The sequence below is a fragment of the Accipiter gentilis genome, chromosome 8 (assembly GCF_929443795.1).
Source record: "Accipiter gentilis chromosome 8, bAccGen1.1, whole genome shotgun sequence".
NCBI classification, from domain to species: domain Eukaryota; kingdom Metazoa; phylum Chordata; class Aves; order Accipitriformes; family Accipitridae; genus Astur; species Astur gentilis.
Window position 1 is genome coordinate 38,164,120 of NC_064887.1, and position 136,823 is coordinate 38,300,942.

At 53.4% G+C, this 136,823-nt stretch overlaps 10 protein-coding genes across 16 annotated transcripts in view; 5 read left to right on the forward strand and 5 right to left on the reverse strand.

Annotated features, from left to right (window-relative positions):
* Nucleotides 1-672: 672 nt before the first annotated feature.
* MARCHF2 (membrane associated ring-CH-type finger 2) lies at nt 673-38,053 on the reverse strand. 4 transcript variants are annotated; one of them, XM_049809096.1, is made up of 6 exons: nt 26,369-29,365; nt 26,077-26,276; nt 24,977-25,194; nt 20,408-20,603; nt 6,761-6,970; nt 673-3,678 (listed from the first exon to the last, which is right to left on the reverse strand). In XM_049809096.1, the coding sequence occupies exons 2-6, from the start codon at nt 26,167-26,169 to the stop codon at nt 3,520-3,522; spliced, it is 876 nt and encodes a 291-aa protein (XP_049665053.1). In that variant the 5' UTR covers nt 26,170-26,276; nt 26,369-29,365; the 3' UTR covers nt 673-3,519. The 4 variants fall into 4 exon arrangements, with proteins under 4 accessions (XP_049665053.1, XP_049665054.1, XP_049665055.1 ...); XM_049809097.1 differs by lacking the exons at nt 26,077-26,276; nt 26,369-29,365 and adding an exon at nt 37,982-38,053; XM_049809098.1 differs by lacking the exons at nt 26,077-26,276; nt 26,369-29,365 and adding an exon at nt 31,180-33,665.
* On the forward strand, nt 37,164-38,215 carry LOC126041614 (translation initiation factor IF-2). The gene is made up of 3 exons (XM_049807549.1): nt 37,164-37,181; nt 37,273-37,366; nt 37,761-38,215. The coding sequence occupies exons 1-3, from the start codon at nt 37,164-37,166 to the stop codon at nt 38,213-38,215; spliced, it is 567 nt and encodes a 188-aa protein (XP_049663506.1).
* Nucleotides 38,216-39,038: 823 nt separating this feature from the next.
* On the reverse strand, nt 39,039-58,140 carry RAB11B (RAB11B, member RAS oncogene family). The gene is made up of 5 exons (XM_049809100.1): nt 58,017-58,140; nt 51,333-51,528; nt 49,164-49,357; nt 47,461-47,541; nt 39,039-43,995 (listed from the first exon to the last, which is right to left on the reverse strand). The coding sequence occupies exons 1-5, from the start codon at nt 58,054-58,056 to the stop codon at nt 43,850-43,852; spliced, it is 657 nt and encodes a 218-aa protein (XP_049665057.1). The 5' UTR covers nt 58,057-58,140; the 3' UTR covers nt 39,039-43,849.
* A 5,553-nt stretch (nt 58,141-63,693) lies between these two features.
* On the reverse strand, nt 63,694-73,734 carry ANGPTL4 (angiopoietin like 4). Its single transcript, XM_049809095.1, has 7 exons — nt 73,182-73,734; nt 72,531-72,641; nt 71,909-72,041; nt 67,234-67,347; nt 67,052-67,147; nt 65,899-66,174; nt 63,694-65,326 (listed from the first exon to the last, which is right to left on the reverse strand). The coding sequence occupies exons 1-7, from the start codon at nt 73,704-73,706 to the stop codon at nt 65,145-65,147; spliced, it is 1,437 nt and encodes a 478-aa protein (XP_049665052.1). The 5' UTR covers nt 73,707-73,734; the 3' UTR covers nt 63,694-65,144.
* Nucleotides 73,735-106,456: 32,722 nt separating this feature from the next.
* Nucleotides 106,457-117,487, forward strand: KANK3 (KN motif and ankyrin repeat domains 3). 3 transcript variants are annotated; one of them, XM_049809082.1, is made up of 11 exons: nt 106,457-106,576; nt 111,584-111,658; nt 111,961-113,673; nt 113,917-114,016; nt 114,165-114,371; nt 114,919-115,006; nt 115,361-115,580; nt 115,940-116,082; nt 116,384-116,584; nt 116,675-116,773; nt 117,023-117,487. In XM_049809082.1, exons 2-11 carry the CDS (start codon nt 111,622-111,624, stop codon nt 117,077-117,079), a joined length of 2,865 nt encoding a protein of 954 aa, XP_049665039.1. In that variant the 5' UTR covers nt 106,457-106,576; nt 111,584-111,621; the 3' UTR covers nt 117,080-117,487. The 3 variants fall into 3 exon arrangements, with proteins under 3 accessions (XP_049665039.1, XP_049665041.1, XP_049665040.1); XM_049809084.1 differs by having other exon boundaries at nt 117,026-117,487; XM_049809083.1 differs by having other exon boundaries at nt 106,457-106,571.
* Nucleotides 117,488-120,416: 2,929 nt separating this feature from the next.
* On the reverse strand, nt 120,417-121,049 carry RPS28 (ribosomal protein S28). The gene is made up of 4 exons (XM_049809104.1): nt 120,958-121,049; nt 120,828-120,875; nt 120,622-120,748; nt 120,417-120,536 (listed from the first exon to the last, which is right to left on the reverse strand). The coding sequence occupies exons 1-3, from the start codon at nt 120,994-120,996 to the stop codon at nt 120,626-120,628; spliced, it is 210 nt and encodes a 69-aa protein (XP_049665061.1). The 5' UTR covers nt 120,997-121,049; the 3' UTR covers nt 120,417-120,536; nt 120,622-120,625.
* A 75-nt stretch (nt 121,050-121,124) lies between these two features.
* NDUFA7 (NADH:ubiquinone oxidoreductase subunit A7) lies at nt 121,125-122,193 on the forward strand. Its single transcript, XM_049808775.1, has 4 exons — nt 121,125-121,205; nt 121,372-121,421; nt 121,505-121,654; nt 121,947-122,193. The coding sequence occupies exons 1-4, from the start codon at nt 121,155-121,157 to the stop codon at nt 122,041-122,043; spliced, it is 348 nt and encodes a 115-aa protein (XP_049664732.1). The 5' UTR covers nt 121,125-121,154; the 3' UTR covers nt 122,044-122,193.
* Nucleotides 122,194-122,948: 755 nt separating this feature from the next.
* On the forward strand, nt 122,949-125,597 carry CD320 (CD320 molecule). The gene is given in 5 exon segments (XM_049808774.1): nt 122,949-123,115; nt 123,378-123,587; nt 124,588-124,665; nt 125,018-125,145; nt 125,148-125,597. Coding segments are annotated over 5 exon segments (750 nt in total). The 5' UTR covers nt 122,949-123,018; the 3' UTR covers nt 125,385-125,597.
* A 3,508-nt stretch (nt 125,598-129,105) lies between these two features.
* LOC126042215 (potassium voltage-gated channel subfamily V member 2-like) lies at nt 129,106-133,336 on the forward strand. 2 transcript variants are annotated; one of them, XM_049809001.1, is made up of 2 exons: nt 129,106-130,634; nt 132,022-132,282. In XM_049809001.1, the coding sequence occupies exons 1-2, from the start codon at nt 129,379-129,381 to the stop codon at nt 132,173-132,175; spliced, it is 1,410 nt and encodes a 469-aa protein (XP_049664958.1). In that variant the 5' UTR covers nt 129,106-129,378; the 3' UTR covers nt 132,176-132,282. The 2 variants fall into 2 exon arrangements, with proteins under 2 accessions (XP_049664958.1, XP_049664957.1); XM_049809000.1 differs by having other exon boundaries at nt 129,111-130,629; nt 132,022-133,336.
* Nucleotides 133,337-134,153: 817 nt separating this feature from the next.
* The window catches only part of LOC126041854 (bone morphogenetic protein 2-like), a 2,816-nt gene continuing 146 nt past the window's right edge, over nt 134,154-136,823 (reverse strand). Inside the window, exons 1-5 of the mRNA XM_049808179.1 lie at nt 136,654-136,823; nt 136,417-136,553; nt 135,888-136,010; nt 135,236-135,434; nt 134,154-134,843 (exon numbers count right to left, since the gene is read on the reverse strand). The exon at nt 136,654-136,823 is cut by the window's right edge and continues 146 nt beyond it. Of these exons, the coding sequence (XP_049664136.1) occupies nt 134,437-134,843; nt 135,236-135,434; nt 135,888-136,010; nt 136,417-136,553; nt 136,654-136,823 (1,036 nt within the window). The 3' untranslated portion in view covers nt 134,154-134,436. The remainder of the gene's footprint in view (nt 134,844-135,235; nt 135,435-135,887; nt 136,011-136,416; nt 136,554-136,653) is intronic.

A 136,823-nucleotide genomic window follows, 5' to 3' on the forward strand; every position in this document is an offset into this window, starting at 1 on the left:
GGGTGAGCCTTCTCCTTAGGAACATGGCACTCTCTTTTAAAGCTTTTTTTTCTTTTAATATAAACAAGCCCAGAGCCCTCTTGATTTACCAGCTTGTCCAGGAAACATGGGTCTCATCCAAGGTCTTGCCCAAGGCTAAGGCCTTGTCCAGGGCCTTGGAAACATGTTCAAACATTGTTTTTGTAGTGTCTTGAATGGCATTTTTAACATGCAGCTTAACAATTTCCATGTCCCCCCACCCCCCACCCCGCCTCTTCAAAAGCAGCGCAGCCTTTCTAACCATGCTCTGCAGTACAGGTCTAATGCCCACCCCATGGCCAGGGGGTAAGGGCAGGGCTGGGACCACAGGAGGTGTTGATGCTCCTGATCACACCATGGAAAAGGGACCGATGGGTGCCCGCGTCTCTGCCCCAAGGTGCCAGATCCAGCCCTGGGCAGGCATCCTGCTACACACCACATTGCAGCCCCTACCACGATGCTGGCCCTGATGGCTCTCCACGCCAGCTGTGCAGCGTGTCCCAGGAGCGTGGATCAGCCTCTCCAGCCACCGGCAGCTCTCGCACGCTGCAGCCTCAGACACAGCACCCAGAGGCATCACCAGGGCTCACTGTCAAGGAGGTAGCCTGGCCTCTTCAGGCCCTCCCATCTCCAGTAACAACACAACAGCCCAAAGTTTGTCTCACTTTTATTTACATAATTGCACAGCCCGTTTCCCCATGACACTGGAACGTGGCGGGTCAGAGACACTGATTTCCCACATCCATGAGCTGAACATCTCCTCTGGGAAGGAGGAGAAAACTCAAAGAGTTGCTATTGGGTTTTGCAGGGGCACATGCGACAATTCCAATTATTGGCAACTACGATAAAGACAATGAAGCTGAGAGTGAAGCCATGGCTGCGCAGCAGCACAGGGCCAGGCCCCAGTTGCCCCCAGCCAGGGACTTCTGGCTTTCACAGTTGCATATTTGGATCAACAGTGGGTTTCCTAACCAAAACACTGGCTCCATTAAGTCCTTACTAGGGGAACGTGGTGTGGGAGTGCACATCCTTCGCTACCTGCCAGAACTAGACACGGTGCAAGACCAAGCTCCTGGGAGGCAGCCAGGGCTGGGAAGGTTAAGCCAAATCCCCAAATTTTTCTTCACTGGGAATGTCCTGGTGATACAAGGTTTATTGGGGAGGGGCTGAAGAAAGGCATACCCAGGACAAGGCACAGAGCAGTGGTGCAGCTCTCACTGCCAAGGGAAGGGGTGTGTGGAGGGAGGAAGCGCCTGCATGGGAGCTCCACTGCACAAGCTGATTTGAAGCAGGATGCTACTGTGCAGGGACCGTAACTGCAGCTAGGCTGGAGAGGCCTCTCTGCACTACAAGCCTCCAGGAGATCCTGGGGACAAGTCATCCCTGCACAACAGGGAAAAGGGAAGGTGCCCATGGGTACGTGGCAGAAGAGAAGAGACAAGCAGGGAAGCTGGCAGGGAGGGAGCAGAGGAGCACAGCCTGGCTGTAGCAGAAGATATTCACTGCGTGATCAAACGAGACCCTCACGCTCAGAACAGAGACCAGCTCGGACCAGCCCACAGGGGCCCACAGCTGGGCAGAGACAGGCTGCTGCAAGATGTGCTGGGATATCACCGAGTTGCATGAGAAATCTGAGACAGGAGATGGAGGAGAAGAGCCCACACAAACCAGGCCACAGGGCTGGAGCAATCCTATTGGGAGAGATAGGACACTGGCCCCTGCTGCTCATGCCACCAGCTACTTCCAGCCTAGGATCAGGGAACAGGGAACACATAAGGAAAAGCATCCTGTTTTGCAGCTAGAGAAAAGGAAGAATGGCATGCGGTGCTTTGAATTCAAGAAATTGCAGGTCTCGATCTAGCGGGGCACTGGACTGATCCACTTGGTTTCAGCAAAGAAGCAGAGGGACATAGTGTGTGATACCACCACCCACTGCAAGGACTCAGGCAACTTGGAGCCTGCCTCCTCCCTGCTATCTACCCTCACCATTGCCAGAGTGAGAGCCAAGGGTCACGCCAAGCAGCCACACACACCGCTGGAGCACCCAGCAGGGCAGCACCAACACCAGCATCCTTATGGCCTGCCCCACTCATGGGGCTCAGGAAAGCACAGCCTCAAGCACAGGCATCTTCTGGCAGGCTGGGGAGGCAGTAGAGAGACAAGGACTAAAGCCAAACTCAGGGAGACCCTTGGCAGATTGGGCGCTCCAAGACAGAGGAGCTCGTTAGCTGGGTGTGCTGGAAAAGCAGGTGGATGAAGGAAGAGGAGGAATGCTGGCCCCGCAGGATAAGGGACTCGGAGCCTGTTCTCTGTGAACCAGCGAACTTGGGGTGTTTCACTAGAGGAGATGTAACAGGCACGCAGCGCTTTCAAGGATGAACCAAATCACAGCAGCTCCGCCAGCTGCTGCCCAGGAATGTGCAAATAAAGCACACAGAAAACAGCCGAGACCACCTACGTCCTGCCCAGCAGCTGCAGAGCACAGCCTGTCCCATAAGGTTTGTGTGTAACTGATACTACAAGAGGTCCAGCCTCAAGATGGTGAAAGGACATCAGCAAACAGAGACTCCAACTCTCACCTTCTGGGGTCAGGAAAGCTCCTTTCTGAATCTTTTAAAAGCAAAAGGCAATGGCGGGTTTAGCTAGTACGAGCCATCACTTCCTGCTCTCAGATCCTCCATCTACCTTTGCCAGACATACCAAGAGCTGAGCGCATCTGAGTCCTGGGGATGAGCCAGGATCTGCAAGGAAAGCATTTTGTGAGATCACGTCTGCCCAGGAAAAGATTTTCTCATTCTGAAACTTATTTTGAAATTCTCAAAATTACAGTACTTTACAATACAAAATGTCTCCATTCAGTATCACATCATTTTACTCCTTCTGGGATTATAATAATTATTAAAAACACACAACTTTCTAGAAAGGACAGAAACACCACGAAAGAGACCAAAGAGTAATGGGAAAGGCTGCTGCAGTATTATCAAAACCAATTTAGTGCAAAGGAGAAGGGGACTTTCAAGAACGGTCGATGAAAAGTGTTCTTTATATGCTCATTTGGAGAAAAGGCATAGATTTAACCTCTGAATGAGATCAGGCTGCCAGCTTCTATACTGAAGCTTAGAACATCAACACAAAAGGACTGAAACACAATATGCATGGCCATTAAAAAATAATATTATATATAGATATATATATAGAGAGAGAGGGAGATATTTTCCACATATGGTATTTAGTTATAGGAAAGTGTCCCTGCAGACAGGCGTATTCTGCCATCTGGCTCTTTTGGGCCATTTCACATGACATTGATTATCTGTCTGTTTGCCATAGTATAAAGTACGTGCTGACTGCAAAGTCCCTTCAGGTGGGACAATTGTTTTCTAGTGCCTCCACTGTTGCCATGTTTCCTGCGCATGCGGGGACACCCGACCTTCTTTGCTTCTGCCAGCCGCGAAGGGCTGCCCTCGCCCCAGCGGCCACGTGGCGCAGCGGCCAAGGGACGGCTCAGACGGTGGTTTCATCCGCGGTCTTCTTCATGAGCTTGGCAGAGAGGAGGGAGTGGGGCACGGGGTGAGGGCTCCGTGAGGCTGGGATCATCAAGCGGACTTTCTGGTTGGTCCTTCGCCACTCCGAGTACAGCTGGCAGTGGTAGCGGAACGAAACCTGGTGGGCAATAATGCATCGGTCTGGTTACCAAACCCCCATCACAAGTGACAAAGACCGTAGAGGGCCAAGTGAGATGCAGTCACCCACCCACCCTCTGCATGCTCTCTGCATATTCCTTCTCAAGCCACCAGCACCCCCCAGACAAGGGAGACAGTACTGACCCTGAAATGGTTTGGGGCACTCCATGTCCCAAGGCTTTGACGAGGAATCAATTAATTTCTGGTAACACCAGGCTGAGCATGGCACAGCCAAAGGGGCTTTCTGGGCAGCACCAGGACAGAGGGACAGAGTTGGCTCAGCTGGGTTTGGGTACCAGGCCAGTGAGATGTGGCAGGGAAGAATCACAACTTGCCCTTTCACTCTAGCCATGGGCTGAAGTGAGTGCCTTGGCTGGGCAGAATGAGGGGTTCTCAACAGGACCAGCCTCCTCCCATCTCACAGATCCTGGTGGATCTTCTCTCCTTGGTCTGTAACAACAACACATAGGTTGGACTCATTTTTTCTGACAACACTGTAGCCTGGGAGACTTGTCCACCCGGAACAAGACAGGAGAGGATGCAAAGGCTGGAGGGGACCTAACCAGAGGCATGAGCTGGCCCTGCAGTTTCAGAGCAGACCTGCAAGGGGGAGCTTCAAGCTGTGCTTCCCCAGCAGGCTGGACTCCTTGCTGTGTTCTTTTGCAATCATGAACTCAACTACAGATTTTCTCACAGCTCTTGCCGATTCCTTAGCTTTGAAATTAAACTCTTCTAGAATTTGAGGAAGGAGTAAAACCAGCATATATTTCCTTCCTATTTATTTTGCTAGAAATTGTGAGTAAGGAAATTAAATAATGAATCCAGTCAGTGACTCATCAAAACCAAGCTTTCGTACTTTGTACAAGTACGGGAAACGTTTAGCTGGCAAGCAGGAAGTACCAAGAAGCGTATCTGACAAGGAAAAGTCAGTATTCCTATCACTTTTGGATAGGTCTCAGACATTTGCTATGAGAACTGTGCCATGGCATTGAGATAATTAGCTCATTGATCTGTGCACTCCCCTTTTTCCTGTTCTAGAGGGACAACTGTGGGAATAAGGTTGTTTGCTGATAAACAAGAAGCAAATGCATCTCACAGTCTTCAGATACAGCATATGAATGGGGAGGTAATGGTGCAAACCTCAAGGAAAGCTCCACAGGAAGGAGCTGCAACCTTGGCCATGGCTTCTCTCACAATCCTCACACTGATTACAGCCATCACCACCTACCCATGCAACAGCCCTTTGTGCTGCACAGCCCATGGCTGCACAGAAGAATTGCAGTTGAATATGGTAAATGTGAATAAAGGGGCTTCACTTAATGCCCTTCTCTGTTCAAGGAAATGTGAAGCACAGCAGAACTAGAGCCATTTTAGTCAGGACTCATTATTTCACAAAAAAAAACCCCATTCTTCCATTTCCTTCAGATTTCCAGCTCCTCCAGACCAGTCCTGGGACAGAGAAGATGGAAGCACTTCCTCTTAAGGTTTCCAATTTTAGCTTGGCTTTCTCCAGAAATCAATCTTATGCAGCACATACATGCAGCAGCAGAGACTTTCCTCAAGAGCTGCTGGTGCACTGCAATTGCTGCATATTTTGACAGAAACACAGATCAGGCACTCTTGCACCCCCCCAGAGCAAAGGCTGCAGCACCAGCTCACCGTCCACTGGCACCTGCATCTGTGTGGGAGAGTTGCAAAGAATGTCCTAACCCCAGAGAAAGCTGTTACTCTGAGAGATCAAAGCATGAGATAGCAGGGAAATGAGCTGTGGCATTTCCACTGCCTGCAGAACTACCAGCTTTTTGGGGTCCCACTATTTCTCCTCCAGTAACTGCACTTCTTCCCTTCCCAAAATGCTGCTTCCCAGCAAGCAGCTGGAAAAGGGTATCAACAGGGCATGAGCACACACAAACAGGGCTTTGAATAGGAGAGCTAAAATGAAGATCCAAACCCAGAAACCCACCCAGCAACACAACACAGAAGAACGGAATGGGAAACAGCGGGATGGGAAACTGAATGGGAAGTCCCCGGCCTGGGAGCCCCTGGAGAGAGCGAGGTCTGGGGAGCCCCAAGGGCTCAGGGAACGGCAGGGCAGGGAGCTGCCCCCTAGTCCAGCTGCTCCTCTGGGCTCTCAGCTGGGAGTACTCACAGATGTGCTAACATAGCAAATTCACATTTGCTTTCCTGCTCTTCAGGACTCACCCCAAGCTGCAAGCTCCCGGCTGCCTAATTCAGCATGTCCAAAAAGATGCAAAGTGGGGCATCTGCAGGAAGCTCTTTCCCAGCACAGATCAGTTCAACACCCAGACAGAGTCAAGTGCAGGTTCCCAGTAATCCCCAGTGCCTCCAACCCAGCAGCACAGCTGTAAAGCCACAGCAGCGGGTCAGGACAGGCTGGCTACCCAGTCTTGGCTCAGGGCTCGAGTCCAAAAGCCCAGTATGTGAGAGAAGTCAGAGGTCTCCCCAGGGCCGGAGTGTTTCTTGCACACATCCTTCTGTGCTGCTGACATCTTAAAAATACTGTGTAGGACTTTGTTTAGTTGTGGGCCACAGAGACAGCCAATGGCCAGTGTGCACGTCCTTCAGGCATGGCTAACATGTGCTGGGCAGCACAAAGCATGGAGGGACATGAGGGCAGATTATTTAGGGGTCAAATATTTTCAAGATTTTATTTTTCCCCTAAAACATCTGGGTATGAAGTTTGTGTTTCTTCCCAAAAATAGGAACATGCACAACACCTGGAACACTGCCTGCCGCCAGCACCAGACCTTCCCACCCAACTCCAGCCACACTTGGGCATGTCTGCGCCCAGGTACATGATACCCCAGGGAACACAGCTCCCCTGTCAGTCTGGAAAGTAGATGATCAGGACGTGGTTTCTCATTCTCAGCAACAACTTTAGCAGCTCCCATTACAAGATAATTAAATGCATGTTCAAGAGAAAGAGCCCTAGGTTTTCGCACAAGGGAAGTAAGAAACAGCTGGCTGCACTGATGCGGTGCAAGCCAGTACTTCGATCCCCCTTCTGAACAGAAACAAGGGCCTGGGCAGCAGACACTTACCAGCGTCCAAAGGACGTAGATTGTGAAAAGTGCTATAGTTAGTGCTATGAGTCCAATGGCCTCCAGTCGGCTGTTGAACTGCAAATGATCCTGGGCTCCGCGCAGACACAACCAGCCAGAGATTGCCGCCAGGGGAGTAATGAACAGGAAACACACCATGTCACAGAAAAGGGTCCTCTTCTCATTGCGGGGACCGGGATCCTTCAGCCACTGCCAGAAGGAAGGGAAAAAGGGCATTAGTCAGCAGCACACAGAGCACACAGCATGCTAGCAAAACAGAACTGCTATGCCGGGAAGCTCTCACGTGCTCTCTGCAGTCTGTATGTACCTGGTGCATATCCTTAACTCACATAAACCTTCACAAAAATAGAGCTAGAGAGCATCAAGTATATTTTCAACAACCAAAAAGGGAAAGGGAAGAGACAGCTGAAGAATATGTGCAGGGCAAGGCAGTAGTAAATACAGGAGCTGCCTGGGCTCTTCACTGGAGTACCAAGAAGCAGGCAGCAGCTAGCAGCCAGAGGAAGGCCGGTTCAGTAAAGCCTGGCTTAGTAAAGGTCTGACAGGTCTTGGATTGAGCTTCAACAGAAACATATCTGCAACTGGTGTAGAGGCTATGGGAAACTGGGGCATTAGGGTCTGTGGCCAGGCCAAGCCATAAGGGCAACTGTCCCAAATCAGTCCTCTGGTTCCTTTTGGAGAATTGTGGCATTTTAGAGTTTCGCTCCCGATTTTAATCAAACCTGAAATACCCAGGTCCACCTGAGAGACTGTGCAAGACAGCTTTGGAGAAGGAATGCTCTCAAGGGTATGGGCACTGTCCTTGGCGCTTGAGCGAGCTGTGGCAGTGCAGGGCCATCAGTGGGAAATGCAAACATCCATGCACCCAGTATTTTCACTGAGATGATGACAGAGAGAAAGAAAGCATATCACTTCAGCAACTAAGAAACCAAGACCGGAGAGGAAAAAAAAAAAAGAAAGAAAAGCAAAAAGAAAGTGAGTAACTAGCGGGAAGTTTTGCACCTGAGCGGACAAAGCATGACAGCAGCCAAGGGGCCATGCTGTTGGGCCGGCCCTGGCAGAGGAATGTAACACAAACCCATTTTCTTTTACATAATAACCTGCGCCCAAATCCGCATCTTTCTCACAGAGAAAGCCTTTGACTATTTCTAAAGAGAAAGCAGCACAGCTGTCAGGTGAGGAGAGACACAGAACTCAGCTGGCTGGGGGAAGATCCCCCATCGCTTTCTCCCAGATCTCAGTGGATCACAAGTGACCATGAAGGGATGAGGCCTGATCATACAGAGACAGCTGCTGAAAACTCCACCTTCATGACTACAAAATCCCAAAGACCTTTCCACTCCTGGTGGCCAGCCACTGGCCACCACGTTACACACAGAAGAGATCTACCAGGACCAGGACAAAGCCAATTCTAGTGTAGTCCTTCCCATTTTCAGGCTTGCTTTCTTGCCTCCCAGGCTGTAAGTGAACTGTCACAGTGGAGGTTACTGCACTTTGCTCTGTGTTACCAAGAGGCTTTGCAAGCACTTCCATCTTGCAGCTCTCAAAAATTAGCAGGTTACAGAATGAACGCAGCTGTGTTGCAGGCAGATTTCCCTCAACAGGCAATCTCTAAATATTCACTACTTTCAGGAGTCCCAACTTGCTTCCAGAGTGGGTTGATTTTAGATACTTTGACAACAGCAATTGTTCTACTTTTCCTGGGATTATGCTATTTTCAGCCTTTCCTTTCCTTTTTTAGAACAGCAAGCAGCTGTGGTTCCTACCAATACCCAGAGTTGTTACACCACATTTTTACTAGTGGTTCTGTACTCTGGGCTGCTGGATCCTTCCTCCTTTACTGCACAAGGATGACTGGTCTCATTTAGGACTTTTTTTTCTCCCCCAAAAAAATAAATAATAAATTGGAGAACATGATTGAAAAGGCACAGTCAGAGCAGGGAAGGGAATATTCCCAAGGCAGCCAGGGCCAGGCAGGCACGTCCTGCTGCCAGACTTGGAATAGGGTGCCCACTTTTGAACAGGGAGCATGAAAAGGGACCCGTCTGAGCGCTACACACGCAAATCTCCTTCCCTACAGGGGAAACCACAGTTTAAATAGCAATACAGAAGGGGTGGTGGCAGGTATGCAAGAACTTAACGAGACCACGTGGGTCAAAACAGAGCACTGGCAGGTAGCCTGAGGACATGGCTGGCCAGAAAGACAAGCAGAAAGTGCTGGCCCAGAAGGGGAACATGGAAGGGTGCACACATGTTAGTGCAGATTTAACTACAGAGAGAGTCTAAGGTGAGGGATTGTACAGCGAGACACAGCAGAGGGGTGAGGACAGGGTGAGAAGCACCGACAACTTTTGTTGAAATGGGAAAGAGAAGGGGGAGGTGGCAAATCTGGGCAAGGGACAGCAACGTGGCTGGGGTGGTCAGAGCCACAGCAGCAGCACGGTCTGCAGTCACCTGTGATAGGACACCGAGCTGGCCAAGAACAGAGGAGAGGATGCTGCAGCAACAGATAAGAGCCTGGCCAGGAATTTCGGGTGGGAGGACTGATAAGCAAGATATTTTAGAGAAGTGACCTGAAGCGTCTGAAAGACCCAGGCAGAGCAAGAACAACTGAAGCTAGAGAGCAAGCTGGGAGCTGAAGAGCACAAGACAGATCTGGGGACAGAGCAACAGTCCTGCAATAACAGAGGGCAAGTTAGAAGCATTTTAAAGCCATTCTGAGCACGACTCAATGGCCAGACAGTCAGAAGGAAATTTCAGAGCAGCCACAACTGTGGTTTGGCCAGGAGGAGCTAGGAGAAGGGAGGCAGACGTGCAAGTCACCCCTTGTGTGGCTCTGCAGAGGAGATTAGTGGTGATGAGCTGTGTGGGGAAGATAAGGACCACACACGCAGTCCTGAGCAACCGTAAGAGGAAGCAAGGGTGGATGGCAGCTCATCTACACAGTAAAGCTGCTCCTACAAACAGTGCATTGGAAGCCCCATCATTCGAATCCTTGCCATGTGCCTGGCTTTCCCTACTCCAACCAGCACAGTGCTGCCTCAGGTAAATGCTGAATTACCCCAGCTGGACCAACAACCCTCTAGCAGAAATGGGAGCACCCCATCCCCTGTAAGAGGACATCTTGGGCCACTTTTGACCCTCATACGATAAGAATCTCTGGGACTGAAGGCAGATAGGTATTTTACTGCATCTTACTCTATTTATATTCCTTGTGACCTTTGAAACTCCTTCTTCCTCCCTAAGATGGGAGCCAAACATGTAAAGGCAGGAAGCAAATTAATTTCCTTTTGAAGCAGTTGATTTAGTTTGCCAATATACACTGACACAGTAAAAAAGAGAATACAATAAGCCACCCTAAGGGTGCAGTGTTTCTGGCACAGCAGCACATCACTGCATATGGGACTTAAAATAAACCTTGCAAACAATCCAAAAAGTGGTCAGTCAGATTAAACAATTTTTGTAGGGAAAACTATCGAGTAAACATGGGAAAGCAACAAAAGCGCAACTTGGTCTTCTTCCAGGCCAAGTCCAAAAACAATTGCTTCCATGCTGCAATCACATGTGAGACTAAAGGGAAAAAGGTAGAACCGGCTGCTTGCTGCCCACTTCGGCTATGAGTTGGGTCTGAGACCACCCTGCTGGAAACAACCTCCCTCTGCTTGTGCAACAAGAAGTTATTCCAGGTACAATCATATTTCTTTGTCCTCCAGCATGATCCTGAGGCTCTCCCAGATGTTCTTTCTACTGGGATCAGCAGGGCTGTGGAAGGGAGCTCATTTCTTGGACCCACGGCAGGCCTATGGGATGATGAGTATCTGATCTTTGGATGTTGCAGTGCCCATAAAACTAGGGTGAGCCCAGGTGACAGAAGGCAGGAGGAGGGCATGCAGAAAAAGGCACCAGGACATCATCAGCTCCTCTAGAAGCCAAGAACAGAGCTCAAAGTACAACAGAGCAGTCTCCCAGACAGCCCATGCGAGCACCTGCTATTCCGCATGTCTCAGAGTTGGGCTCATTCTGCCACTTGGGACCAAGAGGAATTGACTGATGAGGGATCTTCCCAGCAATGCTCAGCACCTTACAGTCTTTCTGGGGCATATAAATGGGTTTTTTAGAATAAGCTTTCATTGACTTTTACAGCTCGCTCACCTTGTGTGGCAAAACGTACATGGCTGTGAGCTATTAACCCGTTTCATAAAACACATTGCATGCAGCATTCTCGTGCCAGCCGATGGCAGTCCCATGCCAAGCAGGATCAGCACAGTACAGAACCAGCAGTCTCCAGCCAGCACGTGCTCAGGTCTCTCCCAGCTGGACCACCGGCTCTCATGAGCACCATTCAGGACTAGCATGACCTGCCAATCTCACCAGCTGACCCTGCCACAAAGCTCCCCATGTACTTCACAGCTACAGTATGATGCAAGCCACAGCACCAACAGGACTATCAGCTGTGTTACAAAACATCCTGTGTCCTTTCTGTCCACCAAAGTTAGCATGTGGCTGCTCAGGCGCCTGTTGATTTTCCTTTCACTGCTGACCTGGTGCCTGGCTACGTAAGCCAGAAAGGAAAACATGACCTTGATTCACAGCAGCACGATTAGCCCTGTCCCTGCCCTGAAAAACATGTTGAGTCAAAAAACACAGCTTCAGAAGAGGGACCATCACACCTCTTCTCTGGGCACCCACCAAAACCTCCTTGCAGGCCACTGAGCTCCATGGACAGCCCCAGCAGGATGGTCCTGTTTCCTTTACCAAGGTGGGGAGGGATGTTTTCTGATGGGGTACCCAGAGTTCAGGAAGCCAAAACCCAGAAACACCCCTAGCCCTGCAAAAAGAGCAGTTCAGAGCAAAGTTATCCCTCCTCATCCTCCTTTCCCCACGGCACAATTGGCTGCCCTCAATGCTCCACAAACCTCAGCAAGCTGAATCTTTCCTTGAACAGGCATGAGAGCCTTTCCAATGCACTCAGCCTGGCTCCAGCCACCACAAAGAACAGGGCACTGGGCTGACCCAAGAAAAACAAGAGCTGCAGGAGCACCAGAAATGGTGGACAGGAGAAGCACTGACCCAAGCAGTGCTGCAGGTTACCAGGACACTTTCCTACACAGCAGCAGGTGTTTCTGTGATTGGTGTCACCATGAGAAATGCCATGCCACAACATGCACAAATATGACATCATGGCACTGCCAGCAGCTGCACCTCAGAGAAACCCCACTGGTAGCGGGTCCTCTAGGTCCTCAGGGTACAGACAGGGCTGGACAAATTGGTGAAGATGGACATGTAAGGAAGAGACTAGCGCTGATAAGTGCCAAGAGCGCAGGGATAAAGTGTTTCTAGTTTTGTCCCCAAAGAGGCCGTTCCAGTTTTGCAGAGCAGTGCCAGGGACTGCACAGAAACATACCAAGAGGATCTAGGGTGGGATCTGAGAAGGGAAAAGATGAGAGAGGAATGGGACTCAGCAGGAGCCAAGTGATTTGTTTTTCACTAGATACAGGAGTCTAACATAGGCCTGCACTGAGAAAGGAGGGAGACAAGCTGAGGAAGGGGGTAGAGGAGCACAGATGAGACAGTGAACGGTGCAGTGAGTTCAGCAGAAGAGTTCAAGGAAAGCAGAGAAAAAAGTCTGTCTGCAACAAAGATAATGCTGGAGGAAGGGTGGGGGAGAGTTTACATCACATCTCAGTTCTCTGAACTGGAAGGGGGCCAGTGATCACTGCACTGGGTGCTGCACCCAGAGGCAAAATTTCTTTTCCTAGTAACATAAGCAGAAATAAGAATACCACTATTACTCCCTGAAAACCTCACTTTGCTTGTACCACAGATGTCCCAGCAGTACCTCCCACAGCTACAGAGGTACGAGAGACTAGTGAGATGGAGCAGAAAGACAGCACATGGCAGACCTACGGGAGGTGTCCCATACTCCAGTGTGACCCAAACAGCCAAACAAACCTCTCTGAGAATTTCAAACATGCTTTGTTGCAGGCAACAGTTGTGTTTGGAAGCTATACTTCCCTTATGAGAAAAAAAAAAAGAAAAAAATCCACTGACCTATATGAAATATCCAGCTTAAGTGAACAAAAAGCATTAGCAGTCAGTGAAAAATAAGCATCTTTTAATCAAAACTGCATAATAAAACACAAAGAGAAACAGTAGGAACAAAAAACTGGCAGTCTCTCCTGTGCTGCAAATACCCTTGGAAGGAGCTGTTTTGCAGAGGCATAGGCACACGCAGATATTCCTAAAGCTGCCCTTTCTAAATAAAGCATGTTAACACACATATTGCGGGAAAGCACCAGCACTGAAGACATGGAAGCAGAATCTTCTTGGGGCTCCATCATGAGACCTGCTTGCAAGGACAGAAATATGGGAACAAAGGGTGTGGCTAAACTGTTCCAGTGGTGGCTGATTCACCAGAGAAATCTTTTTTGGAATTAGCGAGCTGTCTCAAATGAGTTTTGCTTTAGCAAAGGTATTAAATGCTTAGAGAAGCATTATGAACAAGTCATGCATAACACTCATTAGCTTTTACCACCAGGAGACATTGGCTTTCCACAGCCTGGTAATTTTAGCAAAGCCAGAGCCTTGGCCTCGGCACCAGAAATTCATGCCCACTCTCAGATCTAAGTCCGGTAACCCCTAGGTTCCTCTCCCCAGGATTTACATGATGTGTGGACAAAAATACATCCTTCCTCTTTAACATGGACTGACATTTTGCTGGGATTAAACAGCTGCTGCTCAGCCGTCTGCCCGAGCTGCCAGCCCAGGACATTTCCACACAGACTTTGGCTGCTCAGCACAGACCCGTGGCACTGATTGCCCAACACCAGGATTGCGCCAGGCTGAGTAGGCAGCGCGGGCCAAAGGAGATGGGAAACCAAAGCTGACTCGCAGCATGGGCAGATGGCCTGAAATGGGAGTCTCTGGAGACTGGAGGTGATGTTTTTCTTAAGCCCATTTAGAATCACTCAGAGGGGACAAAATTAACGATAGGTTAAAGTTAAAACCCTTTACAAGAGGTCAATGAAATGAAAAGAGAAATGAGAGGGTCAGTGCCACAGCAAAATGAACGAAACAAGGCAGCCATGGAAAGGAAATACTTTTTCTGGTAACCTGGGAAAGCAGAGAGGGCAAATGGGCAGGAGTGGGCTCAGGTACACAAAACACGGACCAACCCATGCTCCCACCTCACTTTGTGGGCAGTGGGCTGCAGCCAGGGAGAAGACCAGGAGCTGTACAGAAGGACCACACTTCCTTGTGGCTGTAGAAACAAAGCCACAGCATCACCCTTGATAATCCTTTCTAGAAATACACAATACATCCAATACAGTACCAAATGTCTCAATCCACGCAGCTCTGCCCGAAATCCTAGAGGACAAAGCATCTTCAGTGAGGAGAGCACTTTGTAAGAAAAAATAGGTTTGCGATGGATTTAGCTTCAGACCAAAGAAAGAAATTTACATGGAAGGGAGAACACTAAGCAATGGGGCACATATTTAGACTCATACAACGAGCTGTCCGTAACAGCACCTACCTTGGTTCTGCCGGAGCCAGAAAAAGGCAGGCACCTTCAGACAAGCTAACCCATCATAACTTAGGTATCTAAGGAGGCAGGAATTAATTGATCACAAGAGGCATTTCCTTCCCTCCATAGTCTATAGGGCTCTAAAGAACAAGGTTTGGCTGAGACTAATTTGAAGTGTAAAAATTTAGGGCAAATAAACCCAACTCTGCCTAGAGAACTGTGTGACCATCCATGGCCTGGGAGAAAGAGCCATCTAGACTGAAGCAATGCTTCATTTGCAAAGGAGCTCATTCTTCTATAATGCTCTGACAACAGATACTGATGTTTCCTGAAGATGAATCCTAGGCAGTAACTGCATTCTCTGTGCTTTACATTGTTGGAAAAAAGAAGAAACTACCTGTTCCAGGAAAGCTGTATGCACTGCAACTTTTAGTTTGAACATTTCATCTAAATACCTGGAAAACTTCAGCAGTAGGTAACACAAACATATTTTGCACTTTTTGACTATGCCAGCCATGCTGGCTAGAGTCTCATGGATTCAGATCACTTCCCCGTAAACATATGGATGCCCATTAAACTAACATTGATGTAGGAAAGTCAAGTACCGGAAAACCATCCCTCTCCAAGGCTTGGCCACCTCATTTTCTGCTGGGGACATGCTCCTCACTCGAGAGCCCCACTCCACAACCCTTTTGCGCTGGAGACCATTTCAGAGAGCTAAACAGAAGCCACTCTTTCCTTTCACAGCACAAGCACCGGCGTGGCGGCATCCCACACCCGTGGCTACAGACCCTCCCCAGGCACCTGAGACCGCAGTTCGACTCTCCATCTTCACCTGCAGTGGTTCAAAACATGGTCCCAAAAAAGTACTCAGCCCATCAACCTCACAGCCTAACAGTTAACAACAGTCTTTTGTGTTTTTTTCAGCTTTCAACCAGCTTCTTAGTTAAAAAATAACTGAGCTAGGCTGAACTGCAGGAGATATCCTCCCTGCACCCATGGGCCAGCCCGTGGCTGCCAGAGCTGGCTCCGGGCTCAGGCGAGTCCCCCACTCCCGGTTCAGAGATCAGGCACACTGGCAGCAAACACTGTTACTATTTTTACATTGAACAGACCACAACATAAATAAATGGCTGCTTGAAGAAAATAAAAATCCAATTCTAGTAAAAAATTCTCTTTAATCCATGCTGAACAAGGTTGCTGTCTTCCCTCCCTAAAGGAGGCTGCAAAATTAAATTACTGTTTGTGAAGTGCTCAGATATCACAACAATAAGTAACCCAGAGAAGCCCATGGGGAAATGAATTAATTTTGTCTTGTGAATGGGGATACAAAAGAGCACATAGCCACACAACACAGCAGGATAAACGAAGTTAGCCAGCAGGCATCTTTCACCCGTGCACGGATCCTGGAAAACGCAGTCTGTGACCACGTAAAGACCACACTGTAAATGCAGATCTACAAGAGGACTGAAGTAAAAACTAAGGCAATTTTGGTTGTGGCATTTCCTGACTTCCAAGAACTTTCTGCAGCTTCCGCAGAAGCATTTCAACTCGACCATGTAGCTTCCCAACAGCGCTCGCCAAAACGCCTCCTCCAGTCCACAGTCACCTCTCAGCCTCTCTCCTTCTGAAAGCTCTTCAAACACACATAGACAGAGCTAGTTCTTCTGATGGCCCATTCCCACGAAGATCAGCAGTGCTGACCAGTGACCACCACAGCCACTACGAGCAGCTCTAAGTCTCCCCAGGCTGGAAAGGTAGGACACAGCAGAGAGAACAGCAAGAGCTAGCTTCTTTCTCCTGTGAGGACCAACATCAGCAGGTAGCATGTCACCTAATTCTCTTGTGGGTTTCACAGTGGCCACATGACAGCAGAAGAGAGCTACGATGCCTGGATAGCCTTTCACACCTGGGACAGACCCTTTCATCAACACCACTGCCATAAAGTATGCTCCCGCATTGTTCCCAGTCCTAGTCTCTAACCCATTTATCCTCCTCTACTCACTAATTTCTATTTTGACTTCCTAGTTTTACTTGGTGAACAGCAGATTTTTTTTATCAGAGCTACTAAACAGCACACTCGCACATGAGCATCACTTCCCCGAAAATTTCAAAACGTTCCCCACCCCTCCTCGCAACAAAGGAGTGGAGAATCTCTCAGATAAGGCGGTTGAGGGAACTGTGTCATTTTTAAATGACTAAGCAGCCTCTTTCCCTAGCGGCCTTCTCAGAAACAGATGAGCAACTTGGAGATGACACTTCCCAAAAGTATTTGGTGAAGAGTTTTCGCCCAATCTGGTGTGGAGATGAGATTACACCAGACTGCAGACAGAGGGTATTAATGGAAAGTTCCAGCAAGCTGGCAAGGTGGTTATCAGCTCTTTCAGAAGAGCTCTGCACTAAGGACAGAGCCTCTGCTAACAGCAGGCGCGCTTTTGAAAGTGACCCAAGTTCTGTAAGTTGGCCTCTAGGTGAACAAAAAGCCCAAACAAACATCACATGGTGAAGCACACTCATTGTCACTACTTCCAATGAGCACAGATTTCAGTAGCGCAGAAGCTCAGAGCAGTTGTAACAACTCCCAAGGAAAATGAGAAACTGAAGTCCAGGACGTTTTCCCTGGACTCCAGGCAGGGACCAGAACATTTTACAGCATGGTGGAAGTAGTACAACAAAAACAGGTGGTCTTTCCAGCCAGCTGAGCCACTTCACTCTAGCAGGAGCCCTCCACTCATGACACACCAGGTATGGAGTGCACATGCTGATCAGCTGAACCAGGTTGTATGGACACCCGGCACACCTGCGTGCATCAGCCACAGCCCACATGCTGCTCAGTGCAGCTTGTGTCAGACTCACAGCACTCCATTGCGTGGTGGGGAAGTGCTGCTGGCCCCTGGGAAAGAGCAAGAGCAGGCTGCTGCCAAGGAATTTATTAAACCAGGCTATAGGCTGTTCCTCAAGCCCGGGAAAAAGCTTGCTGCCGATGAACTGCAGGCAAAGGAATTGCTCTAGGGCTGTATGATGATGGCGAGCTGCACGTTAGATTCTACAGCAGGGATCACTCTCACTGGCTAACTGGTGACTTTTCATCAAGTGCTTACCAGCCTCCAAACTCAGACAGTGTTGACGGCACTTTATGCAAGCTGTTCCCCTAGCAGACACAGGAGACACCAGAACAGGGCAGATCATCCCCTTCACTGTCCTCAAAGGCAGTCCCCAGACATGAGAAGTAACAAATAATTTGTGTCCCAAAGCCTTTGACACCTATCAGTAACGGTTTGAGGGGTCTCCTCCTCTCTGAAAACACAGTGGTGTTTCTCTTGCATTTGAGGCTTATTAAATGCTGCCCACGCATCACCTCTCAACACTCAGATTGCTTGTTGGTCACCACACCCTTAAGGGCCCCAGTTCAGAAGGGCTCTTCACAGATTTCACCAGGAATTAAAATTTGATTGTCCCAGGCTGCTCACTCATCCACCTTGGAGTACAGACAAGAAGGCAGACAGAAGACCCATGACTTTCCTGTTGCACTGTCCCAGCAAGCTCCTCTTGCCTGCTGGAGGCACAGACATCGGTGTCAGAGGAGAAACCCCTCCAATATACACTGGTCTTTGAGCTTTTATTCAAGTATGCAGTTTTCTAAGCCTGTACTTGTTACGAGGTGCTACAGCATCTGTGAACTATGGCTAAACACACTTCCACATGTTTGTTTCTGGGCATGAATACTTTACTAGCTCTTAAGCTAAAACATCTGAAACCTGCACTCAAAATTTTGGCCCGCATAAGCCCTAACAAACTCACTGTCACTGAGCTTGCCTGCAGTATGTCCTCAAAGCCAAGATACAGCCCTTCCCAAATGTTTTAAAGCAGTGGTTTTCAACCTCTGAAGCAACCATTTGAGAGTTTTTGGTCAAAGAGCCATTTTACATGTTTTAGCAGCTGGGAGAAAAGCATTAAGACTCAGACAGCACTAACCACTGACGTAGTGCTCTTTTACAAATTGCTTTGCTAAATACATGGTTTGGTTTAGTGCTGTACTCTAAAGCCTTCTCCTGTCTGGGGCCATCAAGTCACTGACAGTCAGTTATAAATTAAACAATCATTAAAATTGAGTATCAATTTCGCAAACTGAAGCTTGAATGCTTCCCCAGTTGGGGGACTCTTTTCCCCTCCAAGGCTTGCTGGGCACCCAGAGGAGATGGGAGTGTGAGAAGGAGAGCTGGGACTGCAGGAAGGAAGAGAGGGCAGGTATGGTTTCCAGAGGGAGATGGGAAGGGAAAGGAAATAACCTCTAGAATTGATGGAAATGGAAACAGAGATGGGAAAAACAACTTAAAATTCCAATTGTGACTCAGTTTTAATCTAACTGATGGAGCAAGGGGAAGGACAGAGTGGACAAGAGCAGTCACAGTTACAAAGCAGAATTAACCCCTGCCTCCCCACACATACACTTTTGGTGGCAGGCACCAACAAATCTCCAACAGCTGGCAGGTGACAGGACTCTGTTGTTAAGAATGAGCTCTCAAACCTTCTCCTGCAGCCTCACTGATGACAGTGCAGCAGCAGGAGCATTGCTTTGCATTGGTTTGAAATGCTATCAACAGGAAAAGTAACTTCTGAAACAAAAAACAGAGCTATGTGCCATAGTCCAAACACAGCCAGGGAGGAACGTGATGAAAAACACTGCAGGGACAGGGTGCATGCAAAGAAGTGAAGTATTTGCAGTGGCAGCTCCCGATGACCCTTTGCCAATTCTGTCATTGCTGATGGCTGCAGGACTGAAGGGCTCCCAAAACTGTTAACTGTAAATCCCCACCCACAGACTGATGCTTCTCTGCAGTTGCACATTGTGTTGAATGAACACCCAAGCCCAACCTAGCAGCAAACTGACAAGGGAAGAGCCTGCCTGCAGTTTCACAGGCACCAAATGGGATCTGAACAGGGTGCGGGCAGCAAGGGCTGCAGGACCTTGCTTTGATCTTCCAGGTTAGACCTCAGGTCTGCCAGCAACACCCTCCTTCGTGGTCCTGCAGCACCGTCAGAAACGGTAGGCATATCAACATTGCCTGCTCACCTGCCAACACAACTCTCACATGTTTAGACAGATTAAACCATCTTCTAATACAAACCGTTACAGCCTTTTGTACTGTAACTCACTGATTTACTTATTCCTCTTTGGGGACGTGCACGTGAATTCTGAGGTCAGAAGATGGCCTGGTCCAAGCTGCCCTTGTTCCCCACATGTAAAGGGCTTCATTACAGGCAGCTGCTAGAAACTTCGGGGGCCAAAGGACATCTGAAATGTGAGCACAGCAGACCGCCTAAACAGGGGAATGAAATGAGCCTTGTGATAAAAAAAAACAAAACAAAACAAAAAACCAACCCACCAACCAGAGCCTGGATTGTACCTTCCAACTCTGGGAGGCTGATGGACCCGTCTGGAATCTGGCCCCCCTAAGGTCAATGCAAAGAGGAACATAAGGACTGGCTGAGCCTTGTCCTGCTTTCTCCTTCTACTGGGTGGAACACAGGGCAGCAGCAGGGCACCACAGCTCAGCAGGAAGGAGCAAGGCCCAAAGGCTCTGAAGCACGCATTGATATAAGTCAAGGGAGTACATGTCTTTTATGAAGAGTATCAACAATCACATCTCACTTTTCAGAGCAGAACATGACAAGGAAGTCACACGCAAGAGCTGCACTAATGCAACACTTTAAAGTAAGATTAAAATTCACAGGAAAAAAGAATATTTCTGAGAACTTCATATTTCAGTCGGTGGTGTGGTGACCTCTGCATTTCAATGCTCAGGCATTAAAGTATATCTACAAGTGCCATGTTTTCCGTAGTCCTACAGCCTGCCACTGGTAGGTAGCATGTGTGGGGTTCACAGGTAAGAGTTGCCCCAAACATCGCTACTGCATTCTTGCAACTATGTCACTTGGTCTGATAAGAGACTTAATCTCTCTAAACAAATTGTTCTTTGTGAGTGCTAAGGTACTGCAAGGAGGAGGAGACAGCAAGAACCACAAGGACAGTAGGGCAAATCAGTTATTTTTCTCTCAAATGGTAAGGAAATAAAAATGAAGCAGGAATAAAGTGGTACCTCTGTCAAAGGTCTTGGTCTTCTCTCTACAACAAATTCTGTGTGGCAGAGCTCACAGTAACTTGTGTTGGAGGAGGATAACCATTTTTCCAGGCAGCTCTTGTGCACGGTGCCCAGTGTTCCTGTGCAGTCACACGGGGAAAGCAGTCCCTCCCCACTTCCACCTTCATGACAGATTCGACAGATGGGACCGTCACTAAAGAGGCAGACAAACAGAATGAAATCACTGTCAGAGCAGGCAGAACGATACAGCCACATCAGAGAATGGGGTCCAATCCCACCAAGCCCCAGAATGGTACAAACACAGCAGGCAGCACGTGGCAGAGCACGCCAGGCGTGCTGCAACTCTCTAAAGCAGCCTGCTGCAGCAAGAAACCAGTCTCAGGGAAGCGTGGAGGTGCCTGGGACATTTTAGGTCAGTAAAATCTGGAAGTTGTGTTGACGAGCACCACAACCCCCACAAGAAGCTGGCACGTCAGCAGGGCCAGCTCAGCTGGCCACAGAAGGGACCACAGCACACGTGTCCCACAGTCTCCAGCTCTGCTTACCGCGGGCAGAGAGGCTGACACCAGACTCAAAACCAACCCTGAAGCACTGATGCAAATCCAGAAGCCCAAAGCAAAGCTGGATGATCCACAGCATGCCCCCAGCCACCTGGAGCCACTCAAGAGGTTTGCAATCATGTTGCATTTATCAGATCACCTATCCACTCTCACCCCATCTCTGGTCTGCATCGTGGGTTTAGCAGTAACTGCATAAGGAACAGCAATATCTAAAGACCCAACTACATTGACTCTGGAAGCTCAGCTCTCCAAGGACACAACATATTTCATGGCAAGCAGTCACCCAGACTAAGCTCTTGACATACAAACCCTCTGCCCATCACAGTGCAGTAACTCAGCATCCCATCTGCACACTGCCATACAGAGAACTGCTCTGCAGCGTTTGGGCCTTTAACTGGCTGCAGAAATGCCTTGGTGCTTCAACAGCAACCACTTCTCACCCCCTCCTTGGCTAGAAGTTTCAACTACAAAATCAAATCTCTTTGATCGTGCTCAAGATCTGCTCTCTTGGGACCTCACAGAACCAGAGATGCTTATCAAGGGAAGTATCAAACACTTTCAGAGACACTTGAAACCTCCCCCACCGGAGGCCTGCACTGCTGATCACACTCAAACCACCCATTTGCTCCCAAGGTGTTCCCTCCCGCCTCTAACTAGCACCACTGACTGTGGACTATTAGTGCTACTGCTCCAGCACCCAGAAACTTAGCTCAGGTGTATCAGATGATACTCATGCAAATTTTCATCACAGACTAAAGTCATTGTCTTTGCACCTATGTAAACTCAGAGCAACCAGTGTCCTCCTGTAGCAAGGACTTCCTCTAGCTGCACAAAGAACCAAGTCCTTTTCACTTGAAACCTCTCATTTGCTTGTTTTGTGTACTATCCCCTAATTCCTGTCCTGTAAAAGACAATGTTTTCCACACACCCCCGATTTACAGACCTCAGACCTCCATCATGGCCTGCTCAGTCACCTCTTTCACAAGCAGAAGAGTCCTAGCCTATTCAGTCATGCCTTAGAAACACATCCACCTTTCTTATCACCTTCTCTACCCTTCCTTCTATCTCTTGCATTTCTAAAACATCTTTTTAGAGCTGCAGAGACCAGAGCTACAGTTTTCAAGATGTGGGCACACCAGAGATTTTTGCAGTGACTGTGTTCTGTTCTTCATTGCTTTCCCAAGCTTTAGCACCTTATTTGCCTTTTGGTCACTGTTGCACATAACTGTCACATGCCCAAGATCTCCTTCCTCCAAACCCACAAACACATATGTAAATCCCAGACTGTTGTTCTTCATCTGCATCACTGCACGCTGAACTGCAACCATTATTTCAGCCTGCAGTCATTTCCAATCGCATTCAGTTCCCTAAACTCAGGCATCTAGTGCCATTTTAGGTCCAAGGGCATCCATCCCAGCTGGCATCCGAAGGCACAGACTTCCTAGAAGCCCTGTGCCACATCTGCCAGCTCCATAATGACGATGTCTTGGGCTCCCTGGGAAACCTCAAATGGCTCTAGATTCTCAGCAATTCAGTACATCTCTTCAGTGTTCACTGTTCATCAAGATCATTTAGGAATAAAATGCTGGACAGCAGAGGCCCAGTACAGGGCTACCCTCCCTGGAGCATGAAAACAAGCCACTCACTAGTATCTCACTTCTTTCCCACCTTCCAACCAGCCATTTCTTTCACACAACAACCGTTCTCTTACATTCATAGATGCACAGATTTGGGGGTGGGAGAAAGGGTGAGAAAGGAACATCTTTATTTCAAAGACCCTATTGCATGTGTCCTCTTGAAATCCAGGTGAGCTTTATCAGCTATCACCTTTTTCCACATATTGCTGACAGTACAAAAGCCACACTGATCCCATCTCACACTTCATCCTCCACTGCTATTATGACTTTAAAAAAAACCAACACCTGACTGCAAAAGAAGTTTTTGGGATTGCAACACAACAGTCAGAACAAGCAATCTGCAATCTTCAAAACTAGTAGTGCTACTTCCATTAGTTTGCACAACCAGACAAAACAGAAAGCAAGAGCAAGACAAGGAAACACAGTGCAAGGAAAAGGAGCATACTGGGGGAAAACGTTGGTGGGACATGAAGGGAAGAGAAGAGCCAGCAAGAAAAAGTACACATCAGCTCACTAAAGGAGAAGCACTACTCCTCTCCTGGTGCACCACAGGAGATCTCTACCACTTCCAGCTCAATGCTTAGCAGGTTTCATCCCAATTGGACTTTTAAATCATGTTTAGGGCTGTGAAGCAATGTACACCCACTGCACCATCCCCTTCTCTCTGCCAAACATCACTGACCCTTGTTCTCTCCTCATTTTCATATGCCTTTTATTCTTCAGCCACGACAATCCCTGCAACAGGCGTTTGGAGAGGTGGTGGAAACTCCATCCTCAGAGATACTGAAAACTGCATTGGACAAGGCTCTGAGCAGTCTGATCCATCTTGGAAGCTGGCCTTGCTCTGAAAGGAGGCTGGACCAGATGTCCTCCATAATTCCCTTCCAATCTGACTTATTTGATCATTCTGTAACCTTTATTGCCATAAAGCTCAGTGCTGTATCAGAACAACAAAATTACAGTCTACTCACACAGCCTTTAGTGACAGGAACAGACTGAAAAAACCCCAAGCCTCCAGTGCTCTCATGCATCTGTTATTTCCTAAGAAAAGCATCTGTAAGATATTTCATCCGTTCTCTTCCTGTTTGAGAAGTTTCATATTTCCAGTGCATTAATATAACCTTGGCTACCAATAAACAATCCAGAAGGAAAAAAATTTGCTGACAGTGCGAGAGGAAAAAAAAATTTTCTTATCGGCCTCCATTTTCCTTCCTTCCTATCCAGAGGGGGAGGGGGCCTGCTCACACTCCACATGATACACTCTCGAACACAGTTTTCCAGCAGGCTGTAGAGACCATATCACTAACTTAACCTTTCGGTACAGTCACACTGCTCCTGGCTTTGGTTTGCTAAGTGCTGGTGACAAGGAAGAGAATGAAACCCACCACCACCAAAATGAACAAACTGGTGTCCCATGAAGATGCATGAGGAATCCTGTTGTTTGTTTTTTAACATGTAATCCCAGGCAGTCTCCCCAGCCATTTTTTACACCTCCACAAGTTTTAAGGGGTCACACAACTTCTTGCCCAGCCTATCGGTTGTCAGAGAACAAGCTCAGTTCCCTTTGCATTTTTGTTGATCTCCTCCAGGTTTGCTAGATACAGCAATTACATTTGCTTCAGTTCTCATCTAGCTTTCCTCCCTCACATTTGCAGTCACCACTTTAACACCTCATCAACGTTTGGTCAAATACATTGAAAAAAATAACAGCTGTTCAGACAGGATTTGAACACAAAATGTGACCAGTCTCACTAGCTGGACTGAACGATGCTGCCAAGTGTCCTCTGCTCTGGAAGCTGCTCAAAACATATGATGAGAAGCCACATCAGTAAGAGTGAGCAAGTGAAGCTGCCACACATCCCCTCTAGCAATAGCTGGACACTGCAGTTCCTGTAACACAAACACCCTCCTCTCCCTGGGGGCTGCAAATCGACACCACGCCTTTACTCCATGACCATATCTTGGAACAGGGGCTGTGCTCCGTTTTCAGCCCTTAATCACCTCCATGAACAGCAGCCCTTGCTAACATGGCGTCCCACCTTCACTGCTGCTCAGCAAGGACTTGGCAGAGGCATACAGCGAGAGGCCACCTGTGTCATCGCATGCTGGAGCGGCCGCAGACCTGGGGAGTTTTGATGAACACACGAGTCCCAATCCACCAGCACATGCGACCAGCGTGAGCTCCCGCAAAGAGAGCGCAGGCCTGAGAAGCATCTGGCTAATGAGGATTTGCACTCAGTATCAGTGCCCTGGCAAACTCCTTCACAAACAAGACTTTGTCGTCTCCCTCCACCTCTAGAGCCACAAAAAAAGGGCAAAAAAAAGCCGAGGTGCAGTCATCCCAAGCCCCTTCCCCGAGGCAGCCTTACCTCTGTGCGCCCAGCGCCTTGATCACCGTCGAGAGAAGCCGTCCATCCTTGGTGGTGACCTGCGTGACATACTGTGGGCGACCGATGTCGGAGTCCTCCACCGACTTGGAGAGGGCAGCACTTCCCGGGCAGTCGCACAGGGAGCCGGGGAGGTGGCAGCAGTCGCCCGTCGTCATGGCAGCTCCAGGCCCCTCTGCCCCAGGGACCGGCACGGAGACCTGCAGGAAAGGCACCTCGGTAAGAGCCCGGTACCATGGACCACCCAGCCAGGGTGCAGGTCCTCCCTTTGCCACCCTCCTCCAGCCGCTAGGGCTGGCAGCGCCCCAGGGCCCCAACAACCACGGGTTTTGCTAGACTTCTGTCCCCTTTAATAGGCTTTGTGAGGCTGCCTTACCATAAAATTAAGGCTCCAAGTGTCCTACTTACATAACTTAGTGTCAGAATTGCAAATGTGCCTTTCCCAGAGAGAATTTCTGGCACCCACCCTTTAACCTGATGAAGCCTTTCAAACCCAATGTGCCAACACAGAGATGGGAAAAGCAACCAGAAGCCCCACAGGGCTGTGTCATTCTGGCTAAAACTTTCCTGAAAACTTATGTTCATACCCTCTGTAGAAGTTGCCAAGTTTCACCTGAACATGGCACTTAAACCGCTTTGTGTGGCTTCATTCAGGGAAGCCCTTCTCTCAGCTGCATTCAGGTGCTTCCTGAGCCCTTTAAAGCCTGTCCACCAAACTCAGAAGGCTCACCATCCACCCCACCTTTGATCTTCTCTTTTTTTATTTCTTTACAGAAATGCATGCCCTTCCGTTTCCACATCCCACGTGGTATGTCCCGGCAGTGAACATGCAGGTATTAACCACGCACAAGCACTGAAAATTCTCCCAGAGCTCCACAGAAACAGCAGCAGGCCGGTTTTCCTCCTTTCCCTTTCAACGGTCCAGACCAATCATAACTTTTACACAGCCACGTGCAAACAGCAAAGCACACCATCATGTTTTTGGCACTTCTGCAGTTTACCCAGCAAAGAACGCACAAAGAACAAGCAGCAAATGCAAGAATCGGGGAGAAGATGCAGAGAAAAAGCCCAATGTGACAAACCAGGAGCTGGCTCAGATGAGCCACGTGCAGACGGGAGAGCTCGCTGCCTTTGAGGGAAGGCAGCAGCTTGCCCAAGCTGCCAGCAACAGCCATGTTCCTCCCTGGCAGGGGTTATCTCAATCCCAAAGACAGGCATGCTTTGCAGATTCAGAAAAATCCCATTTTCTCCAGTCTCCTTTAGCCTGGTCCCTAAGAGGCAGCTGTGCAGAAATAAAGATCTGGGGTTACAATTAGTCACAAGCTGAACACAAGCCAAAAAAATCATACTGCTGGTAAAGACCAAAATCCTCACGTCTGTAAACAGGACTGCCTTATGTAAGGCATGCACAGTAATCCCTGTGCACCAGTGCTTCTGGGATCATAGCTGGAACGGTGTCTCATCCTGGTGGCTGGATTTCAAGAGAGAAACAAACCCATAAAAGAAGTTCAAATGAAAGCAATGAAAAAGATAAAAGGTCTGGGGGGCAACCCCCCCCCCCCAAATAACAAAACCAAACAAAAATAACCTCAACCCCCAAACTTACCAAAGAAATATGAAAAGAATTAGGTTTGTTTAATTTGGGGGGGAGGGGAGCGAGGAGTGTGTGGAATCATCAATCTCCATCTCCTGGAGGTAGAAGCAGGCAAACAAACCTTCGCCATCACATCCAAGGAAATACTTTTTTGTTTCAAGATCTCTGTGCACAACAGGAGTCAAACATTCCCATGAAACTGCAGTTTCGTCAGGTTCAGCTAAGCCTAAATCAAACTAAAATAGCTAAAGAAAATAAGGGCTTGTTCCTGGTTGGAGGCTTGGCCAGACTACAGAGGAAGAAAACAAAAAGCCAGTACAAGAACGTGATCGCTGAAGCCCTGAAAACACTGATTTGGGTAAGCAAAAGTGTTCTTTCATGTCTTGGAAATTAAGCAACTCTTACACAACCAAGGGCTTCATCTGTTAGGACGGCTCCCTTCGTGGTGAATGCGTTCCAAGAGGGAGAAAGCATTTCACTGGTGTCTCATCACCAGACACCAACTTTGGTACCATTCCCTCAAGTTACAGAATATTTTCTAATTTCTACTAGAAAAGTATCTAATCTCTTTATTAAACCTGCTCTTGCTTACTATCTGTAATCCCTCTTCTGCATATGAAGAGGAATAGGCTTGAGCTTGTGGGCTAGTCAATCCACACTGAAACAAATGGGAATCTCTCAATCAACTTAAAAATGAACTTATCAGACCCAGCATTGCCTTGACTCAGCCACTCTCTCCACCTGTGCAAAGAATACACAGGGTTAGAGCCACTTTTCTTATTGGTCTTTTTCTTTTTTTTTTTTTAAAAAAAAGGCTACAGGCTCTCCAACTTTAAGGAGCAAAAAGTAAGATGATAAATGCTATTGGAATGACTTAAGTCAGCTGGTTTGCAAGTTAAGGAGTTCTTTCAGCTTTAAAAGCCTCTTACTGAACCAGGCATGAGAAGATACATGCTTTTAATAAAAAGGTCGGTTCCATTTGTTCAGCCAAAATGTTGTTTATTTTTAAGTCCAGAGGAAAAAGGTCCATTTTGCGTATTGGAATAAAACTGCCCTCACTCCCTGTGTCCTGGGAGTATTTATACCGAGGCTCTTTGTGCTCCACATCTGACAGATACAGGCAGCACTGCGTCCTTGCCTTGGCAGCCCTATTCAGGGCTGAAAGGCAATCGCCACCCTGCCGTCCATCAGGAAACGCGCGGTTTTCTATTACAAGTTATTTGGCGCTTCCTTGTCGGGGTCCATCCCAGGGTGGAACCTGAAGTCACTGCTTTAGTATCTGACTCATGCCATTCAGCAAATACAAAGGAAAAGCAGCAAGATTTTCATGGATACAGTTAGTGAGGAAGTAACCAAAATCCAAAGATAACATCTGTAGTGCACTCCAGTTCCAATTTCATACCCAGCTGAACATGAACCACAGTGTACAGCCAAGCCAGTTCCTTTCCTGGCTCCCTAAAGGCTCAGCTCATCAACACACAGCCTTCTCTTACAACTGTCAACAGCTCATCGAACCCAAACCCAATGTTACAGCAGAAACACCAAAAACTGGGAGTCAGAATCAAGACCCAAACAGCTGGTTTGAACCACACACTGTTTTTGTCTGGGCAGCTGTGATTTCTGAGCCCATTCCTTAGCAATACATTTCTTGTTCTCATTTAAAAAAAAAGTCTCAGAGCCATTAAGTTTATTATCAATATCCCCTCTACTGCAACAGTTAGACATGAGCAAATAAATCAGAAGTCTCTTCTCAGCAACATTTTGTATCCTCAGCTTCTGAGCAGATCCAGGATATAAAGGGCTGAGTTTGTAGAGATTACTCAAATTGAAGAAAAACAAACCCTGTTTGTGGAAAGTTGGCTCAGGAGAGCAAGTTATGCACTAGGACTCCAAAACTCAAACACGTGCAGCAAGATGAGCCGGTTCCTCAAAGAGCAGCTAGTGCTTCTTCACTGCTCCAAAGCAGAGACCACAGTGCTGGTGCAGGATCCCACCTACTATGTGGCTTACGCAAAACACGCCAGCAAAATTTGCTTGTCAGTCTGTTAAAAACCCTTGTCAATTTGTTAAAAACCCTTGTCAGTCTTCAGGCATTGCAACAAGATATGTGATCCAGTTTATATCATCCAAAGGGCAACAGGGGTTTCAGAACTCCCTCAAATGACTGAACAGCTCAAGACTGCAGAGATCAGGCTGGACCACTGCTCTCCATCCAGAAGACATGCCCAGCAGGAACAAGCAGAAGGCAAGGAGCTAAAGGGTCCCCCAGCTCTGTTCTGCATATTTAGACTTTGCAGCTGGATAAGACAGTTATTTCTCCCAGACAGGGAAGTCATAGCAGGCCAGATGAATACCTTGATCAAAGCCACAAAGAGAAAAGCCACAGTCAAGATGAAAAAGACAATAACAGGAAAGGCTAAGGCCAAATGATCACAGTAAAGGGCAATTGTTAGGTGCAGGTCATGGCTCTTCTGGGCTGCTTGTGGCCTGTCTACATGATGAACACCTCAACTGGTGTAAACCCTTGGAGCAATTACGAGGCTTTGACAGGATCCAGAGCAAACTGGAACTAGAACCAGCTCCACCTTGTTCAGCTGCAGCTCATACGCACCAGCTTCTGTACAGATTAGCTTCCCTGGAACATCTCCACCAAGAAAAAAACCTCTACCTCCTGGCAAGGCTGTCAGCGGCTAAGTCTGTTGCTCTCACTGAGCAACACATTTCCCTGATTACCGTAACCAAGACCTGGCACCTCACTACCGTGCTGCCAGGAGATAACCAAGTTATATAGCCAACATAACCCACCCATCTGTACATAAGTACCTCCCCCCCCCCCCCCCCCCCCCAACTCAGCTAGTAACCCACTCACTGTGTGCAGATCGCCAAAGCTCCAACTGGGACTCACACAAGCTGACTTTTAACCTCCAGGAGCAAGGCTACCCAGTCTGCTTTCCAAATCCATTTTAGCTAACTTGGGTATGCAGACACTGAGTCTTCTTATCATATGATCCTGCAAACACCATCAGTGAACTGAAGGTTTTTAGTTGCTAAAGGGCATTTCCAAACATCAATGCTTTCCTTTTCACCATGAAAACTGGATTTCCCAAATCCTGGGGCCCTAAGATCATCTGAACACAAACTTCTTGAGGGATATAAGTACAAAGAATTGCTTCCTTCACCACAACTAAGCACCTGCTCCCACACACCCTGTCTCATCCAGCTAACACACATCTTTCCACAGCCCAAGTCCAATCCCAGGCCTGCAACATGTTTTTCAGCACCCAGCTCTGGCTACTCCAGGTGGCTGCAGTTCCTAACTGATACACCTGTAGCCTCTGTGCTCTGGGCAACTTGCAGGGTAGATCCTCCTACACATCACAGAGGGCAAGCTCTGGCCTCCAGACCCTCACGCCGACACTGATTACATACCCCCACATACTGCCACCAAAGATATGCATGGGTGGGATGTGATGAGCGGCCTGAAGTGCTCCCTGCTACTGTTAAAAGGTTGCATAAGTGGTTTAATCTAAAGAAAACAACAAAAAAAACCCCAAGAACTGGTCCCAAACTGCTGCAGGGCTTTGTTTTTCAGTTTTGTTTGTTTAAACATACTCCCTGCTGAGGGTTGAAGACCGCAGCATTATTTCGTTCTTAAAAATAAAAAACCCAAACATCGTAACACCCTAGAAGTACCCGAAAAGCCAGCAACAGATCTGCCCACACTTGACCCATCAGATGAAGACAGCTCTAAAGCTTCACAAGATGTGCCCTCAGACACAGAGCAGGGAATTCTGCTATGAGACCTCACTGCAACTCTTGCGTCGCCCAGGACTTGGGAAGAAATCTTGCGAGTCATATGCTCAGAAGTCCTCTGAATACAACAGTCCTACAAGTCAGGGTGCAATGAGCCCTGCCTAGTGAGAAAAGTGGCGCAGCATTTTATGACATATACCCCAACATTCCAAGTAACATCTGATGCCACACAACAGCTTTTAAAGCGTTTTAAAATTTGGCAGGTAAGACACAGGAAAGCATATCACTCCCTAGGAGCTTCTTAATTTCCTGCCTTGCCTGCGACATTTGGTTGACGATCATAGCTAAAGAAGGTGCTGTAAAAACTTCAGCATTAACTTGCTCTTCAGACAGTGCCAATGGAGAAATGCTGCAAGTTGGACAGACCTGACACCAGGCTCAAAACAAAACAAACCCCAAAACGCTAGGGGGGGGAGGGGAAGACAACATCCTGGGAGCTTGTGAACCTTCTAATAAAGCTTCACACCAGAAACCTCCTCCTACACCTTTAACAGCAAAACATACAGGCTGAGATACTGTGAAGCACCACTGCTGTCCACAGAGGCTTACCTGTCTCATCCCTAAAGCTGAATTTCAAACATTCACAAGATACTCCAAGTTTAACTGTGTAACACCCAGGAGGTGGTTAGACACTTCTAGGAAGAGGCCTTTTTGGACTCCTGATTTTGTCATATTTGTACATTATCTACCACTGCCAGGAACTCAGTTCAGCTGCTTCTCAACTATTCCAATAACACAGCTCAGCAGCAGTGAAATAGTAATGCAAGCCTTCACTTACTGAGCTCCTGCTGAGGACAAATGATCAAAACTTCTCTAGACCAAGCCACTATTTAGGCATATTCTAGAAACTCTCTGAAGTCTTGGTTATTTAGACTATGGTTTGATGGCAAATGAGTTTGTTTTCCAGACAGAGATGAAGAGACAGTCTTCCACAGAACATGACTTATTCATTTTTTTCCAAATGAACACATTGCCAGGATCTGAATTCTATTCCCGGTTGGTAAAAAAATATTGCAGTGAGCCTTCATGTTCAATATATGGTTGCTTTCCAAAGCCTGCATCCACACACATCCCTCCTCTCCAAAGCTTTCAGCGTATTTGATCAACCTGTGGAGTAGCTGCACTTCTTCACCATGTCTTGCAGCACTGGCAAACTACCATCTGGCAAAGATCAAACCCATGTGGCACATAGCCTGTGGTTCTCAGTGGGCTCCCACCTGGAGTGAGCCCTAATTTTCAAATGAGTCCATTAGGGACTCATGTGAACCCAGAACTGCAACACAGCAGGGCTCCCATTACCCCAGATTTCAGGGTACCACCTATCATGTTGTTCACCCCCTTGGTTTTCAGTCAAAATTTATTTTAGAAGAGTGTTGCCTAATATATAACAATATGGTACTCAATATTCAAAAAGAAGAAAAAAGGTTCAAGTTTACATGTTAAGAAAAAGATCAGTATAAAAATGAGAAGCCTAAAGAATGATTTTTTTTTTCCTTGCTGTAAGCTTGTACTTGGGAAAGATCAGGCCATGGGTTACAGCTGGAGTGCCAAAATGAACGGTTATCTCAGATCTTCTGTGACTTGTTATCTGCCACGAGACCATCTGAAAGGAAAGTTTACTACACTTTAATTACCAACATCTGGAAAAACAAATTGCAACATTAGAAGAAAATTCTTTGCAGAGGGTATCTCCAACCAAGAATCAGCCATTCAGCCATCTTAATAACAAGTTTCATAAGGAAACAACTGAAAACCAGCTGGGACATGAGAAACACCTGCTGCTCCTCTGAGCATTCAAAAGACATCAGCTTTTAGAGGTGAACAGCAGCACAACTCACTATGTAATGCAACTGCATAGACCTTGTGCCCACCTCCCTCTGCATTTTACCACTCTCTGCAGGGAAAGAGAGGTGTATTAGTAAGACTTGAAAGTTTTATTGAAGTCAGGAACCAGGGCAAAAAAAAAAAAAAAAAAAAATCAGTTATCGTGCCCACAAATCAATGCTTGCAGAAGTGCTACCCACCAGTGGGGAAAACAACTGTCCCACCACCGACAAGCACATCCCTGCCCTGCTCCTGCCTAGCAGTGCTGCCTCCTGAACGCACCAGACCATGTGTCCTCTACTGAAATAACAGCAGCAACAACGCAAGAATACTGCTTCCTAGCCCTATCTTTTCAGAGAGCTCCCCTTTAAAGAGAGGCAGCATCTGCAGCAATGCCAAAGCTCAAGGGCTCCCCAGTCCTATGCCAGGCAGCTTCAGTTTATTCAGAACAAATGGATTTTCCAGCTCTGGGTAATACATCAGAAAAAAAACAATTTTAGTGTAGCAGTAACACATGCACCAGATTAACACAGAAGCGCCCACACAACATTGGACAGGTCAGTCCCTCAAAGGGCATTACTCAGAAGGATGCAAAACATTGATTCAGGATTGGGAATCCCATGCCAGGAAGAACTTGCATTCTCCTCACTGTTTTCCTCCTTGGTTTATAAAGCACCATTTATACCATTACACAAATAATAACGCTCTTCTTGGAGACAAACTGGAGCTGGAACAAACTGCCTGCCAGCACGCAGCAGCCCTGCTCGCTCCAACTGCTCAGAGCAGCGCACGGCCGGCATGCAACGACCACTCAAAACAAGGCAGCACGCTGATCTTCGAACAGATATTTGAACTGGAATTTAACTGCCTATTTATGTTTTTCAACCTAGCTATTTCACTGTACAAATCTCTCTAGCAGACTCAGTTTTCAAAGACCTTTACAGCAAAGGCACCACCACAGCCTTCAACCCCACTACCCATCTGCATCTGAAGAGCTCCAAAGCAGGCACCAGCTGAGAGCATCCTCTTTCTCCATGGTCAGCCAAAGAGGATTAGCTGACCCTAGCTGATTTCACCAGTATCTCCCTTCTGCCCACTCCTTACCACTACAAATTTCCTCCTCGATCCTGAAGTGAAACTTCACAATTGATATCAGTGCTGCAAAATCCCAGTTTCTCTCTCTCTCTCCACCTATTAAGTTTGCAATGTTTTGCTTAGGCTGCATTTCTAGTTCTTCTGGAGACACAGGCCCCAACTGATTTGTCTACAGGGAAGTACAAGAAAAATTGGGAGGAAATAAAAGTTGAGAGCAGTCCAAAATTGTAGTTTACTTTTTCCCTCCCACCACTCTCAAATCTAAACCCAAACAGCTTCCAGCTGAAACAGGACTAAAGCTCTCAAAGCTTCAAACAAAGAAATAGGTGTTAAAGCTAAGACTGCAAGAGCTTGGTGCATTTCCCTATTTGCAGAGGAGTGCTTTAGAAACTAGGTTTGATTTGTTTGTACTTATATTTGCCAAGCCAGTACTGCTCCTTGCCGCCTCGTTCCCTCATTTCGGGAACAGCAGGAGAATGTTTCCTTCAGTCTATCACTGACTTCATGACAACTGATTAAAACTGCAAGAGCAGTTACAGCGTGCCTGCCCTTGAGGTTAACCACACATAATCATCTTGTGTTATATCAGGAATTGAAGAGTTTAGTTAGAATTGCTACGTAAAATCCGGAAGAAAAAAACCACCACCAACTTACACATGCCTATTTTGATTGAAAATGGGAACAAATCGCAGATTCCAAACTGTAACACTGCTCATCCTAGAGAGGTCTGGGGCAAGGAATGCATTTGGACAGCTGACAGGTAGGAAGAGCTGCAGGTCAGTACAGCTCCTGTCAGGCTATTCACTTTACTAAAGGATATGAAGTGTTCAGTTCCTGCCCAAAGACACTTTGTCAGTCCATGCCTTCACGATTTTCCCATTCTGCATTTTCCCATCAGTGCTCAGAGCTCTCACAACCTGTAACTGTCACAGCTATAGAGAGACATATTCCACCACCAGGAAAGGTGGCCAAAACCATAAGAAGCCCAGTAGCGACTTCCCTACTTTTACACAGCGGGATAAACAGCCGAGCGCCCTCCCAAACACTCAGCAAGTGCGTAACCACGTCTCCCAGTAGAGCTGCATTTGTTGCTGCTATGCTGATGAGCTAGAGCTGACCTGGTGTAACTATGGCAAACATGGCATAAAGATGACAGAGCAAGCGTGATTGCATCCTTCCCGGGGACCAGTATTGCTGCAGTTGGAGCTGGGAAGAGAACGAGACCAGACTTGGAGAGCTGGACAACCTGCTATTCACGTGCATGACATTAACTGCCTCAATAAGCCACAAACTGTGCCTCAGCACAGATTAATCCATCATTTTAGCACCAGAGAAAACTGTTTTACACAAATTTCATGGAAACTACTTGCCTACCTATCACATTGATTTGGTGCTGTGCTCATTTCCTTCACACACAAGTGACCCACAGCTTTATTTTTCATATGACTTGTCTTTTACATCACAGACTGTGGGCCCATTTCTTACAAGCTTAGAAGTGGTTAGTGTGTCTTCAAGGGGACAAACGTAAGTAAACGGTGATCACTTCTCTCTCATGGGAAGGCTTTGAGCTAAGAGCATACAGAAGCATGACTTAACCAGAGTAAATAAGACTGGGGGGCAGAAAAGACACACCAGTTATGAACTTTAATCTGGAGGAGAAAAAAAACCCCAACTGTTTAGAAAACGGAAACTCCGAGATTTCCAAATATCCAAAGCTGAGTCAAGTGGAGGAAAAATAAACTCATCCTGTAGTTTATAGTTCAGGATGCCTGATTCCTCCCTTCATCTTCTAAGAAGTTCTGTGGTTTTTAGTGTAAAAAGCCAAGATATTTTAAACAATAGTGAAAAAAGCCACTAAATGCACATTTTACTCTGTATCTCTGCCTGCAGAACTATTACAAAGTTGCATCCTGAGGACCTGCAGCAGTCCCTCAGGACTAACAAAGCCTCTGAGAGCTCAGCTTCAACTTGCCCAACTTGTGCTGGATGCATTTGGGGTTGATTTTGCTCATTCTGTTTCAAGGAATCTATGGTAACTTCCTCCCAGGGAAACATTGCATCCTGCACTTGCTTGATACAGGCCAGCATCAGTAACCTAGAATGGGAAAGCCCCTCTTCCAGCATCTATTAAGGCAAGAACTCTGTCGGAAGCTGTTTACAATTAGTACATTTGTAATACAGCTCATCTGCATGGTCTCCTTGGCATCCAGCATGAGGTGACCTCACTCTGCAGCCTCAGTGCAATTCCACAGCAAAAAAAGGGCAAACACATCGGAAACAAGAAACTGTTAGTTCCAATGCTTTTTTTTTTTTCCTGTTTCCACTTAAAGACTGCCAGTGGTGTTAATTAGCTAACCACACACAGACAACCCAGGTTTTACAGCTGGTATTTAATGTCCATGGTATACACATTAAGCCCACACTTGGCTGTTTCCTGTGCCACCTGGTCCACTCCCAGCAAAGTTAAGACTTTCTTACTGATGGAGGCTGCCTGTAATGCTCCACAACGCATGTATGGGGGTAGTTAGACCTTGTGTCCTCAACCAGAGTTACTAAATTCACTGTTACAGTGCATGCGAGAAAGGCATTTTCCAGTCTCAGCTCCTTTCCCTTCAAGCCTGTTTCCGAAGGGTGACATACCATCACAGTTTCAAATGCACCTGGAAAACCAGGGCTCTTCTAGCCCTCCAAACACTCTCCCCTGCAGCTGTCTCCACAGTCCTTTGGAGATGCAAAAAAGTATTCAAACACTTAAGCCTTGGAAAGACAAGGCTAACATCCAGCTGTTAAAAGGATTATTCTGTGCATGTGCGAGCTTGGCAACTGAGCAGGGCTGTATGTCCCCATGAGCAGGGTGGATAAAGGGGACTGGCCATGGCCATCGGAGCTGACCTACCGCAGCCGCATCACATGCATTCTTGACAAGAACCTGGAAAAAGTTCAAGAAAGTGCAGAGATAAATGCTTGCTGGAAGGAGAGTGGAGCAAGGGAATGAGAGTCCCAAGGAAAATGAGGGCCGGTAACAGGAATGGTTGAGAGGGGAATACAAACAATCCCTTGAGTATGAGCAAATAAAGGGCACAGGGTGGGATGAGAAGCACATCTCACTGACGGTTCTTCTCAGACACACATCAGGGCAGGACAGCCTTATCCCCAGACACTGCAGGGAAGGTGCGCTGAATACAAACAAACCTGATGAAAAGCCAGAGCTGCTCTAGTTAACCCTGGCATTTCCAGCTACTCATCAGCACTGACTTGAGAGACACCCCACCTGTCTGCTTGTAAAATCTGAGCTCTGCACAGCTTCCTCTGAGACAGCAAGTCACACAACGGCCTGAACTCTCATCGAGGCAGTAATACCGTACAGCGCAGATGCGTCACCCTACGTTTAGGGGGTCAGATGCAGGTGTGTCACCCTACGTTTAGCCACAGGGTCGTCCCTCAGACAAATCCCATAAATGAGGAGTTTTAGCTTCTGTTGCTAGCAGTTAAGTTGTCTCAAGAAAACTGCTTTATATGAGATGGAGAGATTTATAGGTCCCAGTTTAAGAAAAGTCAATCACAAAATCTAAGCTTATGCCATAGAGGAAGCCAGCTGGTCCTCCAACACACAACTGTAGCAAGTTCTTCAGTTCTGCCGTGACACTGAATTCATTCTCTTGGGGAATCTCTGTTACAAGCTCTACAAGACAGTGCATTCCCTGTCATGCCACACAGTGCTCAGTAGATCAAAAATATGCATTAGAACGACAGCCAGTAACACTCCAAAAGAGGAGAAAAAAACAGGCACAGGAGCCTTTGCAAGTGGACATCTTTTCCTAGTAACTACTTATACCCGTGGCGATGAAGTCTGACGAACAGGTATGGAAAGTTGCCGCTCCAAACCTCCAGGCCTACAGCATTCTCCTCCCAGGTTAAGCTTCTACGCAACACCCCCCGCTTTTCCACGCAGGGGATGGATGTCAGCCCCCTCCCCGTCCTCCGCCGGGAAGAGCCGCAGGCCCGCAGCAAGGGGCCGCAGCTCTTGCCTTCAGCAGGCGGCGGAGGCACCGCACGGCCGGCTCACGGCCTCGCTCGGGACACCGCGCTGGAGGCGGGAGCTCCATAAAAGACCCCGGTAGCCCCGGGAGCAGCTGGCTCGCACGGCTGCCCGGGGTGGGCGCCAGCTGCTCCTGCGGGAAAGGCCACGCCGCAGCCGGGAGGGCGGCCGCGGAGAGCGCGGCCGGGTCAGCCATCCTCCCCGAGACCCCGCGGCGCAGCGCGGCCCAAGGCACGGCTCCGGCACCCGAGCACGGGCGGCGGGACGCTACCGGACACCGGGGCGCTGAGGACACTCCCCGCGGCGGGGACTCCCTCCCCTCAACCCCCCCCCCCTCCGAAACGGGGGCTGGGGCACCGGGAGGGCTGTCAGGGCTCTCGGGCCCCCCACCTCCGCCGCAGCCAGACCGCGGCCCGGCCGCCGCGGGCCCGCCCGGGACGCCGCTCCCGTCGCCGCAGACCCCGCACCGGAGAGCGGCCCGGCCCGGCCCAGCCCGGCCCGGCCCCGAACGGCGGGCAGGCCGCGGCCCCCGGCCGGGAACGGAGCGCTGGGTCGCGTCGGGCCGGCGGCGACGGCCGCTGCCCCCGGCGCCCTGCAGGTGCCGCCCCGCCCCGCCCGGTACCTGCGGTCCCGGCGCCCGCGGCCCCTCAGCGCGGCTCGCGCCGCCCCATCGCCGGCTCCTGCAGCCGCCGGGCACCGCCCACCCGCGACCGCCCACCTCGACAGCGGCGCCGCCGCCGCCCGCCAATCCCCGAAGCTCAACGAGCGGACGCCGGCGCCTGTCCACCCAATGGGCTGCGCTGAACCCGGCCGGCGTCGCAACGCGACCACGCTGGCAACAGCCGCTGGCCAATAGCGACCCGGCAGGGCGGCCGCGCCCCGCCCCCCGGCCAAGGGCAGGCGCGCCCCGCCCCACCGCGGCCGGCGGCCCGGCCCCGCCCCCCGCCGCCTCAGGCCCCGTCGCCTCAGGGTCTCCCCGGCAGCGCGGGGCTGCCCCGCCGCGGTGCCAGCGGCTCCGTCAGGGGCGGCCGCGCCCCCTCGCCCCTACCCTCGGCTTCAGGAGGCCGGAGGGGAGCGAGCGGGAAGGCGACCGGCGACGCGGCGGTGCCTCCTCCCCTCGGGCCGCCGCTGGAAGGGACCCGCCCCCCGGAGGATCCGGCGCGGCCTCGGGCCTCCCTCCTCTGCCGCAGTCCTGCGCCTCAGGTCTCGGCCGGCCTCACACCCGCCTTGCTCGGAGTAGTTGTTTCTGGAGCAGCAAGCAACCGGACTCCTCCGTCCCGCCGTGGAGGAGCACCAGGACACGGGGGCGTGCGGCCGCCTCCGCGGGCCGTGCGCTGGCTCCCCGGGAGCAGTGACCACTCTCGCTGCTAGGCCGGGTGCGAGAGGGTACCGGGACCCCTCCAAGGACTAACGCAGTGTCCTGAAGCGACAGCAAGAGCCCTCTCAAGAACATCTGCTCCCGGGGGTAGTGGATACCAAGGGTAATTAACTCCCGGCTCTGGACTGCTGCTCCCTGCAGGGGCACAGCCCCAAACGTGCACACCCTTGGCCAGGGCAGGGGTACCCATGCTAGTATCAACCACAGCGCTTGGGCTTTGGAGCCAGCCAGGTACCAGGTCCAAAATCATGTTCCCACCTTATTCTACAGCTGTGCTTGGAACAGAACTTTACACACACGATATGATTTGGCAATCTTTATATCCACAATACATCATAACCATGCACAAAAATCAAGTGATGTGTGTATTTACAAAGTGAATTGCACTTAACACAGGAACCAGGAATAAAAGTAAATGAAAGGAACCTCTCTTCTGGGTTGCATAAAGGTCCAGTGCTATTTATAGCCTACAAAGCCTAACAGACAACACTACCGTGCATTATCTGACCAGTTTAACATGAGAATTACTGTTATTTATTGAAACGGTGCAGCCCTGGAGATACTCATTTCATGGAAACATTCCATTAATCACTGTTCAAGGTGTATTATCTATTAAGACTCCTTTAAGAGTCTGCAAGTCAAAAGAATCCACCCTCAGCCCTGACTCGCTGTATTTTACTTGAAGGACAGTTAGTCTTCAGCTCTTAATTGTCTGGTTTTTCTTTTCTTATTTGAAATTCAGGCCCCTACCCTTAATAGTGTTTTCCCTAGATTTTTATGAAGGAAAAAAGCCTCCCTAAGCGACTGAGTCACTTCATTAGGATCTTTTTTCTTCTACAGAGTCCAGAACCTCTAAGCAAGTTCTTCCTTCATGCTTGGAAGGGAAACAATCACCAAGCACAGGTAAGACTCAGTCATTAACAGCCCACACACAGATCACATCCACAACTTCTGGAGTAGTACAGCATGCAGGAATCAAAGCGTCAGGAAGCGAAAATACCTACTGTACATTTTTCCAAGCAGCTTTGGCAAGTGACCTACTCAAATAAAAGGCGCAGACCAATCCTTACCATCCTGGCACGTCCAGCTGAGAGCGCTCTCTTCTGTTTGCACAAGAATACCCCATTACCAGCCTTTCCACAGACTGCGGGTCATTACAAGTGATCTAACAGAACAGCACCCCAACAGGGGGGATCTCTAGGATGCAGCAGTCTTTTTACTGCTTATCACCTGCTAGAAGTGCTGAGAAGCAGCCATGGGGGAAGAAGGGATCATAGTGCCTTTTCCTTCTACCAAATTTTGATGGTCTCTGCAGCACACACAAAAATTTTTAACAAAGTAGCAGGCAGTCACTCATCAGCTGGATTTTTACAAGTACAGAGCTTTAAAATGTTCCCATGAATCAAACTGTCTTGTCCTGTGCAGGCTGTAGACAAACTTTCAGTAGGGATCCCAGACCTTAACTCCCCTAGTCTGTAAGCATCTGACTCAACAGGAAGAAAAGTTGTTAGATTGAGGCAGTCTACTCAATGAATTTATTCTACCAATTACCTGTTTGTCTGCTTACCACCAAATCATTTTTACGTGTGGATTTTGGCCTTTACTCTCCCCATAATAAACTGAGTAGTTAGCAGAAAAGACTCCTGTCTAATACTGCATTGGAGGACCTGTTCTAAATATCAGCAGGAGCCTTCAGCTGAGGTTTGTATTACTGACACTGGGCGGTAAGCACCCAGTGCTTTTTAGTGTTATTTTTCAATAGTTAAGTGAAAGTCATCCTCAACATCCAAGTAAGGCAAGCATAGCACATGTTCCTTCTTTCACAGGCAGCATTCCTGTCATCAGGAGTTTTACATAAGCCAAATTCTGCACTCAAACCTCTTACGGCAGATGGAAGACAGCTGGAACCTTTTCTATTTTCCTGACAGCAATACTGAGAGACACAGAGCCAGTGAAGTTGCAGTATGAAGCCGTCCAGGTGAGGTTACATTTAACTGTTCTTTTCACATCAGGAAAGCATGGTTAAGGAGTCTGGCCTATTGGAGAGCTTCTTTGAATGTCAGACAGCTCTTCAACAGTTCAAGCTTCCTCAGGATTCCTCCAAGTCTTCCCCTCTACAATTTCAGTAGCCATCACCAACAGTGAGTTGGGCTGTAGGTGTAGTTTCCGAGGAGTGCACAATGCTTTCAGCAGGACACCAGAGTACTCAAGATCAAAAGCATTTTCCCCTGTCTACGCACAGGAAGATGGTTCTACCAGGCAGAACTGGTGCACCATCCTTTTTCTATTGGCACTAATGGCCCTGTGCTTAGTCTAGGCAAGAGCGTCTCAAACCCACAGAAGGGCTGCATCTCTAACTGCCTGGAGAGCAGCACAGCAATCTGGGCAAGAGTCAATACCTAGTCTAATAAATTGAGTGACCACAGCAAATAAAACCACCACTTACTTTACAGTGCTCACATAAGCTATGTATGTGCATGCACACACATGCTTCCCATGTCTTGGGTATACCAAACAGTCCTGCAGCAAAAGGCAGTAGGCCTTTCCATATCACACAACAGGTCTCCAAAACAACCCAGTCCCCCTGGCATGAACAGCATGGGTCCAAGATCCACCTGCTCTGAGGGGGCTTTGGTCAACACACAATGAAGCGGTACAAGGTCTCTTCAATACCCATATAATTTAACAGCACTTAAGCCCTAGACATGAACCTTTTGTTGGGACTTGGAGGCAAAGTTCAGAGCATTCCACAAAGTCAAAGACTAAAGAAAATCTCTTTTAAGAGACAAGGAAGTGACTAAACTGCTTCTCAGCTTCTTATACCAGGCCAGATTGATTCTAGAAACTTCATGTTACGTACAGGATTTGCAGAGTAAACACATTAATACATCACCCTGAACTAGTAAGTCTTCTTAACAGCATGATTCTTCCTCATGCTATTCCAACTAGTTTCTTTATAAAAAGTTTTGTTCAAAAATGAAGGAGCCCAGCTCCACTAGTGTCCACCTGTTCTTGAATGAAATACTTCCAGTATCTCAGAATTTTCCATTCTCTCTGATGGTGTGCTCATCTGCCAGCCTTCTAAATACTGACTGCACATCACATTCTGGTCTAGGACCACCAAAAAAGGAGACTACTCCAGTTCCCACTGGCTGCACGTCCTCTCAGAGGATGCTGTTGAAGTAAATACCATGTGTTGAAAGTGCTTCCTGACCTGGGACACCCTTAGGACAAAGCACTGTGATGCCTAAAGAGGAATCTATATCCTTATTCAATGGGATTAGGCTGCAACCATGCACCCCTTCACCTTGAATGTATCCTCTGAACAAAGTTGAAAAGTGGAAGTGCTAGGCACCATGTGCACCCTTTGCTGTGAACTGCAGCGCTCTAGGTGCATACAGTACAAAATTAAAGGCATTGGTCTGCAAATCTTATAAAAGAAAAGCCATCAGAGTTAACCGCCCTTAATTTTATTACATAACCAGACAGAACAGTTGAGACTGGAATGTCAGATTTCCCCTTCAAGCACAATTCACAGTTTCATATTTGCTTTGTATCAGAAAATAAAAATCAACTCACTAATACGCAGGTAGGATTCATCAAGTGAGGTACAGTCTCAGAATACAGAGCAAAAATTCACTGCAAATTGCTTCACTAGCCTTCAGAGAGCAGCAGATGGTCTCCAACTCTTCCTTTAGATAGTTTCACCCCATATTTGCCTCACCATAACATTCAGCATATACCAGAGGGGATGCAAGTGTGTAAGAGCTAGTCAATGATGAAAAGCCATCATAGAAGATTTTCACAAGCTAGCAAGAGACTGACTACACATGTTGTGATAACATTCTTCCCATTCACCAAAACAAAGTATTATAGTAGTTAGCCCTGCTGATGACAAATTTGTTACATCAGGTGAAGTACAATCATTTGAGAATTACAGTCTGCAATTCAGTAAAACAGAGTAAGAGGAAAACAACAGGTTAGTAGTTATTATGTGAAATCTTAATATTACGCATTTTAGTAGAGGTCAAGAAGATTATGCACAAGGTCAATAGTGAAAGATCATGAAGAGAAAGTTCAAGATGCAGAAGTTTTACAAAATGTATAAAGTATTGTGTTTCTCTACAACAACCAAAACCCTTACAAGTGCAGGTATATACATGACATGAAAATATTGCTTCACTCACTCAAACAGGGGTAGGAGAGATCTAGAGAAAAAGCAGCATGCAAAAAAATACTGGGACTATAGAAGATCCTGCTTTCAGACACTGATCTACAGTACAAAATAAGCCTACTTGTACAGGTTGCAAAAGGTTTCTGAAATCAATATGCTGGCACTTACTGTACAATAATGTTAACTGATTAACATAAGCCATGAATAAATATTAAGCCACTTCATAAAGCCTGCACAAGCAGCACAGGCATTCATGGTGGCAGAGAAAGCAATGCAGACATACTTCATTGTTCCCAAATAAAACAATAGGGAAAGATTTCCCAAGCAGGAAACAGTAAACTACACAGCTAGACTAACTGTATTAGGGGTAATTACATACTAAGTAATGTTATTTTCAACAGCTTTCTTACCTGTGTGCAGCCACTAAAAACCTCACTGTGAGACTTTATCAGGACAGAAAACAGAGCATTTGGTAGGATAGCTATTTTCTTTTAATTTCTCCCCCATGTTTACAGAAACACAAGAAAAAAAATATCTGACTATGGGAGGAAAAAGCCTTGTCACCTAAATGTAGTTATTTCTTCAATATAGTTATAGTCAAGTCCCCATGGTATCTCTCCCAGAGGAAAAAAACAAAACAAAACCAAAACCATTTGAGGAGAGTGTTTCATGGGATAATATCCAGCAGCAGATGTTCCAACACAAACATGTCTATCAGATCAGTGCCTACATTTCAAGCCCAAAAGTCACCACATTGAAGGGTATTTCAGAGGGAGGGGAATGTTAGCCCTACAATTAAAGCTCTAAGGTGAAAGAGGGGACTTGGGAATGGGGTAAAGGAGGGAAGAGGGAGTCACTGAATCACAGGAGATAAGTGCACACAAGTTTCTAAATGAAGCACAGACGAAGTGAAGGGCACAAGAGTCATCTACAGGAGGTCACAGGTTCTGACAGCACTGGAGTTTGTTGGATTTCTGTCCATCGGTGGTTGGTGGGACACTGATGTCAACTACATTGTTGCCAGGAGACTCATCGTGCGCAGACCGATCTGCAATCTGCTTCTGTGAAACAATGCGGTAGATTTCTGAAATGAGAACAGATTTGTTAGAGCCCAGAAAGACATTACCTCCAATGGAGCATGTGCACATATCAGAGCAAGCTGTCAAAGAAGATGCTAGAACCCAAGAATGAGAAGATTTTAACCTGAGAGCTGTGAAAGGGAATCTAGTCTGACCAGCTGTGGCATGTAACATCTGTCTGGCTTTCCAGCTCTGTAATGGATATGCCAGCTCTGTCTGGAAAAGTTATTAAGACAAGATTCCCTACTGTCTTACACAACAGCACTTTCTATCATGTTCTTTTTCAACTACTCCATGAACACAGAGCCTTATTAAAAGGCTTTTTAAATGAGAAAGGAACAGGAATGCTCATTTCTGAAATAGGGACTCATATTCTTGATTAAAGAAAAGGGCAACATAATCTAGAAACACCAATCAACAGGATGCTTGCAAAACATCATTGCGCAGCAGCAATGACGGTATCTATTTCACACTAGCTTCTGGCAAGCTGCTACTACCAAATGACAGAAATGCCTACTCCTCTCTGCTACAAATCAGTTCTCCCACCTATGACAGTAAAAAGCCACATGGCTCCATAAAGCCCTACATTGATCTGAAAATACTTTTCCCTAGAGAATTAATTTATTTGACTCAAATTAATTTATGCCTGAAAGCACACAGATCCACAAGGCTGTAACTGCTGAAGAGAGACTGCCAAGTTAAAAGCTTTCAGAAACAAACCATTTCAACTGCATAGTTAGTAGAAATAATTTAAGTTGAAAGGTTTTCAAATTACTTATGTCACTGACTATAAGCCCTTGTTCCAACTTCCCTCCATTGTGAGACAGGAAAAGGGCAAGTACCTCCCTGGAAGTCTGCGGTAAATATTACGGTCACATTCATACAGCCACAGCCTCAAAACAGCAACAACCAAAATCTTTAATAAGGATAAAAAATCATGGGGCACTATGTGGGTTTTATTTATTTATTTTAAAGAAGCTGCACATATTTACATTGTTTAAAATTGAAACCTTTAACCCAAGACTGATCTCATTGCCACTGGCTACCTTCAGCTCTTTCTGCTGAAAGGGATGAGGAGAGCTGTACAGAGATTGTCACATCCCCCTTCTTTCATGCTCAGTGGTATAATTTAATACTAGCTGTTCAGAGTCACTGCCAAGCCCTCTTTTTCTTTGGGGTAGCATCTGTTTGGTTTGGGTTTTTTTTCCCCAGTCTTTAGTGATCGCTCAAACTGGTGGCCAGTAAGGAAACTCCTGTCCTGCTTCTCCCACCCTCTTCCCTCCTCCAAGTCCCCTGCAGGTGCTCCCAACTCACTGCTCTACACAGCGTATTTTTCTCAGGTTTCTTCTCCTCCCTTAGAAGGATGATTGTCCCCCAAGTAACCACTTTAAGAATAGCCTTTTCAGGACTACTCAGTCTTACCAGCCACACCCCCACTGTACCTGAACTGGACAATCTCAGCATTTTGGGGCGCACAGGACACTGCTAAGAGATAGTGATTTGAGTTCAATTTGCCCAGGCCTGACTTCAGCTCCAGTTCTGGCTCCCTAAGTACCTTATCTGTTACAGCACACTGTATTGGGGCTCTCTCCTAGAGCAACCATAGGCCATCTTCTCTACCCAGGGTCAGTCTCAGGACAACACTGCAAGGGAAGACAGGATGGATGGTGACCACTGAACTACGCTCAGAGCACTAAAACCATGGATACCATCTCAAAGTGCCAGGCAAGTTGCCTCAGATCCAGCCAAGTGTCACAGATAAGCAGTGAATCTGCCATAAGGCTGCCCGGCACAAGAGACAGTCCCAGCTCAGGCAGCAGGCAGTCTTCTCTATGGCTTTGTCTCAACAGCAGTGTTCTCCAGTTGCTTCACCAGTAGCTCTAGTAACTTAACGCAAATCTTGCTGGGCAGCAAATATAACCCATTCCTAGTCTGTCAGGCTTTTTACTTATAGAAGCAACTTGGCTATCGTTTTTCTCCTGCCTGCCTCTTCTTTGTCATCTTCCTTTAATTGCAAAACATTTCTGGTACCAACAGATTTGGCCAGCACCAGATCTAGTGATCCCAACAGTTCTTACTGCTTCCCTGCACACCTCTGCAAAAGAAACCTAAAAGAGTCTGCCTTACAGAATTCACCATATTAAAACTCAGCTTTTTTCCTAGTAATAGGCTCATTCATACATAATCAAGAAAAAGTAATACAAAGCCAGTTCTTCGGTCAGCATTCAGTAAGCAACATACACCAGACACTTCCTGATAATCAAGCAGAACCAGAACAAAGGCTCATTCTCATTTAACTGAAATCAGTATCTGGTCACAACAAAGCTCAGAAAATGCTCATCTTGAGATGTTGCGGGACACGTAAATCAGGCACAACTTCACAAAACAGTGTACGGGGTAAGACTATAGAAACAGTTTATCCATCTAGAATTCAGCTATGGTAAGCAATAGTCAGGAATTGGATCCTGCCAACTGTTCACATTATGGATCTTAAAGAGCTTTTCAAGAGATGGAACAAACACCCTAACAAATTATATGGTGTTTTCTCCTCTTTAGGACAAGAAATTAGATCTCATGAGGCAGCCAGAGGTAGAACAGTAATCCAATACCTGTTTGATAGCCCTCTTCCTATTCAGGTATGATTTTTAAGCGTTCTTTGCCAATTAGCAATTACTTCATTTTAGGAGTGGAAGACTATGCTTTGCAAACATGCAGAACACGGAGTGGAAGGCAGAGTTGCTCAAGTTCATCAGAGTTTGTCAGCTTCAATTCAGCAGTCCTGCAGGCCCATGATGGTTTCCTTCAGACATCCTTGGGTGTGACAGCACCATGCTTCCCAGGACTCTGCTTCTGAGGATTAGCACTCAGTACTAGCTACTGTGCACTCAGCCACATCTACAGCAGTTGTACGTGCTGAGGAACACTCTTGGGCAGTGGAAGTCATAAGCCGTGGCCTCATTTTGGCCTCTGACCACTATCACATTCTTAGACAATTCCTGGGACTCTTCAGGGACATTCCCAGAAGGCAGTCTGCAGGCAGCTATGCTGTTGGTGCATAGCCACCTACAACCCTTGCCATCATCCGAGAGCAAGAGTTTAGTAGTCTGGACAAAAATACTATGTACCAGTCTGCTTTGGGGCAAGAGAACACACTGGAACTTTAATTTCCTAGCATGCCTGTGGCTTTGCTGCCTAGATTTTGTGCAGGCACAGAATTACTAGTGTCTTTACAACAGTGCTGTTGCAATAGCTTGAATTCACGGAACATCAGGAGACTAGAAACCTCCAGATTCTTGGGCAGAAAGGTATGCGTGGGGTGGGAGGCAGAACACAAAGGCAAGATTAGAAGGCTTGCAAACTAACCATCATTCCCAACATTCATTTCCAAAACATTCTAGATAACTGCAAAACATGCCCATGAAGAAGATCCACTACCTCAGGAGGTCCTCTGAATCCATAACAAACCATACCTGTAAGGATGTTCTTGAAGGCTTCTTCTACATTTGTTGAATCCAGAGCGGATGTTTCAATAAAAGATAAGTTATTTTTTTCTGTAATAAATAACAAGTTGCTCAGTTAAAAAAATTAACAGCACTTTATTTCACCTTTACTTTGAGGTTTTCACCTTTATTTTTAGGCCAATCAGCCAGGGCTCAGTCTTTTTGTGTTGTTGGGGTTTTTTTTGTTTTGTTTTGTTTTTTTACTGTTACACTAGGAACAGCTTGGTGTGCCATTTATTTAGCTGCTAGCATTTCAGCAGCGTCACCTGTGACCACTGCCTTTCCATAGTGTGAGAATGTTTTCCTCACTGCAGCCCTTGTTCAGTCAAGCAGTACAATATTATTCTCATCTGGCTACAGATCACACCTAGAAGTACCTTGAGCCAGAACACAGGCAAAAGCATGTCAGCTGCAACAGGAGTCACAATTCCTGCAACCCCAAAAAGATAATCAGACCTACACTTTCCTAATCAGACCCCACCTCCAAATTACAATAAACCCCCTGGTAATACAGTCTATTTTCTTCTTTCCTCTTACAATGCAAAAGATATATTTTTTGATTTAAAAACAAAAAAGATTGTGATTAACACCCAAACATGACACCTAGAATGGTACTGTACCACCTGCCCAGAAATAGGCAAATTTCAGTCACAGAACTGAAAACAGCAACACCTGTACCATCACTAGCTATTTAAAACAGCCTTAGTAGGAAGTCGGGGACAAAAAATAAGATGTTGAACCAAGAGATCAAAGTAATGCACTATCTAGAGTGCCTACTAACTTGTTTTGCTTCTCTTATATAGACTTTACTTCTCATTCATCTGAAAATTTAAAGTGGTTTTACGAACCACAGGGTACTTGCTTACTAGCAAACTTCAGAAAACATGTTTAAGCAAGCCCTAGTACTATTCCTACAAGGATTTTAAAGGCTATACCCAAGCTTGATATCCACACAAAAGTAAGCTGAATGTCCCTAGGCCTGTAAGGGCAAAAGAGTATTTGACCAGTGCTCAGCAAGATAAGAGAGAGAAGTAATGCAGTGGCAGCAGCTCACATAACCCACTTGATTTCTCCCAACAATTGATAATCTCCAAGTATGATGATCACTGCATTTAAATGAAACTAGATGACACTACTATATACATCAGTGCTCTGGAGCAGAAACTAGACCATCTCAGAGAAGGTTCAGTATTCATTTGCAGCTGTCCACATTGATACGTGCTCAGTAGAACTGGGCCTCTAGGAAGGCAGGAAAGACATTTTGTGTTGTGATATTGTATATTTCTATTGTGACATTTTCTCTTCTAAATGTTGCTTACTGTTTCTAGCCTTGCTAAAGGAAGTGTTTAATCTTCAGCTATCAGGCAGCTCAAGGACAGTGTTTCAAAAACACGTACTACCACTAGATTTAAAAAAAAACAAAACAAAACACCAAACAAACAAAAACCAAAACAAACAAAAATCCATAACACAACCCACCCCCCAAAACAACCACACATGCTATTTAATAAGCCAAGATATTTTCATTTTTAAAAAAAATCTTGAATGCCTTTTTTTAGGGTCAAAAATAAAACTTGAGGTGAAAGTTCAGTCCTGGACAACAATAGCATGATTACAGCTTGCACCAACATCAAGTTCAGAAAGCACCAACCTAGACCACACTGTCTACAAACCTGCAAAAGCCCGGGCCTCATCAGTGGGCACAGCTCTCAGATGGCGGAGGTCACTCTTGTTACCCACCAGCATGATGACAATATTGTTGTCTGCATGATCTCTAAGCTCCTTTAGCCAGCGCTCCACATTCTCATAGGTGAGATGTTTGGCAATGTCATAGACAAGAAGAGCCCCAACAGCACCGCGGTAATATCTGAAACCACAAGGCACATTCCTTTACAGAGAGCTCTGAGTTATACCAACAAACCTGGTATCTCTGGCTCTTGTATACTGGTTACTACTAAAAAGTTAAAAACATTCTCCCTGCTTTGGAAAAAAGTTGTGCTGATGCAAATACTGTTGTTGGGGGGTTTTTAAGCCTAAAACCAAGTTCCGAATGCTGGGGTTTTTTTAGTGGCATTCCCAAAAATTCCAATGTATGTAACAAAATGCTGAAGAGACTGTGGAAGCTATGACATCTTCAGTCTGCTAAAACAGTGTGCAAGAAAACTCACAATGCATTTCAGAATTGGTACTGCTAGAAGGTTTTTGTGAAGTTATAACTTATCTTTCTGTCAGAAAAATAGTCCTTAGTAAAATGTCAGTATTTGTTGCTGATCTTTCAAATGCCTCCTGTCCCTCTTAGAAATTAAAGAGGGGAACTCTGGGCTATATTGACACTTATCCACAAGCCCATAATGCAAGAACAGAGTTTGCTCCCTCACTGCACGTTTGGGCCCATTCCAAGGGCTCAAGACAGCACAAGCCAATCTATATCAGCAATCCTGTAACATCCATATCTCTCTTCCACACAATCCTAACATTTCTCCTCTGCTCCAGCAGCCCCCGTTGGACATCTCGTTGAACTGATTCAAAGCATCAAGTCAGCAGAAAACATTCACTTCTTACTGCTGCTTGGCGTTCTGCTGGCTTAGCAAGCTGAACTGGCCTAGCAATGTGTCAAGCAAGAGCTCGTGCCAGTACAAAGGAGAGGCAGGATCACAGGACTACAGATGCACTCATTCTCATCGGCCAAGTCTGTTGCTGAACAAGACTCAGCCAGCAGTTTTTCTGCTAAGCTTCTACAGCAGTAAGAACAATTTAAGGGTCACAAAAAAGTTCTGAAAAACACACTAACAAGTACGGAAAAGATACAATTTGAAATCACCACTTACATCTGTTTCTGCCTTACATTGTTTTTGCATTCCTTCCCTACAGACTATTCCCTTTGAGCTCCATGCTCTTCTGTTTTTCTCTCACCTATTCTGCATTACCCTATTTCACCTCAATGAAAAAAGTTCCCCTTACCTTGAGTTTAATACAAATGGATCAATCTGTGCATGATTCAGAAACAAGTTTGTGCCTTTAAAAACTCATGTACATCTGTAACACTACAAAATTTCAACTCACTGATCAGACTATGCCCTGGATAACTAGGCCTGCCAATAGGGTTTTCTTTTTTTTCCTCTAAAAGATACCTTTGCCTACTAGCTACACAGAAGTAGGTACACCCAGAGGTTACATCTCAAGACACTGTTTGGATTAACAAGGTGCCGTACATGAAAGCTTCTCAACACCACTGTTCTAAATAGGGATGTGCCTAGTGCTGCAGTCAGCATTATCACAGGGGCCTTTCTATTTACTGGTTATTCAGCATGGACTCTTGGACCTAATTTTCAGGGCTGTGACTAATTCAAAGTCATTGAGATTTCAAGGGAGTTTGTGGCTGCAGACTGCCCTAAAAATACCCTCAATCTCAAGACTGAGGGGGCAATGAAGACCAGAAGCCACTGGCATTATGGTAAGCTGTCATGCCTAGACCAAAACTTGATGCCAAACAGTACCCGGCTTCCATCAGAAATGACACTCATTCCACATGATGAAGATAGCGCATACAGGGCAGATGTGAAAAAAAAGATGACAAGACTCAAACAGAATTTCCCACACTTTTCATTTAAGCTGTCATTTTTTCTATAAGAGTATCATTAGAATCTTAAAATTACTTTAATTATATTAATCAAGCAACACAGAAGTATTTGCTATCTTATGACTTGGATCTACACTGAAGTCTGTCGTAATGATTTTGTCATGTGTCCCAAATATGTTTCATTAGTTCTCTACCCATAAATTTACTGGTACTGTCTCTGCTAGAATTCTGCTGTTACACTGAGCAAAGACATAGTACTCACGCTGAGGTAATGGCACGGTATCGTTCCTGTCCTGCAGTATCCCAGATCTGTGCTTTTATCGTCTTCCCATCCACCTGGATGCTCCTGGTGGCAAATTCCACCCCAATGGTGCTCTTACTCTCCAGATTGAACTCATTGCGTGTGAAACGTGACAGAAGATTACTCTTCCCGACTCCAGAGTCTCCAATCAACACAACTAAAAGAAAAAACATTATTTTCGAAATTAAATCTTCATACCAGCAATTACATAGTGCAGTAGTGCTACCTCGCTGCTACGTTGCCTTGCAGGCAGGACCCAGAGGAGTTGCGCAGCCAGATAAACATAGGAGAAAGTTATGCTCACAACACCTCAGACTTTACTACTCACAGCTTGCTTCCCCAGCCCCAAAACAGCCCCAAGCCTTTTTGTTGCTAGCAGCTGCTCAGTTCCTTAGAGATGGAAATGAGAAATTGCTACAGGGACTGTCAGCAGCTACACATTGCTTTGGAGGCCCAAGCCACTGCAAGTAATTAGAGGTAACTAGATGTCCCTTGCATACTCGACCTTTTGCAGAGGAAGGCTGCAACCCCCACTTCAAGAAACACTAGTCAAGAACATGGCAACAGGCAACCTGTCTGCCTGAGAAAAGCCTGTGTACAGTATAAGCCTACTCTATTTATTAAAAAAAAACCCAACAAACAAACAAATAACCAACAACACAGAAAGTAAACAATTATTTGGAGTCCCTGTTGGGGTCATACAGAGTGTTCTATTTCAATAATTCGTAAATACATTTGCCACAAAAAGGGGAAAATAGGAGACATTTGATACTACAAGCAAGATACAAAGCAAAGCAGAACTTCATCCAGCAAAATGAGTTCTAGTAGATTGCAAGAGAAGTAAAAGATGAGCTAAAAATCTCTGCTTCCACATGAGGTGTTGCCATGTTAACAGAAAAATGTTTGTGCAGAGAGATCTTTAGTACACAAATCCCAGCTTTACTGAAAGGAATTGTGAAAATAAAAGGTACATCGTGTATGTAGTAGGAGTGTCGCCCTACTTCGGGGCTGAAGCTCCCTGCTGATCCTGAGGCACACCTCTTTGCCATTCCTGCTTGAGCAGGCTGCTGCTTCATACTCAGCCACGCTAGACCAGCCTCTCCATGAGACCTTCTCATCAACAACTCCGACAAGATGCGTCATACTAGGTTCTTTACTATGCAGCTAATGCAACTACACACATTTTCTTAAATCCCTGTATTACTGACTAGAGCAAGAAATAACTAAAGGGGAAAAAAGACTAAAACCAAGGTAAGTCTCAGCAAATACTGTATCATATATGACTTTGGTATTCAAGCTAACAGTATTCTGGCTTGAGCAGAATGAAGAAAGGCAATCTCAGTGAGGTTTCTTCAACCTTGAGAATATTTCCTACTTTGGTTCAAGGTACAGATTTATCTTCCTCATTCATACAATCTGTTTTTCCTATAGAATAGCAGACATGGGCAGAAAACACTCCTAATCCCTCCACAACAAATTACAGAAGACTCTTCTCATTACACGCTTCCAGAATGAGCTCACCAGCATTCTCCCAGGGCCAAGGATCGTACTTGTCTCTTAGTGTTATTACAGCTTTTTTCTGCTCAGGCCATTGTTTCAGGATACAGCTCTGGCAGCACACTGCTCCAGTTCACATACCTTCCCACCCCTGCTAGCAAATTCCAAAACTTCTGCTGTAGCCCTCCGTTACTCTGCTGCGACAGCTCCCAAGCTGCCTGTATAGAGAGATATCTGAAATGCTCCAGACTCCCCCCTCCCAGCATTTCATCCGGCTGACAGCACAGATAGACAGACAATTGTGCTAGCACAGCTGAACAGTCAAAATACAACAGAGGCAGGAATGGGCAGCCAGTGGATCATGGCAAGGCGCCACAACTCCCCACCCGGGATAGCTTAAATCAGCTCCTCACAGTGCTCTCTCTGCCTGCACTGGCAAACGGCCTAAACCATTTTTTAGGGTATGAGAACAGATATATAAAAAAAGATTTTTATGATGAGTTCTAACTCTAGGATTTTGTTAGCTTTATTTTCCAGACAAACAGGTTTTCATCACTAATTCCACGGGGTGTTCCAAGAACGGGCCGAAGGTCACCCATCTTGCACAGTGATCTTCTAGCTTGGAGTACACTGTACCCTACAGCAAAGCCCTGACCATAACCAGAAGGAGGTAAGAACATCCACCACACAAACTAGACCAGCTTGGAAAAACCCTGAAGCTTCCAACTGTCTCCAAAGGGAGCTACCTTCTTGTGAATCTGCAGCTCAAGAAAGCAGAGCCATCTCTCCACGTTCTAGCCACCTCCTATCCTCTGGCATTTTAAAATTACCAGCTTTGTGCATAAACCGTGCAAACAGCTCTCAGGTCATTAACTCCATCTGTCACAGGAAGAAAATTCAGGGGGTCCTGCGCTACTTTAGCTGGTTACTCGTCTCTGCTGCAATCTGGCAGCAGGCTCCCCTTTACCAGGCTGCTCCATATTCTAGCACAGCTCGTAAGAGAGCATTTTTGAGAAGTTACTGGGTGCAGAAGTAACAAAGGAAGGCAACCAGATCCCAACTCAGTAAATAATGTTCTCTCTACCTTATAGTCTCCAAGTGCTTCTTGTTAATACTCAGTCTTGAGCATTAAACAAGCATTTTCACCTTCAGAAGAAAGATGCAAAGACTGGAGGCCCACAAGCAGACAGAACCCACAAATTTTGTTTTCTATGGGAACTGAGCAAGAAGATACTTTCAAGATTCTGGACTAAGTGATTAGATCTCAGAAAAGTTCCTGAATATGGGAACGGGTCACCAGACAACATTGCCCGTTCAAATGCAGAAGTCTCGACACAGTAGAAAAGAAAGTTCCAAATCAGATGTAAGAGCCTGAAGACTCCCTAAACGCATCTCACCAGAATCAATGAAGTCACACTCCCTAAACGGCCTTGAGGGCCACACTGGTAATGGAAAGATGCACTGGCTTTAACCTGGAAGTGACCTGAAGCAATAACCAGCACCAAACATCATCAGATGGCTCTAAGTACACAAGCAAGCCACATTTAGTGCCCTCTTTACATCCTGAATCGTGGTGCCGCTCCTTCAGTCTTTCCTGATTTTCTCTCTCCTCCACCACACTGTGCCAGTCTGCGGGTTACCGTTCACCACATTACCCATCTGTCAATGGCAAAGCATGCAGATCTCAGTCACCATCATCACTCTGCTTCCCGTGTCTTGTTAGGCCTCACAACACAGACCTACAGCTGCCTAAGCAGAGCACAATCCTGCTACCCAGACACCCACTTCATACCTTGGGATCCTGGTACAAAGCAAGCAAAAGACAGAATTAAAAATCCAGGGCAATACATTGCTGGTAAGAAAAAAAAAAGATCAAGTTTATGATAGAATTTTAAATACACTAGTTAATTAATCTGGCAAAAAGAATACGTTCTTGTGAACAATCAAGAAGATTAAGACTCTCTCTAGCAGAGACCACATAAGCAGAGTTCATTATAAATATTAAGCACATAAGGTTGCCAGATATTGATGACTAATATGACACACATTTGTTTTTAATAAGCACAGCCTTTGTTAGGCTTAAGCTCTAATCAGAGCAGTCTAAATTCTCACAAAGCTAAAAGAAATCTCTTTTTTCTACGGGTGTTTTTTCTTTCTTTTTTCATGAGCCAGCATGAATTTAATTTTTAAAATAAACACTGATAGTAGCTAATCTTCTTTAGAGGAAAATTAATGTACAGATCACATTTTAATAGGTACAAGGCTTCCAATATTTTAGCAATGATGAAGAGGTCATGAATTCAATTCCAGATCCAACCCATTCAAAACTCATCATGAAAAGTTCCTGCTTTTTAACCATCTCAGCTACAAAACTAATTGGGAACAGAGCCCTGAACCGCTGGCTTTGCTTGGGTTACATCACTGGAACATGTACAAGATCCTCACAGCCTCATTATTCTGCGCAGCTCTGCATACAGAATTCAGCTTGTTCTCCCAAAGGTTGACTCAGTCATTTTGTTAACAAACAACATTTTGTTGTGATCAATAAAATAAGCAGTTCTGACTGTCGAGATGCACACAGAAGAAAGGGAAATTGGGAATAAAGATAAAGAGGCAGTAGTCTAGCAGAGCAGCTTTGACTATAACCACACTCGCATCCCCAGAGCGCCACCAAACCTTAAATTAGTTTTCGCCTACTGTGTGCTAGAGCCGATAAGCCAATAATGTTCATGTCTCCTGCAGCCCTATTGAAACGGCCGGTCCTGAAGCACAAGCTGACGGGCAACGTGAACGCGGGAGCACTAAGAACAGTGAGCCAGCTCCACACAGAAACTGTTGCTACAAACTCCTTGGCCATTTTCACCCCTGAACAACTGTTTTGTAGGCAGTATTTCACATGAAGGAGACTAACAATAATTGGGGCTCTCTGCCTTTTAAACTTTTCATAAAGTTGGTTTATATAATCTATGCTAAATGACAGAAGTTCCTATACAGGCAGTTCTAGATCTTCCATTACACAAAAAAGGAAAAGTTATGACTTTAAAGCAACACTGCATTCAACTGGAGTTATCCTAAATAATATTACAATGCAAGGATGCAAATTTCTCAAACAAGCGATAACTGTAAAAGCTAAAATCAGAGTCCAACCAAACTTCATTTGGAAATAAGTGGTAGAGGAAATGGTCAAACCTTAAATTTAATAAAAATAATCCTTCCCAGACTGCAACCCTCCTCCATCATTATTTCTACCTCTGAGCACTGCATGTGTCTGGTGGAAGAGAGTTCAAAAGCCATCTATGTAGCTAAGAAGGGGCTAAAACAGAAGTCAATCAAACCCCTGGATATTATTTTTTTTATTCTGTCAATTCCCCTTGATATTTAATTCCAGTTTTGGAGGAGGCAGAAGGGAGAGGATGGGGAGTTGGGCTTACAGCGGAGACCTCATCCCACTTGGTCCCACTTACATTCATTATTTCTTGCCTAGTCCCAAAAAGCCTAGAAGGAAGGAAGGAAGATATGAGTAGATAAGGAAGGGTTTTTTTCTGGGTTTGTTTATTTTTTAAAAAGACATCAACACAACTACCCCTACCCAAAAGATGCACAGAAAAGGACAATTCTCTCCCCCGCCTTCCATTAAGTGCTACAAAGTAATCCAAGTTACTTTGCAGTATCAACACAACAGCATGGTTCATGACCAAACAGCTCCAGGTTAAGTTTCACTCCAGATAAAATTAAAAAACACATTTTGAAGCAGCATAAGTATTTTTAAAGATGAATGCAGTTTTGCCTACCTAATTGACTATTCACAAAAAGAAAAAAAAGAAATAATTTTTTTAGGCTTTCAAGTTCCTGGCTATTAAACCACTTGGGAAATAAATGGGGGAATGACTTCAGAAGGAAACTCGTGTAGACCCAGACAGTTTAGCGTATCGGAGGCTAGCCTTCTGCTTTATAGGCAGGGAAGAAATAAGGGTTTCCCCCCGCCTCTATCTTGAAGACAGTAAAACAAATACAGCAGACGGACAAACACATCCATAAAACATTTCCAACAGATGAGTAATTGCTCTTTCCCTTCATCAACAAGCAGGTGTGGAGTCACTGCTGCCCTTGTTAGGGTTCAGGTACGTACAGCGTGCCCTGACATCAAACTCCGGGGAAATTTTCATGGCAGCAAGCGCCCACCCACACCCCTCCCAGATCACCGGAGCACCCACAGACAGGCAACCTCAACCTCGCCTTTCGTAAGAGTGAAGTTTTTGGACAAATCTAAGGGTTTCAGCCACGCCACCACAGGAGACCGAGCATAACACCGGTTGGGAAACATGACGGTGAACGTTTTACACCCATCCGCACCATTCCTTAGGCCTCAAAGGCAGAGTTGTGGGATGCTCCGAGGAAGAGGTCAGACTGAGCATCTTTACACGTGCAGGACACCGACCTGCAGCAACCTCCGCACACACACACGACACCCACGACGATAAAAACCACCTGAGCCAGCGCAAGAAGAGCGGCACCCAACCCACCCCGCACTTACCTCTTTTCTCACACAACCCCTGCACGCAGCTGCTGGACAGCCCAAAATGTCACAGCTATGGGGACGGAGCTATCAAAACAACCCCAGGCTGTTTTAAGCCAAATTAACACCGTTAAGCTTCCTGGCTTCGGTTCTCAGGGTTCGCTCAGCAGCCTGCGAAGGAGCTCTCCACCGAAGCCGAAGTTTTTTTTCAGCTCCGGCTCGACGCCGGGGGCGATCTCCGCACCGCCGCCACCACCGCCCGCAGCCCACCGCCCCTCCCGCCCCCGGCCCAAGCCCTCAACCTCCCCCCGCCGCCCGGGGCCTCGCTCCCAGCGCGGCCACCGGGGGAATCGCGACCGCCCGGCTGCCGGCGCGCAACCCCCGCCGCGGCCGGGCGGGGAAGGCCCGCGGGGGGCTCCCCCTTTCGCAGCCCGGCGCCGGGCCCAGCCGCGGCCGGGGGCGGCCGGGCGCTGCCCGCAAGGCCGCCCCGCGCAACAAAGGCCGCGGCGGCCGCCCCCGGGCCCCGCGGCCTGCCGGGCCGGGCCGGGCCGGGCCCAGCGCCGCCGCGGAGCCCGCAGAGGGGCGCGGCCGCCGCGGTGCGGCGCGGCGCGGCCCGCGGCCGGCGGCGGTACCTTTGAAGAGGTAGTCGTACTCGTCGTCGCGGGTGCCCATGGCGATGGCGGCGCCGACCCTCTGGCTGCCAGGCACCGACCGCGGCCCAGGCGGGAGGGGAGGGGGCCGCTCCCGCCGCCGCCTATCAGCGGCCGCCAGAGCCCGCAGGAGGCGGGCGGCGCGCCAGACCCATCAACGACGCCCAATAGACGACGGGCGCGCCTCTGACTGGCGGTCGGCGCTGCCCAATCGAAAGAGGTCAGCTGGGGAGGGGCGGTGCTTGGGTGCCTGAGCCGGGACCCTGCGAGACGAAGGCGGTGCCGGGGCCCGCCTTGGGGCGGGGCCTGGGGGCGGGAGGGGCGGGGTTTTGGTGGACGGGCGGGGGCTGGGGGCGGGGCCTCGGCGGGGGCGCGCAGCGCCGAGCACCGCCCGGCGGCGGGGGCGGGTGTCAGCGCAGCGCAGGAGCCGGGGGGGTCGCAGGCGGGGACAGGGGGGACCGTGTTTCCCCCCAGAACCACCGCAAGCGATGCTCGGCTGCCTTTCGAGGCCATCGCACCCTGCACGCCCGAGCTTTGCTTTTCTCTTCGGGCTGGGCCACATCCTGCCCCGCGCAGCGCTCGGGGTCTCAAATACCAGCAGAAAATGCTGTTCTGGCAAAAAAAAAAAAAAAAGCCCCGCACGGTGACACAACTTGTTCCAGGAAAACATTTCCCCTTTTTTTTTCCTGGCACGGCTTGAGGCAACTTCCTGAACGGATCGGTGCTAACAGCAAAAAACCGCTTTGCCCTTCGCCTTCCCGACACCAGAGCCGCGACAATTCATCCTGCGAGCGCAGGGCCAGCCTCAAAGGGCCGCCGGGAATACCCGGGGGTGTCCCCTCTGCTTTGACGACCTCCCTTCCAGCGTTGGCCCTACGCAACGCGTCCCCACGCAGCGTGCGCAGGCCGGCATCGCATCCTCTGGCGTAACGCGTTCGATTTGCGGTTGTGATGAACCCTCACGGGGAAAACGAGAGCTCCCTCCCTTCTCTCTTCTGTGACGTGCGGGGACGCTCGCTCTGCTCATTAAACCTATTTCTTGCTTTCCTAGGCTGCGTTCATCACAGTTTGTCCGCCCTACTTTCCCCCAGAGGAGTCTTTAGCCAGCTAAAGGATTAGCGGGTCTCCAGCATCACACAGGAGCAAGCCTGAGACAGCAGGGAGGAAAAAAGATGGCTTTGGACTTAGTTTTGCCTGCCGTGGGAGAGGCCCAGCGCGTGAGAGGGCTCGGGGCGGGGGGACACAGTGGTTCAGACCCTGCGGGCTGTGCGGCGCTGAGCTCTCTCGACTTCCACCAGATACCTGAACACCCTGGGCAGGCGGGATCGTGGTTTGTAAGGGGTCCCATTTTCCAAATACGAGTGCTAATAAATGTATGGGAGCATGTGAAGAGGCAGCACCCAGACTAACAGCTGCCTATCGGCAGGGGTGTCCGGCTCCTGCTCAGTGAAAAATCATTCTTTTTATCACCCAGGCTCTGCAAATGCGGTTAGAAACAGAGCATGCTGCAAACATATTACATTCCCACTGCTGTGCTGGGAAGCCATCTTTGTATCTCCATCGCATACCAGGCAGTGGCAGCTGGGAAGGAAAGCCAAAAATTCGTAGAACTGGGGGTTTAGGGAAGATGCCAACTCCAACCTAGCTATGGGTCAGGCCAGTTGCTCCTCTCTGACAGACAGCGATTGCTGAAGAAGCAGGGAGGAGATCTTTCCTTTCACCTTTTCTTTGCAGTTTTGATGCTCACATACAGCGTGGGGCATTGGACTTTTAATCCTTCCCGTGCCAAAGTGAGTTTTAACAGCCAGGATCTGCAGGAAGGCATTATCGCTTTCTCCCATTGATGCTGTTCGTATCCCTGCCGGACCACAGCAAATGGCCCTGCTGGGTAATGACTAGAGCACATCCAGGGATGTTGAGCATCCAACTGATGAATAGTTAAATAGCATCAGGAGGAGCAAAGCTGGAACGTGTTGGATGCAGATTCTCCTGGGAAGGAGAATTACCCCGCACTGAGTTTCCCACACCTGATAATGCCACATCCAGTGAGCGGCTGGGTGAAAGGAGGGAGAGGAGGATGGCTTCTTGCTGGTCTTGCAAATGAGGTCTTCGCTTTCCTTGCTTTGTTTGGGTTAAAACAGGCAAAGCAGAAGTAAAACATCTTACTTGCATTATCACAAGTGACGTAATTGATTCTGAGCTGAATATTGGATGTGTATGGGGGGATAAAAAAAGCCCAAAGCTATTTTTTATCAGTTTGGATGGAAATCACTTTCTTCTTTTCTTCTTCCAGTGCCTGGGAATTGTTGCCATTAAGTTCTAAAGAGCAATATATGACAGAGGTATCCTCATGAGTGCTGTCCAGCTCCAAAATCCCCTGGGGCAGGGTTTTAGCATGGGCTGCAGGGAGTGAAGATGATGACTTGGTGTTAGAGGAGGAATTCTGCCCCGGGGTGATGCAGAGCGAAGTGTGAGCTCCAGTCCCCCTGTTATTTGCCCTCAGAAGTCCTCCAGGTTCATGGTATGTTTTGCGTTAGAGAATCAGTGTTGTGTCACCAAAATCAGCCGCCTGTCACCAGTTGCTGACAGGGCAATGCATTTGCAGACCTTTTCTGGAAATCCCGTGTGTGCCTTCAAATTGGTCACAGGCCATCAAGCCTCAGGCAGCAGAGATCCTATGAGCCCCAAATATTTTCTTAAACTATGCTGGGGCACACGCCCTTAAAAGCAGACAGGCGTATACCATCTGCTTCTTTTTTTACATGATAAAAACTTGCTCAGAATGGTCACCCAGTGTGCTGCCTCTTGTCCTGGGTGCCTCAGCCCCCGTGGTGCCCCGGGGTGTAGCTGCCTGCCTGGGATGCTTGAGCCAGGAGTTCCCCTTCCCACCCACTTAGTGGTATCTGGTCCTCTGGGTGTCTGTGAGCACCCTCAAGGGAGCCAGCCCAGAATACTCTGCTTGGAAGGGGTCCCTGTAAGAGTGCGGGTGCTTGCAAAGCCATGCCAGACATGTCCACGAGAAACTCCATTTATGCTCGATGCTGCTGATCTCCAGCAGAAGAGCTGGAAGTTACTGGGACAACTGGGAGAGTCCTGATGCCCCAGTGTCCGCTAGACACCCCGACACAGCATTTGGAGTGAGGGACGGCTTTTGAAAGCCGTTTTGCTGGCTCTGGCAAGGCTGGGTGTCAGGGGGCTGGGGGGGCCTGGGGAGCGTTGGTGGGTGGAGAACTCTTCTCTTGTTATTAATTTGCTGTTTCTTGGCTTTGCACCAGGTTTCAGATTTAAGTGGAGGTTTGCCTTTTTTGTTTCATTGCGGTGCTCTGCAATGGCCACACTGGTGGTGCGGGGCTGGGGACGATGCCTCTGGCTTACCCCCTGCAGTGCCACTGGTGCAGGGGGTTCAGCCCACCCACCCAAGCTGGTGCAGCTCTGTATGTGCACAAACACTTTCCCTTTTTACCCAACTTTGAAAAGAGAGATTTGGATTTCACTCTTGTATGAAAAAGGGCTCGAGGCCCTGCTGTCGGTTCTCTCAGCGGTTGTTTCTGCCATTCAGACCCAAGCTGGATTTGGAGGGGGCTCTGCGCAGCAGGTTAGGGCTCTCCTCACTTTCTGGGGCCACAAACGCAGCTGGGTCGGGACATCGGTACCTGTTGTGCAACACCTTCTTGATCTAACGATGCTCTGAGAGAACCCCGGGGTCCAGAGCAGCTGGGGTTCCATCTCCTTCTCCTGACGAGTCCGAGCTCCACGCTGAAGCATGTCCCAGCCCTGTGTCACCCAGCCAGAGCGCAGCCCCAGGTTGTCCCACAGCACTTCTGGTCCTGAAAAGCCCTTGTCCCACTATGTCCAGACGCCCGGCTGAGCTCAGACCCCATCACAGCCTTCGGCACAGCCCCTCCAAGCCCAGAAAACAACCAGCAAACCCTTCTCGCCAGCTCCTCCGTGAGGTTTTACTTGGGAAGACCCGAAGCCCGAGGTGGACCAGCATGTCTGGAGCTGCTGTGGGACCACCGGCTGGCACAGCACGTCCCAGCCCGTACGGGAGCGATGACTTTTTTGGGGGGAGCAGCAGATTTTGGTAACCCGAAGGGGATTTGTGCTTTGGGCAGAGCACGTTGCCTTTCCTCTCGCTGTCGCTGGAGGGAGCTGCCCCATCCGTGCCCGGACTCCCAGATGTTAGGACAAGCTGCAATTCAAGTTGTTGTTAAAAAAGAAGGAGCTGGAGGATTCCAGGAGGGGTTCAGATTAAGAACAGAGACCCAGGAATGGCATCTTCTGCAAACGGACCTTGGAAGAGCCCCGGGACACCGCACGCTCCAGTGTGGGACCTACGCGCTGGGGCAATGGGGTGGCATTGACACTGGTGGGATGTGGAGACTTGCGTGGCAGAACAGGGCAAGACCAAGACACAGAAGAAAGCAGCGGCGGTAGGTCCTTGGCTAGGCAAGATTTGGGGCATTTAGTCTTTTCCCGGCTGGTGTTTGGTGCCAGCTGGTGTTGTCCTCCAAGCACCTCCTGTAGATGCTAAAGATCAAACGCACCACTGGGGAGCAAACCCCAGATCTGCCAAAAAAAATCCCTGGCAATGAATAAATACAGCATAGCTCCTTCAGCAGTTTCTATCTGATGCATAAACCCACCTCAGTCTCATCATTTTAGCATCCAGACTGAAACACGGCACTCTAGTATCTGCTGGCGCACCCAGGGACAAAACAAGCTTTGAATTAAGCAAATGGAACATTAAAAATGTATTTCTGAATGCAAGAGTGAGCAGATAGATAGCACAGAGCCAGGTATAACAGGCTGTTTGTGCAATTGTGCTTGGGGCTATCGTTAACCCCAGGCTTTTTCCCCAGGGAAGGAAGACAGACACAGGAGCTGGGGCCACATTTAGGTACATCAGGTATTTATACAGCCGCTCTAGGGGACTAGAGCAGTGTCTTGTCTCTTTTTTCTGCAATGAGCAATTTAGCTAGTCAAGGAAGGGAGCACTTGCTATTTTCTCCAGCTCCAGCATCAGGCCACGTGTCTGGGATCATGAGCACAGCTGGAGTTTACCCCCATCATCTTCAAGGCTCCTGCTCCAGTGCCAGCTCATTTCATTCCTACATATATGTAACCATTCCCCAGAAGTTGCAATAAATGCTTTTGGAGATGACTGTGCATGTATGGTGTGAGCAGGTAAAATGCTACTACTTATTGGGGCTTGTCCGGATCAGCTCCAACTTTATTCTATCCAGATAATTCAGACCCCAGCCACTGGTCTCATTCAAGGTATTGGCACAGGGTTTTCCAGCCAGCTACAAGGAATATCTCCCTGGTACAAAGGTCTGCTGCCAGGGAATAAGAAAAGCCAGCTTGTTGTCACTTGTAAACGTGCTGCCCCGGATCCTGATTTCGGAGGTTAAAACAATTCAGAAGTCCATAAACTTCAGGCTAAAAACCACTCCTGGGGGCTATAGCAGGTATTTATCTCAGAGAGCTCCACAAGGCTACAGCTGAAAATTGAGGCCAGAAGGAAGACTAGCACTCAGGTCAAATTCCCAACAAGTGAAGTTTCTGAATCCAGAGTCCTCACATAGCTCCCACACATCTTCTGCTGGTAAACCATCAGGCAAGTAATCCAGGCAGGACAGTTACAGGCTCGTTTTTATTAAAAGACATCTTCAGAAAAGATATTTTAGTACAAAAAAAAAAGTTTAAAATACACAAACTACAGTTGCTTTTTTTTTCCCCCAGCATCAACATTTATAAATTACACCACATCATTGTTATTAACACTGCATTTAAATACGGAAACAAATTAAAACAGGAAATTCATCAACAAAATCCAACATACTACAAATGACTATTTACAATATTTAGCAGCTAGGAGCTCTAGCACGGTAGTCAATATGACTTCAATAGGGCAGGATGCTTGGGAAGCCCCAAGACGGCAGCTTGGCCCGTAACAGTATTTTGGAACCTGTTTTGCCCACCTCTCCCCAGATACCCACCCCAAAGGCAGAGGCGATGCTGTACACGAGGGTACGCACCCAACAAGGCGGTGCAGCTCTTGCGGAGAAACCCTATTGTCCCCCTGGCCCTTCAGAGCAAGTTTTGGGGCGTGCATGCAGGATGGTGCTATTCACTCTGCAAAGCGAGGGGACTCTGTTGGGAGAAGGCAGCCAGCCCTCCAGGCTTCAGGGGGATTTACAGCTGGCGGCAGGGCTCGTCCTGCCCAGGGACAGTCACTGCTCTGTACCTGTGCCCTCCTAGTGCTCGTCCTAACCACCCCCAGCAACACTGGTAGGCTCCAGGCAGAGCTCAAGACTCAGCCTTCCAGGATCTGGCCCTCATGTAACCAGCTGCAGGATCCCACACATTGTCTCCTGGAGCTGGAAGCAGTTTCCCCAGATCCTGGCAAATTCCAGCACAGCCAGAAATACAGGGCTTTGAAGCCCTGGGGGCCAGGGAAGCCTGGTGAGCCTGAGGTCCCCCCGCTTCCGCACAGGGTGTCCTTCAGCCTTCCCATCAACACGTATATTCTCAGGGTGTTGAAGTCACTGGAGCAGGGGCTGTGCAGATGGAGCAGCCTGAGGCTCACTGCCCCACGGCACCAGCCAGGGAAGGAGATTCTGGGGGCTTTCACAGGAGGGTACATAGGACATCATTTGGGAACAACAGTGAAAGACAGGACACGGCAAGGCTCTGTACCCAACACTCGGGTCCAGGGTAGTGAAACACTTCACATGCTCCCCTTCCACCCAGCCCCAGCTCATCAAAACCAGCACAGAAGTGTTCAGACAGGACAGAAAGCACCAGACAACTTGAACATGCCGCAGCAGCACGTGGCAGGTTGGAAGACCCTTGTGCGTGCTCTGCAGGTGGATCTCCCTGCTGGTGGCTCCTCTTCTGGTTTGGGAGCTCCCATCCAGGGGTTTCAGCAACATGGAGCTGCTTTACTTATGGTGAGGAGCTGTGTCATGCCACTAAGGGGCTGCTAACCAAGAGAAACGCTCCTCAGGGGACTTCCTGGGGAGGGTAGGTTTGTTTTCTGTAAACACCAAGTGATGGAGCTCAGGTCTGTGCTCCGCAGAGAAGGTCAAGTCTCAAGTGGCAGCTTTAGGGCTCTGCTTCCAGTGCTGCGGGTTGGATCTTCATGGTGGTTGACTTCAGCGGGTAATACCTGCCTTTCCATGTCTTCCAGAAGATGCCCTGCTTGCGCTCGTGCCGCTGGCGGGGGATGGATCGGAAGTACTTCCCGTTGAGGTTGGCATGGCCACAGGTGCTGAACCACCAGCCACCTACCAAGGCAACGCAGAGGCAGGTTTAACCCACAGCACTTCCAGACAGAAAACAAATCCAGGTTCAAGGCAGCTGCTGCCCCCATTTTCCCCACTTTTCCAGGGCTTCGGGACCTTACAAGACCACCTCGTACACGCTTGAGGAGTCCCGTGCCCTGGGAAACCTTCGCACAGATCCCGTATGACTTCAGGATGCGTCTGCAAATCCCTGCTGCTCTTTCTTGCGTGGAAAACCCCCTCAAACCCTTCAGCAGCCCCATCTCAGGCCTGGGGACTGGCCTCCACTTCACTTGAAACATTTCCAAGCAAGGTGGCAGCCAGCAAAGCTGTTATGAAGACAGATGCTTGGGCCAAGACCTGAATCATGAACCCCTCCTGGTTTCAGCTTCCCTCCTGGTTCCCTGCACAGCTCCCCCAAGGATGCAGCTTTCCCAGGGAAGCAGGGGACAAGTCAGGCTCAACACCAAAGGGGTCTAGTCCCGCAGGGTCACTGTCCCACTCAGGGCCACCACCAGAGAGCAGAGGGCTGAAGGAAAAGTGCACGCCACTGTGAAGGAAGAGCTTGTACTGACCTGAGAGGTGTTTGGCACAGTTTGTGTCAGCTTTGAGGTCGTGGTCACGATCCCGAGTGGAGAAGGGCAGCTGCCTGAAGTCCCCGATGGCATTTTCCAGCTCTCCAGACAGAGGTCCCAGGAGGTTGAGCATGTAGGCTGTACTCTCACCACCAAGGCTGAAGACAAACTGAACCACCTGGGAATTTCCCTCCCAGTCTTCCAGCTCAATCAGGAGATTGTATCTTCCCTCTTGGACAAGGTGATGTATCTTCTCCAGGCCCAGCCAGAAGTCACCTGAAACAAGACACATTGCATTGGCTGCAGGGACACAAACATGCTGTGCGTCCTGGTTTCAGCTGGAATAATTTCCTTCTTCGTAGCTGGTATGGTGCTGTGTTTTGGATTTAGGATGAGAATAGTGTTGATAACACACTGATGTTTTAGTTGTTGCTAAGCAGTGTTTGTACCAAGTCAAGGACTTTCCAATTTTTCACGCTGCCCTGTCAGCAGAGGCTGGGAATGCACAAGAAACTGGGAGGGGACACAGCGAGGACGACTGACCCAAACGAGCCAAAAGGGTATTCCATACCCTATTACATCATGCCCCATCCCACAGGGGCCAGGGAGGTCCAGTATATAAACTGGAAGGAGTTGGCTGGGGGGCACCACAGCTCAGGGACTGGCTGGGCATCAGTCAGCAGGTGGTGAGCAATTGTGTTGTGCATCACTTGTTCTGTATATTCTCATAGTAGTAGTAGTATTTTCCCTTCCTTTTCTGTCCTATTAAACTGTCTTTATCTCAACCCATGAGGTTTACCCCACCCCACCCCCCCCCCCCAATTCTCTCCCCCATCCCGAGGCAGGGTGAGCGAGCAGCTGCGTGGTGCTTAGTTGCCGGCTGGGGTTAAACCACGACACCGTGCAAAGCCGAAACACAAACGGGCTCCAGAGACAAATAGGGACAACCCAGGACACTGCAGCATTTGAATCGCTATCTGGTACCTGCAGAACAAGTCAGGAAGACCAAGGACTCTTGCTCTGCAAGCAGTGTCCCCTCCCCTCCTCAGCCCAATGCTGTGCTCCAACACGTAGAGATCTCCAGGGGCCAGCAAGGGGGAATAACTTGTACTAAGATATCACAATAAGAAGACAGTCACCATCGTTCACCTACCGTGAAGGTCTCCAAAGCCATTCTTGTAGGCATCCCAAAGCTGGTCAAAGTCCACAGAGCCGTCTGTGCGCCTCTGGATCACTGTCCAGCCACCTTCTGTGGACCGGAAAAACACGGTCATTTGGGGTTACCGTTGGCAAGACCACCGTGCAAAGCGCCGCGGGACATCTCCACTGCTTTACCTGCGGTCATGTCGCAGTAGACTTTGAAGGGCTGAGACCCCGCAGGCTGCACCTGGAAAACACCGCTGCTTTGCTGCCCAGCCAGGAAAAGCTGGTGGCAATCCTCTGGAAGCTCTGTGGGGGAAGGAAATGTTGATTAAGAAAACAGCCCTGTGTCCCACTTCCTCAGCAGGCTGCTCCTACCACAGCCCTGGCACTTGCAGCCCTGGCCACGAGCCTGGCCAGCTGCGCACAGCAGTGGCTGCAGCTCTGGAGACGACAGCCCCCGACTTCAGCATCTTTTAAATGCCGTGACCCCGTATCTTCCCATTTATCCGAACGCAGCTCCTTGGGCTTCTATCCAAGGCAGAAGCCAGGCGTTGGGCCAGGCCGGGGTGACCTAGGCTGGAGAGCAGAGCTTCCCATTGAGGAGACACCCGAGGAGCTTCCCAGCTCCCTCTGTGCCCACAGCAGGCAGGAGCAGCCCATTTGGGGTGGAGTAATGCCAGATGCCAGCCAGGGCCAAGCATCCCCATCCCACCCCAAGGCTGAAGCAGTCTCGAAGGGCCTCAGGGGAAGAAAGAAACCCCAAGTCCTGCCATCAGGCAGGCACCTGAGCATCCAGCACACGACCTCTTGCTCCTGGTGACTCTGGTGGCCCCAGCCAGATGTCCTGCTGGGCAACTTGCCACCAGCAGGCCTGGGGCCAGGCTGGGGTAACCCTTTTGCCCAAGACACCAAGTGGGGCAGGGACGGGCTGGGGTGGGTGGACCCCGAGGAGCCCAAGCTCATTGCACGAGTGGATTACCTGGGATGAAGCCAACCCCCAGCTTGCCCCTCTCCATCCCCACACCAGCCGGGCTCCCACCTCTCCTTCCTCCCCTGCGGGGACTTTGCCCAGAGCTGCCAGCAAAGCACCGTTTCAACAGCGCTGACAAAAGTCCATCCAGGAACCACCACCCGCAGCACTTGGGGAGAGACAGGGACGGCGGGGGGGGACCCTATTACAAAACCCAAGTCAAAAGGCCGCAGGAGGATGTGCAGGGACTTCAGCCCCCAGGCTGTCAGCACAGTCAAGGGGCTCTTTGTCAGCCGGGACAGGTGCCCCCATCACCCCCAGACAAAGGGGGTCTGTTCTCCCTGCACGAGGGTGGGATGGATTTTGGTGGCTCACAGCTGCTGCCAGCACGACCCCAAGACAGACGGGTGAAGAAACCTAAAGACAAGCCCCAGGCTGTGCTGGGGTGCTGGGCTACCCCCCCAACCCTGCTGTGGGGTCCCCCTTGCAGTAGCTGCCCCTGGGGTCAGGGCTGGCACCATGACCCTGGGTGGCAGCGGGGAGAGGGGCCTCCCCCACGACCACAGGGTTTTGTGGGGGGCAGAAGGGGGGAAAATGGGGCCTTTGAGCTGCTGAGGACAAGAGCAGCCCCCGCGGGGCATCGGCCCCTGCCCCATCCTCTCTGGGCACCCAGGGAGCCCCGATGCTGCGTTGGGGTGAAGGGCGAAACCACAACTGGAGGAAAGGTCAGTTGGGGGGACCCAGGGGACGGCAATGGGACTCCTGCTACCACCTTTCACCTATTTCTCCCCAACCCCAGACCCCTCTGGTGAACTTTCCCCTCCTTGGCACAGGCAGCCCCTCTCCCACCGCCTGCAGCGGGACAGCCCCACAGACAGCATGGCCAGACTCACGCTGCCCTTAGCATCCCTCGGACCCCCGAGCTGATGCCAGCGCAGGACTGCTGCCACCATGGGCTTGGTGGGCTCGTCCCCACGGGACGAGTCGCCATGTGACCCTAAGCCCTCCCCAAAGCCTGTGCACACCGGATCGAGGGCAAGCGTTTTGCACGAGGGATCAAAACCACACAAAGCCACCCGGCACTACGGGGAGGCCAAGTGCATCCCCAGTATCCCCACTTTCTAGATGAATGCAGCCAGGGAAGCCAAAGGAGGCTCAGGGGAAGGAAAAACCAAAACCTGACCCCACACCCACAGCTGCAGCAGCCCTGGCTCTCAAGCGTGGCTGCTGGGAGGTACTGGGCTCACCCAGCCTCACGGAGCTCCTCGTCTCCTCTCCCACCGTATCTCCCAGCATCAGCAGGACAGTGCCTGGGCAGATGCTCAGTGGCCCCAGCATGCAGAAGTCAGCCCCATCCCTGTTTGTTTTTTTTTTTTCTGGGCCCTGGCCACACTCAATGCACTTGGATTTCTTCTGTTTTTCTGGTGCAACAGGGACTTTTCAAGCAGCTGAATGAGATGCAGCTGCTTGAACAGCCTCAGCTCAATCTTTTTGTTTGAGGAACATGCTCGTTAGTTCCAGTTCATGTTGCACATCCGTATGGCACCAACAGAACAACAAGACCTCCTGGCTGCTCTGGATGTTTTTCTTTCCCTCCCCCTTTATTTAGCCAAACAAGACAGAAGAATCAACAAGGCTCACTGGAGCTGCCCCAGGCATGGCACCGTATTTACCCAACAGGATCTCCAGGCATGACGAGAGGTCACCAACCTGGGATAAACAACCTTTCTTGCGGATGGCAGGGCATGCCTGGAGCTGTTTGCATCACCCCCCGCCTCACCCTCCCCAACCCAATTATTTTGGAGTCCCAGCGCCACAGGGAGAGAGCAAGCAGGGCTCTACCTTTCCCCTACTCGGCCGGCTGCCAGAAAGCACAGGCTCTGCCTAAAGACCTGATCCTCTTTCTGCAAGTGATTAAACCTTTCACTCTCCAGGCTGCTTCAAGCCTTCAACTTTCACATGCTTGGCCCCATGCCATCTCTGGCCTGAAAAAACTTGTGTTCACTGGATGCAAATAAAAGGGTCTTTCTGAAAGGGCTGCTGGTGGAGTTCATCGCTCTTCCCCAGGGCCATGCAGGCACTGCAGCTCTGCCTGACAATAGGCAGGGAGCTGCCGGCACAAGCCTTCCCGGCACTTGTCTGCTCTGAAAGCAGCCACAAGCCACCCCAGGCAAAGGGCACAGGGCTGGCCTGCCAGATATTGTGTGCTTTAAGATTTGCCAAAAAACTCACTCGACTTGCTAATGAGAGGAAGCCAATTTGTTTTCTGTCAGTGATACCAACATCAGGGATTAGGCAAGAGAAGGGGGAGCTCACAGCTCAGCCAGGTGGGAGGGAGTCGGGATGCCCGAGGCGCTGGGGATGCTCAGAGTCTCCCCATCAGGGACAGTGGGGTGCTGAGCTCTTACCACCACTCCCCCGCCACCTCGTGGCATCCCCTTGCTGTGGATGGGGCTGCGGACCCTTGCTGCCTCCCACCGTGCTTCACAAGGGTTGCTGCACCCAGCACCCATCAGCTGGCACAGAGCCACAGAGCCTACATCTGCCACCAGTAAGTAGCAAAGACCCAAATCCATCACCCTGCACCCCACTTCTAGCATAACCTGAGAATGGAGCAGGGGGGTCGGACTAGCTGGTTGGACTAGATGACCTTTCAAGTTCCTTTCCAACTTAAACAATTCTAGGATTCTATGACACACTACTGAGGGCAAGTCACAAAGCAGAGCTGGGAAAAAAATGGTGGGGAAAGAGGTTTTGACACAGTTTTCTGGCTCACTAGTGCTGCTCTGACCAAAGGAGACCTCACGTAGCCCCACTGTGGGCTGGCCAGCCCCACTGAGCCAAGCGCCAGGAGGAGTTTGGAGCCCCACATCCCATCTCTGTCCTTGTCCGCATCGATTCTGCAGCTCTTTGTTCTGCTCGCCCAGCTTTCAGGCACACTGGTGACAGCTCCAGGCTCCACATACAAATTACCGTGTGTTTTCCCATAGCTATACCTACATTAAGCCCTGGGCAGGATTTCCCCATGCATCCTTACCCTGCCTGGTTTCTGTTTGGCTCACGCTGGACATCCCCAGACAGCTGCACAGACAGAGCCAGCACCGTGATTTAGCTGACATAAGAGCAGCTGCTCCTGACCAGCAAACCCTGCAGGGACACCAGTTCCTGCCTGGGAGGGAGGCTGCAGGACTCAGCGCAGCTGGGGACACCCGCTTTGCTGCCCTTCGCTCTGCAGGAGCTCCTCCAGCCCCCTTGCCGGCAGAGAGGATGCTCCAGGCAGAGCCAGGAGCTCTAGATGCGGCATCCACTCTGCTCTGGTGCACGTTTCCCAGGGCTGGGAGTGCCCGGTGCCTTCACTGCCCAGGCGTTTGCTGCACCTCAGCACCTTCTGCTAAGCATAGTGCGAGCTGAGGCACTTGTCTTTCATGTATGAGCCCTAAATATGAGCCAAGGGAGATGGACGCACAAGGATCTAGCTCTCCTCTTGTGGTCCAGGGCTCCCTAACCCTCCGCTCCATCAGCAGGCTGACTGAAAAGCAGACTCTGCCTGGTAAAGTGGGAGCAGGTGAACAAGAGTTAACTCCAAGGAGCAGAGATCCTCCTCTCCTGCTTGCATTCACCCCCCCACCTGCCAATCCTCTTTGACAAATAGCCGCTAGCAGTGTTTGTCTGCTCCTCACTGCATTCTTAATATCAGGCAGAAAAATTCCTCTCAAATCCTTAAATTCCTACCCGTGCTCCAGATCCCCTCAGTCTGGCCAAACTCCCAAGCTCCGGTTTTGTGAGCACATCTCACATCCTGACTCAGGACAACTGAACCTTTTGTTTCCAAACAGTTGGAACTGCAGCAGGTTTGCTCCAGCACGGAGGAGCGGGGCAGCACGGATGAACACTCACTCTGTGTCAGCACGGGCTCCCCGCTAGTGTTCTGACTCTGGTTGGTGAGGCTGAGGCTCTTCTTCAGGTTTATCTTCCACTTCGGCGACTGTGTTTTGTTGTCCTTCAGGTGTAAGGGGATCAGTAGATTGACCTAAAAAAAAATGCACGAGTCAGAACAGTTTTATCTCAGCTCATTTTCAACACTCCGGGGAGCTGATCAGCCAAGCCGTCAGCTGCTCCCCTGTGACCAGAGCTGGGGCTGAACTTGCCCAGAAGCCTCAAGGAATAAGAGATACCAAAGGCTGGCAAAGCCAGAAATGATTGTGGTTTTTCACACCCATGCTAATGAGTTTATTCTGCAGATAAACTCAAAAAAAGGGCCCAGAGAGGGTCTGTTCCCACACACCAATTCCTCCTATTGCTCCGTGCAAATACTCAGGGAGCTTGCAGTTTGCTACCCTTGCACCAACACCGCAGCACAAGGACCAGGGCCACGGCCTTTGTAGGGTCCCCAAAGCCGGGGAGCAGCGGCACAGCCGGTTCTCCTGTCACCGGCGCTCTGTGCCAGCAGTGCTGCCACGACGGTTCACGCCAGGACCAGGCTGCGGTCCCCGAGCCGCAGAGCGGGACGGGAACTCACCTTGCTCTGCAGGCTTTTAATTTGCAGATTCTGCTTGTCCAGCTTGTACTGCTGCTGCTTGATCTTCTGCAAGAGCTCCTCGATTCGCAAGTTCTGCGCATCCATCAGGGACTAAGGGCGGGGGGGAGGGGGGGGGGGGGAGAAGAGCCAGGTGAACCCCGCAGCTCTGGGGAGATCCGCCTGTGCTGCACATACCGCACGGAGCCAGGTGGGCCAGTCCCCCCAGATGCTCCTGGTACCCCCAGGACTTTCGGGTCTGTGTGTGTGTCCCACCTTCCTGAGGCTGACCCCCACCCACTGCTCCCAGCACCCCAGGAGGGTCGGGTCCCCCGCACCCCTCCAGACTGCCCCCGCCCCCCCCCCCCCCCACTGTGTCCCGGGAGAGCTGCTCCCCACAACTGCTTCCCTGGGAGGGTCGGGTGTCCCCCCCCGTCCCATCGCTCTCCCACGGCCGCTCCCGGCAAGGCAGGGCCCCCTCCCTGCTTCCCCCCAGCCCGGTCCCAGTACGGGGGTGTGGGGTGTGCCTGGTGGTCGTGTACCGTGTCCCCCCCGCCTTGGGTCGCTCCCGGTGCCTGGCTGGGTCGGGCCCCCCCCGCCTCCCCCAGCCGGGGCGGGTGTCGTGTGTGTCCCCCCCCCCTCATCGACCCTCACCTGCAGCGCTCCCAGGTCCTTGGCGCTCTGGTTATCGACCGGCCTCGCCTGCAGCACTTGCCGGACTCGACCCTCCAGCTGCTCCAGCCGGCCCTGGATCTGAGCTTTGTCGGCCGCCACCTCCTCCAGGCGTTGCCTCAGAGCCTCGGAGAGGTTGAGGAGCTGCCGGCCGCGGCCCTCCAGCTCCCGCACGCTGGCCCGCAGCCGCTCGCCCCTCTCCTGCGCCTCCCGCGCCTGGCGCAGCAGCCGCCCCATGGAGCTGTTGTGGGCGCTGAGGCGGCTGCCGAGCTCCCGCATCTGCCCCTTGGTGCGGTCCACGTGCTCTTTCAGGCCGTGGCCGAGCTGCAGCAGCCCGTGGGCGATCACGTTCACCTCGTCCCACGAAGCGAACTGAGCCCGCCGCTCTTTGCTGCCAGCCCCTACCGCCGAACGTCGCTCGGTCCCGGCTCGCCCCGCAGCCGGTCCCGCGGCCGCCCCGGTGCACAAGAGGAGCAGCAGCAGCAGCGTTAGCCCGGTGAGCTGCATGGCTGCCCGGCCGCCTCCCAGTGCGCGCCCCGCCGCCGCGCTCCCGCTTTTATCGCCGCCCGCGCACCGCGGCGGGGACGGCCCCGCCACCGGCCCCTCCCCGCCCGCCCGGCCCCGCCGCTTTGTTCGCCCTCCCCCGCCGGGCCCCGGGCCGCCCGCGGCAGCCCCGGCTCCGGGTGCCGGCAGCTCCCACCCGGGGCGGGATCGGTCCCTCGGTGCTGAGCCCTGCCCGCGCACGTCCTCGCACCCTGTCCCGTCCCCGTCCCCATAGAATCATCGAATCATTTAGGTTGGGAAAGACCTTCAAGATCGTCGAGTCCAACCATTAACCGTGCCCACCAAACCAGGTCCTGAAGTACCCTGTCCACTCGCTTTTTGAATATCTCCAGGGATGGTGACTCCACCGCTTCCCTGGGCAGCCCATTCCAATGTTTGACAACCCTCTCAGTAAAAAAATTTTTCCTAATATCTGACCTAAATCTCCCTTGCCTCAACTTGAGACCATTTCCTCTTGTCCATCCCCATCCCCGTCCCCGTCCCCATCCCCATCCCCGTCCCCATCCCCATCCCCATCCCCATCCACGTCCCCATCCCCGTCCCCATCCCCATCCCCATCCCCGTCCCCGTCTCCGTCCCTGTCCCCATGCGCATCCCCATCCCCGTCCCCGTCCCCATCCCCATCCCCGTCCCCGTCCCCATCCCCATCCCCGTCCCTGTCCCCATCCCCATCCCCATCCCCATCCCCATCCCCGTCCCCATCCCCACTGACCGCCCTGCACCGGGGACCCTCATCCCAGCCAAGCCCTGCTGCTTGCCCTCTCCCCCGCCCTGTGGAGCCCCCAGCCATGGGTGCTGCCCCACCGTGTGCCTGCACCCATCTTCTCTCCCTGGGCTATGCCCCGCCGGGAGCTGTTGGCCTTGGGGTGGGCATATGTTGTGGGCGCAGGGCTCCCAGGCCGTGCCCTAATGGGTGCTGGGGGTCCTGGAGTGGGTGCCTGCGGTGGGAGCAGGACTCTGCTGGGTGGCCCTGGCAAGGGTGGACGCTGCAGGCACAGGGCTCCCGGGTGATGCCCCGCAGGGTGCTGCCAGCCCTGGGGAAGGTGCACGTTTGGGGTCAGCTCCTCTGTGCGCCTGTGGGGAGCAGGACGTTCACTCCTCTAAACGCTCCCTGTCTCGGAGAGTGCCAAGGATTAATTCCTCCTCCCTCTAAGGCTTCAATCATCCCCCTGTGAAAACGTGCATCTTCTTTCATTTGCAAGCATCTTGGACTCTGGTTACCTGCTCTTCCCTCTTGTCCTGCCTTTTTCTGCTGGCCTAAAGGGATTTTCGGTCTCTGTTTTTTCTCCCCAGGAAGGAATTCACACACCGTGATGGAGCCACTCTCGGCTCTTTTCAGATAAGAGCAGATGGAGCCCTTCTGCTCCCTCCCCTCCGGGTGTTTCCTCCTGCCGCCCCAGCGCTCCCTCCCTCCTCTACACAGCGCATCCTAGAGCAGGGACCTGCGTTCCCATCCACACCATCTTTAGGGGCTAAATCCCCGCTTCCCACCACTTGCCGGGCCCTGCCGACACGTCTCACTGATGGTGAGCCCCCGTGGGACCCGGGCTGCAGCGGGGGCTTGTGCCGAGCTTGCCTCTGCTCAGCCCCACAGAAGCCCACGGTAGTTCTGCCTCCATCTCACCGCTGTCGCTCCCAGCCCTGCGGCTCCGGCATGGCCCACCCGTCCTGGGGGAGAAGCCTTTTCATCTTGTCCGAAAATGCCTGGTATTAGGATTTACCCTTCCTGGAGTCCCCATGTTACCTGGGGGTGCAGGCAGGGTGGTGGCACGGGAGCTTCCCAAGGGCAGTGGCCATCGGGAGCGGCTTTCCTGCCCTGCACGGCTCTTCCCTGAGGATTTTTTGCCAAGGGTCTGCACTTGAGATCTGCCACTCTATTTAACTGCGGTTTTGCAGAGCTCTCCCATGGCACTCAGCCTTGCCAAAGCGATGACGTGCACCCGATACTTCCATCAGCCAAACTTATATTCCCGTGCCCAAGCAGGCAACTAATATTCAGGGTTTCCCATCTTTTTCCTTTGCGGGGATAAATTCCCTGTTGTTGGGGGCGAAGCATCTCTTTGGTGTAGGTGTGTTTATGTACAAAGGCGTAGGAGGCTCCTGCAGAAATAAATACCAGCCACCGGTTTCTTGTTCTTCTGGCCCTGAGCCGTCTCCAAGCATTTCCCAGCTGCTGCTCGGAAAGGGTGAGTGAGAGGCCTCAGGGCAAGCACCCAGCAGCGACAGCACAGGGAGGAGTCACAGAGGTAGGAACTGGGGAAGGAGGAATTTGGGAAATTTCAGCAGGCACAGAGTCGAGAGAGCTCCCAGCCCCCTCCTCCAGCAGGCGCCTTCTCATTTATTTCAAGGTCGGAAGGAATTTTTCAAATGAGGAAAAAGGAAAAAAATTGTGGTCGTCGCTTTTTCCAAACCTTTGAGGTTTGGGGAGCGCCTCTGTGCTCGTCCTGCTGCGGTTGCTGGAGAAGAGCTGGGGCCACGTTGCGGGGGCTGGTGGTGATGGGGAGGGGTAACACACACACACACACCCCCCGGCAGGACAAGAGCATCGGACTTCTCTGTGGGGCCTGGGGTCCCTGTGTGGCACCTTGGTCATGCCAGATGTTGTACATCTGTGTCATCGTCCCCCAAGGGACAGATCTGCTGCCACCCCCCTCACCCCTCCTGAGTGCTGGAGGGGCAGCCACAGCTCTGCCAAAAATTCCCAGATGGGGTCATCCCCCCAAAAAAAACATGAAAATTCTTTTCATCTTGGTCCTACGGGTTTTTGGCATCCCAGGAGAGAGAGAGAGCTGGCAGAGGCCATGCCCACGGAGCCTGGGGTTGGAGCACCCAGCACCCCGAGAGCCCTCTGACCTGGGAAACACCAAACCCCCGAGTCACTGGGACAAACAGGGAATCAAAATTTCATGTGTTGACTATTGCTCTGGATTAACGACGTCAGGCAAAATGAATCCTGTGCACAGCTCCGCTCCCTGCCCTGCCGTTACCCAACACTGGAGCTTGTCCTGGGAAATGATGGGGTTATGCCGGGTGCCGAAGCAGACGTGTTCCCACTGGTTATTTTCTGCATTTGCAGTGTTTGTGCTGAGGCAGGAGAGAGGTAATGTAAGAAGCCAAGGCCTGTTGAGAAGCCACATGATTTATGCATTTTCCTTTGGCTGTGTTTTCCTATTGGGACATCTCCAGTTTGCCCCGAGAAATATGAATTTTTAACGTACACAAATGAAAAGTCCCCTGAGGCCCTGAGCTACCCTGGGCTGTGAATGACCACAGGTCAATGGGAAGGTGCTGTCTGCAGACCCGAGTTTAAATACAGCTTAAAGTGGCCTGGCCAGCAGGGATTGATCTCTCAAGGCATTTCTCTGTGCCATGAGGAAGCCCTGGTCTGCCCCATGTGGAAGGCTGTGGCCGAAATCCCTGTGGGGTCCTAACTGTCTGGCTCCGTTTGGGGAAGGGCCGAGGTTTTCTCCAGGGGGATGAAGGACCTTTTACCCTGCGCAGCAGCTTGCACCCCCAGGAGGGACCCCACAAGGACCCTGCCCCAGCCCAGCGGACCCTGCGGCCTTTGGGACACCGGAGCAGCCCAGGGAGCAGGAGGGCACGGTGGTCCTCGGGGCTGCCCCTGGATCTCTGCGTGCTTCATCGAGGTCCCACCGGCTGGGGTCATCCCCTGGTGAGGGAACAGCAGACTCCAGAGGCAGTTATTTTTTGTGGAGGTCTCTCTGTGGGAACAGGCGTCGCTCCCATCCCAGTCCCTATCCTTATCCCAATCACAACACCCATTCTCATCCCCATCCCCATCCCTTCTTCCATGCAATCCTCCCAGTCCAGCCAGCCGGGAAAGGCAGTATCCCCAGCATGCACCACAGGTAGCTCCTCCAAACCACCCCCACATGCCTGGCGGCACATCCCCATCTCCATCGCCATCCCCATTGCCGTCTCTGTCCTGCCGTCCCGTGCACAGCAGTCTGCGAGCGGGCGGGCTGCGATGGGTGTCTTTGTTCTCTGCCTTTCTCCATCTCACTCCTTCCCACGCTGACCTGGCGGGTCACTGTGCAAAAGTTCAGCCCGGCCTGAACTCACATGAATTCCTGCAGCTGCTCAGCCCTGGGCTCACGTCACCAGGAGGGACGGGAGAGATGCCGACTTACAGGAAGGTTGCTCACAGTGTTGCTTTATTGTTGGAAATGGCAAACAGAAGGGAGACTCCAATGAGAGGGGAATAGGGCATATGTGAATTATGCCGTCACCGCTTCAGGGATAAATTTAGCTTTTCCAGAGGAACGGTTATTCTGATTCAGTGGAGGTCGGGAGACGTCCAACAGGGATTTCCTACTGGCCCCTGGCTGAGACCAGTAGCACGTCTCACCCAGACAAGCACTGGCAGCATTCCTGGCTGGAGCAGGCAACCCATCCACCTTGGTCTCCGCTCAAACCTGGTCGTGGCAGTGAGTTATCTATTGCACACCCACGGGCCCAGCCCTGCTAGAGAAACAGTTCTGCCTGCTAACCCCCCCCCCCCCCCACGCTGGGGTCACTTATCCCAGCTCTTCCCAAGCACGAGCTTTGCTGGACCAGAAACTCCATCCGCCCTGTTCCCGTGTGGCTCCTGGCCTCGGCATATGGCAGGCTCCTGCAGCCTGCCTGGACCTGCTCCACAGCCAGGTTGGTTGCATCTCAACCCTTACCGCCCCGAGGGGACTGGTGACACTGGGGCAACACAGTTGACTGCCTGAGCGCCAGCCTCATCCTTCTCCAGGGCCAGGGACACCCCCTCATCCCTGTCAGCGAGTTTGCAAAAGCTTCCGCTCTTGATGGCGCTGCTTCCTGAGCAGAGACAAATTTCTAAGCAGGGTGAGTCAGAAACATGGAAAATTGGTTGCAGCCGTCCACCCCCAGCGAGGACCATCTGCATTGGGAGCTCGGCCATGTTGCCTGGGCTCCATTCCCATCCTCTCTCCTCTGGCTTTCCCTGCCGCCACAGGGCAGCGCTGGGCAAACTGCTGCCAGCCCAAGCGAGGGGAGAAGATGTCGGTCCCTGGGCTGCAATGTCCCCTATGGGCTCTGGAGGATGGGGTGAGGGTTGCAGCCACCCTGGGGTTCCTCTGACCTGGGAAGGATCCCAGGCACTGCTAGCCCAGAGCAGGGAAGCCCATTTTCACGCTTGAAAAGCTGACATAAAAGGCCCGCGACACTCTCGATCCAAGCGGCCTCCTTATTTTCCTGGCAGGGCTGGATGAAGGTTATGCAAGTCTTCGCTACCCTTTATTCTTCCTGCCATCCCGGGGCTCCTTGGGGAGTGCCGGGGTTACTGTGCGGAAGGTCACACATGCCAGAAGGCAGGAAACCGGAGGGCTTGGGTTAACGTGGGAGGCTTGGCAGCCGAAGAAATCCGACCCTTATTTTTACAGTCATCTCTCAATTTAAACAACATGCGTTTTGAATTAGGGGCTTTCGCTGGCTGGGCTTGCAGCTCATCGGCACAGGGAGCTCCAGGTCCCCAGGGGATGAGGCTGCCCTTTGGCACACTCAGTTTGCTCCCAAGCCCATGTGGGAAGGGCCAGACCACCGAAACCGGGGCTGGGCTCTGCTTTCCCAACGAGACAATGGTGGCTTCCCTTTCACTAGCAACCTTTGGCTAGTGACAGAGACAGTGGCTTTGGAAGAGCCTTTTGTGGGCAGGGAGGTGACAGGGGATTTCTCCAGATGTTTTCTGAACATCTTTTCATTGCCTTCACCATTGCTGGAAGAAGATGCCCAGAGCCACTGGAAGGAGACAGCCGCTGCAGCAAGCATGAGCAGAGCCCACAGCGAGTGCATCCGCGGTTCTGTTACTCACTCCTAGTCACCCATCCCCTTCTCTGCAATGGGGATGGAGACGGCTCTGGCACTCCTTGGCACTTATCAGTCGGCATCTGCCGGTGACCGTGGCCCCTCCATTCTGCTGGCACAACTCCTCGCAGACTGGGTCTCCTGGTGCAGCACAAACGGCTTTTTTGGCTGTGCTGTTTGATAAACCTCAGTCACTTCTCCCGCCCAGGACAGATTTTAGCCAGCCCAGGACATGCAGGACGGGTGGCTGCGCTGGCCCTCGGGGACTTGCACTCCTGTCCAACACCTTGCTGGGTGAGTGCTGGGTAAGCGCTTTTTGGCCTCCTGAGCTCTCCCGCATGCTGCGTTCCTATCTCGCTTTGCTCAGGAGGTTGTTTCCCACCGTCCCCTTCTCCCCTGGTGCTGGGCCGGTCCCCATCCCATCAGGACACTCCTGCAGCAAGGGACAGAGTGAGCCGCTTGGAGCCAGGCTGGCAGCACAGGGCTGGCCCCAGGGCTGGGACGACGCTGCTGCCAGGTTCGGCTGTTCTGCACCCACAGCCAGCAGCAGCCACGTCCGTCGAGGGCTCCGCTGGGTCCCTGCCTGTCCCTGCATCCCCACGGGGCCATGGCTGCTCTTCCACCCAGGAAGGGACCTGCTGGCTTCCAACACCCGTAGGAGAGGGCTGCAGAGCTTTAGATGGGGGAATGCCAGGGGAGACACTCCTCCTCCAGCCAACGCAGGGGAAGAGCACGCAGGCTTTTGGGCACAGTCCTGAAAACCCCGGCTGGGGATCAAACCTCTCCCCAGAGCCTTCCTGCTCAGTTCACAACTAAGACGACGTGGTGCTCAGGGTCCCTATCTGGCTCCGGTGGCCGAAGCGCAGGAAAAGGCACAGCTGTACCTCAGGGTACCAGGTGAGGTAGCGGTGACATTTCTCAACCCACCCAGCCAGCTGCATCCAAACTGCGTACTCAGCTACGTAACTGGGTGGCCAGGAATACTGGCTTCGGGATGCATCTGGGAAGTCAGGATATTTCCTAGTGCTGCAGAAGGTCACATCGAGAAGGTAAGGGGAAGGGGGGCCAAAAAGAAGTGACGAAAGCAAGGCTTTCTCCGTCGTGAACATTTTCCAATAGGGTATATAAATATATCTTAATCTTTAGCCAAGATTTTTATGGATTTTCATGCTCAGATTCTGGGTTTTTTCCAGATTTTCACACCCCACCCCACAGGACATGCAGGCACTAGGAGATGAAAAAAACCCCCAGTGCTTTCTGTTTACCGCACTGAAAACCTGAAAAGAAAGAGATGAAAATGCCCCAAAGCACTAAAGCTCCAGCAAAATGGCAGCAGGGGCTGGGAGCCAGGAGGGCTGCAGGAAGGCTCCAGATCCCCAGGGGAGCCAGGGGGCTGGGAGGTGGGAGCTGGCCCCATTTCCAGCCCTGGCATTTTCCCTTGCTGTGGCAGTGACCTCGGCTGCTTCTCAGTTTTCTTAGCTGTAAACTGAGCCTTTTGCTGCCTGCGGGGCAGATCTGAGCTCTTGCCAGGGCACAGCAGCCCCGTAGGGCTTGGTTTCCCAATTGGGAGCTGCCCAGCACCCACAGGTACCTCCCCTGGGGCATCCTGCACCCAGAACCCAGCACCCACAGGTACCGTGCCTACCATGCCTGGGGCATCCCACAACTGGCACCCACCATGCAGCGCATAGCACCCATAGGTGCCACACATGGGGTGTCCTGCACCCAACTTTGACTTATGTCCTCTTGCACAGCCTGGAGAAGGAGCACATGGGCATGAAGGGGTTCTGCTCAGGCAGGGCTGGGACAGAGCAATGTCTGTTTAGTTTGAATTTCTTAGAAAAACAAATGTTGTGAGGTTTTTACCTGGTGTAGACAGACATTTCGATTTGCAGGACTTTGCTCGGCAGACGGTAACAAAGCTGAAGCGGGTCCAAGTCTGCATCTGAGCTTTGAGCTTGGATGCTTGCGTCGGATCTCCTCACTCACCCGGCACTGAACACGTGCCCTTGGAGCTGCCTGGGTTTGACATCTGCTGATCCTCCCACTGCAAGGAAAATCAGATACCTAGAGAAAAAATACTGATGCCAAGAACCCGCCTATGTGGCTCAGGGATGCCTGAAAATTGCTTCCCCAATGCAAAGTGCAGAGGAAAGGTAATTCCTGAGCACAGTCCAAGAAAATGCCCACACCCCAGAAAAAGGAATCTAAAATGGGATGATGCTTGTCAAACAAAGTGGCTGAGGATGCCACGATTGCCATGGCTGGTGGTGACCCCCTGAGACCATGGAGCATCACGACTCCTCCATTTCAACCGAAAACCAGGGTTTGTGTTGGGAAGTGTCGCTTTACAATGGTGGCTTTGGGGTTCGCTTCTGCTGACTGACCACTTCCAAAATCACCCAAATCAATGCCCTCAGCCAGGCAATATCTTCCTTTGAGAGGGCAAGGTCAGGGTGCAGAGGGGAGCAGTAGGGGGGTCCCAGCCTTGTACAGCACCTGCACCCCTTGGCAAGGACAGAGCTGGGGACAGCCCTGGGTGAGTTGCCAGCCTCCGGGTGACTTTCCATGTGTTACATATTTCGGAGGATTTTTGTTTAATGCTGCAAGAATGAATGGCAGGTGGCACAGACGGGCAGGGCTTATTGGCGTACCTTGCTGGAGATCTCTGCTCTCACCAGGATTTTCTCTGGACCAACAAGAGAAAGCCCACTGGCAGTTTCTGGTGCATATTCCATCACCCAGTGCGTGGCTCCCCGGGGACATCCCATCATCAGCCTCACCTGGGACTCTGCAAAAAATGTGAATATCATCAGGAACGCAGTCTAGCAGCAGGGCCAGCCCGATGCCTTGCTGGGACTCAAGGATGCCTCAAACACTGTTGGGCTAAGGGCAAGGGTTTGCCCTTGTGTCAGGGCAGCTTATGGCTTGTGACAGCTCTTGCGGCACCACCAGCACCAGGCTCAGCCCTCCCAGCGGTTTCCTTCTCCTCTGTTAGTGTCCTGGGAAGTCCTCAGCCACATTTAGGGGCAGCACACGGGTGCTCACAGCCACTGGTGACACATGGGCAGCCTTGCGGGGCTGGGAGCCCCTAGCACTGACTTGCTGCTTTCCAGGCGATGCTGAGTGTCGCTGAGATGCTGACAGCTGCTCCCCACGCTTTATGGGGAAGACCGTCACTGCAGCTTCAGGGATTTGGCGAAACCCGTCTGTGCAGCCAGTGGGGCCGTGCCAGCGCCTCACAGGGAGCCCAGGTGACGCTTGTTCGCACAACCTCTAAGCGACCACATGCTGAAAATATTTGCAACCCCTGCTTGGGGTTCATTGGGATGATTTGGGGGGACACCAGTGAGAGGGACCCTGTTGTCCCAGCTTCTGCCTGAGGATGGTTTCTTCCTCTCTCCCAAATCTTTCTAATACCCTGAGCTGGTGCAAGGGATGAAGCTGTGCTTGGCTCTGCAGCTCCTTTACCCTTGGACTTCAGTATGTGGTGAAAAAATAGCTGTCAAAAAGGGGAGAGCTGACCTTTGCAATTTGAATAACTGTTTGCTTGGTCAGCGCAAGCACAGTGTGTTTGAGGATTTTGTGGAAGGTTCCAGTGGCTCTGAGCCAGGACCAGGCAATTTTCACTCTCTCCACTGGCAGCCATGAACCACACCGGGAATATGGCCTTCTAATCCCTGCTCAGGGAGACATTCGGGAGAGGAGATGCCTTCCAGGGAGAGCTAGTGCAGACTCTCACTTTCCCTGTGTGTCTCCATGCCAGAAACGCTCCCCTCGTTGGTTGCCTGACCATGGGGTGGGAAGGGAGAGGCTGCAGGGATGGGATGGGATGGGATGGGGTGGGATGGGGGAGGCTGCAGGATGGGATGGGATGGGATGGGATGGGATGGGATGGGATGGGGGAGACTTCAGGCATGGCATGGGAAAGGGGAGGCTGCAGGGGTGGGAATGGACTCAGGAATGCCACAAGGTGTTTGGGATTTAACGGCAAATCCTCACACCATGCTGGTCCTTTGAACACAAAAGCAAAAGCTGAAAAAGTGGCCCCCTGCCTTCAGGGGCTCAGGCAAAGTTCTCAGTCTCTTCTGCTATAGGGGGGACAAACAGGGCTCCCGGGGGAGCTGAGAGCCCAGCTGGGGGCCCGGAAAGCAGGGAACGGGGCAGCCGGCTGAGCCAGGACCCCCAGCTGCAGTGGGGACGCAGAGCCAGCGCTGCTGCCCGTGGCCGAGTCCTGCACACCGGGCAAGGACCGGAGCACTGCCCGCAGGTAACCGAGTCTGCATCTGCCACCACGACCTTTCTGCCTGGCTTGGCAAACCCAGCCCAGAGAATGAAATTAGAAGCAATTAAAAATTAAGCTTGGCTCAGGCTCAGATCAAACTTTCTACCAATTTTAGCTGCTTGTTGCTTTGGAGACGGCATGCACTGGAGTTCAACCGGTGATGCAACACAGAGAGGGGGTTTCTGCCAGCGCCGGGCTCTTCAGGCCAGGAATAGACACGAGGGCGGCTGGTGGCCAGAGCGGGACGAGCCTCGGTTGGAACCAAAGTACACACTAAGTGCAGAAAGAAATGGGCAGGTCCTGCAATACTTGACATCTCATTTGAAAATTTGCAGCTTTGTTTTCTGCTTCTTGATTAATTCTTGCTCAATTAATTCTTTTCCAGAGGAAAAAGGGAGCTTTGGGGGCCAAGGAGAGAAACAAGACCCAGCTTAAATCTTCCAGCAAAGACCCCCAAGACCCACCAGCTATGGAGGGACGCCTGGGGTCCCCACAGAGCCGCTGTGACGAAACGCAGGGGCGGACTGGGGGCTGGTGCGGCAGGATGGGTTCACTGGCCAGGGTGTCACCCCAGCAGCACCCAGAAAGCTTCAATGGCATTTTTGGCCCACCTCAGATGCTGACTCATGGGCAGCACAGCTCGACGCAGAGCAAACAGGCCTGAGGTGAGGAGCAAGGACAGCAGCGGGCAGCGATGCTGAGCCACGGCATCACTCGCACTTCACCCCCCCTGGGAGGGCAATCCCACGGTGACAGGTCCCTTGACAGCACCCATGGGTGCTGGCTGGCAGCAGCCCTGCAGCAAACCCATCACCGCCTTTGCCATGCCATGGCAAAGAAGAAAACCTCCCCCCAAAGGTATTTCCTAGCTGAGGGGTGTTTTCACCCCGGAATGGGACCAGACGATACCACAGAGGCTCTGCCACCATCCTGCAAACTGGCCCTGACTGACCTCAGGGCAATCCGGTCCCCTCTGGTAAATGCGGAGAGACCCTGTCCTGCTGCTACGCCATGGTCCCGACCCCCACCGGGTGGGCATGTGAGCCAGTGAGCCACCAGGCCATCTGTCACCCAAGGGATACCATGGCCAAAAAGAAATTAAGCCCCGAGTCACCCACTGCTGCCAGGGCTTTGATGCAGAAAAGTGGGAAATTTCAGGCTCTGCAAAGCCCAAAACCAGTTTCGCTGTCCTCTCTGATTTCACATGGAAGGGAATTGGGGAAGGCAAGATGCCACGGTGATGGGCAGTTGTCTTAAAGCCAGGGACAGCTAGTGGGCTCGGGGCAGACAGCCTGGCTGGGATGCAGCCCTTCACTTTTGGGTGCCTGTGGTGGAGATGGGTGTGAGCAGCCGTCACGCTTGGTGGGTGTCTGAGCCATGATTCCTTGGGCCAAATGTCTACGTGGGACTGAGCTGAGCGGCATCCTTGCCTGCGGCATCTGCACAGACTGGGTCACCCTGATGTGCAGCGAGTGCCTTGGGTCTCAGACACAGCTCCAGCATTCCAGACGGCTGCTGAGGAGGAGAATGCCACCCCTCATTTACATTACCCTGACAATATCCCCCATAACTGACCAAACGAATCATGCAGGGCTGGGAGAGCTCCCTAATTAACACAGTTATTATTAGCGACGTCAGGACAGGTTTGCAAAAGCCAAGTTCAGAGTCCCCGTGCCCGACGGCGGAGCGGTGAGCGTGATGATGAGACCATCCCACACGACCTGGATGTCCTCTCATCACTCGGGAGTCTTGACCGCATCTGGACCGTGGGAGCAGGGACATCCCTGGGTGCCGGATGGGTTGGATGAGCTGGACAGGCACTGGTGCTGGCATGGGTGCCTTTGCACAGGGATGAGCAGGGCCATGTTGTCCCCAGTCTTCCCCCATGAGCCAAGAAGCCGCCCTTGGCTCACACCCAGGCAAATCCCAAGGGAATTGGGACCTTCATTATTCAGGCCAAGGCTCCTGGTGATCCCAACATCTGGATGTTCAGGGAGAGAAAGGCAAGAGGGTCCTGCTGAGCAGAGGAAAGCGTGCCGGCCGTCCTGCGACACTGCCTCTTCCTCAGCCCCCAGATCGCTCCGGCTCCTGCCCGCGAGCCAGCGGCTCCGCGGCCTCTTTGCTGTATGTAGGGCATCCCCGGGGCGCCCGCAGCAGCTTGTGCATTGCCAGAGCTCCTGCTGCTTCTGCTCCCCATTGAGCGCTTGGAGAGGCGCCTAATTCATCCTTTCAGAGTGGAGATAAGATGGATTAAGGCCTGCTGAACGCTTGCCAAAAGAATTGCCATTAGGCCCTGGAGAGCTTAATCTCCTCCAGACTAAAAGCAGACAGGCTGCGCCGTAGCTAGTCCTGTCTGTCAGGGGATAAACACCCAGTGCAGGATTTCAGGGAAACCTTTGGAAGCTACAATATGCATGCCAAAGTGTACATGGTGTCCAGAGTACCCAAGGCTGGGTGCTGAGCCCCACGCTCCCCCCAGCACCCAGGGGTGACGTAGCTGAGCATGATGCAAAGGACCTTGTCGGCCGCTGGAGTTTCAGACACCTCTTCTCCCTTTCCATGAGCTCATCTCCAAGGCTCTTCCATCCTGGCAGTGTTATCTCCTGCAGATTAGCTCTCCGAAGCTGTCCTTGCCCTCGTGTTTCTCAGCTGACTCACGTGTGTTATTTCCTGCCCCTATCTCTGATTTCCTTCGCTGTCCTCACGCTACCCCTCCCCAAGGTCCAGCTCCTCTCCAGGTATCCCTGACCCCATCGCTACCTGGGGACTGGCTCATTTCCCAGCGTCCAGGCTGATTTCGGAGGATGGTGATGTCCCTTCCCATGGAGCCAGAGCATCAGGAGGGACAGAGCTCCCTCTCCCAACCAGTGGTGACGGACAACCCCAAATTCACCCAGGTTCTGCCCAGCACCCTGCCCGCAGACACCTCCATGGCCACGTGCAGGGCTGGGACCGGTGCTGTGCCCAGCATCACCGCCACGGCTCAGGGAAGGCAGCGTCGGTCCGGTGACTCACCCTTGCCCGGGAAGAGGTGGTGAGACTGGCTTGGGGTTTTGGACCTCTTTGAAAAGCCAGGCCAAGCAAGCCAGTGTTTGCATTTTAGTCAAATCTTGGTGGTGAGCAGCAGGGTGTGTACCCGGTGCCAGTCACCACGAGGAAAGCAGCTCCACCGGCTTTGCACCGCAGCCTCCACCTCTTGGGATCTGGCAGAGAGGGAACGGTCCCCATCAACCGCATCCCACTGGAGACCTGCAGCTGTCCAGCTGTCCCATGAAGGGGATTTTTGAGTTCATTTTTCTGCTGGACCCTGCAAAAAGGCAGGGCACTGGCAGCATGCCAGGGCAGCCCGTGAGTGATGCTCGCAGCGCGGGGTCTGGGGTTCATTGCACCTCTGCCCTGGAAGACACTGACATCCCCGATGCCATTTCCTCTGGGCTTTTGTGGCCAGGAAGGGTCTCACCAGCATTCCTCTCCCACCAGCCCCATGTGGGTAACTTGGGCTGTATTAACGAACAGCCACTAAAACCTCCAACCCCCAGCCCGGAGCCCTTCCCTCCAGTGCCTTGGGGCACTCCTCGCCCTCAACTTCTTTCCTGCAGGCAACGAACCCTCCATCTTCACTGCTGTCTCCCCTCAGCCCTCCCGCAGCCATCCTCTCCCCTTCCTTGCCTGTTCCCTGCCCTTGCATCCCACCAAGCTGGCAGCTGTCTCTGGCAAGGCGAGCGGATGGAGGCTGGGCACCGGTCTCCCCAGTCCACCGGCATGACGCAAGCCAGACTCTGTCGGCGGTGACACACTGTCCCAGCCAAGCAAACACAACTCGGAGCCTCGTGTTGCATTGCGACAGTCTGCACGGCCCCGGCACTCACAGCCAAGGACAGCCCATGCCCACGTCTGGCAGCAGACAGAGCTCCAGCGGTGGCAGCTCGTCTGGTGCAAGAGCCATCCTGGCATCCCCCCAGGGCGGCTTTCTGGCGAGGCTGGGGCCAACCGCAGAGGTGGACGAGGGAGGGCTGAGCTCTCTCAGTTCTCCCAACGCAGCCCGCGATGCAAGGGACCTGCATCCCAAATGGTCCCGATCCCTACCAGTGTGGCAGGAGCCCCATGCCAAGCCCAGCTGGGGTCCTGCGGTGTCTCTGCATCCTTGCCCAGGTCTGCACCCACTCTGCCCTATGGCAGAGCAGGGTTGTTGGGGACATGGGGGGCATTAGCTGATCCCCCAGGGGCATTTCGGTGCTGCCCCTGCACTCCCTGGGGACGCGTCAGGCATGTGAGAAGGGGCTGAGGCTGAAAGTGAAGCCGTGGGGTCCATGTGGCACCAGGCACCGGGACACTCTCAGCTCGCGGGATGAGCGGTTTGGAGCCGGAGCCGAGGGCGCCAGCTGCCCCGGGAGCGATGACACAGGGACTGGCACAGCCAGAGCCACCACCGCCGAGCCACGCCAGAGACGGCAGCAGCATGGCTGGGGTGCGATGTTGGGGCGTGGGAGGAGGCAGTGAGCGGTGATGGGCAGATGTAGGTGAGAGTTAAGTCACGCTGTGGAAGCTGAACCTTCCCCACGCTCCCTTGATGTAATATTTGTGGGAGCAGCATGTTCCAGCAGCGCCATAAACACAGGGAAGGAATAAACTCGCCTTTATCTGCCTGTGGGGCCTTGGGACCATCTAAATTAGGAAAGGAAGAAAAAAACCCGACAACCCCAAAGTGTTTGTTTTCTAGCTAGGCTGAAAACAGAGCAGAATCTGGGAGGGGGAGGTTCAGCCCAGACAGGGGCAGGTGGGAGTCAGGACATCTCGCTGGCCCTCGTGCCACCCTGCACCCACTGGAGACCCTCTCCCTGCCCTAGAGCCAGCCTCTGCCTGGGGACACACACCCAGGGCAGCGTCCCTGGTCACCATGGGTGATGGCGGCTCTGGCATCACCCTCCTCCCAAGGGTGGCAAAGGATGCTTAATTGGGCTGGAGGGCTCCGGCATGGAAATGATGGGGTTGCCTGTATGCCAGCATCCTGCCTGTACCCCTGCCCCACCTTTTTGTGCAACCTGCCGAGAGCTGCGTCTCCTCTCCTGCGCCCTTCGCAGCCGTTTGCCATCCCGGTCCTCAGCAAGGGCCTACGTGCCATTGCTTCAGGAGTCACACTTGCATTACAATCCTGGCTGTAAGTCGCTGGTCTGGCTCTTACTTGGCTCAGTGCTGTCCCTTGCACAGCCACAAGCAGGTCCCCAACCCTCTGAACCTCAGCCCAGCACCTAGCATCTCCTGGGCACGGACTTAGTGTCAGCTCACTCAAAATGAACTATTCTGGGTCATTTTCCGCACAGAAGACGCTGGTGTTGCAGAAACTGAGGTTCTCACCCAGGGATGATTAGGAAAAGAAGTTTTCCTTCAGATTTACCCAACCCCCCAGCTGGCTATCATCCCTCTTCTCGCACCTTCTGTCCCCAAACTGGGAAGTTTTATGGTACCACCACCATCACCACCCATCACCAACCACCACTATTCACCAGCCCACCACTAACCCATGGCCACCCATTGCCATCCAATGCCTCCTGTACTCACTGGGGACCAGACCAAGCTCCCTGCAGTGATGGCAAACTGTGGCCGGATCCTGCGCAGTGCTGTGTGGGTGGCTGTGGGGACACTGCCTGTCAGTACGGGTGAAGCGCTGGTGGCAGTGTGCTGTGGGGGAGCCCTGCCAGCCCCCGGGGCATTTTGGGCTCCCAGATCACAGCTCATGTTATGAAAATCATAAATTATTAATTGCAGCTGGGAAGTGAAAGGCTGCGTGCTGCTGCCTGCGCAGACCTACCATTCATCTCCAGGCTCTGCCCACTTAAAGCAGGTCTCACATTTATATTTCATGAACGTGTTCCTCAGAAGCACAGTTTTACAGCGAAAAGGAGAAATAATTCACGCTCGGCGCACAGAGCCCACACGGATGGCGCGTGACCCCAAGCATCCTTCTCCATCCCAGCCAAACCCCCTGTGCTGCTGCACAAGAAAACCCTGCCCAGCTGCTGGATCCTGCCTTCTCCTAAAATTTAGGACAATCCTTTAGGGCTTGCCCTAAACTTTGGAGGCAGGTGTGCCAACAGGCAGGTTGGCACAAGCCAGCTCTGTTGAGGCGGATGCTGGGAGCCTGGCACGCAGAAAGCCGGCCTCCATGGAGGTTGTCTCATCCTGGAATGCTCGTCTGGTCCTGACCTCCAGCTGTTGGCCCATCAGAGCAAATCCACATCATGCCTCGTTAAAAATGTGGGGCTTAGCCCAGGCACCCACCCCAGACATGATGCAGTGGAGGTGGGGGGCACCCACACAGAACCCAATGGTCAGGAGACACCCCGGGAAGACCTGTCCTGAAGAAACACGTCCCCGGCTCAGTGGTTTGGGCACCTGCAAGGTCCTGGGCTGACCTGGGACCTTTCCCTCCCTGTCATGAGGTGGTTTGTGGTCATGGGGTGATGCTCTGGGTACGCGTGTAGGACAAGTTGGGTTTGTGCCTTGTGCAGCTGCAAGCAGAGCGTTCCCCCCTTCAGCACCCAGGGATCGGCTGTCTCCCGTGGGCGGTTGTCAGCTCGGGTTCAGATTTCGTATCGCCTGCTTCAAGGAGACTGCTTGTTTGTTCTTGCCTGAACCCTTTAATTAACCTGAATTAAAACGTCATTCAAACTGACAGTGCCTGGCTCCCTCCACGCTCCCTTGCGGCGAGGATGTTCGTTACGATTACTGCCTTTGCAAGGAAATTACAGCAAAATTCCTGTGCTGCCAAAGTCTGGGGATGCTCTGACAGCAGGACCAGTGGCCCCTGGTTGAGGCTGGGATAACGGTGAAGAGCCCGTTCCCATGCAGCTCCCTGGAAACAGGGGCAGATGCAAAAGCCCCTTGAGCCTCTGTGAGCACTGGGACATGCTGGGGGGGTTTAGTCCCCATCCAGCCTAGCGATGATGGGGACAAACTCTTGTCCGTGATGCAGCACGTGGCAGCGGCTGCTGTTCATGGGATTTGGGTGGCACCCATCAAAAAACTCCTTCCCCAGAGAAGATGCAGCCCTGGGATGGGTTGCCAGAGCCGTGGGCTGTCTCTATCCTTGCCTGAGGTTTCCAAACCTGGTTGCACAATGCTGTAGCCATCCTGACCTGGTGCTGGGGCTGGTCCTGCTCTGATGGGCAGGGATGTCCCGCGGCCATCGAGCTCATGGGGCTGTGACAAACTCTTCCTTCTCGCACCACTTGCTGTCTCCTGCCCAAGATGCAGCTTTTCTTAGAGGTGAGTAGAAATGCACAGAAATCTTTACCATACAAAGGGAGACGATGAGCATGGCAGGGTCAAGGACCATTGCTTTGAGCTTTTCGCCCCTATTCATGACCAAATGGTGGAGGCTCCTGCATCATACAAAGGTCACGCAGCTCCATCCTCCTCTGAGCAAGAGCCCCTGCAACGCCCTCCGGCCCAGGAGCAGCGTTAGGGGTGTTAATGTGAGTCCCCATGCCCCATGTCAGGGGTTTCCATTGGAGGCAAAAGGAGTGAAAGGCAAAGCACAACCCGAATCTGGCCCCATCTGCCCAGGTTTGGTCCCAGTCCTGCTCAGCCTGCAGCCAGGTGCTCCTCATCCCAGTGTCCCTGCAGCACCTCGTTGTGGCTGCAGACATGCAGATGGATGAAATGATGCTGTTGAAGCTTTCAAGGGGCTGAAATGCCAGAGAAAGGCGAGCTAGAGCCAGCTTTTAGAACTAATTTATACCTTTACTTTTTTGCTGGCTTTAGCACAAGCTGTGATCCTTGTCAGTGAGCCTCAGTGTGTCTGGATATATTCAGTCATATTTGCATGGGGAGAAAACCCACTTTTCAATGTACTTCTGTAGCCTTTTTCCAATGCCTTGGGTATCCAATACAGTTTCTGTGCTGTGTGTTCTCACTCATTCAACGAATAATCAATTTAACTGCCATATGCACTGCTCATCGAGAAAGAAACTGCTTCTTGTTAAAGGTGTGAAAGTAAGTCATGTGTAAAATTAGCTTAGCCCTTTGCTATGTCAGATGGGAATTGCTTTCAAAGCAATACAACCTGCCTGGATTCCCAAGAGTTCGGCCATTTTCCACACCAGCTACTTCTTTGCAGAAGAGGAAAATATTTTCCCCAAATATGGGAGAAGAGTGCTGGGGGCTTGCTAACAGCTGGGTCGCGGAGAGGAGAGCGGTCAATGGGATGAGATCCTGAGCCATTTCCCTGAGCTTTGAAATACTCAGCCAGCTTGGGAGAAAACATCCCAATGTCCAGGGGAAATGAGGTCTGCTGTCCCCAAATGATGCCCGTGGGTGCCACGCGGCGGGTGGCCCAGGGCTGCGGGTCACCCTGGCCAGCCCCACTCCTGGGCTGCCAGTCCTGCACACTGCAGCTTGTGTTTCTTTTTGCTTTGAAGAAAAATGAACTTCTGGGGTGGGATTTGCCACCACTCCAGGGATTTGGACATTAATTTCTAATGGGGATTAAGAATTCAAATCCCTTAAGCAGCTTTTGCAGCCCCATCCTTCGCTCCCCTCGCTGCAGAGACCCCCGGGTGGCCCCGCTCCAGTGCGGACAGTGTTTTTGAAACCCCCACGCTAGCAGGACCCTGGGCATGGTGGCATCATCAGCACGTTGCCCAGGACCTGCTTGCCCTAGGGGTGATGGAGGCATGGCTCTGCCCACCCCCACGGGGAAAGACCAAAAGCAGCCTGGCCAGAGAGTCTCGCTGCCCGGCTCCATTCCCGCTGCAAGCACGGAGCATTTGCTGGGGCTGGGGCCAGAGCAGCTGGAAGGGTTTTTACCATCCAAGACCAACACGGGCTTTGGTAAAAGCCCTGATACCCTCTTAAACGTCTTGGGTTCAGCTGTGCCCCTGGAGTCACCCTTCCCTAAACCGCAGGGCTCAGCCTCTGCCCCATTCCAGTGTAGGAGGCCCTTCAGAAATGGGGGTTTAAGGCTGTTCCCCTCAGCATCAGGCACTCCCCCCTGGGCTGAGGAGCAAGTGCCATGCCTCCAATACAAGAAGCTCCTATAAATAGGCTGACACCATTTCCTTGCTTAATTACCAGGGACTTTTAGGCTATTTCCCACTATATTTTGGGTTCTGCATGATTTCCTTCCAACTTCACCCTGGGTGCACATCTGTCATGGTTTAATATGAGCGGAGCTTGCTGCAAGGCAAGGGACATCTTCAAGAGCCCAACTTCAAGAGCAATAAACCCAAGAAGAAAGGTTGGCTTCCCGGTTTGAATGGAGGGAAAGACTTTGGGTGTGTTGTTTCTACCCAAAGCCTGCTGGCAGGATGCAGGACGCTTTGCAGCTACCTTGAAAGCCACAGCAGATAGCAGAAATCTGGCAGGAGCTAGCAGGCAAGGCTTCTTGGCTGGCAGGACCCTCAGCTCCGGGGCTTGGCCTCAGCAGGGGGCTAGGGGCAAGCGTGACCCCCAGGCAAAGGGAGATGGGACCCAGGGGCATCCCTCATCCCTTGCCCTGGGACAGGGCTCCGCACCATGGATGCATGTGGACCTCCTCCGGGATCCTCCCCCCCAGGTCCTGTCCCCAGCCAGGAGATTTGGGGGAAAAAGGTGTGAATTTGGGAGGGGTCCATCTTGGCTGTGCCCTGGTAACGTGGCAGGTCAAGCACGGGGTGGGGGGGTGCGGTGCCCGTCTGTCCCCTGGTGTGACAAATCTTGTGCCATCGGCATCGCCCCATCAGCTCCCTCACTGAGGGCAGAGCAGAGGATGGCCCCAGCTTGTGCAAACCCAGCCTGCCCTCACCCTGCCAGGGTGTCCTGGGACACGGGGGGCTCCTGTCCCCAAGGGCTCTGGGACATGGGGAGAGGCAGGGGCAGCCCCGAGCCCACTGCCGGCTGCACCGTGGCCTCTCCACCGTCGCGGCGGGAGGGTAAACAAGCACCCAGAAACCTCGTTAGCAGCCCAACCCCATTAGTAACCATCTCCATGGTGATGGAGCTCAGAAAGCCATATTGCAGAGCAGCTCCTGCGCTGAGCCGGGCTCGAGCCCGGCTGGGGCCAGGAGGCCAAAGGCTGCGCTCCTTGGGATGCAGCGTGTTTGCTCCCCCAGGCCCGGCAGAGCTCCCCATCATGCTGCAGGCAGCCACAGGGGTTGGGGAAAACCAGGGATGTCTTCAGGCCACAGCTCTTCCGCCTCTCTGGCATCACTAATCCCGCTGCCCACTCCCAGGGTGGCGGCTGCTTTGCTGTCCTCTCTTCCTCCTCCCATTCTCAGTCTCAGCAGAGATCCCCCTTTAGCCCAGAGTCTGATGCTGGTCCCTGAAAAATCCTACAAGATCGCAGCAGCTTTGTCCTGCTCACGCATACTTGCGTTATCCCAGGCCAGCAGCTCCTATTACTCCCGGTTGTCCCAACATCTCAGGGCATCTCATCGTTCCCCACAGCATGAAGGAGATTCCCTTGAACCACCCACGGCCACCCATGAAGCAAAGCCTGGCTTGGGGAGAGAGAGGAAAATGGGCTGCACGCCGCGCCATCGGGCTACTTTTTGCTGTATCTGCATCCCCCATCACCACTGACAGCCCGTTTGCAAGCTCTGCCGTGCGTCTCCTGCAGAAACTCCATGGGATTTTGTAACCGTAGCAGCAACTAAATGATTTGACAGGTCTTTCGCATGATGTGGGGTGGCCAGTGACCGAGCAAGATGATGGTGGGCTGATGCGGAGCGGAGCCCAGCGAGCGGAGAGCGAGCGTGCACCCACCGGGGCAGGGGGATTTTCTGTGCCAGTGGCCACGGTGAAGCATGCCAGACTTCACATTAACACAGTGATAAATGTCTGCAGGCACCTCAAACCAGGCAAAACCCCTCCTCTGCTCATTGGGAAGAAAAGGCAGCAGCTTACTTGGATTTCCTCTGAAAAATGCAGCTCCAGACAAGCACCCATTTGAAAAGCACATTTCCCAAAGGCATTTATGAAGTGTTTAGGGCCCAAGACAGCACAGTTAAAGCCACTCATGGGCACCAGCACTTTGGAGAACAGCTATTACTCACTTATTTCACATCAAGCACGTGTGTAAATGCACTGTGAGATTGGGACCAGCTGCGACACATTTGGAGCTGACCCAGAGCTGCGTGCCGGAGGAGATGATCAGCAGAGATAAGAGGCAACTGCACCAGCCGTTTGCTGGCACAACATCCCATGGCAATGCTGGGAATGGAAATCCCTTGGGAGCCAAAGCCTGGGCTCACCAGTGAGTTAGCAGCCAAAAAAGGCCAGTCACATTGGGTTCTTGTATCTAAAAAATGTTCCAGATGTTCGTGGCTCTGCTTTGTGCTGTGCTGTGCTAACCAAGCCCCTCCAAACACAGGGAATGCATGAAAAGAAGAAATGCAAGCAAGTTCAGCTCTTTGTGGTTTGCACAGACTCCTAGCCCTGTTTCTGAGCAAGGAAAGCAGCAAATTTTGGGCAGCTTTGTCAATGCTGCCCAGAGAAATTCTCAGCTTCCTTGGAGGCAGTGAAAATCTGCAGCAAAACTGTACACAGCTGGGGTGGTAGCAACAGGCTGTGCTCAGAAGCATCCTTGATCTTCCCCATACCCTCCTCCAGGGAGCATCCCCACCTGCCACCTCAGCTCCCAGGGCAGAGTCAGCATCATTTACCCTCCCTCCCGCTGCTATTTGCTGGTGAATCGCTCCTGGTTTGTTAGGTGACACTTCCATGAGTCCTGGACCAAGGACTGGAGTTTCTGCAGCATTTCCCCACTGCTGTGGAGGATTCACATCAGAAAGCTCAGGTTGGGGCCAGTTCCTTTGGTCTTGAGAGAGACCCTTCCCTCGGGGGTGTCAGGAAGGGGGGTCACACTGGGGCAGGGCTGGGGACCCCTCTTCCCACCTGCGATGGGACGAGCAGCTCAGACCAGGACACCAGGGATGCACTGGATGTGGAAAATGCACCCAGGTTTTGGCAATATGTTAATGGAAAGCCCAAGGTGGACAATGTTAAAATGAAGCGTGAGCTCCCAAGAAACAGCCCCGACTGCCCAGGAGCCACATCTGCCCGAGCAGGATCCCAGGGTTTGGGGACTGCATGGGGGGACAGTGTCCCCACACAGTGCAGCCACGTCTGGCCCTGGGGAGCGTGGGACGTGGCTGAGGTTTTGCAAATGTAAGGCACCAGAGTAATGTTGGATGTACAGACGTGGCAAAAGCAAGTACCACTATCAACACCCAGTACCAGCACCCCATACCCAATACCAGGACCAACACCAAATGTTCATCCCCAGTACCAGGACAAAGACTTGGGATTAATACCTAGTACCATTCCCAATACCAATCCTCAGTACCAGTACCAGTACCCAATGCTGACCCCCAGCATTGAAGCACTGATGCCGAACACCATCCTCAGCACAAACACCCCGTACCAGTATCAGCGCACGAGGCACCGGTGTCCCAGCTGTCGGTCCACCAAAAAAGTTTAGGATATGACCCATTCCCACACAGACTTTCCCAGCTCCTCATCCCTGATGAAGGAAAAGGAATAAATAAAATCCATAATGAAGGGAAAGGGGCTGGGGGTGGGCAGAAGCCCCCTGATTGCCTGGGGTTGGGCTGGATTGAGGCATCCTCCCGCACGTGGCACCGTTAGCAAAGAACCACAAGAACTGCTACTCCCTGAACGTGCCGAGCATCTCGCGGTCGGCCACGTCCTCCCACGCCTGCACCAGCCGCCTGGCCAGGGTCTCCGGAGGAGACGAGCTCACGCAATAACCCTTCTTTCAGGCACTCATGCCGTTGCCTTCAGAGCTTTATGAATATTGTAGCAAGGCCATTCCTTTCATCTCTGCTTCCTTCCAGGGAGCCCCAAACCTTCTGCACATTTGTTTCCACCTCACTATTCCTCTTAATTATTTAAACTTGCCTTCCCGAAAGTGGAGCCCTTCCATTATCACTCCTTCCTCTGTGGCGCATGTGGAATTTGGGGACTTGCAAATCCACTTGATTTCTTTGCATTCGTGCGGAGTTGCAGGTTTCCGTGGGCTTCCCTCCCCGCTTCCTTCTAGCCTGACCCCGGGTGATGTTTGCAGAGGCCTTGGCCACGAAAACCTCAGAGCCAAAGTAGAGCATTGGTGCTTTTTACTGGGGTCCTGGATGCCGTAGTCTTTCCCAACATGACTTTGATTATTGCCATCACTTTTCTTGCCGCCGGTCCTCCCCCAAAGCCACATGCAGGGCCAGCTGTCCCTGAGCTGCAGTTGTACCGATGCGGTCCACAAGCGTCACGTAAGACACCAGAAAAATCCCTCGCTGCTCTGTTGCCAGCACTCATCAAAGCTAAAAATACCTGCAAGGGCTCCCTGAGGAGTAGATCCCATCCCTGCCCCTCAAATGAGACATCCCCAATTAGTTGCCTTTTTACTAGAAGGTAGGAATGCTGAGGCCAGCTCCCCAAATTTTTGGAGTTAAAGCCTGGAGGGTCAAAATGCTATTGGAGAAACACAGTTTTCAATAACATAGATACATAATAATACCTTCTCCATCTACTTCTGAAAGGTGGAAGCTGTGTTTGAGCCCAGCCGTGCAAGTCCTTCCACCGGCACAGCTCCCCGGAGACACCCCTGTGCTGCCGGTATCCGGCCACAGCTGAAAAGGGAGGGTTTTGGTGGAGATCTGGGGGATGCTGGCAGGACAGGGGAGCTGTGTGAGGGGTGACTCAGCCGGGTTTGACGCATTTTGACCTTGTCCCGTCATGCTTGAACCTGCCGGCTGCTTGACAGCCAGGGCTTTGCAGCCAGTTTCCGACGGCTGCATCAGCCCTGCCCTTGCGCTGTGCCGTGGCCAGGCATGAGCAGTGTGGCCGGGCCGTTTGCTAGAGCAAGACACCCTCAGTCACTGTTTTTTCTCCCCATTCTCCTGCTATTTATGGTTATTGTCTAGTTATCTCGTAGCCCGCTAATGGTCTCTTGATCTGGCTTGTCCTCTCTGAGGGCACTGTGGGAGGGTTGGGATCTTCTCACCCCACCAGGGAGGACAAGGGGGATGAGAAGGTGCAGTGTGTGCCCCACGGACTAGCCACTTCCACCAGCGGCGTGTTATTCCTGATAGTATTATCTGTTCGTGCATTTACTGGCACACAGCTGCAGGCTAGAAATGGGGTGGGGGCTCTGAGGGGACACCAGCGTGGAGGGGCTGCCAGAGCCTTCAGCCTCCGACACCAACAGTGGTGTCACTGGAGCAGGGAGACCCCGATGGCTCTGAGCAGCTCCCAGCTTCATAACGCCCCAAAATACTCCAACAGGGGCACATGCGATGCTTCTGGGGCTGTGGCAGGAATATCCACCAGTCCCGGGGTGGACACCAGTAAATGCCACTGCAGCATCACTGATCTGCAACCCTGTGACACCAGCCCTGCAGGAGTCTGTCCCTTCCCAGCCCGCCCCGACTTGTTTCATGGCTGGTCCCCATCAGCAGGGACCCCCCCCACACACGTTGCGGCTGGGCCCAATGCTCTCCTCTGTGAGTCACTCCCTGAATTAATCATCAGCCTCGCTCTGCGCCAGGCTCCCTACTTAAAGAGATTTTTACACATTAAAAATTAACAGCACTAAATGATTGATGGGCAGGCACCCCCACACCCCACGCTCTGCGGCAGAACTCAGACCGCTCCAGCTTTTCTTTCCCCAAAAGCAGCCACATGTCCTTGTCCCCGGCCGTCTCCTCCACTGCTTTGGCCATCAGCTGGGGGAGAAAACCAGCATGGCAGTAACACTGCCAAAAAGTGACCATTAACTTTTTATAGAGCTGCTGTTGCTCTGCTGGGGATGTTTTAGGTTGGTGGAGCATCCTCAGGGCCCTGGGATGAGCCCGTTGTGCCAGTCACCCGTGGGGAAGGGATGCTCTGGCCCTGCACAGGTATCGGGGGCTGTTTGCCGGCCCCACGCGTGCGTAGCAAAACGAGCGGTGCAAAATAGTGCTGCGGGCTCTGCAGTGGAAGATGCAATTTGGGGCCGTCTGCTTGCCTCTCCTCCCTGATTCCGTCTCTCCATGTCACCCCACGCTGTAGCATTCGGGAGCAGCCACTGAGGGGGCTGCGTAGGTCAGGGGAGGGGGACAAAAAAAGCTTCTTCCCACTGACCCAAACCCGTGCGCCCTCTTGTCCCTCTTGTCACCTCCTGGCAGGGCCTGACCCCCTCCCGCCCCCACTCACCCACCCCCTGCACCCACCCCAAGCCCTCACTTCCAGCACCCACCGTCCACGCACCCCATTCACCCAGCGTCCCCCCTGGGCACTCCCCCCCCAAATCTCCCCCCCTCGCCCCCGCGGCGGAGCGGCGGTTCCCGGGACGGCATCGCCCCCTCCCGGCCGCCCCGGGCCGGTGCCGCGGGCGACCGCAGCTCTGCGTGGGAGCCCGGAGCCCTGCGGGGGGGCCACCAGCAGCTGCCCCCCACCCACCCACTGGGAGCTGGGAAGGGGAGAGGGGAGATAGGGGTGGTGGGAGGGGGCGGCTGGGGACAGGGCTGGGGACGCGTGGGGTCACCGTCGCTCTGTCACCCCGTCACCCTATCACCCCGTCACCCCATCATCCTGTCACCCCATCACCCTGTCACCTCCTCCCCCCGTCACGCTGTCATCCCACCACCCCACCGCCTCGTCACCCCATCTCTGCTGCTTCCACCGGCTGCCGCAACCTTCCCCCAAACCCCCCCGCCCCCAGGCCCCAGCCCCGGGGTTCACGCTGGGCAGGACCCCCATGTGCTGCCCACCTCACCGGCAAACCCGACCCTTCTTCCCGTAACCCCCCCCAGCCCCAGCTCCGCAGTGGTGCCCTAGTCCCTACCACAGCTACCCCCCTCCACCGCCGCCTCCGCTCCCCTCTGCCCTGGGCCCAGGCGCAGTGAAACGGGGCTCGGGGGCCCTTTGGCCACCCCGTGGCATTGCCATCCTGCTCAGAGCGGGGCTGGATGGTCTGCCCCGGCCACCGCCCCAGCGCTCGGCAAGGCTTTTGCTCCCCATCTCCTGGAAGCCACATCAATATGCGGGGGGACACTTTCTCAACTTCACACTCCCCCCACACCTTGCTCGGTTTCGATGCCCAGAGCCTGTGTTGCAGCACCCAAACACACATTAATCATAAACAGATGTCCCTCGTTTCAGGTGTCTGCCCTTGCTGGGTGCCAGCGCTGCTGGCTGTCCCATGCTCAGGGGGGGGACACGTTTGGAGGGCACCCATGGGTGCTGCTCCACCCTGGAGCAGCGCTGGGAGGGCTGGAGCAGCACCCCTGCCACCCACAGTGCTCAGCCCGGCAGCCCCTGGGTGCCAGTAGCGGTGCGGGTGCTCCCTTGCCCCATGTCCTGGGGCTGCAGGGCTGGGCCACACGGTTCCTCTTGTCCTGCTCCTCGAGGGAGGAGGGACACAGGGCCTGCATGAAACAACTGCTCCCCGTGTCCCCGCAGGGCTGTCCCTGTCCCTGCGGTGCAGGTGGGCTCGGGCCAGCAAGTTAGGAGGCCCCGACTTCACCGTGCATCATCTGCAGGGAAAACTCCCGTAGATTGGCTACCTTCTAGCTCCTCTCCGCTTGCCGGCAAAGAAAAAACCAGCTGGGTGCCAGCACTGGGGCTGTTTCCCTCCCTGCCTCGGCAGCCAGGACACCAGGCTCCCCGGACCAAGGTTGGCCAGGAGGGAGCTCTTGGAGGTGGTGGTGGTGGTGCAATACTTGGGGAACCTGTTTCTGTCCAGCCGATGGAGTGGGAAGTTCCCAGCGGAGGTTCGAGAGCAGAAAGCAACAGCCGAGGTGCTGTTGGGAGCAGGAGTCAGGCCCCAAACCAGCCCACGGAGGGGAAGGAGGGGGAAAGCTCATCTCCTTGGCCCCGCTCCGCTGTCGCCGACTCAATGGCCCGATTGTATGCTGGGACCAGATGCGCCGCTTCAGACGGCGGCACAGAAAGGCTTTTCTGCTGCCTTTCAATGGCAGATCTATGCCATTCCCACTGGGAAGGTCCAGCTTCGCCGCCCCAGCCCTCGCCAGATCCCCGGCGGCCGGGAACCTGCCGGCTGCGGGGCGCCGGGTGGAGAAGGGAGCTCTGTGTGCTGAGACACATGCAGCCTTTCTCGGCTTCGCTGGAAATGTCAAAACGGAGTCAAGATGCCGTCAGCCCAAGGGCTCTGCGTCGGGAGGGGGGGGAGCGGACAGAGCTCGGATGGGGGGAGCAGAGAGCTGGAAAAGGCTGGAAATAACTCCCCGAGGAGAGACTGAGAGTTTGGTTGGCTGGTGGCTGTGGGGGGGCAGAAGGGCATCCGCTGGGCAGGACATTCTCTCTTTGTCCTAAGGACTCGGCTGGCATCTTTGCTGGGTGCTAGAGGGCAAAGAGCCCAGAAGAAGGTATTTTAGGGCTGGTTTATCCCCACTAATGCACACCCATCCCCATCCTGCTCTGCAGGGTGAAGGGATGAGCTGGAAATCAGTGGGTGAAGCTGAGCCCATGTCACCCACCAGGTGATGGGGACATGCATGTCCCCACGCAGGCCAGCATCCTTCCCTTTCGCTGAGAGCTGGGGATCTCGGAGCTGTGCCAGGGCTGCTGCTCCTGCACAAGAGCATTTCCCACAGGAATGGGGTGGCAACCTGGAGTCCATCCTGCTGCGGGACCGACCCCGAGGTCGCATGAATTCACGGGAGCAGATGCCCTCCCTAACTGTTCCCTTCCAGGAGTAACCCCATTTGGGGAAAATCAGTGTGGGCACTTAGTTTCAAAACACATTTTGCAGCCTGCCGGCTACAGATGGACAGAGGGACACAGCCCAGAGGCCCCAAAAGAAAAATGTCCATTTTTAAGGAGTGCTGAGTTTAAGCCAAGACCACAACTCTTCAAGGCATCCCAGGCTGCAAAACCTCCGTGCGCAGCATGACCTGAGTACCTGGAAAGTCCCAGACCTGGGAGGACCCCGCTGGCAGCTCCCACTGACCGTTGGGGAGTGTTTATGGCCATATAACGGCTGGAAGCCGCTGGCTGGTGGGGCAGGTCCCCCCTCCCGGTGCTGCTGGCAGGGTTGGCCTCTGGCCAAAGCAAATCCCAGCTGTGGAAAGCCCGCACGGCATTTTCTTCAGCCCTGATAAGGCTGAGCTGCAAATGCAGCCGCAAATAAAAGCCGTCCTGGCCTTCCTCAGGCTGGTTGGGTACTGTGCCAAGTGCACAAAATATTGCCCGAGATAAAAGCCTGCGCCCACTGTGCCGCACAGGCACGAAATGGCACCTGCAGCCGGCTAGATCACAGGGGATGTGGGAGAGGGGACAGGGGACAAGGGCACCCTGCACCTGGGTGAGGGCTGGTCTTGCAGGGCCATGCTGGGAACAAGAGGGTGCCCAGGGTCACACGCATCAGGGGGATATAGGAGAGGGTGGCATGGAGCAGGAGGTCTGCAGGGACTGGGTGACATTGCAGGTGTTCTGTATTTGATGCAGCTGCTGCAGCACGGTCCTAAATCAGGTTCAAGGGCATCCTCGGGAGGTGACAGGGTGGTGGGAGATGGCAAGGGGAGAGGCTGTTGGCAAGGGGTCTGTAGGGTGGCTGTCCTGCTGTTGGGGTATGGCTTCCCTCAATGGCTTCAGCCTCCGCTCTCAGCCCATTCCTCACCAGCCCAGCCAGGTCTAAGCCCAGTGCAAGCGTCCTGCAGCCCCTTGAGAATCCTTCCCCAGGTCCTACTGGCCCGCTCATGGCTGGAGAGCTGGGGAAGCTGCTCCTGCTCCACTCTTGGGTCCTTTGTTTTGCTGCAGCATCCCAGGGAGGAAGGATCCGAGCAGAGAGGCAACGAGAGGAAACGAGCTTCCTGCCCGCTCCCAAACGCGCGGGCAGAAAACAAGGACATCCTGCTGCGGCCGGGCTGGGCAGGGACAGCCGAGCCTGCCGGGAGGGAAGCATGCTGGGCTGGTTTATTTATGTGGTGCAGAGGCGTTCACGCCGCTTTTATATAGGGACCGTGCCAGGCAAAGTCCTGGCCAGCCTTGGCCTGTGGGTCCCACGCCATGCCCAGCCTGGCCAGCCCGCTCGTGGGGCCGTGGAGGGGTTGACGGAGCGGGAGCCGGGCTCAGACAGATACGGTGGAGCTGGAGCAAGCGGAGGTGAACTTAGGCAGCCAGGAAACGGCTGGAACACACCCCACCGGCTGCTTTTCCAGGTGCACCCTGAGCAGGCACAGTTTCTCCCAGCCATGGGCCAGCACCAGCCAGCCCAGGACACCCAGGGCTTCAGGAGCCGCTGCCCTAGAGAGGACCGAGATGCTCAGGGCTTTGGGAGCCTGCTGCCCGTGAAGGGGACCAGGGTGCCCAGGGGTTTGGGATCCCACTGCCCAGGGAGTAAACAGAGTTGTCCAGAGCTGCAGCAAGCAGGACGGCTCGTGCTGCAGCACACAGGGCTGCAGCCCTTTCCCACCAGCATCTCCAGCAGCGTTTCTCAGACTGTCTCCATCCAAGGGGCACCTAAATGAGGCAGGACGACAGCAAAGCTTGCTCGCAGCCAGCTGAAAGCCTGGGCAACCTTTCTGTGTTTTCTCGTGTGCTGACACCATTCAGTTTCTGCGCTGAGTGCGGAGCGACATGGACGCAGCCTGCTCCGTCAGTCTGCAGCCACTTCCAGCTCCTGGGGCTCTGTTCCCCAGCACGCTGCAGAGAAGCACCCTGCCACACTGGTGCACGTCACAACACATGCACACACACACACGTACGCCCTTTCTAACTGCCCTGATGGGGAAACTGAGGTATGATCACATGCACAGTCCCAGTTGGGGCTGGCAAAGGATTTGGATTCTCAAGGAAAACCATTTTTTGTGACCCTCTTCTGGACCAGAAAAAGCTTTTTAATGTTTCTGATTAATTGAAAACTCATCAGGTCCTGGAGCTTTTTGTTCAGACGGGTGGTTTTGGGAGGGTCAGGGCCAGTTTCCCCAGCCAGTGTGAGGCCCAGGGCTGGGGACAGCCGTGCTGGGCCCTGCCCCGATGCCATGAAAGCCTGCAGAGCCCCAGACAGCTGAACTAGAACATTCCAGCACCAGAAAATCATCGGGTTTTGGCAAAACTGCCCCCACAACAGCAACAAAAGCCTGGCTAGCCCTCCTCACTGCTCCATGCAGGGCGATGAGAGAGACGCTGAATACAAGAGCTCAGAGCCAGGCTGTGGCAATCCCAGATCCTAACCTGCATCCGTAAGGGAACTGAGCATCCAGACGTCTTCCACCCACGCGGGCATCCACCTGAATATCCACAACCTTGCGGTTGCTCCTTTACTAACTCAAAGCTCGGCACACGCGCGAGTGCAGCAGGAAAGCCGGCAGGCACTGACATTTGCCTCCAAGCCTGGGTTCGGCTGTGGCTGCCGGCCCTGGCAGGCGGGTGCCACAGCTCCGACCGGTCCTGGGTCGGCGTCCCTGGCCCAGGGTGAAGCCACTGCGCCGGCCGACAGCCGAAACTTGGGAAGCGCTTTTGTCCATGCTGCCTCCCAGATACAGCTGTGATTTACATGGGTTTAAAACACCGCCCGGCCTTTGTGACTTCTCCGGCCATGTCTTCGTATTTGAACTTTGCAGAGTTTCTGCAGAAAACCATGAATGTTAGAAATAAGGGCTCTCACTTGGGTTTAATTTTTCTCGGCCACCACAGCTTAAAGCCAGAGGAGTCTGATCAGTACAGGGAACAACTCAACACCTCTTGTTCAAAGGCTGCTGTTGAATTTTAGCCTGGAAATATCTCTGAGCTGCCACAGGTCTGTGCTCCAGCACCAAATTTAGGCAGCCCCAGGTCTGTATTTCCTTGGGAGTGCTGGGTGGTTCAAGGGCCCCCACTGTCCCACAGCTCTGCCGCGGTGCCAGGGTGGCAGCAGTCGCATGGGCAATGTCTGGCACCTGCAGAGCTGGGGTGACATTGCTTTCCCAAGCTCATTTTTCCTCAACTCCTCCTTCACAGGTTTTTTTCCCTACCTTCACAAGGAGGAAACAAGAATTGCTGTTTGGCGACGGGTGACATTTTTGTCAGCTGTCCAAGAGTGGGAGCGAGGAACCTGGACGTGGGCCCTTTGTGGAGCTCTGAGCAGGGACATGGAGCATGAGCTCTGCAGCGCAGCCAGCAAGCGGACACCGGTGGGACTTCACACATAGCTCCGGACTTTACCTTTTTACATCTGGATGGAGAAGGCAAGCCACGCAGCTACAGAGGATCCAACTGATTTCTTCGTCAAGCAGTCAGTGAACTGACAAGAGCGGTGCTATTCTAGACCTGCTTTGGAGACAGAAGAGGGCATGAAATCACTGAGTTCATTACCACAGGATGCCGGAGAGGCCAAGTATGTAAATGGGTTAGAGAGGGATGAGGGCTGTTGGTGGAGGTAGATCCATTAGGGCTATTAAGGTACTTCCGTCCGGATGCAAACCCTTTCTCAGGAAGTCCCGAAGCTGCCAGGCGGCAGCTGGGCGGGATGCTGGGAAGCACATCTTGTTTCTCCTGCTCTTCCCGTGAGTAGCATTACAGAAGAGCCGGCCGTGGAAAAATACCCGCGGGGTTCAGCAGCTGAAAAGGAAAGAAAAAGAAGCAAAAATCTTTGCTGAGGGTTTCAGCGTTGAAAGGGGTTGGAGCGGTTAGTGAGGGCAAGTTTAAGGTGTGAAACTGCCAGGGGTCCCTGCGGGATGGAGGGCGGCCCAGACCTCAGCGGCTGAGCGACCGACACGCGAAGCAGGCGGGGAAGAAAGCTGGCAAGAAAAGGAAACAAACAGCCTGCTGCTGGGACGAGGGAGGGCTGCCAAAAACCTAGCGGGGCCAGGACCGGGGAGGCCAACCGGGGCGAGCGGCACAGGGCTCCCGGCCATGGGTGGGACGAGGGCAGGCGGCACGCAAGACCACAGGGACAGGCAGGCTGCGGGGGGGCTGTGCTGGGGGGAGGATGGCAGGGCAGAGAGCTGGACCCCAGCCACCCGTGGGCCCCTGGCCAGCAGTGGTGCTGAGCTTGGGGCAGGGGATCCCCCAGCGTCGGGGTGACATGGTCAGGGGATCCCCCCCCCCTTTCTCCAGGGTGACCATTCCTGAGGTGAGCAGGGTAGGGACGTCCCCATCCCCAGGGTGACTGGAGTAGGGGCTCCTCATCCCCAGGGGTAACCAGGACAGGGGATCCCCCATCCCCAGAGTGGTCGGGGCAGGGGACCCCCCCATCCCCAGGGGTAATAACTAGGGCAGGAGATCCCCCATCCCTGGGGTGACTGGGGCAGGGGACAGCACCCTTCCTGGGCTCACTGGGACAAGGGACACCCCATCCCCAGGGTAACCAGGACAGGGGACCCCCGGGGCGACCAGAGCAGGGGACAAACACCCCCCCCCCTCTTCCTGGGCTCACTGGGACACCCCTTCCCCCCAGGGGACTGGGACCGGGGGGGAGCGGAGACAGGGACCCCCCCACACACCTCGGTGGGACCTCCGTGCCAGGGGTGAGCGGGGATCCCGCCGCCGGTGAACACCGTCCCGGGGGCGGTGCCCGTCCCGGCCGGGGCCCGGGGGCGATCGTCTCCCGCCCCCGCCCCGCCCCGGCCCGTTCCCGCCCGGCCCCGCTGCCGACCCGCCCTCGGCCCGGGGCTGCGGCGGGCAGCGCTGCCCGGCGCCGCGGTGCAGCCCAGAGCCGCCGGGCCCGGGACGGCGGCCGCGAGCTGGGGCCCGGCTGCAGCCCAGACTCCCGGTCGGTAAGGTGAGGGCCGGCGGGGACGGGACGGGACGGGACGGGATGGGATGGCGGGGTCCGGCAGACAGCGGCGGTTCCGGCTCCGGGAGCGGCTCCGGCTCCGGGAGCGGCTCCGGCGGCGGCGGGGCGGAGGCTCGTCCCGGTGGCGGCGCCTCGCAGGGCCTCCGGAGCCGCCGCCGCCGCCCGGGGCCCGCCGAAGGAGTCGCTCCGGAGCCCCCCGCGGCCGCGCCGGGACCGCCGAGGGGGCTCCGCCCGGGCGGCACCGGCACCGGGAGCGGGACTTCTGCCCGCACCCGGGAGCTGCCGGTACCGGCGCCGGGCGGGGCTGCCCACCCCCGGCCGGCGGAGGCGGAGAGTCCCCGGGGGGGGTCTCCTGGGTCGGCGGCGGCCGCCCCGACGTGCAGGGGCGTGCAGGGTGTTGGGGGTGCTGGGGGGCTCCCGGGGGCGCTGGGGACCCACAAGGTTGCGGGGGGGCTCGCCGGGGTGCTGGGGACCTGTTACGGTTGGGGGTGCTGTGGAGCACCCGATGGGACAGGGGGACCCACAGGGCTGGGGGTGCTGCAGACACCGCAGGGCACTGGGGACCTGCAGGACTGGAGATGCTGGGGGGCACCCCGGGGTGCTGGGGCTCCTCAGGGCTCGAGGTGCTGCAGGATCCCCAGGGTGCTGGGGACCCACAGGGCTGGGGGTGTGGTAGGGCACCCTAGGCTGCCGCAAGCCCCTCTGGGGTGCTGGAGTGCACGTGGGGTGCTGCGGGGTTCAGGGTGCTCCCTGCGTGCACATGGGGAACCTGCCATGGGGCTGTGCCCGGCGCTGTGCCTGTGCGCCCCGGGTGCAAATTTAACAATTTCATCCCCAAGCACCTCCATGCAGCAGGGCGATCCCAGGCCTTTGGGGCTCGTTGCTGACTCTGTGTGTTGTCACCAGCCCTGAGGGAATCAGGGAGGTGTTTGTTGGTGGAAAGTGCTGGTGGGCAGCTGCAGTGAGGGTGCGGGACAAGTGGTAGATGTTTTCTAGTGGAGATACAGGAGCCCTATACAGCTGTAGCTGTGACAGGACACGTAGAGCTGATCCCCATGTGAGTCCGTCTGCGTACAGACTGTGCGCCTGTTGTCCAGGTGTTGTGCGAGCTCGGGGAGGTCCCCAGGGTGCTGGAGTGGGTTGCAGATCCTAAGCAGCCCCTGCAGCCTCCCAACCGACCGGGCCGACAATGACGACAGCTCCAGAAATAACAGCCCAACCCTGAGGTTAGGCTGCTGAGAAGATTGAAGCGTTTCCCCTTCCCTCTCTGGGTCAGCGCCGGCGCACCCACCCGCACAGGATCCAGCTTCTCCAGGAGCAGCCCCAGCCTGGATAGCACGGCCGAGGTGGCCTGGGCGAGCGGGTGCAGGGACAGCAGGTGGCACGGAGCATGGGCCATCCCGTACTGGCAGGGGATGGGGACAGGATGGGTGGCTGGGAAGGTGTGATGAGCCTTGGATACCTCCCATCTGCGCCCATCCTGCAGCGCTGGCGGGTGACACTGCCGGTGACGGGCACCCACGACCTGGACCGTGTGAGAAGCCCGAATCCTGGCAGGTCACTAGCAACGGAGGAAGCCGTGTGCTTGCTCAGTGGTTTCCCTTTAACTTTGGAACAGCCTCGGTCCCGAGCTTCGGGGCTTATCGCCTGCACGCAGCTTCAGGGAAGCGTGCCTTGCTGAGATAAATCAAGTCGCACTGGCCAGGGCTGCTCTGGACTCTGTTCTTCTCACATTCCTCATGACCTCAGTATTTTGGCTCGGGAGGAGAGCAGGGGAGAGCCTTCCCCGTGTCCGGCCCCGGCCACGCCAGTGGAGTGGCTTGGGCTGCACAGCGGCGCGTGGCCGAGCCGGGGGGGGGGCTGCCCCGCTTGTGCCTCTGGCAAGGGAAAAGCCCAAAGGAGTCCAGAGCTTTAAAAATAGCTCCCCCAGGCCTGTCCCCTGCCAAACAGGGGCTTGGGGTCCCAGAGGGAGGATCACCCCGTGGACCATGAGGCCAGGGGTCCCAGAGTGTTGGTTGGGCCTGGGGCATGGATACTGGATGGCACCCGAGCTGTGCCCAGGCTGCCCTGTCCCTGACATGGCTTTTTATTGTAATTGAGAGGAGCGGCTCCAGTTTTGGCCCCAAGTTTCCTGTGTTGGCATCAGTACGACAGCAAGAGGGGGAAATAGAAGTGCGAGACTAGGGCGAAGTGTAGTCCTGCCTCCACCGGGACAACGGTCCCTGCGCATCCTCCTCCTCCTCCTCTTGCTGCCAAGCCTCCCCAGCAGCGCTTCGCTTTGTACCATCCTTGCTTTTCTGCAGAAACACCGGGGCTAGAAATAATGCTTCCATTTCTTCTGAAGGAAGCTGGGATCATGCAGGGTGCCCTGCCTGCAGCACCCAGGGGTCCCTGTGCCCAGCCCTGGCAGCACTAAACCCTGGTGCCCAGGGGAGCGGCCGACGCTGCCAAAAATCAGCCTTTGGCACCAAAGTGGCCGGCACGGTCCTCCCCGTCGGGACTTCAGCCCAGGTGGAGAGCGGCTTCTCTTTGAACCGGTGCCGTGGTGATGCCGGCCGGCCGGGGACAAGGCTGGCTTTGTGTGGCCAAGTCCCGGCAGGTGCCAGCGGTGGCTGGGCCGAGGGCGAGGGGACTTAACCCTCTCGCTGCTGCTGCGTGCCGGGACCGTCTGCCTCCATTGCTAATCCTTGTCGGCTCAAATCCAGCCTGCCACTCACCTCACCTCGACGCTCAGCCCAGCCTGCCGGCAGCCCAGGGGCAGTTTGCACATTGTGGGCTCCCCAGAGGGATTTACACATCGCGGGGATCCCGGGACAGTTTGCACGTGGTTGGGAGCCTGCAGGTCCCATCGCCTGGCCCGGGCCTTTGTTTCGGAGCTGGGTGAAGGCAGAAGCTCCTGCCCTGGGTCCAGCCCATCCCATCGGACCAAAAGTAATGGGGGCCAAGAGCCGCAGGGGAGCTGCGGGACGATCTTCCCCCCAGTTTTGGGGACGGCAGCACAGCTGCCCAGTTGACAGCAGCTGCTGGTGTCAGCTTGAAGGGTCAGGACGAGGTGGCAGGGGCGACAAGCAGTGTGTCCCTGGGTTAGCGGAGGGGACAGCAGGGCAGTACTGGCAGAAAGGGCACCTTTGCCACAGGCGGGAGGAGCGGTGTGGGAGACCTCCTGGCAGGGTCCCGGCGGAGGCGGCTTTTCCTGGCTCGGCCCCAGGCAGGACAATACCCAGCCGGGCGGCGGAAGGGAGCTGACGGCTGCTTCCCCCAAGGAAACACACCCGCTGGCTCTGGCTCCTGTTGCTCTCCCTCTTCCTCCCGTTTGATTTACGGCATGCGCGGAGCCCGGTGGGAAGTTTGCCCTGGCCCCGGCGCTGTTTAATTACCTGCAGCGAGGGCTGTGCGGAGGAGGAAGCCGGCTGCTTCCTGGGGCAGGAGGGATTAGGCGAGGCAAGGGATGCGTGGACCCTTTTAGGTATGAAGCCAGTGGCATGGGAATGGTGGGGTGCCAGCATGGAGCCGGGATGTTCCCAAGGGATGTGGAAGGGGTGCTGTCATGGAGCTGCCCCGTCGCCTGGGTGCCCAGCCTGAGCCTGGCCCGGGTCTGCCTGCAGCACAGCTGCTGCCCCGGCTTCTGGCAGTTGCGTGGTCAGGGCGAGCCATGGGCTGGTGGCCACGGTGGCCCAGCCAGGGCTGGGGAGCAGCAGGTGGCATCGTTGTGGGCAGCGGGTGCAAGCCGGCGGCTGTCACATCTTCCCCAAGCTGGGCCGGGTGACAGGGGCAGCTGCAGCATCTCCGCTAGAAAAGTCTGGATCCTCTGGTTCTCACAGACAGAGGATTTGGGGATGGATGCGGGTGTTTCTCTCTGCAGCCGAGGCCAGATCTTGTGCTGTTCTCTGCGCGGCGCTGAGCCTCAGCTTCCCTCAGGGTTGTGCCTGAGCTTCCTTTTCTCTGCGGCATGCCTCCTCCCCTGCTTTCTTCTGAAAATAGCCTGGTGCCAAATGCTTTGCCCGCCGACAGCTGCGCAGCCCCGTGGCCACCTGCAGCCCGTGGGCAGGGACCAGGCGGGTCCCTGGAGGGTGACACCATGTGCAGCAGCAGTGGGGACTCGGGGGGGCTGGGGGGTGGGGGGGTTGTGTCTGTTTGCCCTGTCCCAATCCCGCCAGGAGCATTTCCCACCTGGACCCTGGCACCCAGATGCTGCCAGATGTTGTGGCAGGTCCCAGCTGAACTCGCACAGCTGGCAGCACCCCCAGCCGTGAGCTCACCCCTGGACCGCAGCCGCATCCCTCTGGCTCTCCTCCAGCGTGCCCGTGCCTGGCTCCTGGGAAAACCAGGCTCCCATTTCATTCCCCCTCGCCTCCCACCATGCCTTATCCTGCATTATCAACAGGGAAAAGCAGCCAGGTTCCTCCTAGGGGTCACCGGCCCTCGAGACACCCCTGAGGCAGGGATGGGCAGCACAGAGCACCCAGAGCCCACGCAGCGCAGGCAGCGAGGCCAGACATCACACCCAGCGACTGATGGGTGCTGGCAGCTGCCTGCGGTCACGTGGCTTTGCAAAAGCATCGTTTCCCTTCATCCAAAGCAAACTTCTCCACTGAGAATCGCACCCGTAAAGGCTGCAGCCTCTTTTTTTTTTTTTTTTTTTTTTTTTCCACCCCGCTCCCCAACGCAGCTGAGCTCTGACTCATGACTCTGCACCCTCAGAGCTGGCAGCGTGACCACCGCGGCCATCCCAGCCCGGGCTGCGAAGCATTCCTTAAATGTACAAACAATTCCCAGCCCCGCAGGCAGTGCCGCACTTGCCTGCCCGGCCACCGGCTTGAGCTTCAGCCCCACGGCACCAAGGCTGGAGGGAGGCAAAGGGGGCCTGGCGGATGGTGGGGGGGCAGCTGTGGGGTGCCTCCTGGGTGGGGGGCAGTGGTTTGCAGACACATGGGGCTCACCGGCCCCCCCGTTTACAGGGTTTCACCAGACGTGGCCCCATTGTTGTTGCAGGTTGCTGGTTCCCTGGTCAGCAGCATCCCGGGGAGAAGATGGCTCAGCCTGCACCCCTGAACCAGAACCTCCCAGGTAAAGGGACCGGGGTTGTCACCAGGCAGGAGCGGTGGAAGGAGCGTGAGGGGAATGGCTGAGCTTTCCTGTCCTGTCCCAGTGGGTTTCCTCAACCCCAGCACTGACCCCGGCAGAGAGTGGGTGCCCTGTGACACTCAACGGCACCGAGGGTGCCGGGGACGGGCCATCCGCTGGGCTCACTGCCAGCAGCATCACAGCAGGGAGCGGGGCTGCAGGCTGCAAATCCCAGTATAATGAAGCTGGGAAATCCTTCCTGTCTCCACTGGGTCCCTGCCTAACCATCCCTGCTTCTCTTGCAGATCTTGGGGGCCCATTCTTGTACCGGGACCAGGATGATGGGGAGAAGAGCTCATATTCAGTGGAAACCCCCTACGGCTTCCTCCTGGACCTGGATTTCCTGAAATATGTCAATGACATCGAAAGTGGCCAAACACTCAAGAAAGTGCCGCTGCCTCGCAGGGCGAAAGGGGCCCGGCAGCCACCCAGTGCCCTGCGCAGCCCCAGCAGCCACGCCAGCGCCTGGACCTCCACCGAGTCCCTCGCCTCCACGGCCAGCGAGGAGGGCAGGACCGCGCTGCTGCTGTCCCCGCGTGGCCGGGCACCCCTGGAGCCCCTGAGCAAGCCAACCTCCCACCCCGTCTCACCGCCACCGCCGGTGCGGCTGCTCCCACCTCCCACCCGCAAGTGCCTCATGAGAAACCCACGGGTGGAGAAGACCTTGCTGGAGACGAGCAGGAGGCTGGAGCAGGAGCAGGGCCATTTGCAGGATATCGGTGGTCTCTCCCGCAGCGGTCCGCCGGGTGCCCCGAGTCAGCCGTCCCCCTGGGTGCCGGCGGGCACCGAGGGCCAGGCAGGCTGGGGACGGGCAAGCCCCGGCAGCTCAGGGCGCAGCACACCGGCGGCGGGGCTCAGCGCCGCACCGTTGCAGCACGTGCGGGAGCAGATGGCCACAGCCCTGCGGCAGCTCCGGGACCTGGAGGAGCAGGTGAAAACCATCCCCCTCCTGGAGATGCAGATCTGCGAGCTGAAGAGGGAGAAGGCGAAGCTGATGGAGAAGCTGTCGGCAGAGCCCGGCGAGGCTTTTGGCCACCCCCCTGGCTCCGAGGTGGTGACGGGGGGTGAGGAGCCTACCCGAGCGGGGCCGGAGAGCGAAACGGAGCTGGCAAAGGGGCGAGTGAGCAAGGTCGCGGAGCTGAGGAAGCTGACGGAGAAGCTGGCCGTGCCGGAGCGGGGCGGCAGGGTTTGGTCGGGCAGGAGCCCCAGGGCTGCCGAGAGGCTGTGCCGCTCCGTGGCGGTGGGCGAGGACCGGGCCATGACCGACGTGGTCTTCTACTACCGGTCACAGCGGGACGGCAGCGATGTGCCGGACAGCGGGGTGAGGGAGCGCAGAGATGCGGCCGTCTGGGTGCTGGAGTCCTCGCTGGGGCTGACCAGCGAGGCAGAGCGGGAGCTGGAGCTGCTGCAGCAGACAGTGGGACACCAGAAGGAGGTGATCGCTCTGATGGAGGGGCACCTGCAGGAGGCCACTCGGGAGCTGGAGGAGCTGCGGCTGGAGGTGTGCGCCCGCCGGCCCCGCCGGCGGGTGGACAAGGAGGTGACGGCCAAGCCGCAGGTGGCCGAGGCGGTGGTGGAGGCGGCGGTGGTGACGCAGAACCGGGCGGCTGGCGACCCCCTGGAGACTGCAGAGGCGAGCGTGGAGTGCTGCCCGCCAACCATCTGCGTCGGGGTGGGCTGCCGCCCCGACGGGCGGGACGTGGCGGTCGGACCCGATTCGGCCGGCAGGTGCAAAGACAAGGGCAGCCAGACCGACGTGGGTGGCACCGTCCCAGCGTGCGAGATGGAGCCCGGTGCGGGCCGTGCCCCGAGTAGCCCCTCAGCACAGGGCACAGGAGCAATAGGGGGGACGTCCCAGGGCAGCCCGGTCCCCAGGGCAGCCACGCCAGAGACAACGCACAGCGGCCGGGACCCGTCTGCGGCGCAGGATGCTGGAGCTGCCCCGAGCCCTGCATCTGGTGAGTTGTCACTGGGGATGACACCAGGGTCTGGGCTGGGACGTTCCTGTGGGAAGGGAGAGGGTGTCCGTGTTGGGGACAGCGCCCGCAGGGCCAGTGCTACCTGTGTCACAGCAGCAACCCGCACTCTGCCCACGTCCCTTCCATGCCCACCCGGGAGTCTGGTGGGTTTGGGGTGCCCAGGCAGCGCCAGGGGAGAGGTTCCTGCTCGCTGACCCCTGACACCCATCTCTCTACCCCCAGGAGCCCTGAAGTCCATCATGAAGAAGCGGGATGGTCCCCCCCGGAGTGAGGCCAACGGCAGCAAGAAGAGCCTGCAGTTTGTGGGCGTGCTGAACGGGGAGTACGTGCCGAGGGGCTCCTGCCACACGCCTGGGCCAGCCCCGGCCCCCAGCATCTCCATCCTGGACTGGGGGCAGTGGCAATGAGGGGGGACCTGTAGGGGACCAGCTGGGTGCCATGTTGCCACTGAGCATCCTCCCTCTGTGCAGGTATGAGAGCACATCCAGTGAGGAGGAGGAGGAGGAGGAAGAAGGAGACAGCTCCTCTGAGAAGGCTTCAGCCGACAGCTCCAACAGCGAGGAGCTGGGGGACACTGAAACCTCGGATGAGGAGGCTGAGGAAGGCGAGCGTGAGCCAGGACAGGAGTGTGAGGGGGCCGGCGTGACCCTGCCGGAGCCCCCCGAGGTAAAGGAGAAGTAAGTGCCGATGGGGAAGGCTCCCTCACCCCATGCAGCTGGGAGCCACGGGCTGGCACCAGCCCTGCTGACTCGGGGCATCTACCCCGGTTTGGGTGTAGCCGATGGGAAAAACACATTCAGCTCCTGCAGAAACCATTTGGCAGGAAAAAAATCCTTCCAGCTTCTTGGGTCTGCTAAGGAAAGGATGAGACCGAGGCCCCAGATGCCTTTTTCCAGAAGAAAGTTTGGAGAGGGACAAAAAAAAAAAACCAACCAACAGCCCTTAATAGCATTTTTCAACAAAAGGAAAAAATTTGGCCTAAAAGTGGGTAAATCATGCCTGAGCATATCCATGTAAGGCTTGGTTCAGTGGGGGTTTGCAGAGGCTGAAGTTGCCGGGGTGCAGCCACCGGGCTGGACATTGCACCATGGGGAGCTCGTGGAGGCTCACAGGCATCGGGGAGAGGAGCAAAGGCTCCGCAGGGGGGACTCCAGGTGCCCCTTGCCGGTGCGGTTTTGGTGGGGCAATGCAGCCCCACCGCAGACGCCCTCATGCTCTCCCCAGGTTCGAGCTGAGCCCCAGGATGCGGGAGGCCTGCCTCATCGTCAAGACCCACCTGGGCCACCCCAGTGCCACCAAGAGCAAAGAGGTGGTGAGTGGGGTGCTGCGGGTGGGATGGCTCACCCAGCCCCTGCCGGGGTCCCCCCTGAGGCTGGCCCTCCCCAAAGATGGGCCAGCAAAGCACCTTCCCCCAAAACACAGCCCTTTGCTCCAGGCTTTATCCCAGATACCCCAAAACCCACGTGAACTCAGTTCGGGCCATCCCAGCATGATTTTGGGGTTTCAGGGTCCTGCCTTCCCCCAGTTCCCTCTGGAGCAGCATTTCTGCTCCGCACTGGGGCCAGCAGCAGCAGGGTGGGTGCTGGAGTTGGGGGAAGGGGCTGTGCAGAGGCTTGGGGGGGTGTGGAGCCATGGTCCCCAGCTCAGCCCCATCCACTGCCCGCAGCTTGCCAGCAGCAGCCTGGTCCTGCAGGAGTGGTTCCGTCTGTCCAGCCAGAAGTCATCCATCCCCGACACGGTCGCCAACCACCTCCTGGCCTTTGCCGAGGTCTCGCCAGCTCTCCTGGCCCACGTGGTGAACCTGGCAGATGGGAACGGCAACACGGCCCTGCACTACAGCGTCTCCCACTCCAACTTCCACATCGTGAGGCTGCTGCTGGACACGGGTCAGTGCCCCCCATCCCCAGAAACGTCCCCCTGCCACCATCCCACTCTGTACCCCACGTCACGTCCTGGCCCTGCAAGGCATGGGGCAAGGTGCCGGCAGCAGAGGGGCAGGGAGAACTGCCCTGGGCTGTGTCCGTGCATAGGTTGGGGGGTGGGGTGGGGGGGGGTGAGCAGCCACACCAGCCCTTTGGGAGCCCAGATTTGATGTGGGGGGACCCATCAGTAGGTCTGTGCCCACGGGGCTTTGGGATGGCTCACAGCACCCTGGGCAGGGCAGGAGCCAGGCGCATGGCTCAGTCTGTGCCTCCCACCAGCCCCACAGCACCCTGAGCCCCCCTGACTCTGCCCATCCCCGCAGGGGTCTGTAACGTGGACCACCAGAACAAAGCCGGCTATACAGCTCTCATGCTGGCAGCACTGGCGGCCGTTGAGCAGGAGGATGACATGAACGTGGTCAGGAGGCTCTTCAGCATGGGCAATGTCAACGCCAAGGCCAGCCAGGTTGGTGTGGGTTGGGGGCCACCATGGCCTGTCCCTCTCCCCCCCATCCCCAAGCAGCAGCCAGGGCCACACTTGGCTCCTCCAAGGGAGGACTGTGGCTCCAAAACCTGGAGGGGCTGGTATATGAGGAGGGCATCACATTAGGAGCTCCTGCTGCCTGGCATCAGGGCTCTCAGGTCTCACCCACATGTAATCTCCAGTCAGGGAGGTGCTCAGAGACTATGTGGGCACTGGGGACAGCGGGAAGAGCAGGTGGCACAGTCGGGGTGGGAGCAGCCTGGCAGCATCCCTTGTGTCGCAGGCTGGCCAGACGGCGCTGATGCTGGCCGTCAGCCACGGCCGGCAGGAGATGGTGGAAGCCCTGCTCGCCTGCGGAGCCGACGTGAACCTGCAGGATGAGGAGGGCTCGACCGCGCTGATGTGCGCCTGCGAGCATGGCCGCGTGGAGACAGTGAAGCTGCTGCTGGCTCAGCCCACCTGCAACATCTCCATCGTGGACAGCGTAAGCCTCTACCGCTGGGACCTGGGGATGCTCGCCCACCCCACATCCTGTCCCCAAACCTCTTCCCAAGTGCTCTCCCTTCTTTTTTAGGATGGGAACAATGCTGTTGCCATCGCACTGGAGGCTGGCCACAGCAACATCGCCGTGCTCCTCTATGCCCACCTCAACGGCACGAAGGCGCAGCTGCCCGTGAGTACTGCAGCCCTCCCCTCCTGCCACCTGTCCCACACAAGGGCCATGGAGGTGGCCCCATGGTGGGGGGGACAGGGCTGTGACACAGATAATGCTCCCCAGGAAGGGGCTGCAGGGGTGAGAGCAGAGCATCCCAGGCATCACGTTTGGTGCATCTTCAGTAGCAGGGAATCAGCCTGGCTGGCCCTGACCAGGAGTTGCCAGAGGGGTCTCTGGTGACATTTCATGACTCTGTTCTCTCTGCAGCAGGGGACATCACTGACAGCCACGAAGAGCCCTGGGAGCCCCAAAAAACCAAATTAGAGTGATCTTCGGATCCAGCCAGGGGTCAGCTGTGTGCCAGCCAGCCACCATCAGCACTGGGCTGTAATTTATGTCCCCTTGCCTGCCACTCCTTTGCGTGCGGAATCGCTCTCTGTGGCTGCAGATGCTTTAATTCTCCTGTCAATAGAGCAGGCACCATCCCTGGGACTCGCTCACCTGCCTCTACTGCTGGAAGCAGCCCATGCACAGCCACCTCACTCCAAATGACAGAGGAGCCAAGCATCCAGTGACCTCAGGGTGGGAAATGCAGCGAGCAGAAGCCAGCCCCATCCCCTTAGCTCCCCATCAGCCCTGCTCTCTGCCATGACCGCTGGAGCTGCACCACCTAGGAGCCCTCTGCAAGTCGTTAACTCACTGGAACAGCACAAAACAAACCAGAAATAGCACCTGGTTTCTGCTCTCTTAGCCAGCTCCTGGCAGCTCCAGGAAGGCAGCGGAGCTGGCGACAGGGAGCAGGGCTGGAGGAGGGTGAGCATCAGCTCCTGGACCCCGCTGTACTGCGTGGTACCGGCAGGGAAGAGGTGCTCAGCAGGAGAGTCCTGTGCAGTGATGGTAGAGGGGACACAAATGAGCTGGTTAACACTGCCTCAGACGCAGGCTGGGAGCACTTCCAGACTGAAATACTCGCCCTTCTTTTCTGGCATTTCCTTTCCTGGCTGAAATCTGAATTTTTTCTAGCACAAGCACACAAAGCAAAAATATTATATTGCTCAGTCAAAGGATGGAGTGCAACATGAAATCACTTGGTGGTTTGATTTGCTCAGTGGGAGCAAAACTTCTGGGCACTCAGGGCTGCAGCCAAGCTGACAGAAGGGGGCCAAGAGCCATGAACGCCTTTAGGGACTGAGACTGCACCCCATAACCCCACACAGGGAACAGGGACCTTCTTCCAAGGGAAAGATAGCAATTACCTCCTAAACATTTCCCATTTTAAACAGTCTTATAGCCGCTGTGAAGGCAACCAGAGCCCACAACCAAGTCCCTCTCTGCCCACTTCCCTTCCCAAAGGGGAGGAGAGCAGCTGAGGATAGCTCCAGAAAAAAAACGAGATCGGCAAGAAGAGCTCAGAGAGAGCCTAGGGCCCATGGAGATGGATGCGTATGTCAGAAGACGTGTGTATGTCTGTGCGAGCGTGCGTGCACCAGGCAGGGTGGGAACAGATAAGGTAAGGACTAAGTATCAGGAGGAAAAAGGCTTTTGCATGTGAAGCCAGCTCTGCTCTGAATCCTTCACAAAGGTAACGCGTATCACGGCCCCAGTTCTGCTCCTTGGCCCAGCCTTTCTCACCATCACTCCTGCCCCACCAAGGCCTGGTCTGAGCCATACTGCAAGCTGGGAAATGCTCTCCAAGAAACTTGTTCTAGGCAACACGCTGCTGTCCTCGCAGTGGGCCTGTTTCAGCTTTGCACTGAAGTTAATATACAATGCTCACAGCCACTCTCTAGTACACTATTCTCTATGTATTCCATACTCACTGCTTTGGTCTCACAGGTTTGTTTACTGATATTTTAATACTGATGTTTATTTTTAAGATATAAATAAATTTTAAAGTAAAATTATTTTGAAACATTACAGTCACCATCCATGGGCAGTCTCCTGCCTCCTTGTCTGGCTCAAGATAAAAACCCCAGAACAGCTTCAACAGAGGGACAGCCTGGCACAGCCCTCACCCTGAGCAGGTGCCCACATGTTTCAATTAATTCCCTGCAAGTTTATGAACTGGCTACATCCATGAGTCTGGTTTTCTTCCAGCTGAACTGTCCCAGTCAGGTGCTGTGGTATCTTCTGGCCTGTTTCACTTCACAGGACCAAGCAGGATGCTGGGACCAGACGTAGCGGACCAGATGTAGCCCTTCACTACCCTTGGTTCACACTGGTGCTCTGATACTAAGCTGCATTATTAAAGGGCAATCATCAGATTGTATCCCCACTCTCAAAGTCACCTTCCTCATGTGGCCAAGGGCCACGCTGACCCCACAGGGATATTAGGGAAGGGCTACAGCTGCTCTGAGCCACCCCTGCTACAACTTTACCTCTCTGGCCACTGACCCACAGCTGATGCCTCCTGTCTCAGTCACTCAGCACAGTCAGGGCTGGCAGCTGCCACAGCAAATGCTCTTTGGTCATTGCTAAAGCTGTACAGGGAACAAACAGCAGCCAAAGAAGTAAACTCTGAGGGGGACTTCTTGCGCTCATAGCTAGTAGTTCCCAAGAACTCTGCTGTGTCACACGAATCAGGGGAGCACAGACTCACCCAATGCTCTGAAAACTGAAACACCACCAAAGAATCAAGAACTATATAAAGCAACAGTACAACCATATTTTGACAAGGGCTTTCTCCAGAGCACAAAATCCACTTCAGGCTGCCCATGAACTGACCAGGGCACAACTAACACCCACAGGAGGGGAAAAAAACCCACAAACACTCTTTCAACATGAACCCTGGCAGCAATTCTCACTGTCTGCCTAAGTTCAGTGATTTGAACATCTATTCCAGAAGTGCTCTCCTCAGCTTTAGGATACTCAAACCCTTTATCCCTTCTGCCACTAAAGTGCCTTAAGCAAGTTCAGGACATTGAAGGATGAAGAACACTCCCATCAGAGACCACAGGATCAGGAGCTGCAGACCTGACTTGGTTCAAACACAGCACAAAGCAGTATCACTCTATTACCAGATGGAAAATACCAGTACTTAAAAACCAGCCCTTGAACTGTGACAGTTTTCAGGCTCATTCCTAATCCTTTCACCCTTAGTTTTACTTTATGTAACTGCCTAAACCAGTAAATCTTTCTAGCTGATTGTGTGGCGGCAGGGAAAGCCGAGGAAGAAAACAAGTGAGACTGATTTACTAACTCCTTTCAGGGGAGAGAGACATGAGCACTCGCTCTCTGTGGGCGACTGCCAGGAAAGACAGCAGCATTTATAGAATAGCTTACTGAAGACAGAAAGACAGAAGCAGCACGCTATTGCTTTGCAACCGGGTACAACGCTTGACTTTCAACTTGCCATTAAATTCCACAGAAGTCCAGTAAGTTGTTTAGCAGTGCCACTTCACTGGTTACCTACAGAAAAACGCTTACCGGAAAGGTCAGGATTAAGCCTACTGTAATCAAAACAGGGAGCTATTTTTGTTGTGACAGGTTAATAAAAACACGGGAACACAGTAGTAGTATGATGAAGGCATTACATGTAACCCCAGCAAGAAGCAGCGTGTGCTTGTCCCTCAGCTGAGCCCAACGACAAAGGGCAGGGGCATAAGCGCTGTGACAAACCGCGGCACTCGCGCGTTCAAGAAGTGAGACCCGGGCAAGGGACCACTGGACAAACCCTTTATTGCAGTAACGCCACCGCCACACTCCTCTCCAGCCACAGCCGGCGCCTGGCCCAGCAGATACCGACCAACCGCTCCGAGGAAAGGCCGGCAGGCTTCATCATCTGCAAGAGAACAGCACAGGCCACGCCGGTTTAGAGGCGGCCGAGGCTCCGCTCCCCACTCCCCGGGCTGCCCCCGGGGCCTCACCGGCTCAGCGCAGCCGCCGGGCCTCACGCTCCGACTCCAGCAGGGTGAGGACGTCGCCTTCGCGCACCGGTCCCTTCACGTTGCGGATGATGGAGCGGCTCGTATCGTCCATGAACTCCACACGTACCTGCGGGACGGGACGGGGTCAGCCCGGCCCGGCAGCACCGCTCCCCCCGCTCAGGCCCGGCCTAGTCCGGCCCACCCACCTGCGTGCACTGTCCCTGGGAGCCGGTCCGGCCCAGCACCTTGGTTACCTGCGAGGACAGAGCAGAGGGTGAGCGCACGGTCCCCGGTCCCGGTCCCCCCCCCCTCCCCGCCTCAGCCCCGCGCCCCCACCCTGGCCAGCTTGATGGGCTGCACGCGGCTCGTGTCCATGGCGGCTCCGTGACACACAGGAAGGGGGGAAGGCCCCGCCCCGCGCCATTTTATGGAGCGCCAAGTCTCGCGAGAGTCTCGCGAGGCTCCCGCCCCGCGCGCTCCCGCCACACACACACACACACACCCGCCCCCCCCTGTCCTTCACAGCGGCCAAGATGGCGACGGCCACTCGCCTCATCCAGCGCTTCCGTAATTTCTTAGCGGGGGTAAGGGCGGTCACGGCTCCCAGCGCTGCCGGGAGTACCGGGTGCTGCGCACCCCGCGGGCCGCTGCCCTGCGCCGGCGGCTCGGACGAGCCGCCGGCGCAGGGCAGCGGCCCGCGGGGTGCGCAGCGCCCGGCTCCGTGTGAGACGCTGTCGCCTCGCTTTGCAGCGGGACCTCCAGGCCAAGCTGTCGCTGCGCTACACGGAGATCTCCAAGAGGTGCCGGCGGGGCTGGGCTGCGGGCTTCGGCTGAGGCTCGCCGGCCGCTCCTGACCTTCGGGAACCGTTCGTTCTCTGTGTAGAAGCCAGCCGCCGCCTCGGCTCCCGGTGGGTCCCAGTCACAGGTTCGCCAATAACTATTACTGCACCCGGGACGGGCGCCGAGAGTCTCTGCCGCCCATCGTGGTCGTGGCAGCGCAGAAAACCCTCGCTGCGGGGGCTCAAGCTGGCAGGTAGGTCTGACCTGGTCAGCGCTGCGGCTGCTGTGGGAGCTGAGCGGGTTTAAGCCTTGTTTGATTTACACCAGAAACGCAGAACTCTTCCAGTAAGCGGTGTGGGATTTCCCAGGTTGGTAGAAGAATGCTGAACTAATTCTTTGTGTCTGTGTCTTCTCCTGAGTGAGGTGGCTGGAAGTTGACTCAACAGACCCCTCTAGCGCTAGTACAACCTGTACTCCTGATTAAGTCTGAGTCTGATTTTCACAGCGTTACTAAAGCCTCTTCTCTCTTCCTTCTTCAACCCCAGTTCAGGCTCTGCAGTGACAACGGCTGAGAAAAAACCGGTGACACCAGGACCAGTACTTAAGAAGTGGGAAATTTCAAAAGACCAGCCCTATTTGTGAGAAATAAGTATGACAAGGCTGGATGTGCAGGTCACAGTGCGTTACAAAGCAGTACTCTAGTGCCTGTGGTGGATTTTGCTACAGTGATGCTGTGGGGAACTTATCCTAGTGCTGCTGATGCATGACTAATAAATGTATTTAAAGCTCTGATTATCCCCCCCATCTTGTCTGTTCTATTTGAGTTATCCAAATTACTACTCTTGAATATTGTTTTGGGTGTAAGTTTTTCTTGAGGGAATAGCAGTGTAGTATGTGCCTTCGAGCTCAGGCTGAGCAGATTTGTAAGCTGCAGCCGAGATACCACCACTTAAGGACACACCCGAGCCAAAAAGGGCCCGATGCTCTGACTCTGTGGTGAGAGAGATGACTTAAGTGGCCTGTGGCACTCTTGCCACAAGTGCCCTGTGTCCTGGTCAGGCTGCCCTGCTGCAGCTACAACCTTTCTGGATGCTGAGCCGCTGTAGTTCGGTCCCTCCCCAGCGACAGTGGGTCACCTGGGCTCAGGCTGTGCTTGCAGCGAGCTACGCTCATCATTTCTCAGCGGCCGGCCAGAGCGTACGCCTGTTTCCAGAGGACGCCGGGGCAGTGGCAGTGCCGATGGAGTCAGGCCGAGCCTTTCCGCAGCCGGCGGCCTGCCAGCAGCCGTTCTACCCCTGCTGCCTCAAGGGGAAAGGGTAAAACTCACGGAGAGAAGCAGGGGCGGTGGGAGGCGCAGCTCGGCTCTGCGGCGGCCGAGGCCGAAGCGAGCTGGCGGGGAACGGGACAGGCCCGGCCGCGGCCCTTGCCCCGCCCCCAGCCGGTGGAGGGTCCCGGGGGGAAGGGCGGGGCCTCCTCAAGGGCACGCGCCTGCGCCCCGCCCTCCCGGGGCACCCCCATTGGTGGCGGGCATGCCCGCGCGCGTGCGCTCTACCAGCGCGCGGCCGGCTTTATAGGAGCGCGGCGGCACCGGGTCCTACCGGTGTGGGGACCCGCGGTATGGCGGTGCTGCCGGTACTGCCGGTGTTGCTGGTGCTGCCGGTGCTGCCGCTGCCGGTGCCACCGCTCCCGTCGCCGCCGCTCCCGCCAGAGAACGGTGAGGGAAGGGGGGGCGGGGCCGGGCGCGCGCGCGCCTTCGGCCTCAACGTATCTCGGTTGTGCCTATTGGCTCCCCGCGCACGCCCTTCGCTCTCATTGGCTGCTGCGCTCGTACGCCCTGCGCGCCGGCTCACCTCAGCGAGGGGCTTTGGGGGGGGGAGTGGGGGTCCCGGTGGGCAGCGGCGGCGGGGCCGGGGCCGGGGCGGGCGGAGATGCCCTGGCTCCCCCGCGGCTCCTCACCCGCTGTCCGCTCCCCCCAGCATCCCTGTCCGGCTGCCCCCCGGGCCTGTTCCAGTGCAAGCCCGGCGACCCCTGCTTCCGCCTGGAGTGGATCTGCGATGGGCATCCCGACTGCGAGGACGAGAGGGACGAGCAGGACTGCGGGACGGACACCCCGGCGGAGCCGAGCCCTGACGGCTTTTGGGTGACCCCACCGCGGAGCTCGGCCGTGCTGCCCACCGGCAGCGCAGGTAGGGGGCCGCGGCCCCTTCAGTCGGCCGGGGGCGGGGCGGTGGGCTGAGCCCCGGCTGGCGGCGGCCGTGCTCGGGGGTGATAACCCCGGCTGAAGCCTTTCTTTCACCTCTGTCGTGCCAAGCCTCTCCGAGACAGTTGGGTTCCTCGCAACTTGCTTCGGGCAGAGGAAGCACTGTAGGGTTAGCCCCACCTTAAGCTTCCTCCTGTGGAGACGGTTTTTAAACACCTCGGGGCTCCCTCGGGAAGTGCCTTTGAAGTGCCTTCTTCCATAACATGCAATTCTGGCTGCTTCCTTCCAAGAAGCCAGTGACACTGGAGTCTCTGTCCACCCTTCTGAGCTGCTCTGATCTCTGGGGAGCGGGCAGGTTGAAGGGAAAAGGATGGGGGAAGCACTTCAGGGCTGTGCGGGCAGGATCGGAGCAGCAGACAGTGATATCTGTCAAGCTGAAGGGTGTGTCTGCATCCCCGGGACTGTTTGTGTCTGCTGCTCTGCTCTGAGATGCTCTGAAGCTTCCTTTGTCACAGACCTGTTGGCTGAGGTGCTTGAAAGTGCTGTTCCACCTTCCCTTACCCCAGGTGTCTCTGTGGTGTCTGGGAGCTGAAGCACTGTGGATGTGGAGGGGAGGTAGACTACTGCAGGCGTGAGAGACTGTATTTGGATTTGATGCCTGCACCAACTCAGTTGACAGGTGGCGAGTTGAGCTGTGTTTTGGTTGTACCTGGGTCTCCTGAGTGCCACGAGGAGAGGTTAGAATGCTGTAGCTGCAGCTGGGAGACTTCCCAGCTTTTCCTGTTACGCATTTCCAGTAGGACTTTTTTCCTCTGATGTGGGCTAATCACAGTAACGGCAGATAAGGTTTTGCTTAAATTGAAAAAAGCCTGTTGGTATGCTTGAGGTGAACAGGGAACCCAGCCAGGTTTGGATCGGAGACTGCTTTGAATGCTGACCATAAGGTGAGTTGGAAGCCTGATGGACTTCCTGCTCTTTCCTTGCAGAAGCTTCAGCTACGCCTGTGCTTGGGGGCTCTGTGCCATCGAGGAGTCAAGGCCGCAGGTGGATCTTGATTATTGCAGGTATGTGAGATTCAGAGTGCTGCACATGGTCTTGGTCCTGGCTTGGGCTATAAATTGAGTTTCCAGATGGAGTTAATTACAGACCTGTATCAGCAACTGCTTTCATTGGGATGGGAGGGCTAGGGGAGGCCTTACACCACAGCTTAATTATTCCTCTGACTTGTACACTCTATGTCCTTGGAAAGGCCATTCCATGCAATCTGGCGCTAACTCACTTCTTCTCTGTCCTTTATCCTTGAGGGAAGCTGCTGGTCTCTAGCTGTTGGCTAATGCTGTTGAGCAGCACAGCCCAGTACTGATGTCCAGACCAGGTGCTGTGAGTGGTCCTCTGCTTGTGCACTTTCCTCTCTAGTGCTCCTGAGCATCTTGGTAGCTGTGGGTTCTATTCCTGTGTGGAGCCTGTCCAAAGCAAAAAGCAGATCTGACATCTTCAGTCTTGAAAAAGCATCCAGGGAACAGCTGATGCCTGACAAGAGCCAGACAGGCTCATTTCCCTGAATGGTAAGTTTCTTGCACCCCGTGCACCCTGTATGCATGAGGGAGAAATGCCTTCTTGCCCGGTGTTTCTAGCCTCTAGAGCTTTCCCCTCTGGGAGCAGCTTTTCCCAGCTGTTCCTGCTGCTGGTCAGTCACATGCTTGGGGTTTCAGTCTGCTCTGAAGCAACAGAACTCTCCCCTTACCTTCCTTCCTTGCAATCAGGTATGAAGGCTCTTACTTGACTGCAGGGACAGCTGCACAGCCTAATCTGAGAAGATGCTGGCTTCTTTTGATAGTGATGTGCTGGCCACTGTCCTTCCTGTGCTGCCAAGGATACTGAGCATTCATGCTAAGATACTAATCTGGTGTGGGTTGTTTTACTCCACTTTGCACAAACTGAAGTCAGACCAGGTTTTTGCTCAAAGGACTGTCAATAACCAGGTGTTTTTCTGTTCTTGAAACAGAGGTCTTTACCATGAGGTGAGAAGATGGGACTAGCCTGGTCTCCCTACTGCTCACCACAGAGGCTGACTGAATTGGACATAAACTCTCAAATCTGGGTTATTACACTGGAATAACAAGAGAATGCTCCCCTTGGAAATGGGTCTTAGATTGTGGGACTACTTTGGCTCTGGAAATAGCACAGGACCTACCCTGGTGCTGTGAAATCACCCGTCACAAAGGTGGTAGAAATTTCTTCATTGTTCTTGCCTCCAGGCGTTGTTAATGCTAATTCTCACCAGTGTGGCCTTGGGCCCAAAGATTTTATTCTCCATGAAATGACAGATGCTAGGTGCTATTCAACTGTTTCCTTCCACTTCCAGCCAAGAGACTTTTTTCACTTGCCCCATTCTTCCCCCTGGATTTTGTCAGGGAATAGGGGCTTTCTCATCTGTTTCAGTAGGAGCTCACTGACTCCACACAGATCAGATGTATACTCCATGTTTGCACTAGTGTTTTGATGCTGCTCAGTCTGAGGTACAGGAAGCTTTTACTGACAGGTCAACCCCAGGAGTGAAAGTTAAAAAGCTTCCTGTCTGCTCTGGCTTTGCTGCGCTGTTACCTGAAGTCAGCGTGGGGCAAGCAGCTTCTCAGCACACTCCCTTCCAGCAAGGATCTCCGCCCTTTGCAGAACTGCACTTTCCACCCCAGTGCTGAACCCTGGATGTTGCTTCTCTTAAAACTGTTAATGGTGTCTTCCTTAAAACTGTTTTGATATGAGTGGTGTCCCTCAAGGGTCTGTACTGGGACCAATGCTATTTAATATCATCATCAGTGGCATGTATAGTGGGATTGAGTGGACCCTCAGCAAGTCTGCATATGAGACCAACCTGAGTGGTGCAGTTGATTCATTTGGGGGAGGGGATGCCATCCAGAGGGACCTTCAGGCTGGAGGAGTGGGCCCGTGTGAACTCCATGAATTTCAACAAGGCCAAGTGCAAGGTCCTGCACCTGGGTCAGGGCAATTCCTAGAGAAGAGAAGGCTCCAGTGAGACCTTATTGTGTCTTTTCAATATACAAAGGAAGCTTGTAAGAAAGATGGAGAGAGGCTTTCTACCAAGGCCTGTAGTGACAGGACAAGGGGTGACAGTTATAAACTGAAAGAGGGTAGATTTAGATTGGACATAGGGAAGAAATGTTTTACGATGAGGGTGGTGAAACACTGCAACAGGTTGCCAGAGAAGTTTTGGGTGCTGCATCATTGGAAGTGTTCAAGGTCAGGTTGGACAGGGCTGTGAGCAACCTGATCTAGCAAAAGATGTCTCTGCCCATGGCAAGGGGGTTAGAAATAGATGATCTTTAAAGGTCCCTTCCAACCCAAACTATTCTGTGTTTCTACTGAGGTTTTGAGTGTTTGGCTTTTTTTTTTTTTTTTTTTCTTTCTCCCAGCTTGAAATAACTCATGTCTTGGATCAAACACTGTCTGTGCATTGTGACGTGTGTAGCTTTTTCCAAATGGCTGAGTGCTGTACACTTTTCAGAAGAACTGGCAGCCCAGGGAGGAAATCACTGACCAGTGCCTCTAGTTCAGTGTTGACCACATACTCCTTGCACAAGTGTTCACTAAGTGCAAAGAAGATAGAAAGCTGCTGCTTAGGCTGCTGATCTCTGTGCCTTAAAGGTCAGAACTTGGCTTGCCAAGCAGACACCGGTCATCAGCCTTAAAGCAGGAGTCTTCCACTCCTGGACAGTGTGTGTGTGCTGCTATACCCTACAGGAGAAACTTCTGTATGTGGTATGAAGTACTGAGTTATTCCAAGAAGTTATTTGCAAGGGTGCACACAACATTGCTTCTGTTTCCATAGGGACAAGTGGAAATAGCTGTTGGCGAATGACACGTGGGAATAAAGAATGTGAAACTAATGAGTTCTGGATTTTTAATTTTTCTTGGATTTGTGCATTTCCTTGAATGCTGTAGTCAGGAGGCCAGGAGCTGCATCGCCTTTGGATTGTCACATCCTGGAAAAGAGGACTTATGGTGGGTGGGCTGGCACGGGCAGATAGGGAAAGCAAGTGCTGCTGTGTCTTCCCAGGACTGAAATGACTCTAGCACACATCAGCTGTAATAGAAAAAATGAAATACGGGGAGCAGAGTGTGTGAAGACGAGAAACAGCTGGCATTGGCACCAGAGGTGCTACTGCAGAATAGATAAGTGGAAAGCTTAGCCAAGAGCAAGGTGAAAAACTTAAGACTTCCTGAACTTGTTCCTTCTTCATTAGAGCAAGTGCAAGGAGTGGGGTGCCCAGCAGAGTGGGAAGGTGCTTCAGAAATCCCAGCAGGACAGGGCTGAGCTACAGCTGATAGAAGTGCTTGTGCTGTCAGGGCCATGTGGCAGAGGTCAGCTGTCACCAGCCTGTCCCAGATCATCCTCTTAGCTCGAGCTGCTGAGCTGAGACATGCTGTTCCTGTCACATGGGGCCAAGTCCCTTGCTCTGTGTGATGGGGAGCAAGGCCGGTGGGTAAACTCAGCAGCTGCAGCCTCTTCCCCCTGCAAGACCATGCAGGTTTTGCTTACTGATCCCTGGGCTGAGTGTTTCAGGGCTGAAACAAACACATTTTTCTGGGTCTTGTGCCAAAACTTGGGGCCATGTTTGTGACAGCAATTTCCCTTCCTCTGTCTGGTGCCAGAAGCATTTTTGTTGTCCTAATCCCCAGGCTCAGAGACTTCAATTGTAGTGAAGCTTGAGCTGCTTTTCAGCCTAGGAGCAGCTTTGTGTTCCAGGTTTCTATATTTAATTAGATCAGTTCATGGAAATCAATGTGATATTTTACATGGTGAGGTAGGGTTGTGTTCCAGCGTAAGACATCAAAGGTTGGCCCATTTAATTTTGGTTCCCCTTTTACTTGCTAATCCAAAGGATTATTTCCTCCTCTTCAGCTCCTATAGTTCAGGGGAACTTTTACTGCATACTTGCATTTCCAGTGTCCCCTTCTATGTTCCTGCCCCTGCTTGTGGGAGTAATGGGGCTGAAGGCCGGTGTATGAGCAGGTGGCACAGTGCAGCAGCAATCTGTCATGTTGGGGATCCGCTTGGGCACTGCATGGAAGGTCAGATGGCTCCTTCACCTATTCACCTGTAAATCTGTGCTGTGGGGTTTTGAGGCATGAGCTGGGAAGTAACAACCGTTTCCCTTCTTTGGGCTATGAGAGCTGATGGAGCAGGGGCAGCTGCATTAGCATTCGTGTGCTTAATGAATGACTGGTGCCAAGAGCAGCATCTGTTGTGGGGGTACAAAGCTGATACAAATCCTGTATACCTGCACTTTTCTGTGCTTGGCAAGGGAGGTCTTTCAGGGTTAAATCAAGGCAAGTTCATGCTCTCTTTTCAACTTGCTATCGTGGGTGCCCTCCTTGGAAACAGGCTAGCGTGTGACAAATGCAGACAGCTAATAAGAACAGAGTAAGGAAAAAGAGGAGTGCAGAGCTGGAAATAGTTCCTTACATAAAGGGCTAGTGCTTCAATCTCATTATTGTCTTAAGGAGCGGACACTTAGCTGCCTCCGACTCCTGCGATGCAAACTGCAATCTGATAAGCAATCAGCTTTGGGAACCTGGCAGGTGCCACATGGCACCATGACATGGCCAGTGCCCCTCAGGCAGCAGCTCACCACTGGTCCTTTGAGCTCACAGCACTTGTCCCAGTCAGTGTATGCCTGGTGGGAGTGCTCCCATGAAGGCAGAGCTGCTGTCCCGCAGCCCATAACGGGAGTCACTGCTTTGGAGGGTCAGGCACAATGAGGCAGCTGGGGATGAGACGTGCGAGTCTCTCTGCCAGCCTGAAGATAGGGGATCGCCGGGGCTGCTGCCGGACACCGGAGGAAGAGGAAGTCTATATCCCATTTGCACAGGACAGCCTGGTAAAGCAATGGAGCTCCATGCAGAATGTGACGGAGAGAAATCAGGAGAAAAGCAAGACTCCCATCCAAAGGAACAAGTACTTGCTCAACATTAATGTGGGTGGCAAATTGTTCCAGATATCTTACAAGGTAGCAGCCCAGTATCCCGTCACCAGGCTTGGGAAGCTGGCCATTTATACAGACCCTATGAAGAAGCTGCAGCTCTGCGATGACTACTCAGTGCAGAAGAATGAGTACTTCTTTGACAGAGATCCTTCAATTTTCCACTACATCTTCCACTTCTATTGCAGCGGGGTCCTGTGGGTAATGGATGAGATGTGCCCCAGTAACTTTGTGGAGGAAATCGAGTACTGGGGAATCCATCTGAAATACTCCCAGCGCTGCTGCCGGATCCTGCTGGAGGAAAAGCAAGATGAACTCAGTGAGTACCTGAAAATACAGAAGGAGCTGGAAGCAGAACTGGAGCCCCTGGATGCCGCAGAGCAGTTTGAGGGCAAATTTCTGGGACGGTTTCGGAAGATGATCTGGAACCTTATTGAGAACCCATACTCTTCTGTCGCAGCCAAGATCATTGCTGTCTTGTCGAGCTTCTTTGTGCTTATCTCCATCGTGGGCATGACACTGAGCACAGTAGAAGAGATGAAACACAAGACAGGGAAGATATGGATGGAGCAGCTCGAGATGATCTGTGCCATCTTCTTCACCTCTGAATACCTCATGCGGCTCATATCCTCCTCCAGCTTCAAGAACTTTTTGCGGGCAGCGTTTAATGCTGTAGACCTGGTGGCCATCCTGCCCTTCTACATCCAGATCCTATTTGAAAATCTGGACGAAGGAGACACGCTTTACCATGAGGAACTGCACAAGGTGGAGAATGTGAGCAAGCTGGGCAAAGTCCTCAAACTCATTAAGCTCATGAGGATCTTCCGCATCCTCAAGCTGGCACGCCACTCCACTGGCCTCCGGGCCTTTGGCTTCACCATGCGCCAGTGCTACCAGCAGGTTTGCTGCCTCTTCCTCTTCATCGCCATGGGGGTCTTCACCTTCTCCGCTCTTATGCACTCAGTGGAACACGATGTCCCAGGCACCAACTTCACCAGTATCCCTGATGCATGGTGGTGGGCAGCGGTAAGGTGTGAGCACCTTCTTCCAGAGAGGGGTGCGGTGGGGCTCTGTGAGTAGGGGCTGCCCTGGTGCTCACCACTGCTGCTGGCCAGGAGGCAGAAAATGGCCCAGTCTTCCCACCAGCTCAGAGAAAAGAAATCAGGGATTTGGGCTAAGCTCAGAGGCTCAAAAGCTGGTGCTAGGGGGGCATGGTAGGGACAGAGGTGGTGGCCTGGGAACCTCCAGGCCTGGGTTAGTGACAAGGGGGATGTAACTCAGCCCAGACTTTATGGGCTGAGACTTTATGGGACCCAAGTGTTGGGTGGATGTGATTCAGACCCTGTGGGCATGGGGACCGCCACCTGGGACAGTCTGAGGCTTGTGCAGCTTTGTAGGCTGGCTGGGCTCGGGAGACGTGAGGGGGTTAGTGTTTGTGGGGCTGAGCCGGGGGACCCATGGTTCCACACAGGAGCCAAGGAATTGTGGTCACACCATGCCTCAGCCTGTGTCCTGAGAGAGGACACAGACTGGGGTGTGCTGCACCCAGGGACAGAAGCCCTTGTTTGCTGCCCTGCTTATGCCAGGAGCCGGGAGCTCTGCTGAGCCGAGCACTATAATAAACCTGGGATTACCTCTGAGGAGCAACTAAAGCACTTGAGAGCCAGGGGTTATGAGGGCATTTTGATTTACGGATTAAATGATCCCACAGGTCACTTCTGCTCTTATAATCCCCCTTGGCCACCACAGGCTGCCTGGTTCAAATTCATCCCGCCCCGAGGAAGTGCAAAATCACCAGATTTTAGTTAAACACCACAGGCTGATCCTATCCCTCATCAGCATGACTCCATGCAAAGCCCAAATCTCTGCCTCAGCTCTAACCCTGTCCCCACAGTCCTGCTCCCTTGTTATCCAAGCTCGGTTCCTCCAGGTGCACTCCTGGGCAGTGGCTCTGTTTCCCTTCGAGGGAGGGTCCGGGAAGCGTCGTTCCTGTGGGACCAGGCAGCTTACAGCCAGGAAGCACTGGAGCCACCACTCTGTGGGGGCAGGAAGCTCCAGCAGACAGTCTGGCTGCTGGGGAACGTTCAGCTCGGTGATGTCCAGCTGCTTTTTTGAAGAGACGCACGCAAAGGGGAGGAGGGGACAGGGAGGCCTGCCTCTGGTCTCTGCTGTTGGGACCTCATCCAGCCCTTTCCTTGGGCACTCCAAGCCTGCCAGGTACAGCCCAGGGAGCTGAGCCCTGGCCGTGCAGGCTGCTGGAGCAGGGACAGCTGAGCTGGCTGCAGCCACGGTGCAGTGTCATTCGCAGCTGATACCCAGCTCTCACCCAGGGGCAGAGGGAGGTGGGTCTCAGTACCAGCAGGCAGGATCTGCTGGGCTTGTTCATGTAGGATTTTATCCTTTCCCTTCGTCGCTCAGGTCAGTCTCTCCACTGTGGGCTACGGAGACACTGTACCCGACACAGTGCTCGGCAGGATGGTGGCGTTTGCCTGCATCTCTTTTGGCATCATCCTCAATGGCATGCCCATCTCCATCCTCTACAACAAGTTTTCTGACTACTATGCCAAGCTGAAGGCCCACGAGAATGAGACCAGCCACTCGCTCAAGCTCTCCAGGAGGATCCGCTTGAAGGAGCGAGTCCTGCACAAGCTGTCGGAGTGCTGCAGAGCTGACCCCCGCTATCACCACTGACCACCAGCCCTTCACCCTCTGGACACCGTCTCCACCGTGATGCATCCTGCCCTCCAGCCTGGCTTTCCCTCCAGCAGGTCCTGTCCCCTAGGGAAGCTCCACAACTCGGGCAGCAAGCAGCAAGTCACAGCAGCATCTGGGGGGGTCTGCTGTTGTAGAGGTGCCACTGCCAGCTCAGGCTGTTTGGAAGGATGAAATGTGCCCTTGACTGTGTTGTGACCTTCCTCAATATTGCATGCTGGACGCTGCTGTCTCGCAGAGCAGTCAGTAAAGGACCAGCTAAAGACCGTGCTATACAGCCAAGGCAGGACGTCTGTCTGTCACGGTCTGGGGCATGGGGCACCCTGAGGACACAGGGAGTGAGCGGTGGGATGCATGGGGCTGAGCTCTGTCACCTTCTGAGGATGGGCATCATGACGAAGTGAAGCCCAGTGTGACACCTGTGGAGGCACCTGCTCTGGGTTGAGTGGGGGACACACAGAGGCTCCCCCCACCAGGCAGTGGCTCGGGACCCCATGACTCCTTCCCAGCCGAGCAGACGTTCAGCCCAGGCTGAGTCCAGCATGGGGATTTGCATGAAGGTCCGCAGAAAAAACTGCAGCTATGCATCCTGCCAACCCACTTTCCTTCCCACTGCCCTGGGGGCACAGTCCTGGCTCGGGATGCTGCTGCAGTAGGAACCACAGGCAGCCTGGGGGTGCAGAGCTGGCAGCTAGAGCATCCCCAGGAACAGGCATTTAATAAACCAGGCCAGAACCATTCATTGTCTTGGATTATTGGCCAGCCACTTTCTGTAAATAATTCAGTAAACTGCTTGTAATTTGGGCCTGAGGAGGGAATGTCTCTCCAGGGCTCACAACCACCTCTCCTGCCCATCCGTGGTAGGTCAGGGCTCTCATGGGATGCAGGTGAGCCTATCGGCATGTCAGTTTTGGGAGGAGGTGCCTGGTCCTGGGTGCATTGGAAGAGGAGCTGGGACATCTGCATGTGCTCAGGATGCACAGTTTGGCTCTGCCCTGTGTTCACATCCCCGGGGCAGTGGGGGAGACGCTTGTGGGGCACAGGGGAAGGCGTGAGACCGTATCTAGTCAATGGGCTCCTGGGGAGAGGGGGGCTCACCCTTCACCTGGGTGGGATGGGGAGAGGGACCCCAGACTGCAAGGCAGGGCATGGTGGGGAAGGGCCAACAGCTGCTGGTGCTGCTTTCTGGTGAGTGGTGGGAGGAAACTGGTGCCTGTTGACCCAGGGTGGGATTTGGTCACTTGCAAGCTGGGCTTGGAGATGAAGAGCTGCTGGAGGGGTCCTGGTGTCAGCCTGGGACCACAGTTAAGCTGCTGCTATTGGAAACTGTTGGAAAGAGGCTTAGAGGCACTGAGCCCTCCGGCAGGGACAGCCACACTCCCACCGAGTCCTGGATCGCAGGGGACAAAGGGGCTGTGCCAGCACGTGCAACATAGGGACCCCTGCCCTGACCCCCCCCCAGCACCCCTGACTCCCAGCACCTACACCCAGTCCCCGGTACCCACATTGACACCAATGGGCTCACCAACCAAACCTCCCCCCTGACCCTGGAGACTGCACTGCAGCTGAATCTTCATCTCTCTGCTTGCACCACCCCTCCCTATGCCTGCAGGGTGTTTGCTCGCCCTTGGCCAGCTCTGTCCCAGGCAGCGGTCCCACAAGCAGCACCTTGGAAAATGGCACTTTTAATAGTTCCTCTGAATTAATTTTACAAGTCACAATGCAGAAATGTACAGACATTTACAGGTCATTGTACAGGCAGTTTCTGTCATATATTAGTGCTCTTGCTATATACATATAGTACAGCCTGCGGGAAGCCTCTGCACAGGCAGGGAAACCTGCACCCCCCACACAGGGCGCCCCAAAATGGAGCTGTTGCCCCGGGGCTGCCGAGTTGCACGGGCTCATTCAGGTTGCTCTAATCAGAGCTCAGCCCTGAGCCTTCCCGGGCACTACCAGGGGTGACACCACTTGGGTCAGAGCCGGGCACCCCCTTGCTTTGCTCGCCCTGGTCTCTTTTAGAGGGCTTTGTGGGACAGAGACCCCCCCCCAGAGGTGCTCTGGAGGCAGTAGGAGCAGCCTACGCTGGGGCGGCATTTCCACCTTCCTTCTCCTCCTGCCTCAGTGGCAGCCGCAGCTCCCAGCCACCATGTCGTCGTACTGCTTGAGGACCACGTTCTCATCATCGTCAAAGTAGAGGAGGTTGATGGAGTAGAGCTTGTCGGGCACGCAGCAGGGGCTGCTGACGCCCTCGCTCAGCTTGAGGGCGTTGATGATGGACTGCACGGTGGCGTGGTTCGTCGGCCTCATGTTCTCGCCCAGCGGGAAGGGGCAGGAGCCCTTGCAGTGGTAGGCGTTGTACCCCCGCGGCGAGATGATCCAGCCGGACCAGCCAATCTCCTCAAAGTCCACAGACAAGGGATGCTTCTGGCAGGGCTGGAGCCGGTCCAGCGAGCGTGTGCTGCGAGGCCCGGTCAGCCTGGGCACCGACATCTTGGCGGGGACAATGGGGGCCTGAGGCTGTATATCTGCCAGAAAGAAGCACCTGATGCCATTAGCCATCACTCAAGCCTGGGAGGAGGGAGAACATGCTGCAGCCCCCCCAGCCACCCATCCCCACAGGTTTTTTCCGCAGCTGTCTGGCACAGCGAGCCCTTCAGTCACAGCCTGTCACCAGCCCAGGCAGAGCCACCAGGAGGTGACAACTCACAGCCCCATGGCCGCACTCATCACGGCAAGCAAAATCCAGATTTACATCTGCAAGCCTGCACAGACTAAACCAGAAAGGAGACGGTCTCTCCCTCTGGCCAGAGAAGGAGCTTTGGATTTGAAGGAGCCCACGTGCAGGGACCACCCCAGTGCCCCATGGACGAGGGGACGGTGGCACCGAGGGAGCCATGCCAGGGTGTGTGGGACCCACCTGGGAAGCCGCCCATGGGCAGGGAAGCTCCCCGGCGCCCGTCGTCCGTGAACAGGACCAGCATGGGCTTCTTGCTCTCGTGGTGGTCTCTGCTGGATGCGAACTGCAGCGGTGGGGGCTCAAGCGGGCTCCCACCCAGGCCCTGGACCATCACCAGCAAACCCTGATTGCTGCTTTCGTCTTCCATCCAGTCACGAACCTGGGGAACCAAACCGGTGTCACCATGGCACCACGGGCCAGGACATGCACTTTGCTGGTGTCCCTATGGCAGGTGCCAGGCCAGCAGACCCAGCGCTCTGTCAGCAGCGGGGTGGTGCAAACCCGGACCCCCCCCCGTGGCCACAGTTCATCTCCAAGCCATGGGAAGGGGCCGTGCTGCTCCAGGGCTACAGCACAGGGGACATCACGGCAGGAGCCAGCACCAGCCTTACCTGCAGAGCAGTGGGACCAGTCTGGGGCAGGATGGAGCAGCCCCCTGGGGCTCTTGGCAGGGGTCTCACCCCCCCCCCCCCCCATTGCTGCAAAGACTACAGATAGGAAATTGCATTGGAACCCAAAAGGCTGCTGGGGGTGAAACGGGTTAAAAAACCTCCCGCATGCAAACCCCCAGGGTTCCCTCTGTGCCACCCGAACCAAGGGAAAAGCAACTCACAGCCTGCGTGATGGCAAAGACCTCCCAGCCTGAGCCCTGGAGCGAGACAAGCCTGGCTGCCAGCAGCTTCTTCCCTCCGGGGGTGTCCGGCTCGTTCTTTGCCAGCACTTGGTAGACGCTGACCTGGGAAAGGCAGCAAAGGGCAGTTACCACCAGCATGTCCCCTTTTCTTGAGGGGAAAGACACCAGACATAGGTATTGGGGAAAAAAAAAAGGTGGGAGATGGGGGAGTTGTCAGCTTGGATTTGTCACAACCCACAGGTGTCTTGGCTGGTGCATGCAAAAACCAGAATGATATTTAAGAATCCCCCAAAGTTATGATTCTCTGTGCAATGCAGCGACATTCAGTCGTATGAATTTCACAGACCCAGGCCGTGCTCCCGCTGCAGGCGAGTGACCGCAGTGTGCCAGTGGCATCCCCGGGCACAGGTTGGGGCACATCCCCATTCCTATACCCGTCCCCAGCCCCATGCCCATCCTGTCCCCATCCCTGTCCCCATCCGCATCCCCATCCCATCCCCCTCCTCACCTGGCAGAAGTGGTGCTTTTTGGGCCCGTCGGTGGCCCTTGGCCAGAGGCGGAAGAGATGCAGCTCTGCCATCAGGATCTTCTCGTACTTGGCCACGCTGGAGAGGACGAAGAGGAACCGCATCTTCTCACTGTGAGCTGGAGGGAAGGACGGGTTGAGAAGCGGAGCCAAACCAGGGGCAGCGCCTCTGCCAGCTGCACTTGGCCCCTTCCCACCGCCCTGTCCCCCCGCCCTTACTTTTTTCCAAGAAGCTGCGGACCGTGTTGCCCTCCAGGATGTCGGGGTTCTTGGTGACACCGTCCGCGTTGGCAACAGTGTTGAATAGATCCACCATGTACTGGGGCGGCTGCTTGAAGTGGGCTGGGGGGGGCGGAGGGTCTTCCATGCCAAAGACTTCCAGGAGCCTC

What these genes read in the sequence shown, in the direction of transcription:
- ANGPTL4 (XM_049809095.1), bottom strand. Translation starts at nt 73,706, where the DNA reads ATGCAGCTCACCGGGCTAACGCTGCTGCTGCTGCTCCTCTTGTGCACC. An exon ending in AGGACCTGGGAGCGCTGCAG is followed by an intron (nt 72,642 to 73,181) that starts GTGAGGGTCGAT and finishes CCCCGCCCTTAG; the next exon opens with TCCCTGATGGATGCGCAGAA. An exon ending in TTAAAAGCCTGCAGAGCAAG is followed by an intron (nt 72,042 to 72,530) that starts GTGAGTTCCCGT and finishes ATTTTTTTTTAG; the next exon opens with GTCAATCTACTGATCCCCTT.
- LOC126042215 (XM_049809000.1), top strand. Translation starts at nt 129,379, where the DNA reads ATGAGGCAGCTGGGGATGAGACGTGCGAGTCTCTCTGCCAGCCTGAAG. An exon ending in ATGCATGGTGGTGGGCAGCG is followed by an intron (nt 130,630 to 132,021) that starts GTAAGGTGTGAG and finishes TTCGTCGCTCAG; the next exon opens with GTCAGTCTCTCCACTGTGGG.
- NDUFA7 (XM_049808775.1), top strand. Translation starts at nt 121,155, where the DNA reads ATGGCGACGGCCACTCGCCTCATCCAGCGCTTCCGTAATTTCTTAGCG. An exon ending in TACACGGAGATCTCCAAGAG is followed by an intron (nt 121,422 to 121,504) that starts GTGCCGGCGGGG and finishes TTCTCTGTGTAG; the next exon opens with AAGCCAGCCGCCGCCTCGGC. An exon ending in GCGGGGGCTCAAGCTGGCAG is followed by an intron (nt 121,655 to 121,946) that starts GTAGGTCTGACC and finishes CTTCAACCCCAG; the next exon opens with TTCAGGCTCTGCAGTGACAA.
- RPS28 (XM_049809104.1), bottom strand. Translation starts at nt 120,996, where the DNA reads ATGGACACGAGCCGCGTGCAGCCCATCAAGCTGGCCAGG. An exon ending in AGCCCATCAAGCTGGCCAGG is followed by an intron (nt 120,876 to 120,957) that starts GTGGGGGCGCGG and finishes CTGTCCTCGCAG; the next exon opens with GTAACCAAGGTGCTGGGCCG. An exon ending in CCCAGGGACAGTGCACGCAG is followed by an intron (nt 120,749 to 120,827) that starts GTGGGTGGGCCG and finishes CCCGTCCCGCAG; the next exon opens with GTACGTGTGGAGTTCATGGA.
- LOC126041614 (XM_049807549.1), top strand. An exon ending in GCCTTCAGCAGGCGGCGGAG is followed by an intron (nt 37,367 to 37,760) that starts GCACCGCACGGC and finishes CCTCCGCCGCAG; the next exon opens with CCAGACCGCGGCCCGGCCGC.
- RAB11B (XM_049809100.1), bottom strand. Translation starts at nt 58,056, where the DNA reads ATGGGCACCCGCGACGACGAGTACGACTACCTCTTCAAAG. An exon ending in TGAGGCCCGGGCTTTTGCAG is followed by an intron (nt 47,542 to 49,163) that starts GTTTGTAGACAG and finishes TATTTATTACAG; the next exon opens with AAAAAAATAACTTATCTTTT. An exon ending in CTTCAAGAACATCCTTACAG is followed by an intron (nt 43,996 to 47,460) that starts GTATGGTTTGTT and finishes TTCTCATTTCAG; the next exon opens with AAATCTACCGCATTGTTTCA.
- MARCHF2 (XM_049809096.1), bottom strand. Translation starts at nt 26,169, where the DNA reads ATGGCTGTTGCTGGCAGCTTGGGCAAGCTGCTGCCTTCCCTCAAAGGC. An exon ending in GACCAAGACCTTTGACAGAG is followed by an intron (nt 6,971 to 20,407) that starts GTACCACTTTAT and finishes TCCTTCTGGCAG; the next exon opens with TGGCTGAAGGATCCCGGTCC. An exon ending in TCTACGTCCTTTGGACGCTG is followed by an intron (nt 3,679 to 6,760) that starts GTAAGTGTCTGC and finishes ATTGCCCACCAG; the next exon opens with GTTTCGTTCCGCTACCACTG.
- KANK3 (XM_049809082.1), top strand. Translation starts at nt 111,622, where the DNA reads ATGGCTCAGCCTGCACCCCTGAACCAGAACCTCCCAG. An exon ending in CCTGAACCAGAACCTCCCAG is followed by an intron (nt 111,659 to 111,960) that starts GTAAAGGGACCG and finishes CTTCTCTTGCAG; the next exon opens with ATCTTGGGGGCCCATTCTTG. An exon ending in GAGGCTGCTGCTGGACACGG is followed by an intron (nt 115,581 to 115,939) that starts GTCAGTGCCCCC and finishes CCATCCCCGCAG; the next exon opens with GGGTCTGTAACGTGGACCAC.